General features: G+C 37.3%; 1 protein-coding gene and 1 pseudogene across 3 annotated transcripts; both read left to right on the top strand.

Moving 5' to 3' along the window:
• The first annotated feature begins 6428 nt into the window (after window positions 1-6428).
• Window positions 6429-11271, top strand: LOC103230507 (arf-GAP with GTPase, ANK repeat and PH domain-containing protein 1 pseudogene; annotated as a pseudogene).
• Window positions 11272-11367: 96 nt separating this feature from the next.
• On the top strand, window positions 11368-104957 carry TDRD5 (tudor domain containing 5). 3 transcript variants are annotated; one of them, XM_073011734.1, is made up of 17 exons: window positions 11368-12276; window positions 12881-13288; window positions 15031-15221; window positions 38161-38244; window positions 40606-40662; window positions 50492-50645; window positions 53541-53713; window positions 54752-54972; window positions 59183-59395; window positions 59743-59809; window positions 67417-67617; window positions 68607-68765; window positions 70761-70922; window positions 78648-78830; window positions 79902-80045; window positions 85786-85987; window positions 104379-104661. In XM_073011734.1, the coding sequence occupies exons 1-17, from the start codon at window positions 12045-12047 to the stop codon at window positions 104624-104626; spliced, it is 3099 nt and encodes a 1032-aa protein (XP_072867835.1). In that variant the 5' UTR covers window positions 11368-12044; the 3' UTR covers window positions 104627-104661. The 3 variants fall into 3 exon arrangements, with proteins under 3 accessions (XP_072867835.1, XP_072867836.1, XP_072867834.1); XM_073011735.1 differs by lacking the exon at window positions 70761-70922 and having other exon boundaries at window positions 104379-104957; XM_073011733.1 differs by lacking the exons at window positions 11368-12276; window positions 12881-13288; window positions 15031-15221; ... (2 more) ...; window positions 50492-50645; window positions 70761-70922 and having other exon boundaries at window positions 53505-53713.
• Window positions 104958-105703: the final 746 nt, after the last annotated feature.

Below are 105703 nucleotides of genomic sequence, written 5' to 3'. Positions count from 1 at the left end.
GCAGTGAGTGAGCTGAGATTGCGTCACTGCACTCCAGCCTGGGCGACAGAGCGAGACTCCGTCTCAAAAAAAAAAAAAAAAAAAAAAGATACATTTCCTGTTTCTGGCTTGTGTGACCCTGAGGACTCTATTTTGTCCCTTTATAGTTCAGTGTTATGGAAGAGGTATGGTGTCGAGGGAAGGGGTGGAGAGAGAAGAGGGGACAGATAGGGAGAGGGAGAGGGTGATCCTAGTGCAGTGCTTCCAGTCTTTTCCCATTCAAGGACAGAAAATGATACTATTTGAATAGCACACTGGGGCAACTTGAGGGGATTTGAGGGTATCTGTATAGTTCTTGGTGAAAAAATTAGTTTTTGATATATAATCATAGTTTTAAAAAGTGTTAGGGATTCAATATCAGTAAACTAAATTTGTATACAAATATTTTAAAATTTTAAAATAGAATCTTGAGTTTGCTTCCATTGATATAAATTTTATGTTTGAAATGACTACATAAAATTCCTAATCAAAATTTTTAAATGATGAACTCTAAATTTTTGTTACCATGAATGAGAAACGTGTTCTCACAATTTTAAAAGCTTTAAAAATAATTTTTACAATCACTTAAAAATTTACAGCAGTTAAACTTAAAGAATCTAATTTCTGTCATCAACAAATGTAATTTTGATATTTCTTGTGATAATGTGAATGGGTTTCAAATCTAATCAACTTTTTCTTTAAACTTATTTCAAAATGGCTAGGTGCGGTGGCTCACGCCCATAATCCTAGCACTTTGGGAGGCCAAGGTGGGCGAATCAGGAGGTCAGGAGATCGAGACCATCCTGTCTAACATGGTGAAACCCTGTCTCTACTAAAAATACAAAAAAATTAGCCGGGCATAGTGGCATGCACCTGTAGTCTCAGCTACTTGGGAGGCTGAGGCAGGAGAATGGCTTGAACCCAGGAGGTGGAGGTTGCAGTGAGCCGAGATTGTGCCACTGCACTCCAGCCTGGGTGACAGAGTGAGAATCCGTCTCAAAAATAAATAAATAAATAAATAAAAATGTATTTCAAATAATAATGAGGCTGGGCACAGTGGTTCATGCCTGTAATCCCAGCACTTTGGGAGTCTAAGGCAAGAGGATCTCTTGAGCCCACGAGTTTGAGACCAGCCTGGGCAACCTAGAAAGATCTCTGTCTCTATTTATAAATGAATGAATTGAATGAATGAGCGAAAGAATGGATGAATGAATGGGAAAAGGAAAGAAAAAGAAAGGAAAGGAAAGAAGCTCTAGGGAGCCCAACACATGCATTATTAAGAGCTGTTGCGGTGCAGCTAGAGTAGACTCTCCACCTGTCTTTCTCTGCACTGTGCAGTCTCCATGTGCAAGGGACCACAAACTTCACCCAGAAGTGAGGGCAGAAGCAGGTCCTTGACAGCGCTTAGCTTCTTGCAGCAGATCAGTGAGTGCTGGATGGCTTTTACCATGCCACCTGGAGGCCTGTGGCACGCCAGCCGATCCCATTTGGTTGCCTTCTAAAAAGTCTGGGTGTAGGCTACTTTGGTCTGGAGGTTCCCGGCATCTCTCTAACCCCCAACCCTAAAGCTGTCCCTATGGGCTGAGAAAATTAGTATTAGACTGCACACCTGTAATCGATTTGGGGCAACAGAGGTGGGAAACTCCTCTACAGCATGCATCAGAATCACTTGGAGGGCCTGTTAAAGCATAGATTGCTGGACTCATCCTCCCCACCCCTATTTTCTGATTCAGCAGGTTGAGTGAGGCCTGATCATGTGCATTTCTAGCCAGTTCCCAGGTGATGCTGTTGGTCTGGAACTACGCTTTGAGAGCCAGTATGATACAGGTTAAACAAAAGTGTTTTCTAAATACTCCATTTACAGCAGCCGCATTCTCACTGTCTTATTCTGGTTTATTTTTTGTAAGATTCTTTATCATTACTTGATGTCATATATTATATGTTTTATCTGCTTAATGCTTGTCTTTGGTAATGTCCAGAAAAACAGAGACTTTGTTTTGCTTACTGTTGTAGTCCCATCTCTTAGGACAGTACTTGGCACACAGTAGGAGCTAAAAGATATTTGTTGCATGAATGAACATGCCGTTTGGAAGGCATTAGCCAAAGCTAAAACTATGAGATTGAGAAAGCTGACCTAAGAAGAGGGGAATGGATAAAAAGGCGAAGAGCCGGCCGGGCATGGTGGCTCATGCCTGTAATCCTAGCACTTTGGGAGGCTGAGGCGGGCGGATCACCTGAGATCAGGAGTTCGAGACCAGCCTGGTCAACATGGTGAAACCCCGTCTCTACTAAAAATACAAAAATTAGCTGGGCGTAGTGGCAGGCGCCTGTAATCTTAGCTACTCAGGAGGCTGAGGTAAGAGGATCACTTGAACCTGGGAAGCGGAGGTTGCAGTGAGCCAAGATCGCGCCATCGCACTCCAGCCTGGGGGACAAGAGTGAGACTTGCTCTCAAAAAAAAAAAAAAAAAAAAAAAAAAAAAAAAAAAAAAAAAGGCAAAGAACGAAGGACAGACCCTGTATTAAATAGTACATGGACATTAACAGAATAACAAAAGCACGAAATAGAGCAGAATGCTAGGAGCCAAGCCCAGAGCAACAGCATCATAGAAACCCACAGAGGAGAGATTTTCAGAAAGGGAGGAGACACCAACAGTAAACAGCAGAGATCATGTAAGATGAAAAGTCTGTAAAACTTGTCAATTAGTAGGTTTGCCATTGATGATTTTGGTAAAAGAAAGATGTCCTGAGTAGCAGGCTAATTGCTATGGACTGAGTAGTGAATGGTGGATGAAAAGGTGGGAAAAAAAACTGAGTGTAGATTGTTTAAGGATTTGGCCACAAAGGAAAGACTGGAGTGGGAGGTAGTTCAAGAGAAAGTGTTTATTTCTCCTTCCTGCTATCTTTCTCCTCTCTCTGTGTCTGTGTTTTGTGTTTGTAAGATCAGAGCATAATTTTATGCTATAGGAAAATAGTCTGTGAAGAAGCATTGAATATACAGCATTGTGTAATAGGAACCAAAGGGTAAGGTCATGATCCTAGAGGAGCTAGGGGGGATAAAATCAAGAGTAGGATGAATGACCCCCTCACCCGCCGAGACCAGAAGGAAAGACATGATAGGGACTAGTTTAGAGGACTGGGCTGAAAGTTGAGGGGGTTCATGTATGAGAGCCTCCATTTACTCTGGGTGGTTTGGAGCAAAGTTATCTAGTGGTAGAGCAGGAGTAGGGTAAGAAATGTAAGAGCAATGGCAAAGGCTTGGAGTCATTGCTGCAGGAAATAGACTTGAACAATGGCATCCGATGGACCCAAACTGGGGATCTCTCTCTCTCTCTCTCTCTCTCTCTCTCTCTCTCTCAGCTGTTTTCTAGGGCAGGAATGCTGGAAGGAGCAGCTGCAAATTAAAATAGACTCCCACAGGCAAGCAAGGATGGGAGGCAGTCATATGGAGGGAGTTAATTACCAGAAGAACAGTGGGCTCTAGTCATCGTAATAGGCAGCAGGGTGGAAAACACATTGGTCTGGCCCAGGAGCTCTCTGGTTGTGGTTAAGTAATTTTGGGAACCCAAGGAATGAACTCAACAAATAACCCATTAAGTCTTTTTGGTTTATATAACAAAAACAAACTGGCCAGTGACTCACGCCTATAATCCCAGCATTTTGGGAGGCCAAGGTGGGAGCATTGCTTCAGTTCAGGAGTTTGAGACTAGCATCGACAACACAGCAACACCCCTACCTCCCCCTCCAAAAAAAAGTAAAAAAAAAAAAATATATATTAGCTAAGTATGGTGGAGCATGCATGACTAGCTACTCAGGAGGCTGAGGAGGGAGGACTGCTTCAGCCCAGGAGTTCAGGTCTTCAGTGAGCTACGATCATGCCACTGCATTCCGGCCTGGACAACAGAGTGAGATCCTGTCTTTAAAGAAACCAAAAAACAACCCACAAAACACAGCTTTATGTCTGGGGAACAGAGGCCTCTCCTGAGCAAGAGAGATACAACTTGTCACCCTCTTACCAGCATTAAATCAGATCCCAGATCCACAGCCTTTTGAGCATAGCCCAAATATTCTTGAATGAGGACACTGTGGAAATACTGTACCTAAGACTGCATGCAAACTTTTATCTCCCCAAAGAGTTTGTGCTCCCTTATAGATAACTGCTCTGGAGAAAAGGAAATACTCAAACTTTTTAGTGAATATCATATGCAAATCCCAAACTAACACTAATTTCTGGGACCCAAAATGTTGCTGTTTGCCATCAACATTTTGAGCTTATAGAGGTTGGGTGACAAAAGAACAGAATTCTGGCCCAGGTTCACCTTTGGGCAGGGCAAGCGGGACTGTGAATTCATCCTGTGGTTAAGGGCCCTAGTTGCCAAGTGAATAGCTGGAATAGGTAATCTTAGCAACTGGCAGAATTCCTACATTGGTACACTCACCCATGGTGTAAGGGCTATTCCGGTAGGAAGTACCAAGTGGGGTGCCAAAACAGTACATCAAAAGCAATGCCATATTCCTGGAGAACTGCAGAGATACGTGTTACCATCGAAGGAGAGAAAGATATTACTGTGATGGTTCCCACCTCATTCCCATTCACTTCACAGATCAGCTGCCATAGATGACTGATAGGTCTTGGTTACTGCAAACCCAATCAAGTGGGGACCCTAAGGGTAGTTACTGTTCCCACATGGAGTCTTTCTAATGAAGCAACTTCACACAGCCTCTGCCACTTGCTTTGCAGTTATCGATCTGGGATTTAACTCCAGAATATCTTTGTAAAAACTCTCTCTTTTTTATATTATGCACCAATAACTTTTTGATTCAATAATATATTTTATGTTTTTATTGACTATCACTCTTTCATATATTCTGGTTCACATCTGTATATGAGTTTCTTCACTTTAAAATGGGCGTCATAATTGTACCTTTTTCAGAGTTATTGGGAAGAAAATGAGATAATCTGTGTAGAGTGCACATAGTATGTGCTCAATGTCTGTTGCCTCATCTGTTGGGGATGAGAATCTGGGACATCTTTTTTGTAATTCGTTGTTCATTCTGCAGGAGTCATTTTCAAGTCATTCAGTGAGATGATAAACCTTCTGAATCCTTTCATGTCTGAGGATGTTTTTATTTTCCTCTCACTTCACTGTTGGTTACCCTAAAGGATTCCAGAGTTAGCCCTGAAGATATTGCCATTGAGAAATTCAAGGGCAAACTAATTTCCATTGTTTTATAGGTAACATTTCCATATAAAAATCTCTTGATTCTCTTTCTCTTATAGTTTACCTAGGACAAGATCTTTTTTCATTAATTATTCTGCGAACTCTGAGTGGGCCCTTTTAATGAGACGTGTTTTGGTGCAAATTTGGGACATTCTTCTTTTTAACTCCCCAACCCTCACCATCATTCTTGCTGGTTTTCGTATCTACAATTTTTGTCATTCAAAAGTTGCAATGTTTAGATCCATTTTCCATGTCTTATAATTTTCCTGTTTGTTAATTTGCTGTTCAGCCCTGCCCATTCTGCTATAAGCCAGTCCATAAGTCTTATTTTCTATCTTTCAGGGATTCCTCAATATTCCTGGCTCATTGATGGAACATTTTGTTCCCTTGGCTGGAAAAAAAAAAAAAAAGGCATTATGTCTTCAGATTTAAGAAAGAAGACCGAGACCAGGAGCCCGGAGCGGCACAGCCACACTGACCCGGGATCAGCCCTCGGCCCTTGGCCCCCGGCCCCGGCGCTCAGGACTCGCAGTTCGGAGCTCAGCGGATGGCAGGGCTTTTAATGGCTGCTCGGCGGGGCCGGGCCTAGGGTTGGAAAGAGGCTGCGTCACAGGAAGGCGCCCCAGCGAGCCTCCTCCTGGGCCCGTCACGCCCGCCGCGGGGCGCTCCAGGTGGGGGCAGTGGGGGCGCGCTTCCCCCTGGTGACGTCCTGACCCGGGACGCCGGGGCCCGATCGCTCGCAGCAGGCTTGCCGGCCGCTGGTCCTGGCTATGAATTGAGACTGCCGCGCCTGCTACGCCGGCGCCTTTCTTCTCTAGCCTCCTCCGCCCGCCGCCCGCGGGCCGCCTTCCTGGGGGATGCTGGCTCCGGGCGTGGCGCCTGCACCATAAACTACCAGCAGCAGCTGGCCAACTCGGCTGCTATCCGGGCCGACATCCAGCGCTTCCAGTGGGTCCACCACAACGTCTACTCCACCTGTGAGCTGCTGGGGTGCGTGGAGGAGCCGGTGCTGCAGAACCAGATCTGGGAGCACGTCATCGCCATGGAAGATGCCTTTGTGAACAGTTAGGAATGGACGCTGAGTCTGTCAGTCCCGGAGCTCAAAGTGGTGGCAGGTTCAAGAAAGAGATTGTTGTTGATGGACAGAGCTATCTGCTGCTGATTAGTGACGAAGGGGACCCCCCCCTCAGAGGCGCAGTTTGCCATGTGGGTGGACGCAGTTATATTTATCTTCAGCTTGGAGGATGAAATACGTTTCCAGATGTTTACTGCAGTCAAATGGCCAACTATCGGAACATGAGCGAGACTCCTCTGGTTCTGGTGGGAACCCAGGATGCCATAAGTTTCACTAACCCGAGGGTCATTGATGATGCCAGGGCAAGGAAGCGCTCCAACGGCCTGAAGCGGTGCACGTACTACGAGACATGTGCTATGTACGGGCTGAACGTGGAGAGGGACTTTCAGGAGGTTGCCCAGAAGATTGTTGCCACAGGGAAGAAGCAGCAGTTGTCCATAGGACCCTGCAAGTCACTGCCCAATTCTCCAAGCCATTCCGCCATCTGTTCTGCACAGGTGTCCCCCATGCACATCAGCTAGATAAATAATGGAGGTGGGAATTTAAGTGACTATTCCTCCTCCATTCCATAGACTCCCAGCACTAGCCAGAAGGAACTTCAGATGGATGTTCCTCCCACTGCCAACACGCCCATGCCCGTAAGCAGTCCAAGTGGGTGTCCAACCGGTTCACCTCTCAGAAAGGGAGCGACCCAAAGAGAAGAAAGGCCTGGAGAGTCGTGCGTACAGCATCAGGAGCAGCTGAGCCATGCCAATTATACAGGGCATGCTGTTGAAGCAAAGTGGCAAATCGTTGAATAAAGAATGGAAAAAGAAATATGTCACCCTGTGTGACAACGGTGTGCGAACCTATTATCCAAGTTTACATGATTACATGCAGAATGTTCACGGTAAGGAGACTGACCTTCTGAGAACTACTATGAAAGTCCCAGGGAAGAGGCTACCCTAAGCCACATCAGCCTGCATGCCCATCTCCAGGTCTAAAACCAATGGCCTATCCAAGTACATGAGGAGTTTACACATCTCATTCAATTCAGGGAATGTCACTAGTGCATCTGGGTCTCAGATGGCAAGCAGCATCAGCCTGGTCTCCTTCAACAGCCAACCAGATGGCATGCACCAGCGCTTCTACTCAGTCTCCAGAGCCAACCAGTGGAGTGAGGCTACAGTCATTACAAACTTGGCCATCAGCAGTGACATGGTGCTGGGTGACTCCGTATGCTCCAACCCCAGTAACTCCAGCACCACCAGCCCACCTCCCCTCACACCAACAGAAAGAAGCACTGTAGGCAGAAAACCACCAGCAACTTCAAAGCTGATGGCCTGTCCGACACTACCAAAGAACAAGAAAACTTTGAGTTTATCATTGTGTCCCTCACAGGCCAAACGTGGCACTTTGAAACCACGACGAATGAGGAGTGGTACACCTGGGTCCAAGCCATCAAGTGCCAGATCCTGGTCAGCCTGGCAAGCCTGCAGTCGTGCAAGAGCAGCAAGAACAAGTCCCAGCTGATGAACCAGAGCGAGGCCATGGCCCTGCAGTCAATCCGACACATGCACGGGAACTCCTACTGTGTGGACTGTGAGACCCAGAATCCTAACTGGGCCAGTTTGAACTTGGGAGCGCTCATGTGCATCAAGTGCTTAGTGAGCCACTGGAATCTTGGCACCCACCTTTCCTGAGTCTGATCTCTGGACCTGGATGACTGGCCAGTTGAGCTTATCAAGATGATGTCATTCATTGGGAATGAGATACTCAACAACGTCTGGGAAGAGAGCAGCCAGGGGTGGACGAAACCCTCAGTAGACTCCACAAGGGAAAAGAAGGAACAGTGGATCCATGCCAAGTACGAGCAGAAGCTCTTCCTGGCCCCGCTACCCTGCACGGAGCTGTCCCTGGGCCAGCACCTGCTGTGGGCCACCACAGACGAGGACCTGTGGACAGCCATCCTGCTGCTGGTGCATAGCTCCTGGGACGAGGTGAAAGAAACCTTCGGGGAGGGAGACAGAGACAGCCGCACTGTACTGCATCTGACCTGCTGCAAGGGAAATGTGGTCCTGGCGCAGTTCCTGATCTGGTACAGGGTGGACATCATGGCCCGAGATGCCCATGGGAACACAGCGCTGGCCTACACCTGGCAGGCCTCCAGGCAGGAATGCCTCAATGTGCTGCTGGAGTATGGCTGCCCCGACGAGCGCTGAGTGCTCATGGCCACCCCTAACCTGTTCAGGAGAAACAATAACCGGAACAACAGCAGCGGGAGGGTAGCCACCATCATCTGAGGAACAGCCGTGCCTGCCTGCCCGCCACACCTGGGATGCCGCGGCCTTGCAGCATACTCACTTGGAAGTCGCAACACGTGAGTCCCGTCGCATCCCCTCACTCTTCCTGGTGGTTCCTCTTCCCACCCACCCACCCTCACCCCAAACAAAATCACAAAACCTGGACATCCCCAAAGGGTGAAGAGGCGGCTGGGAGACTGCAGAAGCAGCTCCTTTGCATAAACTCCCCTAAACCACAAGCAGGAGAGAGCAACAGGCCTTGGCTCTTTGATGATAGCACACGGCACAGGACCCTTGTCCTGGTGGCACAAGGGATGTGGATCTGAGGGGGAGGGGAGGTGAGGAACAAGGAGAAGGGGCAACTTTCCTTAACTGGCAGTTAAGCACATCAGTACATTTCACCTCTACCAAATGGAACACTTGGATTCCATCTCTTCTCTGAGGAGCTTGATGGCATAAATCAGAAGCAAGTACAGAGTTTGTCAGGTTTGAAGCCCTTATCATGGTATGTGTCAAATCAGTTGTAGGTCATCTGTCCAGGGAGAATATTGGCTTCATTACACTTGTGTAGTTGAGTTCTTCCAGCATTACTGCTGTTTAATAGAAGATGATTGGTCATCACCAAGAAGAAAGCATATTAGCCAAGGAGGTAGTTATGCAGCATGCTCTGGTGCTTACCACGTTGTGATCGCAATACTCTCAGAAGCATCATATTATCCCAGACATGTTCTTTCAAGCCCCTGGAGTCCTCCTTTCTAAATTCACTGTCATACTTTAGTATCTGTTGAATTTTTCAGTTCAAAGAAGGAAATCAGTTGCCGAGTAACTTTCTTTTGACTGTGGTCTCCTTGGTACAAAAACAAAATGGGAAAAATAAGAATAACTCAGAAATTCAAAAGGAAATCACAAATTCAGCTAATAATAGCATTTTGAGTATATTTTGTAAACTAAACAAACACACAAAAGGCTATTTTTTTCCAACCATAAGAGATATTTTCTGTCCTTTTGCCGAGGTGGATGTGTTAGTCTCAGGCCTTCCTGGGCCACATTGCCCAACCCACATGGGCTTCTGTATTATGTATTTAGTCAAGATGTGTGAAAATATATTTGAATAAAAGAAGTTCATAAATATGTATTGATTTGTTTTACAGACAAATGGCACCTCTCTTAATTTATAAATTGAACTGGATGTGAACTAATAATGTGCAACTAGTTAAACTAGTTAAGAGGGTTACAGCTCATTGTACATGGAAAATATTCCCAGCAGTAAACACTTCCATTAATGTGATCTACAGCTTTTAAAAAGGAGCATCTCAGAATAAGACGGTGGTACAATTTGCTTATTAAAATTGAGAAAAAAAAGACACACTGGAATACAGTGAATAAAGGGAAAAGAAGGGATGTGATTTCTCATGATTGAAAGCATGATTTAGATCGGATACGGCTTTTGCTAACTAAGACCAAGGGGCTCTGGCAAGACGGGGTGGTTTTTCCGAATGCCAAACCGAGGTGCCTTACAAAGGCAGCTGCCGATAGTTCTGTGGCACAGACTGGCTCCTGAGAACCCAGACGACCTTGACCCGGCACCCCCACCCTCCATGCCAGTACCTCGCCTGATTTCCATCGCCACGGTATCTGGCCACTTCAGACATCAGTGGGGGTAGTCAAACGTAGTCAGCCAAACCATGGCATCCCTTAGGTTAAAAGAAAACGGGGTAGCTTTGCCCAGAGCCTGTTGGCACTGTGCGGGGGTGGAGAGAGAAGGGCTGTCACGATGGAAGACGAGGACACTAGTCTCATGTAGCACAGAAACACGAAGCCACACGTGCTGGCACAGCCTCCGGGGTGTTCCTTGCTCTCGTGTATTAAACCTTACATTTTATAGGGGGAAAAAAAAAGAAGGAAGATAAGGTCGTTGTGTGTGCTCAAGCCTCTTTGTTGGTTCAAATTATTTGGTTATTTTGGTTTGTCTTGTTTCTTTAATTAGACTGTACATTTTAAGGTACAAGCCTTTATATTATACAATGCCTCCCTATTCTGTATCTCTTAAGCTACTGTTTTCTGGTTTTCAAGGACTTTGTAAATCTGGCGCAGTCTACCAAACCAACAAATATATCCAAATAAATCTCCAGTGGCACCTAGAATGTTGTCCACTCATTTAAAAAGGTCTCCTAGCCCCACCCATTCCTTCATCAGGGAGCCAGAGTTGCATTGAGCTCTGCAGGGATTCTCCACCAAGAATCAGAATTGTCTGTGATTTTCCTCAAATGAATCCAGAGCTATTGAATGAGAATCTCTGCTTACCAGACCCGTGCATCCTTTTCTCCTCTTAAATAGTCCCGCAGGTGATTCTGAGGCCCACACGGTCCACTTCCCTCCCTGCGCCCGGCCGGGCCCTGGCTCTGGAGGTGGTTGGATTGGTCTAAGTGCTGCAGCCCCACCTCGCGTCTTCTCACCACTTCGCAGGAGGTAGGCGCCTGGGATCCTGGAAGGCGGCCCGCCTCTGCAGTCCGGCCCAGCGGCTCCTGAGACGGGCGGACCTCACACCTGACCCCCGAGCGGCTAATCCTGCCCAACCGTCCCACCCGCCACGTGCCCTCGGCGCTGGAACGCTGCGCCCCGGGATCTGCCTCCTGGTCAGGGGGCGCCGGTGCGCAGGCGCGCGGGGCGGCCGTCGCAGCTACTTTCCTGCGCCGCTTCCGAGAGGGCGCCCTAGTCTCTACCTGGCCAGCAACGGCAGTGTTGGCGTCAGGGCGCGGTGGGGGCAAGACGGGTGACGGGCAGCTGGGCGGTGCCGGGCCGAGAAAGGCGCCTCACCTGGCGCCTCCCGCCTTCCTTTTCACCTCAGGTTGCAGAGAGCCGCCAGGGCAGGTGGAAGGGCCACGCCCCGCTCCCGCGAGGGGCACCGAGAGATGCTGGGGGAGGGGCAGGGACCCCAACCCTAGACCAGGTAGGCGGCGGGCGAAGATTGGTGATACCTTCAGGTAAGAGGGAGCGGGGAGCGCCCCCTCGGCTTGGGGTGCCGGAGGTGTGCGGCGGAAGCCTTTCCGTGGGGCCCTCGCGCTGCAGGGCGGAGGCGGCATTGCGTTGGCCTCAGTTCCTAGTCCTGGTTCCCGAGAAGCCCCTGAAGGCTTCGCATAGGAAGTTTGCGTTGGAGTCGAACACCCCACAGGAACCCCAGTTAACGCCTCCCCATGGCCAGGGGCAGAGTTCTTGACACCTGTAGCTTAATCAACGCAGGTGGAGATTGAGGGCTTGAATCGCCCGGCCACGCGCAAGCCGCAGGACACCCTCTCGGTACTGCTTCTGCCTTATTACCCTTAAAACAGGCGTCTCAGTTATTTGTATCCCACTGTTGGTTGTTTAAAAAAAAAAAAAAATCTTTTTTCATGGGTTTGCCCTCTTTTCCTCATGAGTTGCGTTTCTGTCTTCAGTCCTGTAGGACACAATGTCTGAACAAGAGCGTATACAGGAATGTCTGCGGAAGGAAATAAGATCACTTCTCATTTCCACCAAAGATGGTTTGAGCCCACAGGAGTTGGAGAAGGAGTACCTTTTGATGGTTGGCAACCATCTACCACTCCGAATCCTTGGGTATCGGTCCACTATGGAGCTGGTATTGGACATGCCTGATGTTGTTAGTGTCTGCCATGGTGCAGGTGGTACTGTAATACTGAAAGGTAGGTTTAAGATTTTTGAAGGTCTGTAAACTTTGTAATAAAAACAATTGCTTAGTAAATAATTATTCTAGTTCTGCAGTTATTTATGCATCCCAGCCAGTGGATTTTAATTTGGCGGGGGAGGGAGACTCATAGGTGCTTTTGAGGTTGTGGGCAAAGTTAGAACCTCTGCAAAATGAACCATTCCCCAGACAATCGTGCACTCACAAAAACTACACTTTCACATGTGATTTCAGGTTATTGGACCTTAAGTCGGGAGAAATAAAAAAAGAACTTCTTAATTATAAAAACATGTTTTAAATTCCGTGAAGCACAAGAAAAAACTTGTAGGGAAGTTTGCACTTCATCCCAAGGGTTTCAGATCTGTCAGGAGTCAATTAGTTGTTGTAATAACACATTAAGTTATCTTTTCTTCAGCTGGTAGAAGAGCTAGCAAGCTGTTGCCCAAAATGCAAGAAATCGAGGAATCAGGAGTTACTGTTTATCGTGCTGCCTGGATAAACAGCTCCTTGGAGAGTTAAAAACTATAAATACAGATACTAAGGATGAAAAAGGGAGTAAGTTTTCTACCTAAATATGATTTCTTTTTTTCACATCTCCTTAGCCATTCCAGATGAATCTACCAAAGGAATAGCAAGTTTAGTTGCAAAACAGAGGAGCAACCATAAGGTTCGAAACTCCATGCATAAGGGAAGACCTAGTATTTATTCTGGACAAAGATCTCATCGGCGAGTACCTTACCGAGGAAGGGTTGCCCCTATTCTTCCAGCTGTTGTGAAGAGTGAGTTGAAGGACCTGTTGGCGTTATCTCCTGTTCTCCTTTCTGATTTTGAAAAGGCATTTGCCAAAAGATTTGGACGATCATTCCAGTACATGCAATATGGATTTCTCTCTATGTTTGAAGTGCTGAATGCAGCTTCAGATGTCATTTCTGTAGAGCAGACCAGAGCAGGTTCTTTGTTGATGCTAAAGAAGAATGTAACAGAGGAAAAGCAGAGAGGATGTCCAGCAGGTATGCATGTGAGCAAATGTTGGAGCAGTCCTGGCACATAGAGGGGTGTGTAATGGCTAAGGTCCATGAGTTTGTTAGAGTTGTAGCCTGGCTCTACTACTTGCTAGCTCAGTGGTCCCGGGCAAACTGTTCAATCTACTTAAATCTACTTAAACCTTGGTTTCCTCATCTTTAAAATAGAAATAACAATATTTGCCTCTCGGGGTTGTGTTGAGGACCTTACATGAGGTGAGTTCTGTAAAGTCTCTGGCATTTAGTAAGCTGATAATAAGTGGTAGCTGTTATTATTTTAAAAACTACAAGATCAGCTCTAGAACACTGTAAGTGAACTTTACATGAATGTGTTCATGTAAATAAGCTATATGGAAAATGAAAAGTTAAAATATTTAAATGATTAGCCTTAACCCTGCTAATCTTTGCCATCACTGGGGCTTATCCTAGGGGACACTTTGGTAATTTTTGTGGTGTAATAATAACCACCTTATCTGTATAGCATTTTACCTTGCATTCTCATTACCGTACTAGGTAGGGTAAGTAACTGTGTCTTATAGATAAGGAAATCAAAGCTCAGGAAAATTAAATGGCTTTTCCAAAGCCACATGGCTGGAAAAGTGGTACAGCTAGAGTCAGATACCCAGCTGTTATTGCTGCCCATGCAGTGAGTTTCTGCCCAGCTGCTGTGTACATTAAAGGCTCAAGAGACCGATGTGACCATCTGCATAGTATCTCCCTTGACAATATGTGGTTTATACACTGAGCGTAGCTGGAGCCTACTTGGGAGCATTCTGTGCCTATTTCAGTGATACTCTTTTTCTCTAAAATCTGTATTTAGATTAACGTAAGTGAACCATGAGGATGTGTCGCACGTTTATAAACCAATATTTACACTGCTGGGTGATGTAGTTTGAGGATATGAGGATATATTTGGATAGGGAAGGCTCTGGAGGCCAGTAAGTGTTTCAAGTCTAGCCCTCAACTTTATCAGTATTCTTGAAGTCCTAAAACTTGGGAAGACTAACTCATACTATTAAACTTGCAAGAGGTTGAGTTGTAGAAAGCACTTTACCAATTTATTGAATAGTGGGGGGTGAATATTCCTTTCCAGTAATTTTGTTCATGTTCTCCATCCATGGTTCCTACTTCTTCATAAGGATATCTTGAAGTCAACTGGTGGGTTTTTTTGTTTTGTTTTGTTTTGTTTGTGAACTTGGCCTGAGGGTAAAGAAAGAGCTAGGCTGTGGTGAAGTCTGGTGATGTATCTTTCATGTCATACAACAGAATACACCTCTCCAATGGTATTCCCCCTTCCTACAAATCTTGAAGAATTTATACTTTATTCTGTAGCTTTTCATCCTCCCAGAACTGTGGTACTACTAGTGGTTATCCAGTTTGAAAAGCATAGTGCTAAGCAGGCTCCTTGGAGACTTTTTTGTCTCCTAAATAGGATACAGCTTTTTACATATTGAATCCCACTTCTCTGTAATTATATTCAGGTGACCTTAAGTGGACTTTTAGATAGCCCCAGCCTTTTTGGTAACAGTTATGATCTCTGTCTTCCTCTATGGATGACTAATAACTTATACTATATGTAAGTTTTGGCTTGATATAAAACTGTAAGCTTTCTTTTATTAATTTTTACTTGAAGGCAGTTAGCTCACAGTAGCCTCTATATGTAGCCACCAGAAAATGAAATAGAAGTTGCTAGTGACAATTTTTCTCTCTTCTTCTATTACTCACAAAAGGTAAAATTTTTACCCAGCCATTTAGAATGAAACAAGGGTCATACTCCACAGGCTTTCCGGTAGCAAAGGCATGCTTTTCACAACCCACTTCAAACATGGAACCACAGAAGCAAATAATGAGCATGGAAAAGACTTCCAAGTTAAATGTAGTGGAGACTTCAAGGCTGAATCACACTGAAAAATTAAACCAGGTGAGAGATAAGAATTTGGAGATATAAATATACGATGTTTTTAAATTCAGTGGTGTTAACACTTTGATCTGATGGAAAAGTTGACCTTTTAAAAACTGAAGTCGTTCAGTTATTTCAAATTTGACCAAGCATTTCCTGTGGTTCTGTAGATTAGTAAGCAGTGAGAAGTGGAGTGGAAGAAGAGTACAATTGTATCAACTCCACGGTTTCCACTGTTTTCTGCAAATGCCTCCTAATTCCCAAACCTGTATCTCTGGTTCCAGTTCCTCACCAAAGTTACAGAAGCGTATTTGCAATTTACCTCATGAATATCTTCTGAATGGCTGCTCCTGAGCATAACAATCCTGGTATTTTTCTGTGACTGTAAATGCTGAAGGACTTTGAATAAAATCTATTAGAATATAACCGATAAATGCCTGGCTAAATCATCATGTTCACAACTTAAGTTAGAGCTCAGAACTAGTACATGGAAATTAAGTTCAAAACATGAAAATGCCTGATTTCTACTAAAGTTAGCTTTAGTAACATAATTTACATGTAGTAAAATTTACTCATTTTAACTTTACAGTTTGAGTTTTGATTAATATATAATTATGTAATCACCATCAAAATAAAAAACAGAACGTTTCCATTACACCCAAAAAAGCTCCTTCATGCCACTTTTGTAGTTTTTTTCCCCAACTGCAGCCACAGACAACCACTGCTTTCTATGATTTTGACTTTCCAGGAATTTCGTATAAATGGAATGAAACAGTATCTAAGCTTTTGTGTTTGGCTTTTTTAACTTACTAGAATACTTCTGAGGTTCATCCAAGATGTATATATCAGTAATTTGTTCCTTTTTCTTGTTTGATATTAGTCCATTATACAGATACACCTAAATTTGTTATCCCTTCCCCATTAGATGACATTTGGGTTATTTCCTCTTTGGTCCTTTACTTATAAAGCCGCTATCAATATTTGCATACATCTTGTATGGACATAGTTCATTTCTCTTGTGTAAATACCTAGGAGTTGGATTACTGCATCATATATAGTAAGTGTATGTTAATAAGAAATTGCCACTGTTTTCCAAAGTGGCTGTATGACTTTCCTTTCCCATGAAATATGTATAAGAGTTGTAGTTGTTACACATCTTTGTTAACATTTGGGATTGTCAGTTTTAAAAATATTAGGCATTTGAGTGGGTATATAGTGCTATCTCATGGTTTTAAGTTGGATCATAATAATATAATGATAATGTTGAACATCTTTTCACATACGTGTTTGCCATTTGTATTTCCTTTTTGAAGTGTCTATTCAAATATTTTGCCAGTTTTATAAAACTGTGTTGTCATTGTATTGAATTGGAAAAATTTACATATTCTAGATGTAAGTCCTTATCAGAGACATGCTTTGCAAATATTTTCTCCTGGCCTATGTTTGCTTCTTCATTTCCTTAATCCTGTGTGTTGTGGAAAAGTCTTTAATTTTGATACAGTCTAATTTATTCATATTTTTCTTTCTTTTCTCTTCTTTTCTTTTCTTTTCTTTTTTTGTGATAGGGAGTCTTGCTTTGTCGCCCAGGCTGGAGTGCAATGGTGCGATCTTGGCTCACTGCAACTTCTGCCTCCCGGCCTCAAGTGATTCTCCTGCATCAGCCTTCTGAGTAGCTGGGATTACCGGCATCTGCCACCATGCCTGGCTAATTCTTGTATTTTTATTAGAGACAGAGTTTCACCATGTTGGTCAGGCTGGTCTTGAACTCCTGACCTCGGGATCCACCTGCCTCAGCCTCCGAAAGTGCTGGGATTACAGGCATGAGCCACCATGCCTGGCCCATATTTTTCTTTTATTCTTGCCTATGTAATGGATTTTAATCTGAAGTTACAAAAATTTTCTCCTATGTTTTCTTGAAGTTTTATGTTTTCAGTTCTTATATTTAGGTATATTATCCATTTCAAGCCAGATTTGCATAAGGTACCAGGCACAGATCAAAGTTTTCTGCATATAGACAGTTATTCCTTATTATTTTGGCACCTCTATCAAATCTATTGACCTCACACATGTGTAGTTCTATTTTCAGACTCTGTTCAGGTCCATTTATCTACATGTCTGTTTTTGCCAATGCTGTACTATCTTTGTTACTGTAGCTTTATAATATCTTAGTCATATATAGTTTTGTGTCAATAACAGAGATACTATCTGAGAAGTGTGTTGTTAGGTGATTTTATCATTGTATGATCATCCTAGAATGCAGTTACACAAACCTAGATGGTATATAGCCTACTACACACCTACGCTATATGGTATAGCCTATTGCTCATAGGCTACAAACCATTATAGCATGTTATTGCACTGAATGCCGTAGGCAGTTGTAACACAGTGGGGTCTTTGTGTATCTAAACATAGAAAAGGTATGGAAAAAATACAGTATTATAATCTTGTGGGACCACCATCATACAGGTGGTCTATTGTTGACCATAAGTCATAATGCAGCCCATGACTAGTTAAGTCTTGCAACTTTGTTATTTTTCAGAAATGCTTTGGATATTCTAGGTTTGCATTTGCAGATATGTTTAATTTGATACAAATCAACTTGTCAGTTTCTGCCAGAAATTAATAAGATTGTGATCTTTGTTAGAATCACATTGGATCTATAGATAAGTTTGGGGAAAAATGACATCTTAACAATATCAAGTCTGCTGATTCAAAAGCATGGTATATCTTCATTTATTTAGGTCTTTACATTCTCTCAGCAATGTTTTATAGTTTTCAATGCATAAAGCTTGTATATATTTTGTTAAACTTATCCTTTATACTTTTCGTATTTTTTAGCTATTATAAATGGTATTTAAAATTTCTAATCATTGCTAATAGAAAATCAACTGGATTTTTTTTGGTATGTTGACCTTGTATCCTGTGACCTTGAGTCATGGTACTTGAAAAACTCAGTTCTGTAATTCAAATCATTCTAGCAGCTATTTGGTAGAGTTTGGATTTTTTGCATAGACAGTCATGCCATCTGAGAGTAAAGACAGTTTTACTTCCTCTTTTTCAATCTATCTTCCTTTCCTCCAACCTTTACCACACAGTGTAGGCTTTCTAGTATTATATAATATTATAGAAATGTGAGAGTAGAAAAACTTAACTTGTTCCTAACTATATGGGGAAAATATTCAGTCTTTCATAATTATGATATTAACTGTAGCTTTTTAGATGCCTTTTTATCAGGTTGAGGAAATTCCCTCCTATTCCTAGTTTCTCAGGTTTTTTTTCATGCATGTATTTTGAATTTTGTCATACTCTTTCTCCATACATTGCAGTTATTATAGGACTTTAAAAAAAATTACTTTTCTTGGTTTTATATTCAGCTTACCTTATATTTCTGGATGAATCCCACTTGGTCATCATATGGTATCCTTTTTATATGTTGCTACCTTCAATTTGCTAATATTTTAAGGGTTTTGCATTTATGTTCATAAGATATATTCTGTAGTTTTCTTGTAATGCTTTTATCTGGTTTTGGTATCATTTTAATACAGGCCTCATGTGAAATGAGTTGGGAAGTTTTTTTCCGCCTCTTTATTCTGAAAGAGTTTGTGTAACATTGGTATTTGTTTTTCTTAAATGTTTCATAGAATTTATCAGTGAACCAAATTGGGCCTGGAACTTTCTTTGTAGAAAGGTTTTAAACAACAAATTCAGTTTCTTTAACAGATACAGGGCTATTTTGGATTTTATGCTTGCTTTTTTTTTTTTTTTTTTTAAATGAGCCTTGGTACCTTGTCTTTCAAGGTGCTGTCCATTTCATCTAGGCTGTCAAATTTATTGAAATAAAGTTATTCATAATGTTCCCCCAATAACATTTTAAGGTCTGTAGGGTCTGTGATGGTTGCTCCTTCTCTCTCTCTCTGTCTCGCTCACACACATGTAAGTCTTGCTAAAGATTTATTCACTTATACACAGTCATGCTCCACATAATGACACTTGTGTCAACAAGACTGCATGTGCAACAGTAGTTCCATAAATTTATAATAGAACTGAAAAATTCCTGCCACCTGGTGGTGATGTAGCTGTTGTAACAACATAGTGCAATGCAACACTTGTATTTGTGGTGACAGTCATATATATAGCACAATATGTACAGTACATAATAGTTGATAATGACAATGAACAACCATGTTATGGATTTGTGTTTTTACTGTAGTTTCTATCATTAGAGTGCACTCCTAACTAAAAAAATTGATTGTAAAACAGCTTCAGGCATTTCTTTCAGGAGGTATTCCAGAAGGAAGGCATTGTTATCATAGATGATGACAGCTCCATGCATATTATTGTCCCTGAACACCTTACCACATGACAAGATCAATTTAGTATAGCCTAAGTGTAAGATGTTTATAAAGTCTACAGTAGTGTATGTACAATAATGTCCTAGGCCTACACATTCACCACCCACTCGCCCAGAGCAACATACAACCCTGCAAGTTCCATTTATGGTAAGTGCTTTATACAGGTATGCCATTTTATCTTTTATGTGTATTTTTACTGTACCTTTTCTGTGTTTAGATACACAAATACTACTGTGTTACAATTGCCTATAGTATTCAGTACAGTAACATACTGTACAGGTTTTTACCTAGGAGCAATAGGCTATGCCATAAAGCCTAGGCGTGTAGTAAGGTTATACCATCTAGGTCTGTGTTACATACATTCTATGTTTGTACAACAATGCAGTTGCCTAATAATGCATTTCTCAGAGTGTATCCCCATTATTAAAAGATGCATGGCTGTATTTTTCAAAGAACAGGTTTTTAGTTTTGATAATTTTTTTTATTTTTTCACTTTTTATTTCATTGATTTCTGTTCTAATTGCTTTGTAACTTCTGTTTACTTTGGGTTAATTTCCTCTTTGCTCTTAAGGTAGAAGTTTGGTCATGGATTTTGGTCCCTTTTTAATGTAAACATTTAAGGTTATAAATTTCTTCTAAGTATTGCTATAGCTACATCTCCCGAACTTTGATATGAAATTCAAATTTGATATGAAAACTCATCTTCAGGTCAAAATTTACTGATCTCCCTTTTGGTTTTTTTCTTTGTATCATGGATTATTTAGAAGTGTGTTGTTTAATATCCAAATATTTGGGAATTTTTTTCAGAGATGCTTCTATTCTAATTTCATTGTGGTCCAACAACATAAATTTTGTTCCTTATATATTTATTGAGACTCATTATATGGCTCAGAATATGTTTATCTAGGTAAATGTTTCATAATTCACTTCAAAAGAATATTTTGAAATATTTGGGTATAATATTCTATAAATGTCAATTAAGTCAGTTATGTCATTGAGAATTTCTTTTTAACTATTTTTTAATGAACTACTGAGGGAGGAGTATTGAAATTTTCAAACATAATTATAGATTTGTCTATTTTACCTTTAGTTCAGTTAGTTTATGCTTTGCCTATTTTTTTTTTCCACAGATTGTTGGGGTACAGGTGGTATTTGGTTACATGAGTAAATTCTTTAGTGGTGATTTGTGAGATTTTGGTGCCCCCATCACCCAAGCAGTATACACTGCACCCTATTTGTAGTCTTTTATCCCTCATCCCCTTCCTACCCTTCCCCTCATGTCCCCAAAGTCTTTTGTATCATTCTTATGCCTAGGCGTCCTCATAGCTTAGCTCCCACATATCAGTGAAAACATGATGTTTAGTTTTCTATTCCTATGTTACTTCACTCAGAATAATAGTCTCCAGTCTCATCAAGGTCACAGCAAAATGCCATTAATTCATTCCTTTTCATGGCTGAGTAGTAGTCTATCATATATATGATATATATATGAGATATATATCATATATATGTGATATATAGATATATATGAGATATATATCTATGATATATAGATATATATGAGATATATATCATATATATGATATATATGATATATATACACACATGGTAGTTTACTTGATTGATGGGCATTTGGGTTGGTTCTGTGATTTTGCAATTGCAATTTGTGCTGCTATAAACGTGCATCTGCAAGTATCTTTTTCGTATAATGATTTCTTTTCCTCTGGGTAGATACCCAGTAGTGGGATTGCTGGATCAACTGGTCGTTCTACTTTTAGTTCCTTTTGAGATGGAGTCTTGCTCTGTCGCCCAGACTGGAGTGCAGTGGCATAATCTCAGCTCACTGCAACCTCCACCTCCCAGGTTCAAGCAGTTCTCCAGCCTCAGCCTCCTGAGTAGCTGGGACTACAGGCACACGCCATCACACCCAGGTAATTTTTTGTATTTTAGTAGATATGGGGTTTCACTGTGTTGCCCAGGCTGGTTGTGAACTCCTGAACTCAGGGAGTTCACCCACCTCGGCCTCCCAACGTGCTGGGATTACAGGCATAAACCACCGCACCTGGCCTACTTTTAGCTCTTTAAGGAATCTCCATAGTGTTTTCCATAGCGGCTGTATTAGTTTACATTCCCACCAGCAGCGTTGAAGTGTTCCCTGTTAACCACATCCATGCCAACATCTGTTTTTTTATTTTTTGATGATGGCCATTCTTGCAGGAGTAAGGTAGTATCTCATTGTGGTTTTGATTTGCATTTCCCTGATCATTAGTGATGTTGAGCATTTCTTCATGTGTTTGTTGCCCATTTGTGTATATTCTTTTGAGAATTATCTGTTCATGTCCTTAGCCCACTTCTTGATGGGATTGCTTGTTTTTTTCTTGTTGATGGGTTTTTGGTCATGAAATCCTTGCCTAAGCCAATGTCTAGAAGGGGTTTTCCAATGTTATCTTCTAGAATTTTTATAGTTTCAGGTCTTAGGTTTAAGTCCTTAATCCATCTTGAGTTGATTTTTGTGTAAGGTGAGAGATGAGGATCCAGTTTCATTCTCCTATATGTGGCTAGCCAATTATCCCAGCACCATTTGTTTAAAAGAGTGTCCTTTCCCCACTTTATGTTTTTGTTTGCTTTGGGTCAAAGATCAGTTGGCTATAAGTATTTGGGTTTATTTCTGGTTCTCTGTTCTGTTCCATTGGTCTATGTGCTTATTTTTATACCAGTACCATGCTTTTTTTGTTGACTATGGCCTTATAGTGTAGTTTGAAATAAGGTAGTGTTATGCTTCCAGATTTGTTCTTTTTGCTTAGTCTTGCTTTGGCTATGTGGGCTCTTTTTTGGTTCCATATGAATTTTAGAATTGTTTTTTCTAATTCTGTGAAGAATGATAGTGATATTTTGATGGAGAATCCGTTGAATTTGTAGGCTGCTTTTGGCAGTATGGTCATTTTCACAATATTGATTCTATCCATCCATGAGCATGGGATGTGTTTCCATTTGTTTGTTTCATCTATAATTTCTTTCAGCAACGTTTTATAGTTTTCCTTATAGAGGTCTTTTGCCTCCTTGGTTAGGTATATTCCTAAGTATTTTGTTATTTTTGCAGCTATTGTAAAAGGAGTTGAGTTCTTGATTTGATTCTCTGCTTGGTCACTTTCGGCGTATAGAAGGGCTACTGATTTGTATACATTAATCTTGTATCTGAAAACTTTGCTTAATTCTTTTATCAGCTATAGGAGCTTTCTGGAGGAGTCTTTAGGGTTTTCAAGGTAAATGATCATATTGTCAGCAAACAATGACAATTTGACTTCCTCTTTACTGATTTGGATGTCCTTTATTTTTCTTGTCTGATTGCTCTGGCTAGGACTTTGAGTACTATGTTGAAGAGGAGTGGTGAGAGTGGGCATCTTTGTCATCTTCCAGTTCTCAGAGGGAATGCTTTCAACTTTCCCCATCCAGTATTGGCTGTGGGTTTGTCATAGATGGCTTTTATTACGTTGAGGTTTGTCCCTTGTGTGCCGATTTTGCTGAGAGTTTTAATCATAAAGCAATGCTGGATTTTGTCGAATGCTTTTTCTGCATCTGTTGAGTTGATCATGTGATTTTTGTCTTTCTGTTTATGTGGTGTATCACATTTATTGACTTGCATATGTTAAACCATCCCTGCATCCCTGGTATGAAACTCACTTGATCATGGTGCATTATCTTTTTGATATGTTATTGGATTTAGTTAGCTAGTATTTTTGTTAAGGATTTTAGCATCTATGTTAGTCAGGGATATCAATCTGTAGTTTTCTTCTTTGTTATGTTCTTCCATGGTTTTGGTATTAGGGTGATGCTGGTTTCATAGAATGAATTAGGGAGGCTTCCCTCTTTCTCTTGCTTGTGGAATAGTGTCAAAAGGATTGGTACTAATTCTTCTTTGAATGTCTTTTAGAATTCTGCTGTGAATCTGTCTGCTCCTGGACTTTTTTTTGTTTGTAATTTTTAAATTACCATTTCAGTCTCGCCATGTATTATTGGCTGTTCAGGGTATCCAATTCTTCCTGACTTAAGCTAGGAGGGTTGTATTTTTCCAGGAATTTATCCATGTCTTCTAGGTTTTTTGGTTTATGTGCATAAAGGGGTTCATAGTAGCCTCGAATGATCTTTTGTATTTCAGTGGTGTCAATTGTAATATCTCCTGTTTCATTTCTTAATGAGGTTATTTGGATTTTCTCTCTTCTCTTCTTGGTTTATTTTTCTAATGGTCTATCAATTTTATTTATCTTTTCAAAGAACCAGCTTTTTGCTTCATTTATCTTTTGTATTTTTTTGTTGTTGTTAATTTCATTTAGTTCTGCTCTGATCTTGGTTATTTCCTTTCTTCTGCTGGGTTTGGGTTTGGTTTGTTTTTGTTTCTCTAGTTCCTTGAGGTATGACCTTAAAATGTCAGTTTGTGCTCTTTCAGCCTTTTTGATGTAGGTGTTTAGGGCTATGAAGTTTCCTCTTAGCACCACCTTTGCTGTATCCCAGAGTTTTTGATAGGTTGCGTCATTACTGTCATTGAGTTTGAAGAATTTTTAAATTTCCATCTTGATTTCATTTTTGACCCAGTGATCATTCAGGAGCAGATTATTTTCCATGTATTTGCATGGTTTTTAAGGTTCCTTTTGGAGTGGATTCCCAGTTTTATTCCTCTGTTGTCTGAAAGAGTGCTTGATATAATTTCAGTTTTCTTAAATGTATTGAGGCTCGTTTTATGGCCTATCATATGGTCTATCTTGGAGAAAGTTCCATGCCCTATTGAATGAAGTGTGTATTTTGCAGTTGGATGAAATGTTCTGTATATATCTGTTAAGTCCATTTGTTCCTAGGTATAGTTTAAATCCATTGTGTCTTTAACTTTCTGTCTTAATGAACTGTCTAGTGCTGTCAGTGGAGTATTGAGGTCCTCCACTATTATTGTGTTGCTGTCTGTCTCATTTCTTAGGTCTATTAGTAATTGTTTTATAAATTTGGGAGCTCCAGTGTTAGGTGCATTTATGTTTAGGATTGTGATATTTTCCTGTTGGACATGGCCCTTTACCATTATATAATGCCCCTCTTTGTCTCTTTTAACTGCTGTTGCTTTAAAGTTTGTTTTGTATGATGTAAGAATACCTACCCTTGCTTGCTTTTGGTGTCCATTTGCATGAAATGTCTTTTCCATCCCTTTAAGTTATGTGAGTCCTTATGTGTTAGATGAGTCTCCTGAAGGCAGCAGATAGTTGGTTGTGGAATTCTTATCCATTCTGCAGTTCTGTATCTTTTAAGTGGAGCATTTAGGCCATTTGCATTCAATATTAGTATTGAGATGTGAGGTACTATTGCATTAATCCTGCTGTTTGTTGCATTCATCGTGCAACAGTGAGGTCTGTCAGCCGTGGATACCAGCACCTGTTCGGGAGGAGGTAGGGGGTAGGGGAGTTTGCTCTTGGTGTTGTACATTCTGCAGGTTTTGACAAATGTGTAATGGCATGTATCCACTACTGTAGCATCATACTGAATAGTTTCACTCCCCTAAAAGTCCTCTGTGCTCGCACCTATTCATCTGTCTCGTCCCTTAATCCCATGGTAACCACTGGTCTTTTTACTGTCGCCATAGTTTTGCTTTTTCCAGAGAGTCATATAGTTGGACTTATAGAGCATGTAGCCTTTCAGATTGGGTTCTTTCACTTAGTAATATGCATTTAAGGTTCCTCTATGTCTTTTCATGGCTTGATAGTGCATTTCTTTTTGGCACTGAGTAATATTCCATTGTCTGATACTACAGTTTATCCACTTATACTGAAGGACATCTTGGTTGTTTCCTCATAAAGTTGCTATAAACATGTGTGTGAGTTTTTTGTGTGGATAGCAATTTTCAATTCATGTGAGTAAATACCAAGGAGTACAGTTGCTAAATTGTCAGATAAAGATATGTTTGTTTTTATAAGAAACTGCTAAACTGTCTTCCAAAGTGGTGGTACCATTTTGCATTCTCATCAGTGTTGAGTGAATGTTTCTGTTGTTCTCCATTGCTGGTCAGCATTTGGTGTTGCTAGTATTTTAGATTTTGGCCATTCTAATAGCTGTATAGTGGTATTTCATTGCTGTTTTAATTTGAAATCCCCTAATGACATGATGTTGAATATCTTTTCATATGCTTACTTGCCATCGGGTATATCTTCTTTAGTGAGAGGTCTGTTCAGGTATTTTGCCCATTTTTTAAAAATTTGATTGTTTATTTTCTTATTGCTGAGTTTTAAGAGTTCCTTTTTTTTTTTTTTTTTTTTTTTTTTTTTTGAGGCGGAGTGTAGCTCTGTCGCCCAGGCTGGAGTGCAGTGGCCGGATCTCAGCTCACTGCAAGCTCCGCCTCCCGGGTTCACGCCATTCTCTGGCCTCAGCCTCCCGAGTAGCTATAGTCTTTTATCAGATGTGTCTTGCAAATATTTCCTTCTAATCTGTGGCTTGTTTCTCAATCTTTTGACGTTGTCTTACAGAGAAAAAGTTTTTAATCTTAAGACCAGGCAATCAATTGTTTCTTCCATGTATTGTGCCTTTGGTGTTGTATCTAGAAACTCATCACCTTATCCAAAGTCAGCCAGTGTTACCTATGTTGTCTTCAAGGAGTTTTATAGTTTTGAATTTTACATTTAGGTCTATGATCCATTTTAAGTTAATGTTTGTGAAGGGTGTAAGGTCTAGATATGTGTGGGGGGTCGTTTTTGTTTTCGTGGGTTTTTTTGCAAGTGTATGTTCAATTCTAGTACCATTTGTGAAAAGACTATGTTTGATTCATTTGGTTGCTTTTTCTCCTTTATCAAAGATCAGTTCACTATATTTATGTGAGTCTATGTCTAGGTTCTCTAGTCTGTTCCACTGGTCGGTCTGTTCTTTCACCATTACCATACTGTCTTGGTTACTGTAGCTTTTTTAGTAAGTCTTGAAGTTAGGTAGTGTCAATCCTCTGGCTTTATTCTTCAATATTTTGTTGGCTATTCTGGATCTTTTGCCTCCTATATAAATTTCGGTGTCAATTTGTTGATATTCACAAAATAACTTGCTGAGATTTTGTTTGGGATTGAATTGAATCTATAAATTGAGTTGGGAAGAACTAACATCTGGACAATATTGAGTGTTTCTGTCCATGAACATGGAATAGTTCTCCATTTATTTCTTCTTTGATATCTTTCATCAGAGTTTTGCAGTATTCCTCATGGAGATCTTGTACATATTTTGTTAGATTTATACTTAAGTATTATATTTGGGGGAGTGCCAATGTAAATAGTATTTTTTAAATTTCAGATTTCACTTATTACTGGAATATAGGAAAATGATTGACTTTTGTACATTAACCTTGCATCCTACAACCTTGCTATAATTGCTAATTAGTTCCAGGAGTTTTTAAAAAATTCTGTCATATTTTCTACATAGATTATGTGATCTGTGAATAAGGGACAGTTTTATTTCTTCCTTCCCAGTCTGTTTGTTTCATTTCCTTTTCTTGATTTATTGTATTTGCTAGGACTCCAGCAAGATGTTGCAAAGCAGTGGGAGTGAACACTCTTTGCCTTGTACCTGGTTAAGTATTTTTTAGAGTTCCACTTTATCTTTTTTGTTTATTATCTATATTTTTCTGTTTTATAGTTTTAGTGGGTGCCTTAGGGTTTTCAACCTATATTTTTAACTTATCACAATGACCTTCATATAATATTATAGCATTTCATATAAAATATAAGAACCACGGGACAGTAAATTTACATTTCCCCTCTTCCATCCTTTGTGCTCTTATTGTGATACATTTTAGTTCTCATGTTATATACCTCTTAATACATTGTTATTTTTGCTTAGAAAATGTTTTAAGGTAAATAGGAATATTTATTTTAATACTAAAATATTAAAAAACATAAAAGTCAAATTTTAAGAAATTAAACATGAAAAAAACTTGTTTACTTACACTTATTTCTGATGCTTTCCAATTTTTTCTGTTTAAATTTCTCTCCAGTATAGTTTTCTTTCTGCTTGGAAAATTTTAACATATCCTCTAAGATAAACCTGCTGGTGGTGTATATTCTTAGCTTTTATCCATCTGAAAAAGTCTGTTTTTCATTTTCATTTTGAAATATTATTTTTCCAGGTATAGAATTCTATCTAATTTGATAGTTTTTGCCCCCTTTTAGTGCTTCAGAGATGTTATTCCATTTTTTTGTCTTCATAGTTTTTTTCCCTCTGATGCTTTCAGGATTTTCTCTTTGTTTGGTTTTCCACAGTTTGATTGTAGCATCCCTTGGTGTACTTTTCTTTATTTTTCTGCCTGGGATTCATTGAGCTTATTGTATCATTGAGCTTCTTGTATGTAGGTTTATAATTTTCATGAAATCTGGATATTTTGTCTTCAAATATTTTTTTCTCTTTTTCTCTTTTGGAGTACAATAACATCTATTTTAGACTGCTTGTTATTTTCTTGCAGGTCACTGATGCTCTTTTTCTTTCATTGCAATTCCCTTTTTTTCCCCACTGTGTGCTTCATTTTATATAGTTCTCATTGCTGTCTTCAAACTGGTTAATCTTTTCTCCAGAATGTAACCTAATTCCATCCAGATTATTTTTCATTCAGATGTTGCATTTTTCATCTTCAGATATTCCACGTAGGTCTTTTTAATATCCTCATTTCTTCTATTCATTATGTTAATACTTTATGGACATAAGCATGTATGTAAGGTTTATAATAACTGTTTTAGAGGGCTTGTCTAGTTTTATTATCTGTGCCATTTCCAGTTTTTTTTCCCTATTGATTTTTTTCCCCTGACATGATCATATTCTACAACTTCACATGGTTGGTAACTTTTGACTGGATGCTAGACCATTGTGAATATTTCATTGTTGCGCTTTACATATAAATTACTTTGACTCAATTTGATCATTTTGAGTTTTTCTTTTACACTGTATTAGAGTGGGTGCTATAGACTGAATTATGTTCTCCACATATTTATACATTTAAGCCCTAGCCTCCAATATGATGATACTAGGAGATGGGGTCTTTAGGGAGTAATTAAGGTTAGATTAGGTCATGAAGGTGGGGTCCTTATGATGGGATGAACAGCTTATAAGAAGAGACACTAGAGAGTTTGCTCTCTCCACGGGAGCACCCTGAGAAAAGGCCATATGAGTACACAGCAAGAAGGTGGCCACCTGCAAGTCAGAAAGAGAGTGCTCACCAGGAACCAAATTGGGTAGTACAGGTCAAATATCCCTTATCTGAAATGCTTGGTTGAGTACCCCTTATCTGAATATTTGCGTATACGTAATGAGATATCTTGGAGATGGGATCCCAGTCTAAATATGAAATTCATGTATGTTTCATATGTACCTTATATACATAAGCTGAAGGCAATTTTATACAATATTTTAGATAATTTTGTGCATGAAACAAAGTCTTGACTGTGTTTTGACTGTGATTCATCACATAAGGTTGGGTGTAGGATCTTCTACTTGTGGCATCATATTGGCGTTGAAAGATTGGGATTTGGGAGCATTTCAAATTTCAGATTTTTGTATTTGGGATGTTCAACCTATGCCTTAATCTTGGACTTCCCAGCCTCCAGAACTGTAAGAAAAATTCTGTCGTTTAAGCCACCCAGTCTATGGTATTTTGTTATGGCAGCCTGAGCAGACCAAGATGCGCGGGTCCAGAACAGCCTTCAATCTAGGGCTAATTTAGCCCCACCACTGAAGCATTACCTTTCTAAGGATTGACTCAATGTATTACGAAGTACTCCTACTCTGTCTAGTGGGAACACTGTTCCTAGCCCTATGTGAGCTCGGAGTGTTGTTCAGCCTGTTGCTTCTTGTTTGTTTCTCCAGCCTCAAAGAACTTCTCTCCACTTGCACAGACCGGTACTCATCCAGAAACTTAAGGGAGTTCCTCTGCGGATCTCTAGAGCTATTTCTGTGTCACTCCTCCTTTTCCATACTCAATCCTGTAAATTTTAGCATCCTCATCATCTCAAAATCTGTCTCCTCAATTCATCTAGACTGCCAGGCTCTGTTTCTGTTGCTTCTTCCTACACTATCCTGAAGGCTCTCCAGGCTGTAAAGTGGGCAGGGTGTAGGAGGGGTGGGTTCAAGGCTCACCTCTCAGTTCTGCGTTGTTATTCAACAGCTCTAAATCATTGTTTCATACATTTTTCCAGTTTTCTAGTTGTTTATGACAGGAGAGTGGAAGCCATAACTTTTATTTTAAATGGTGAAAGTAATTCTTAATACAGAAAACTCAGCCTAAAAGGAGTTATAGTCTTACTACCAAGAAAGAGTGTTTATTTGTTGCTTTCTTAGTAATTTTCCTGTTTTTAGATTATTTTGATTTCTTTTGACATTTCCTGTGCTGAAGAAGCCTGAAACCAGCCTGTTTATCTTTCTTTGTAGGTAAGCTGACTAACTGAATGCTTGTCAAATTCTTTTTCTTTGAAATTCAGAAAGATTATCATGAATTGTTCTGTTCTTTCTCATTCTTTTCATCAAAGAAAATCTTCATTTTTTAAAATGGCTTTTGTTAAACTGACCTCCAGAAAAGTATCAGTATATGCCTCAACTCGGAGCGTGGTAGTGTCTTTTTTTCCCGTAGTTTCTGATTATGTAACTCATAGGATTCTGTGTTGTTATTAACTCAAATGTCAATCCTTGAACGATGGTTAAGTACAAAAATTTTTTCTCATCAAAAAGCCAAACATAGAGTCTAATTGTTTCACATCCATTTTTGGTTACTGACAAAGTTGATTTTTTAATCAGCCATTTTTATTACTTTTAAAAAGTTCATTTTAATGTTTTTTTAAGACAAGTCTCCCCTGGTTAGTCTCCTTTCAGACTTTTTTCCTATTTTTTTTCCTGAAAGTTTAGAATTGTTTTTGTAAGTTCCAGAATTTCAATGAGATTTCTTAGAATTAAGTTTAAAATTTTTGAAGAGACTTCATACATTTCATTAAGTGTATTCAAAGAGACTTCATGCATTTCATTGAGTGTATTCATTCATTAATGTGTTGTAGTTCTCTATTTATTCAAGTATTAATCTTATGCCTTTCATTGCAGATATGTAGTTTTCTTTATTAGAGTTTGGCACATTTCTCGAAATTGTATTCTTAGATATTATATGTTGTGATACTTTTTTTTTTTTTTTTGAGATGGAGCCTTGCTCTGTCACCCAGATTGGAGTGCAGTGGTGCGATCTCAGCTCACTGCAACCTGTCTCCTGGGTTCAAGCGATTCTCCTGCCTCTGCCACCCAAGTAGCTGGAATTACAGGGGCGTGCCAACACACCTGGCTAACTTTGGTATTTTTTGGTAGAGATGGGGTTTCCTCACGTTGGCCAGGGTGGTCCTGAATTCCTGACCTTGAATGCCTGCCTCTGCCTCCCAAAGTGTTGGGATTATAGGCATGAGCCACCACGCCTGGCCAGTTGTGATACTGTTTTTGCCATTAAGACTGGAATTCTAAGTGCTCATGGTTTAGAAAGAAAGAAATTGACTATTAAATATTGTTTTGAAACTACCGTAGCAAACTTGGTTTTTCAATAGTTTTCCCATAGGTTTTCCAAGTAGACTACCCTATCATTTATGAACAGTAGATTTGCTGTTCCCTTTTCAGTATTTGAAGTTCTTATTTCCATTTTCTAAATTTATTGTGCTGACTAAAACTTCCAGAAAAAAATAATTATAATGTATATTTCTTTTTTTCAGAAATTTTCCACTCTGTAGAATTTAGCAGGAAGACTCTACCTTTTAACTGTGAGAGCCAGGCAATAACGAATGCAGAGTTGAGGACATTTGCTCATGGCATGGCTCCAAGTTGAGGAGTGAGAGAGATGCAGATACACTTTCTTCTGTATTTTCTTTGAGTTTCATCCTGAGTTTTGCAGCTCTAATAATTCCTCATAGATGCAACGTAATAACCACAGTTCACTTCCAGTTGAAGTTTTTGCCACCAGAACAATTTAAATCTTGTTCTGAGAGGGGGATGGGTTCTAATTCCTAAACTATGAATTTTAATTTATGGTAGGACAAACACTACATAATTATCAGATCTCACATAATCCTATTTACAAAAAGTGCATCTTTCCATTTCTTCAAAACTGTAGATCTATTAGTTTGCTAGGTGTTTCCTCAAAACTCTACAAGTTTATGTTTTTATGTGCATAGAAAAACATATAACAAAGTTAAAGTGTAAATTTTTTTCTTTTTGATCATCTGTATCTTTTGTTCTTCCATAGTGAACGTGCATCATTTTTGTCACAAGAAAATATTATTAAAATGAAAAAAAGTTTTTCCTTTGTAAAATGAGGATCAGAATATCTTCACTTTCCTCCTGCAAGAGAAACAGGCTGGCTTGGCCATTTGTATCCCACCCCTGCCCATTGCTTTATTTCACAAAACAATTTGTTAGAACAGTTTAAGGCCTCTTTTGAAAGGCATTCAGTTTTATTTTGACCTCTTGAGAGGGAATTTAGAGGAGAAATGAACATTTTAATGGGTGAATAGCGTATGGATTTAGCTATACTTTGTAGTGGGTGAGGCCTCAGGTGCTGTGTCCAGCCTAGGTCATCAGAATTTTCTGCATTGTGTGTAGTTCTAGACCACAGATTACATTGCTTTCCGTTAATAGGTATTTACCTTTAAGAGTAGCAATTTGTCAAAGAATAGAGATCTTGCCTTTCTAGGATCTCTAGCCTTAATACTATTTAAGAGTACACCATCCTACCAGGTGCAGTGGCTCATGCCTGTAATCCTAGCACTTTGGGAGGCCGAGGTGGGCGGATCACTTGAGGTCAGGAATTCAAGACCAGCCTGGCCAACATGGTGAAACCCCATGTCTACTAAAAATACAAGAAATAGCTGGGGTGTGGTGGCACGTGCCTGTAGTCCCAGCTACTCAGGAGGCTGAGGTGGGAGAATCTCTTGAACCCAGGAGGCAGAGGTTGCAGTGCACCGAGACTACGCCACTGTGCTGCAGCCTGGGCGACAGAAACTTTGTCTCAAAAAAAAAAAAAAGAGTACTCCATTTTACCTGTTTCCTGCCCCCTCTGTCTTACAGATTCAAGACCTTATTGTAGCATTCACCATGAGATTAAGGTAGATAAACTTGGAGTTACAAAGAAATATCTTCTCATCTAAATGAAATCAGGGTGGTCTTAGTTTGCACGTAACTTTTAATTTGCACCTAAACAATTGATAGTTTTTACATGAATTAGATGCTTTGCTTGGCATTGCATATAAGAGGTGAAACATTTTATTTCACCTGATAACCTGACTCAACTGTAGTTCAAGAGTATCCTTGATAAATAATTGGATATATTAAGAATTATCAGAAGGAGCTACTCAGTGGGTTAATTAATGCAGTTCTTTGGGGGTTATATTCTCTGGCCAACTTAGAGTAGCTGTTCTGTAGCTATTTTCCCACAAGTTCAGATGAAGTATTTAGTATGGCAAATCAAATTCCATCCTGCCTGGCTTTTAGTCAAATAAGTTAGACCCTACATAATCCTATTTATAGGGTCTTAGTACTGGCTGCTATAACAAGCTACAACAAACTGGGTGGCTTGTAAACAACAAACATTTATTTTTCAACATTCTTGAAGGCTGAGAAGTCAAAGATCATGACTCTGGCATATAAGGTGTCCAGTGAGAGCCTTCTTCCTCATTCATAGATAGAGGTCTTGTGTACTCACAATGCAGAAGGGGCAAGGGATCTCACCAAGGCCTCTCTTATAAGGGCACTAATCCCATTCACAGCGGCCTTTCCCTCATGAGCTAATCACCTCCCAAAGGCCCCATCTCCTAATACTATCACCTTGGGGGTTAGGATTTCAACTTAGGGATTTGGGGAGTAGGGGGTAGAGAGGGATACAGCTATACTATAGCATATACCTAACAAATATTTAAGCAGCTGAAAGCATTGCTGCTGTATGTTTCTGTGCCAGTTTTGTGATCTTTGTAAGAAATGTATTAATGTTTTCCCATATAGCAAAAAGGTCTGAAGTATATTCATCTGAGATGTAGCTTCTGTTTCTTTCTGCTTTTAGCCTCATGCATCCTTTTTCCAAAATGCATTCATCAGTAGATGTTTCTAAATTATCCAGTTGTCTGGTTTTAAATTTTTTATTACAAAAGTCATATAGATTGATTACAGAAAACTTGCAATACAGACAAGTACAGAAGAAAATAAAAATCACCTGTGTACTCTTATCACGTGAAAATTTGACTTAAAAAATTAAAATCATTCTGGTTCTTAGTTTGTGACCTGCTTTTTTTCCTCTTATGCATTGTTAACATGCAACATTATTAAATATTCTAATGCAACATAATTTTAACTGATGGTATGATGTGCCGTAATTTAACTTATAGCCTAAGTTGGACATTTGCTCTATATTCAGTTTTTGCTATTAAAAATAACCTTTTGATGAAAATCTTGCTCAAGTGTGTGCACATCTCTGTTACTCCACAGGATAAATTTCTAGAAGAGCCATCATTGATTGAAAGGAATGTTTACTTTTATGGCTTATCCTGTATGTGGCTAGGCTGTCATCCATAAGAATTGTTTCATTTGACACTCGCATAGATTGTGTGTGTGCTCCTTTCCTTGTACCTTTGCTGTTACTCTGTACAAATGGACAGTATCCTTCAGAGATCCCTCCCCACCCACCTGCATTGCCCTTCAGGCATCCTTTTGTGACACTCGGGGGAGGGGTGTTTAAACATATTTTTAATTGACGAGTAAAAATTTTATGTATGGTACACAACTTGATGTTTTGATGTATGTATACATTGTGGAATGGCTAAATCAAGCTGTTTGACATGTATTACCTCACATACTTGTCATTTTTTTGTGATGAGAACACTTACAGTTTACTCTTAATTTTCAAATACAAAATATATTTTTAAGTGTAGTCAACATGATACACAATAGATCTTCTGAACTTACTCCTCCTAACTGAAATTTTGTGTCCTTTGGCCAGTGCCTTCTCAATCGTCCCACCCCTTAGTGTCTGGTAACCATCATTTTACTCTGTGTCTACAAGTTTGACTTTTATGTACTTCCCATATAAGTAAGATCATGTGGACTGTGAGTTTTTTTCATTATAATAATTGTAATTACATATATTTATGATCAATTCAGGTCTATCTCTGCAAGTTCCATGAGGACAGGGACCGTATCTAGTTTATTTATCTCTGTATATCCAGCACTTAATACGGTGTGAAGCACATAGTATGATCTCAGTGCATATTTGTTGAATGAATAAGTGGGTATTTTTTAAATTTTATAATTTGATGGACAAATAACTGTATCTTTTAATGTGTATTTATTTGAGGTTCAGCTTTATGCTTTAATTTGCTACTTAGTCTTCTGTTTTATTGCCTATTCATGTTTTGGTTCTTTTTTCTGAAAAGTATATCTTTTTGATTCAAAGCTCTTTCTCTTCTGTGGTCCTATAAGCTCCTATCTGAATATAGTGTATTTTGTTACTTTCCATCTTCATTTTCTAGTTCTATCTTATTAACTTGATTTATTTCCCATTCTTCATGTTTGATGTACAGGCATCTGACACTAAAAGCATTGTTGAAATCACTGATTACCTCCCAGTCTTACTTTTCCCTTCCACATTATAACTTCTGCCCTCTATAATTATAGATATCCCAAACTTTTCCTGGGCTTTAAAAAATCTCCACTGCATTCAGTTTAAAGTTACCTTAATTTAGACATTTTGCTTGAGATAAACTTTTTTACTTTTTTCAGAAGCATTCTATTCCTAGCTAAAAGCTCATCATTTTGCTCATCATTTTGCTATCTTAAACCCAAGATTGGCAAATATCTCCTCTTATAGACTACATAGTGAATATTTGAGGCTTTGCAGGCTAAATGTTCTCTGCATCTACTAAATGCTGTCCTTACAGCACAAGAGCAGCCATAGACAATACATGAATGAGTGAATATGACTGTGTTCTAATAAAACTATGGACACTGAAATTTGAATTTCATATAATTTTCACATGTCACCAAATAATACCTTTTCCCACAGCCATTTAAAAATATAATCATTCTTAGCTTATGGGAAGCACAAAAAGAGGCCATAATTTGCTAACCATTGTCATAAGCCATGATCCAGAGAGACACATCAAGTCTGTAATCACCATCCTGCCATTTACCTCCCAGTTTTCCAAACTTTTAGAATTGATTAAAAAATAACAAAAGCCTACCTCTCTGTTCCATGGTACTTTTGTTTCCTACACAGAATTTGAGGTCTTTGAGGCTGTTTCTGGTCTCATCATTCATCCCTGTAGAATCAGTGATTCCTTCCTCTCTCTTGTCTTTCCTAATTTCTGTGGATTCCACCTTTGTCATATCCCTTCTTTTTCTATTCTCTCCCAGCACCCCAGTTAAAACTCTTGCCTAGAGAGTTGCAGTGGTTTCCTAACTGGTTGTCCACCCATCCAATCTAATTTTCTGTTGCCAGATTACAGTTCTGATAATCCCTCTCCCTTGCTAAAAATCTCTAGTGTCAGTATCTCTGTTTTTGCCTGTATAACCAAGAAAAACTTCTCAGCTTGGCATTTAAGGTATTCTGTAATAGGACATTAATCTACCTTTCTAGTTTTTCTTTCACTATTTCCCTAATGCCTTAGGCAAACTATTTTATTCAATTTTCTTTATGAAGTTCCTTCTACCTTCAGTGTTCTCTCTACCATGTCTGTCTGCAGAATTCTCTCCATCCTGCAAGGTCCTTACGAAAGGAAGCCTTCTGTGTGTTTACAGCTTAATGGTACTTACAGCCTTAGGTTATAGATGTTTATGCGTTGATCTCACTTCCCTACGTAATTGTAAGTGCCTTGAGAGGAATTGCACTGTCAAAGGTAATCATCTTTTGTCCCTGAAACACCTAGCACACAGTGACAATTTAATACGTTATTGTTATCGAATCTGCAAATGGCGGGAGAACCTTCGGATGGAAAGATCAGTTATCTTGAGAAAGATTATCTTACTGATCACTGGGAGACCTTTAGGAAATTATTGCATGGCAACTACAGAAGAAAAGTAAAGAATCTAAGACTAAGGGCTAGGACCTTTTGTTAAAGCTAATGATGTAATCATAGGTATCTAATCCTCTCCTTCCCAGACCCATGGAAATGCCCAAGAAAATGTGAAAATAGGGGAAAACCCTCAGAAGCTTGACAGGGAGCCATGCACTTGCCAAAACTTGGAGGAGTTTCCGCTGAATGCTGTGCCAATGATACTGGATGAAAAGAAGAGTAGTCAGTGCCAGAGGGAGAATCCTGCAATGGTAAGCGCTGCTTGCCAGAGGAGCAGGCAAGGGTCATGCTCACACCATGTGCCAGGCATTATGTTACGCGCTCTTTGTGCCTCATCACATTTAGTTTTCTTGTCAGCCTTGTGAGAGATGGAGATTGTCTTCATTTTTCGGGTGAAGAAACTGAGACCTAAAAGGGCACACAGTTTGTAAGTTATGTCAGGCCAAGTAAGAGTAAGAAGAAAGACCAAAAGAAACAGTTGAGAAGGAAAAAGTATTAATAGTGATTGTGTCTAGGTGGTAGGATTTTAGGTAATTGGTATTTTTCTTTATATCTTTGTGACTTAACTTTTTTTTTTATTCAGTTATCAACTTTAATGTCGACTGAACATAACTCCACAATCTCACTCTGCTTTAGTTCTCCTGCTGTGGCTCTTCACTGGACCTTGGCTAAATGGATATTCTCCCTGCTACTTTCTGATCACATCCTCCTGTCCTTCCAGCTTACTTTTCAATTATTCCCATGCATGATTATTTTATTTTAGTGGGGCCTCTGTATGCCATTGAATTCTCTCTACTAAAATCCTTAGACTCCTACTGTCTTAACTCAGATTCCTCCTGTCCTCACTTCCTACCTGCTAAGTTCAGGTTATCATCCAATATTTCCTTAACTTTATTTTCCCACTTTTTCTACTTTCTGAAATGTCTAACCTCCCTCCTCTTTCCTTCTACTTTCAGGAGTGGGCCTTGCTGCTCAACTCAGAGAATGCAGGAGCTATCAGATATTAACTGTCTGTACTTCTGACGCCACATTCACAGAGCCTTTCTTTGTACCCCTACCCTTTCCCCCACTCTCTTTGCTTCTATTACAACAGAAAAACTTTTCCTTCCTGCCCTTTAGGGCCAGTTGTCCCACCATCCAGGAATGTTCCACCATCCCATCTCTTCCCTGCATTAGGCATTCATTAAGTATGCTTTTTAATAAACATGGAATACTTTCATAAATAGGAGAAAATTAGTAACAATTCTTTCTGGGTAAGAATATGGGATTGAGTAATAGACTCTAGAATAATTGTGTTAGGGAATGTTAGTTAACCTAGAAAATTCCTCAGCATTTAGTTTCATAATGATTCTATCTACTCTAAGTGTATTTCATATGGTATGAAATGTTACAGTTCCTCTTAAGAACAGTATTTTGTCTATTTAATTGCAATATGTCTCCTTTTATACATTTTTTTCTTTACATATTGTTTAGATCTACCTTTGACTTTCTTTGGGCAGGGGGACTATGACTTGACTTTTTTTTCTTTTTTCATAGCTGGAGAACACATTCAAATCAGTTATTGCACAAATTGGACCTGGAGGAACTATCAGTTCAGAACTAAAACATAAGATAAAATTTGTAAGTAATTTCTGTTTCTGTGAGACAATAATAATTGATTTATAAATTTATATATCATTTGTGGTTGAGTTTGTCTGCAAGTATTAGTTTACATCTAATCTTTTCTAATATACTGCAAACTAAGTGACAATTCTTTTAGAATAAGAAAAAGAAACAAAATATGCACTCCTAAAAATTTTTAATGTAAAACTATTTAGCAAATAAGTTCTTCCATAAGTTCTGTCTTCCTTTCCTTCTTCCCCCCATCCCAATAAATCACTGTTGACAAACAGTTCAAGATCTTTCCAAATACCAATTTTATAAATGTACATTAAATATTATTCTAGTGTGTGGTATCCCATATACTGATGTACTCTGTTTCATGTAGAGATCCATGATTGATTAAAGTTTTGGTGTTTTTAACTTTGGCTATGGAAAAAGTACTCCAGTTAATGTCCATGGACATTTTTCCAGAAGTGGAATTGCTAGTCAGAGGCATCTTATATTTTGATTATAAATATTACTAAATTGCCCTCTAAAATGCTTGAACAAATTTATACTCCCACTGACAGGTGTTATTATCCAATCACATTGTTTTAGTTTATCTCTTGATTTTTACATTAAGCATCTTTTCATATGCTTAGTAGTCATATATATTTTTTATGTAAATTGCCTGTTTATGTCATTGGTCTTACTTGTTTTGCCTTACTAATAAGGGAAAGCTCTTTGGTGTTATGTATTGAGCCAAAGAGTTATGTACACTTAAATTTTTGGTGGGAGCTGTTAATCTTGCTTCGAGTAATCAAGGTACTATTACAGCTTGTACTGCCTTATATTATTCCATTTCAACTGTCATGATTTTACTAGGAGAGATGTAAAAACCTTGATGCATTCAGGCCCTGTTTTTTTTTTTTGTTTGTTTGTTTAGACACTTGAGCAAGTGTCCAATCATTATTTGTTAAAGGATGTTCAATATGACTTTTTTTTTTTTTTTTTTTTTTTAAAGAGATGAGGTCTTGCTCTGTCACCCAGGCTAGAATGCCATGGTGCAATCATAGCTCACTGCAACCATCAACTCCTGGGCTCAAGCAATCCTCTCGCATCAGCCTCCCGAGTAGCTGGGACTACAGGTGCATGCCACCACACCCAGCTAATTAAAAAGGTTTTGTAGTGACAGGGTCTTGCTGTGTTGCCCAGGCCTGTCTTGAACTCCTGGCCTTAGGCATTCCCCAACCTCAGCCTCCCAAAGGCTGGATTTACAAGAGTGAATATGATTTTTTTGTGACCAAAAATTAGAGAAAAATTAGGCATTAATTTTAAAGGATTGGTTATTAATATTGGATATTCTCCAAACTAGGGATGTCATGTAGCTTATAAGAAAGTTTATGTATGTCTCTCTTAGTTTACATAGAAGTTTCTCCTTAACATATTGTTGGACTTTAAAAACAGGTTTTAGAGAATAGTGTGTTTAGAATTGTTCTTTCATATAAAATCATGAATAACGTATGTGCACACATATAGGGTTAATGTTTCTTTAAATGTAGCAATGGGTGTCTCTGGGTCACAGGATTTTGAAATAATTTTTACTTTATATTTTTCTGAAGCTTGAATTAGAATTTTGTATAAAATATATCTGGAAAAATTTAGAAAACAAAGATTTTTATACTTTATTGGGATCGAGTAAGTCTACTTTCAGGAAATTATTCTAAAGATCATTGAACTAGTGTGCAGAACTCAAGCATGAGGATAACCATTGCAATATTTGGGATGAAAAATTAGAAACAAAATAGAACATCAAATAAATTTAGGTGTCTTTAATATTTTGAAATATCTGTGGCCAGTAAAAATGTTTATCTGTTTTTACTGACATGGAAAGATGTCTTTGGTATGATACTTAAAAGCTGGTTATAGAAATATTGACTTATTTTAATATTAAATAGATATTTTGATGTTCATATGGACAATAATGCTGTTTACAGATCTTATTTTTGCTTAACTGTATTTTCCAAAGTTTTTTGTAGCGTTTATTGCATTTCTTTTCTAGTAATTAAAATGATTGAAATTGTGCTATAGGATGTTTTATGTGAGCTGAAGTTAAATGTGTTAGCTGAGCTTAAAGAAGTGCAGGAATTTCTGGAGAGTTGTGGTATTGCAATATCATGTTATAATGATTTCTCAACTCTGGAAATGTTGGAAATCACAGTCTCTTTTGTTCTGATGTTATTTAAAACTGGAAAATCATTTTTTAAAAAACAATGTAATATGACTAAAATTCATTTAATAATGTTACTTTTTCCTTTGTTATTTGTTTATATTATTTTAATATTGTGTCAGTCAGCATTTCAGTTGTGTCTATATTGTATTTCACTTTCTATTTATTAGGTTGTATCTAAGTTCCCAGAGGGTTTGTTTATTTCTAAACTGCTTGGAGAGTATGAGGTAAGTGTTTTGCTTTTCCCCAACCCTAATTTTTTATGGCTTATATTTCTTCTGATAGATGGAAATTTTGTAGCTACTCCTTGGATTCTCCAGGTCTATGCTCTAAAATGGAAGCATTTTGTTTTGCATTTTAGTGTCTTTATTATGAGACTTGAGAATATGATATTTAGTAAATAGTTGATTATGTATAGGAAGGATATTTTTACCACTTATTGTTACAATATTATTAGAATAAAGATTATCTCATTAATGTCTGACAGTATTATACCAAGTGTCAGTGGGGATGCAGAGAAGCAGAATACCTCATATACTGTGTGTGGGACAAAATGCTCTTAGGGAGCACTTTGGCATTATCAAGTAAAGTTGAAGGTGTGCACCCTCAAGGATCCAGTAGTTCCACTTTTACATTTGCACTCTAGAGAAACTCTTGCACATGTACACATGAAGACATGTAAAGAAGTGCACAGCACAACATAGGAACAAATGAGAAACAAACGGTCATCAGTAGGATAGTTGTACAATGGAATTGTATGTAGTAGTATAAAATAAATCTGCTCTGCAACATGGATCATTTTTAAAACCATAATATTGAGTGAAAAAAAATGAAGTTGCAGAATAATTCAGATAATGCCATATATCCAGTTTTTAAAAAGATAAGTCCTATACATACGTTAACTGTGTGCCAGGCTCTATTCAGAGCATCTTCCATATTGAGATATGTGTGTTTTGTTTTTCACAACAAATAGAGGCACAGAGAAATAACTTGCTTAAGCATCAAACATCTGGTAATAGGTGGAGCCAAGATTTTAACCTGGGCAGTCTGGCTTCAGAATCCTAACTCTTAACTACTGTGCCATGAAAACTGTAGGATATTTATAGGTAAAAGCATAGATACTGTGAGATAGTATAGCCTGATGGTTAAGATACGTAATTCTATGTGCTATCTTATAGACAATATGTTAGGTCAAGATAATACCTACTTTATAGAGTTTCGTGAAGTTTAAATGACTTAAAAATAAGGCACTTAGAACAGTGTCTGGCACATAAGCTCTGCTCAGCTCTCTGCCTGACCTTTAACTGCACATGCTTGGGGCAGACATAGAGCAGCCTCTGTTCTTTTCAGGCTGAAAGAACTGAAGATATTTCAGCTGTTGCCCAACACAGGGTGGCAGATTTTGGGTTGAAGTTCAGCCAAACTTAAACAATACTGTCCAAAGGAGCATAAAAGATTCCAGATTCTCTACAATACGTCTATCATGATGCCTGGAACACAAACCAAAATTACTAGATATAGTAAGAAACAAGAAAATGTGACCCTTTGACAAAGAGAAGGTAATCAATGGAAACTCTGAGATGGTGCAGTTATTGAAGTCAGCAAAAAAGGTTTTAAAGTAACTCTTTTAACTATATTAAAGGATATAAAGGAATATGTATTCAGAGTGAATGAGCAGATAAGATATTTCAGTGCAGAAAAAGAAACTATAAAAACCAAGTGATTTTCATAACTTAAAATATCTGAAGTAAAAAAATTCACTAATAAATTGAAAATGGCAGAAGAAAGCATTAGTAAACTTCAAGACAGATCAATAGAAATTATCCAATTTGAAGAACAGGGAAACAAAACAGAACTTGAGTGACCTGAGACCTGTGGAATAATACCAAACGGTCTACTGTATCTATCAATATAATTGGAGCCCAAGAAAGCACAGCAGAAATATATTTGAAAAAATAATGACCCAAGTTTCTCAAATCTTGTGAAAGAAGTTTATAAATCTAAGAAGCCCAGAAAACCCCAAACAAGTAATACAGAGAAAACCTTACATAGGCACATCATAGTAAGAATGCAGAAAACCAAATATAAGTAGAAAATTCTGAAAGCAGCCAGACTAAAAATAACACACTTCATACAGGAGAACAGTGATACAAATGATGGCTGACTTCTTGAAGCAGTGCTAGAAGACAATGGAATGACATCTTTAATGTACACAAAAGAAAAGTAATGTTAACCCAATATTTTATATCCAGTGATAATATCAAGAATGAAGATGATGAGATAGACATTTTCAGGTAACCAGAATTGCAAGCAGACTGGTACTATAAGAATGCTAAATAACATTCTTCAGGCTGAAGGAAATAATGCCAGATTGGAACTTTAATCTTCAGGAAGGATTGAATAAAGGATGTAGTAAATATCTGGGCATATATGAAAGACTGCCTTTTTTGATCAGTTAAAATATATGACTGTTTAAAGCAAAAATTACAGCATTGAATAATTGGGTTTATAACATGAACATGTAATGCATATGAAAACTACTGCATAATGAGTGGAGGGGTAGTACCTGGAACTATAGGGTTGCAAGATTCTTATATTTTATTTGAAGTGGTACAGTAAGACTGGAAAGGATGTATGTTGGTTTTGCTGGTAAATTCTGTAAAACATTTAAGGAAGAAATTATATTAGTCATGTACAGATTGTTTCTTAAAATAGCAGATAATATTCCCCAACTCATGCCTTTTTTTTTTTTTTTTTTCCTTTAAAGAGTCACTGTCACCCAGGCTGGAGTACAGTGGCATGATCTTGGGTTACTGCAGCCTTGACCTTCTGCTGTCAAGTAGTCCTCCTGCCTCAGCCTCCTGAGTAGCTGAGACTACAGACATGTGGCGCCATGCCTAGCCAATTAAAACAAAAAATTGTTTTAGAGACAGGGTCTCACTGTGTTACCCAGGCAGGTGTTTAGCTCCTGGCCTAAAGCAATCCTCCTACCTCAGCCTCCTAAAGTGCTGAGATTACAGGCATGAGCCACCATGCCTGGCCTCCCCAACTCATTCTATGAATACATTGTCCTGCTACTAAAGCTTGACATAGACATTACAAGAAACCAATTAGGACATGTTTCTCATAACGTGGGCACAAAAAGTCTATTACAAAACAGTAGTAAATTGAATTCAGCAATCCCTGAACAAGAGGGGTTTATCCTCAGAATGCAAGGTTGAAGTAACATTTCAAAAGGAATTAAGGTAATTCACCATTTTAATAGAATAACCAGGAAGAAAAGCCATGTGATTATTTTGGTAGCTGCAGAAAAAGAATTATCAAAATTTAATACCCATCCACAATTGAAGCTCTCAGAAAACTAGGAATAGAGAAGAAATTCCTCATTCTGATAAAGTGCATTGGTGAAAACCTATTAATATACTTGTCATACTCGATGGTGAAACACTGAACAATTCCCCCTTAAAATCTGGAACAAGGCAAGTATATCCAGTCATACGGCTTCTGTTCAACATTGTATTGCAAGTTCTTACCAGTGTAATAAGAAAAGGAAATAAAAGGCATGAAAACCTAAAAGAGAAAAAGTTAAACTTTATTTCTAGAAAACATGATTGTTCATGTAGAATATACTAAGGAATCCATGAAAAAAGCTACTAGAACTAGTTTATTAGGTCAAATATACAAGGTTAGTATACAGAAATCAATTGTATTTTCATATGTAAGTAGCAAACTATCAGAAAATGAAATTTTAAAAATTCTGTTTATTATATCATCAAATTACTTGGAAATAAGTTTAACAAAAGAAACATAAATCATGTACACCAAAAACTAATAAACATTGTTGAGAAGTTGAAGACTAATAAATGGAGAGGTATAACATATTCATGGGTGAGAAGACTCTTATTGATAACATTATATGAACATGATAACATTAATGTATGGATTCAATATAGTCCCCATCATAATTCTTGCAGGCTATTTGTAGATACTAACAAATCCATGAATTTGTCTGGCCTTACAGTACTTGCTTAGGAGATCCACCCATATACACTGAAGTGATTTTTGAGAAAGGTACCAAAGGAATTCAAAAGAGATAAGAAAGTATTTTCAGCTCTGGGCGTGGTGGTTCTTGTCTGTAACCTCAGCACTTTGGCAGGCTGATACAGAAAGATTACTTAAAACCAGGAGCTTGCAAAAATATTTTCAACAAATGATACTGGAACAACTGAATGCAAGATACAACTGAATACAAAAAAAAAAAAGAAAAAAAACCCACCTTCAACCTGATACCATGTACAAAAATTATTTCAAGATGTATCATAGACCTCAATGAAAAAATTAAAGCTCTAAAACTTCTAGAAGAATTAAAATATGTTAATGACCTGGACAGGCAAAGGTTTCTTAGGATACAGAAGCAGTAATCAGTTAAAAGAAAACTGATAATGAGACTTCATCAAAATTAGCTTCTATTTAGGAGACCCCATTTAAAATTGAATAGGCAGACCATAGACTGGGAAGAAATATTTATGATCATACATCTAACAAAGGACTTATATTCAGAATACATAAAGACCAGTCTATAGCTCCATAATAGAAAGCCAAACAGTTCTTTTTGTAAATGGCCCAAAGGTTTGAACAGAGACTTCACAAATGCAGATATGAGTGACTGATAAACATATGATAAACTCACATTTTTGGCGCATGCAGATATGAGTGACTGATAAACATATGATAAACTCACATTTTTGGCGCAAGTATAAAATGGTACAACTACTGTAGAAAATGTTCTTACAATTTCCTATAAGTATGTATTTGTCCTTTGACCCAGAATTACACTCCCAGATATTTATTCAAAGTCTGTGTCCTCAAAGACTTACACGATAAAGAGTATTCATAACAGCTTTATACATTATAGCTGCCCAAAACTGGAAATAACCATACTATTCATCAATAAGGGAATGAATGAAGAGATTGTGGTATGTTTGTACAACAAAATACTATTCCACATTAAAAAGAAGTAAACAGCTGATACGTGAACCAGTGTGGATGAATCTGAAAAATAGTTGCTGAAGTAAGTCTCACACAGCAGCATACTGTAGAATGTCTTTTATATGAAATAATACAATAGCCAAAGATAATCCGTGGTGGAAAAAATTGTCTCTAGGGGTGACTGGGAAAGGGAGAACTTTCTGAGGTGATGGAAGTGTTCAGTATCTTGAATAGGGTTTTGGGTTACACAGTTCTGCATTTATCGGGGCTAGTTGACTGGGAAACCTAAGTTGTGTGGATTTCACTGTGTGTAAATTTTACCTAAAAGTGAACAGATACTGATTTCTAGTTAATGCTGTAATGCTGGCCTATTTTAAGGTAAAGGCTACTGATGTCTACAGGTCACTTTGAAATGTATATAAAAGATAAGATGGGTTGGTAGATGGATGGATACACAGATGACATAGCAACTCTATAGTGGTAGAGTTCAGTATCCGGTTCTTTCAACTTTTTCTGTTTGAAATTTTACATAAGAAAATCTTAGGGAAAAAAAGGAAAGATAATGATGATTCAAGAGAAAATGACAGGTATTAAGCAGGCAAAGAAGAGCCAACATGAGTAATAAAGCCAAAGAAGGAAACAGAATGAATCCTAAAAACTAGAATTCAAGTAAACCTTACTGGAATGGAAGATTTGAGACTATATGGAAGAGCGCACTGCATATCTGACAATATCAACTCAGAATGACCAAATATCAAATTTCTGGACTTAAAAGAAAAAAATTTGTTCTGGGCATTTAAACAAAAACAGCAAGTGACTTATAAAGGAAACAAAAGTTAAATTATTAGACATTCTCACAGCAATGTTTTAAGCTAGATGAAAAGGGAGTAACTTATTTTATATACCCAAAGCATAAGCCAAAGATTCTGTAGCTAGCAAAACTGACTTTCAGTTCCAGAGAGCCAGACCAGCTGTTATCACCATGCAAGAATTCAAGAACTCTTGTTCCCATGAGCGCTTCCTGAGGAATCTACTGGAGAATGAACATCAGAAAACCAAAATCACACTAGAGAGACATTGATAAAAGGACTGAAAGTGAATGCCATTTATATAACTAAGATCAAATGAGGGTTGGGGGAGAGAATGCAGTATTTAGTGGCAATATACTCTGCTAATGTAGACAAAGTACAGTTACACAAAATAGTGGAAGAAGAAAGGGTGAGCATATGCAAGATTATTTTGTTTTCATTATATTGGTGGTAGTATTCTGAGACCATTGTATAATTTGAGAAAAAGCAAATGAATAATTAGGAGATAATTCAAATTGTGTATACAAGGATATCCTAGTTACATAAATTGAGTTTGGAACGTCTTGTCATACCAGACCAGCAAGGAAGCTATTTAAAACTAGGTTCACCAATGAGATCACTTGGACTCGGGAAGGGGAACATCACACACCGGGGCCTATTATGGGGAGGGGGGAGGGGGGAGGTGTTGCACTGGGAGTTATACCTGATGTAAATGACGAGTTGATGGGTGCAGCACACCAACGTGGCACAAGTATACATATGTAACAAACCTGCACGTTGTGCACATGTACCCTAGAACTTAAAGTATAATAATAATAATAAATAAAAATAAAAAAATTAAATAAAACTAGGTTCACATTAGAATAGCTTAGGAATTCACTTGAAGAATTATTTCAGGCTACAATAAGGATAATAATTGCGATATTTTGAAGCCCATCGAATATATTTAATTCTGTGAGTTTATATGATACTAAAAAAAACTGATGACTCAACATAGAAGATGATGGAACTAATTCACTTTCTTTAAAAATGGTAGCCGGGTGCAGTGGCTCAAGCCTGTAATCCCAGCACTTTGGGAGGCCGAGACGGGTGGATCACGAGGTCAGGAGATCGAGACCATCCTGGCTAACACGGTGGAACCCCGTCTCTACTAAAAAATACAAAAAACTAGCCGGGCGAGGTGACAGGCACCTGTAGTCCCAGCTGCTCGGGAGGCTGAGGCAGGAGAATGGGGTAAACCTGGGAGGTGGAGCTTGCAGTGAGCTGAGATCCGGCCACTGCACTCCAGCCTGAGACTCCGTCTCCAGAGCGAGACTCCGTCTCAAAAGAAAAAAAAAAAAAAAAAAAAAAGGAAATAGAGCCAATCACTTATCTTGGCATTCCTAAATGAATTTATACAGCTGCATAAGCAAAGAACAGGAGGGGAAGCATACATCTATAGAGTGTTCCAACTAAGTAATGAAAAGGAATTGACAGAATGCTGCTATTAAAACTCTTAAAGTAATGCATCTAGAAATTGACTAATAATGGCTCTTAACAACACCAAAAAAGAGATGACCAGATATTATGTGCCCCTCTTTAGAACATAGCATCACTTATAGTATTGTCAAAGAGATCAAACATAAATCTAATCAAGCCTGTGGGGATATCTATTATGCTAATTTGCAGGAAATAAAGTGTTTGTACTATAAAGATTGTCAGACCTTGAGGAAACAAAATCATGTAAACAGGATATATACACATATTTGAAGGCATAAATCTAAACTCTAAGAAAAGGATAATTAGAATTTGGTTGAAGATGGAAGGAAAGTATGGAGGGTGGGAGTAGAAATATATCAATTTCTTTTTTTTTTTTTTTTTTAAAGACAGGATCTTGCTGTTACCCAAGCTGGAGTGCAGTGGCACAATCATAGCTTACTGCAGCTTCAGCCTCCTGAGTAGCTGGGATTACAGGCACATGCCACCATGCCCAGCTAAGTTTTGTTTTGTTTTTTTAAGTTGTAGAGGCAGAGTCTCATTATGTTGCCCAGGCTGGTCTCTAACTCCTGGTCTCAAGCAGTCCCTCCTGCCTCAGCCTCCCAAAGTGCTGGGATAACAGACATGAGCCTCTATTCCCAGCCCATCAATTTCTTCATTGCTCATAGTTGGGAGCCAGTAAAGCGGAAAGCATAACAAAGGAATTAGGATAAAATATATCTGACATAATAAACTGACTAACCTTTTAAAAGAAACTGAGTCTCAGGATCAGAGAGCAAAACTCAACTGTGTTTCATGTACTGATATAGTAATTGAAAAAAAGCAAGATGTACCTAGTATATGTAATCTATTATGTTGAATCATGTTTGAGTTTTGATAATTTCTGGAACGTTTTAACAAGGAACTGGCAATACTGATTACTTCCAGGGAAGTGATTGCTAGGTGACTGAGGAATTTTTTGTTGTTTTGTTTTTTGCCAATTTAACTGAAGTGTTTATTTTTAAAATAGTTCCTGATTAAACTCACATCCTGCTTTTTAATAATCAGTCACTCAGCATCATTACACTTTACCAAAATACAGATAAATTCTAAAGGAGAATGTGATTTCTGAATAAGAGCTGTCAAGTCAAAATGATTGAGAAATCCAGATGAGCACTGTGTTCTCATCTGCTTGTTTCTCTTGGTGCAGAGGAGAAAGCTGGAAGATGGCAACTTAACATTTTCATGACCGATTTAGCAGATAACAACCCAATATAAAACTCAAAAATAAATTCACAACATAAATTGAGGAAACCGAAGCTTATTCACTTTAAAAACCAAAAGGATGGAGAATAATATATTAAAATTCAAATGGGAGACTACCTGAAGAGCCAAGATAAGGATACATATCAGAAGGTCTTCCACTGAGAGCATTAAAATTTGTATTAAAAAGATAATTTGCACGATAAGTTTTTCAGTATGAAATGCATCTAAAGAATGAAGATAGAAGTCATTCAACAACAAAAAAGTCTCTTTAGATGTAGCAGGTTTTGTTTTGTTTTTTAGGCTCAGAAATAAGCAAATTTATCACCTTAGGATAATACATATAATAAATGCAACATATTTATTGTCTTTCTTAGAATAATACCTACAATAGCTGCAAAATATGAAGACTGAAGGCAGCTTTGGGAGAACATTTCACTTTTAACCCTTTGGAGTAGATTTTGTTTAATATTTTAAGAATTTATGTAAGATAGAGTTGTTATAGATGAGTGAAACTAAAACAATGTTGGTGATGCTTTTGACTATGGAATAAATAACTGATGATAGACAGTCCTTTTAAGACATATAAAATGTTTTCTGTTTAAGGAATGTATTCTATGTGTCTATGCCATATATATTGTCTCCTGTCTTCATTTGGTATGACTTTTCTTCTTTTCTAAGGCAAGAAAATCAAACTGTATGCTATGGGAAATACACCAATAGATATCTGCTCATTTATTCCAACTTCTTTTTTTTTTTTTTTTTTTTTTGAGATGGAGTCTCACTCTGTCACCCACGGAGTGCAGTGGCGCAACCTTGGCTCACTGCAAGTTCCACCTCTAGGGTTCACGCCATTCTCTGGCCTCAGCCTCACAAGTAGTTGGGACTACAGGCGCCCACCACCATGCCCGGCTAATTTTTTGTATTTTTAGTAGAGACGGGGTTTCACCGTGTCAGACAGGATGGTCTCGGTCTCCTGACCGTGTGATCCACCCACCTCGGCCTCCCAAAGTGCTGGGATTACAGGCATAAGCCACTGTGCCTGGCCTTTATTCCTAAACTTCTAAGGCGAAATAATAAAATTTAAGGAAATATTTTTTAAACAATAATTTCTCTACATGTTGGAAGTGATATTGAATATTATCTTTATTGGAAAATAGAGAAATACCAATAGTTTTATTACAACTGTTGTAATTTGTGCATTCTCTTCTTGTTTTTTTTTAAAAGAAGACTTGCTTTATATTCAGACATTGTTAAAAATGAGAAGTGAAAAGTGCCCACCCTAACTTTTACCTTAGTTTACCATATGCTCTAAAAGGAACTTGACATTGACCTAGAAGTTTTATGGTAAGGGATTATCGGTCACTTGGTTTGTTTTGTACTGGTATGGAAGTGAGCCTTTACTCTTTAATACTTGAGGTCATTGACCATTTAAGATTTAGTTTGTATATGTTATATATCTGTTTATATATAACATAAGTATATGTTATATATCTGTTATCTAATGCTGTTTCATGTAATTTCTATTTTCTTGTGACAGGTGATTTTTAAAGAGCAACTATCACCAAAAAAATTAGGCTTCTTAAATGTGACAGAACTTGTTGGAGCTCTTAGTGACATTCTCCATGTTGAGTTCAGGGAAGGACAGCAAGACTTACTAGTGTTTGATGTGGATAAGAAGCCTCTACCACCTGGTGAGTAGAACCACAGTATGATGGAAACCTCATTTTTATTGTCCTTATGAGGACAAAGAAAACACGAAATAATGCCTAGCCATGAAATGTTTTATATAATGACTGCCTTTCTGGTGGCATTTGTTGTAATAAGGTTAATCTGTATTACTAATAAAAATTATCTGAATTTTAAAATGTTGCTTTCTTCGGCCGGGTACAGTGGCTCACGTCTGTAATCCCAGCACTTTGGGATGCCAAGGTGGGTGGATCACGAGGTCAGGAGATTGAGACCATCCTGGTTAACACAGTGAAACCCCATCTCTACTAAAAATACAAAAAAAACAGCTGGATGTGGTGGCGGGTACCTGTGGTCCCAGCTACTCGGGAGGCTGAGGCAGGAGAATGGCGTGAACCCAGGAGGCGGAGCTTGCAGTGAGCCGAAATCACGCCACTGCACTCCAGCCTGGGAGACAGAGCGAGACTCCGTCTCAAAAAAAAAATTTTTTTTTTGCTTTCTTCATTGTCTAGATTTTTTGGTAATTCTGAAGGAAATAAAGTTTCTAAAATGGTAATCTGATAGTGCAGTGGTTCTTAACTCAGGCCGTGCATCAAAAGCTTTTTAGAAATATATGGAGATGCAGAATAAATGGGTGTGCATTGGGACCCAGCACTTGTATTTTTTAAAATAAACTTTCAATTTTAGGATAATTTTAGTGTTACAGAAAAATCATAAAGGTAGTACAGGTAGTACCTGTCACCCAGTTTCTTCTAATATTAATGTCTTATTTACCATGATACATTTATCAAAACTAAGAAATTAACATTATACATTGCTAGTAAGTAAACTCCAGACTTTATTCTGATTTTACCAGTTTTTCCAAGAATGTCCTTTTTCTGTTTCTATATCCACTCCAGGATAATACCACATTGCATTTAGGGCACTTGATTTGTGTTTTGTTTTTTTGGGGGATGGGGGAACCTTCTTTTTCTTTTGAAGTTTTTATTGAGATAATTTTAGATTCACATGGAGTTGTAAGAAATAATACAGTATGATCCCATGTACCTTTTACTCAGTTTTTCCAATGGCAACACCTCACAAAACTAGATTGCAGTATGGAACTTGTATTTTTATAAACTTGAATGAGTGGTTATGATGGACAGGTTTCCCCCCCGAAATGTAACTACCTTTATTGATTTTCTTATTATTAAAGTAGCTCATGTTCACTCTAAAAATATATAAACAGCACAGATTAGTAGAGAGAGAACATTTTCTATTATTTTATCCCCTCCCCCAAAATAATGCTGTTAGAATGTTTATATAGCCTCCAAGAGTTTTTCCAATGAATATGTAAGACATAGATAGATCTTTTTTTTTTAAATCACAAAAGCTGCACATGCTTGTTTAAACAATTCCAACAATACAGAGGTAACTATCATTAATAGTTTTAGTGTGTTTATTTCTGGACCTCTTCTGTATGATATAGCTAATTATCACATGTATAATTTTTCCTACACAAAACAGTAGTATATAAATACAAATTTACCTCAACTTATGATGGGGTTCTGTCCCAATAAACCCACCATAAGTAGACAGTGCAATTAATACACCTAGCCTACTGAACATCAGACCTTGGCCTAGCCTACCTTAAACATGCTCAGAATACTTACGTTAGCCTACAGTTGGGCAAAATCATCTAATACGAAGCTTATTTTATACTAAAGTGTTGAATATCACCTGTAATTTATTGAATACTGTACTGAAAGTGAAAAACAGTGTTGTATGGGTACTTGAAGTATGGTTTCTAATGAATGTGTATCACTTTCATACCATAAGAAAGTCAAACTACTGTGGATATCTGTATTGTGTGAATCCTCGTTTCTTACACTTCATATACTGTGGATTTTTTTTGTATTAGTACAAACAAGCTTATTTCATCATTTGAAGTTCCATATAATTATAATGTACTTAACCAGTCTTCTACTGATGGACATTAGGATTGTTTCCATTTTTCACCATCACAAAAAAAATACAGTGACAAATATTCTTGTACCTACATCTTTGTGTACTTATGACTTCATTTTTTAAGTAGTCACCATGCTTGTAGGTCTATCTGGAGTCTTTTTTTTGTTTGTTTGTTTTTAAGGTGGAGTCTTGCTCTGTTGCCCAGGCTGGAGTGCAATGGTGCGATCTCGGCTCACTGCAACCTCCGCCTCCCAGGTTCAAGCGATTCTCCTGCCTCAGCCTCCCAAGTAGCTAGGACTACAGGCGCCCGCCACCATGCCCGACTAATTTTTGTATTTTTAGTAGAGATGGGGTTTCGTCATATTGGCCAGGCTCGTCTTGAACTCCTGACCTTGTGATCCACCTGCCTCGGCCTCCCAAAGTCCTGGAATTACAGGCGTGAGCCACCACACCCAGCCTGGAGTCTGTTTTAATGTGCCAATCTCTTGTAGTTATCATACACATGTAAATTTGAACACAATACGTTATTAACTTGAACATTTCCTAAGAATTAAGGAACTGTATTATGGAATGTTAAGTAGGTACATACATTCTATGTTAAGCAACGAAGAATGTTCCCTGTTTAATTTGAACAAGAAGTAAATTGAAATCAAGATGCTGAAAAAAATTAAGTCTTTTACTAAAGTTTAAGATACCTTATCAGATCACAAGCGTCCCTCCCCCTAGCACAAATAATTTAAGATTTGTTCCCATCTAGAACTTCCCTTATATTTTGCCACACTGAAAGGTCTGCAAAGACCAGTTTATATCTCTCATTTATCATTGTCCTTCTAGCACTGGGTGTATTGAAAGTGCTTAGTAATGGTTGTACAGCTACTTTAACAAATATGCATAGGCTGCTGTATTGGCCATTTGAGATGGAGTTGTTTCATCAGTCAGAAATTTGTGTTTAGTTCAATCAGATAAGAAAATAGAAGCCAAAGCTTGTGTCTCCAGTCCACCTAGAAATTCATTGTCTACTGTTGCTGTCAAAGAGACTGTATGGAATTGCCCTTCAAAAAAACAAAAAGAGCCACAACAGAAGATTTGCAAGAAGCCTAATGTGGTAGTAAAGCCTTTACAGCTGGTGAGTGAGGTTTAAAGACTTGGTGCACTGGATATTCAGCATTATGGAAAGTAAATGAATGTATGTTTCTTTAAACCAAAATTCTTTTTAGAAAAGTCTTATTTCTGGATATATCATTTATTAGAAGAAATCATCTTTGTACTGAAGTTATATCATATAGCATTCTTTCTAGTTTTCAGTCTTTTATATAGCTTGCTTTTCCTCAAGGCTCATTTTAAAGTTTTCAGATGGTTTTGAGAGTTGACAGCTCTGTCATGATGTCTTGAAAACCCACAGGGGCTTTAGAGGGAAAAATTGAGAGGCTTCGTTTTGGCTGTGTGCCTCAGTACTGCTGCAAATTGCTTCTACACCCATCCTCAATTATAGGGTGCTTTTTGTTTTTTTTCTTTTATTGCTTCCACACACAATTCACCATTTTTGTGTTTCCATCTCCCGTTACTTATTTTGTTGTTATTAAGGATCATTGCTTGCTCTTTTTCCCTTCTACCCTCTCTACCTGGTTTCTTTCATGGAAGGAAAAAGTTTTGTTTGGAGAGCTTGCTGTATTTTCTGGAGGAAAATAGAAGGCCTAGAGGAAAACAATATGTTTCAGAATGAGAGTATTTGAGAAATCCTGCTTTTGATTGGAAAACTAGTCTGACATTTAACCTATTAAAGTTACCTTTGACTGCTGATACGTTTGAGTAGGACTTCACTTGGTTCAGCCTGAATGTTTGAAGTATCATATTTTCAATTTTGTATAGGACAATTGTGTAACACTTTAAACTCTATACCTAATGTCATAAGGCAGTAGTTTTCATATTTTAACATAGGTAAGAATCACCCAGAGAATTTTTTTTTAATGCATAATTGTGGGCCCCATTCCCAGGCATTCTGAATCCGTAAGTCTGGGCTTGAGTTCAAGAATCTGTATTTGTGTAATTTCCCAAGTGATTCTGATAAAGGTGGTTCCTGAAATATACTTTGAGAAACATGCCATGGGGTTTGAAATGTCACCAAGAGATTTTTAATTTTTTTTTTTTTTTTCCTAACTTATAGCAAGTAGAAACAAACAAATCACAGCTCAACCTGGCAATGGCAAATCATGACATCCCGCCAGATGCTGTGCCGGACAAGAAATTATGCAGACTCCCACCATTAGACACCAGTTCCCTTGTAGGTGTCTTTGTGGAGTATATCATCTCTCCCAGTCAATTCTACATCCGGATCTATAGCAGGGATTCGTCAGAGTTACTCGAAGACATGATGATTGAAATGCGGTAGGAGTCTGTTGTTTTCCATGTGTTTTTCACATCTCTCTTCTTTTTTGTTGTTTTAACTTTTTTTTATAAAATACTTTAAGTTCTAGGGTACATGTGCACAATATGCATAGTATTCCATGGTGTATATGTGCCACATTTTCTTAATCCAGTCTGTCACTGATAGACATTTGGGTTGATTCCAAGTCTTTGCTATTGTGAATAGTGCCGCAATAAACATACGTGTGCATGTGTCTTTATAGCAGCATGACTTATAATCCTTTGGGTGTATCCCCAGTAGTGGGATGGCTGGGTCAAATGGTATTACTAGTTCTAGATCACATATCTCTTAAATCAGCAGTTCTCAAACTTTTTGGTTTTAGGACTCTTAAAAATTAAAGACCCAAGAGAGCTTTTGTTTATCAGTATTTATTGTATAGCAATTTAAACTGTAAAATTTTAATATTAAAATAATTCTTGTGTTAATATAAACATTTTTATGAAAATAACTATTTAAAAATTTAGAAGGGTGGCATTGTTTTATACTTTCGTAGATCTCTTTAATATCTGGCGTAATAGAAGAAAGTTGACTTGTCATATTTGCTTCTGCATTTAATCTGTTGAGATATGTTGTTTTGGTTGAAGTATTTGAAGACATCTGGCCTCACACCAATGTGTAGTCTGGGAAAAAGTATTTTAACAGCTTTTTCAGAAAATTGTGAATATTCTTTTTTGGTAGTATGCTAAAACTTGAGAAATGGTAGTTTCTCAAATGTTGTTTGGAATTTGAACTTTTTGTACTCTATTATTTAAACCCCATTGGTCTGCCTTTACAATTTGAATGAATCTAAGACTGGCTGTGTAATTGGTGGCCCTGGTGCAAAATTAAAATGCAGGGCTCCCTGTTTAAAAGTTACTAATTTCAAGATGGCAACAGCAGAATATTAAAGCAAGGACAAAGCTGCTTCTAAGCATGGATTCAAACTATCCCTGAATGGGTCATACTTGGTCATTTGGAAAATAACTAGTTTGCTGAATTATGCGGATCTTCCAAATGTCGACACATTTCATTATGCAGTATAAAAATATCACATTAATATCATCATTGATCTCATAAGAAAAGTATTTAGTATTGGGAAGCTGTCAAGCTCACAGTGGTGGATGCAACATTTCCAAAATCTTTTTACTCGAAAGTTTGATTTTTATCATTGACAACGTGTACTGTGAGTTGTTTTCCTTGAAGTGACAAGCTTGCTTCATTGTTGAAAAATGTGTGTCAAAAACCCAAGTCTGCTTTCTAGTGGTTCTTTAAAGCAAAAATGATATGAAAGAAATGGCTAGTTCATCTTCCAGGTAAAAATCATGTTTGTGGACTATGCTTTGAGAACTACTAACTTACGTTATCTCTTTTCTCTACTAAAAACTGTCCTTTGTTAGCAAACACCATGTAAAATGTGGACATTTTCAACCACTTCAGATTTGTTCATGAACAACAATGTCTGATTTATATATTGTTAAAGAAGAATAATTTATTTCATTTTATTTTGTATCTCAAAAAACATTCCATGTTTTAAACTTGACAACAGTATGTATTCTTCTACTCCAGGACACCTGGCACTTAGTAAAAATATATATTCCATTCCAGTATGCCTATGGGACATTTGTACATGTTTTAAAAGCACACTTACTGGCTCTGTGACCTTGAAGTTACTTTACTTCTCTGGGCCTAGTTGTCTTATCTCCAAAATGAGAAAATAATAGTACCTACTTCACAGAGTTCTAAAAATTAAAGTACTTGGAGCATAGCCCAAATGTTGGCGGCTATTATTATTAATACTATAGACTGGGTATAGTGTGGTTCATGCCTGTAAACTTGGCACTTTGGGAAGCCAAGGTGGGAGGATTGCTTGAGCCCAGAAGTTCAAGATTCATCTGGGCAACATAGTGAGACCCTGTATCTACAAAAGAAATTTAAAAATTAGCTGGGCATGATGGTGCATGCCTGTAGTCCCAGCTCCCCAGGAGTCAAGGCTGCAGTGAGTCATGATTGTGCTACTGCACTCCAGCCTGGGCAACAGAGTGAGACCCTGTCTGGAAAAAAAAATACTGTAACTACTGTGTATGCTTAGTGTCAGAATGTTGAGGCACTTGCACTACAAGGATAAGTAAGACATGGTCCTTTGCCTTTGTGAATACCATGGTTAGCTTAGGAAGATGGGAGATACATGGGATATTGTAAAAGGAAGTCATTCTGCCTGGGCAAGGTTGGGGAAAGCTTCACAAAAGAGATAATTGAGCTAGGCCTCAAAAACAAGAATTTGCCAGTCAAGGAGGTTATGAGTGAGTATAATCAGGTCCAGTCATTGGAACCAAGGCCAACATTAACAAAGGAGTAAGTGGCGTGCCTTGGGAACAGCAATAAGGAAGTGACGTTAGCACCAGGTGAGGTTGCAGGAGTCGGGAAGTGGGAGATAGTGACTGGATGTGATGCTGAAAGACTAAGAAAAAGCTAGATTCTGAATACCATGGGAAGATGTTTTATCTTATTCTGTAGACAGTGGGGAAGCACTGATGGTTTTAAGAAAGCCATTGGAGTGAAGGGACGAAGATCTATTAGTGGATTAGTCTTGATGAGAGTGAGACTAGAAAGGAAGAAATAAATAGGAAAATGAAAATTGCCAGGTGACAAGAAGAGTGTTGAGAAGAATAAGAAAGGGAAGGAGATGATGAAAACTGTTTGCTTTAGAGACTGGATAGGTTTGAGCTGGGTTGAAAGCTTATTAGTAGAAGTTTACCTGTGGTGTCTCTAAGTTGACCATGAGAGTCATTGGCAACGTTGAATAGATGGTATGAGTTAGGATTAGGTTTAGCCACTGTTAGATATAACTTTATCATAGTAGCTTAAAGAAGATAAAAGTTTATTTCTTCTTCCCATAATAGTCCAAATATACACAATACATTCTGATATGATAGCTCTGTGGTGGGAGGGGGACGCAAGTGTAGAATCTTGCTGCTCCAGAATAGTGTGTTGTCCCTGTTCACGTGGTCTTGGGTGTGGGTGACCATTACCACCACCCAGTCCTCCTGCCAGTTAGTGGGGAGGGAAAAAATAAGTGGGGGGATGGGAGGGATACCTGTTTTATTAAAAGACACAACTCAGAATTTTCACTTTTGAAACTGTGGGTAAAATACACATTAAATGTACTCATTTTAACTATGTACACTTTTTCTCATATCCCATTGGCCAAAATTTAGCATTCACATAGCCACAGCTAGATGCAGGAGAGCTTGGGAAACCTGAATGACCATTTGCCCAGTTAAATGGTGGGAGAATCTATTACTAGAGAGAAGAGAAAGATGAAAATGGGTATTGAGGAACAAGTAGCATATCTTCCATATAGTTGGAAATATTCCAGTTTTGAAGTGCAGAAAGGATGCAGGGTCTTCTAGAGATAGATTGAGAATTAACAATTGATCAGTAGTATGGTATAAGACATGAAAATGGGTGAGACAGTATATAGCAAGAACAATAGCTAATATTTGAGAGCTTACTATATGTGTACACTGTCTTAAACTTTCAGATGTTTTAACACGTTTTATTTTTATCATCCCCATCCTGAACAAGGAAACTAAAGCACAGAAAGATTGTCACACAACTGGTAAATGAGGGAGTCAGGATTTGGACCCACGTTATTGGTTCCTAAGCTTATGTTATGTTATACTTCCTAAAGATAAGACCCCAGTGAACCTCAACATTTAAGGCAATACAGAGCCAATAAAAAAATAACTATTGACAAAGAAGTAGAGAATTGTGTCTTAGAAACTAGGAAGGGGTTTGAAACAGGACAGGGTAATGCTGCAGCAAGATCATGCGTATTGAAGGCTGAGGAGAGAGGCTGCTGGATTTGGGAGCCATCAAGTCGTTGATGTCTTAAAACTAATTTATCCTAGGAAGTACTGGGGAATGAAGTTGGGGTACATTCTATCCAGCAGAGAATGTGAGATCAGAAAATGAGTATGTAAGTTTCTCTTTGAAGAAGTTTGTTGATGAAGAGATGGGACTCAGATAAGAAAAAAACAATTAATTGGTATTAATGAGCATTAACAATTTGACAAAGTCAAAATTTTTTTCTTTGCTTTTTGCCAAGACTTTCTGGCTTGATACATTGATAAAAATTATCTTTAATTTTTTCTTCCCCTATGGATTTCTCTGTATTATGGAATTCCACAGGCGCTGTTATTCTAATCAGCTGGTTTCTGATCGATATGTCATGCCAGAATGTTTTATTCAGCCGGGACATCTCTGTTGTGTGAGGATTTCTGAGGATAAGTGGTGGTATCGGGTCATTATCCATCGAGTCCTTGGGAAACAGGAAGTTGAAGTGTTCTACCCAGACTTTGGAAATATTGGAATTGTTCAGAAGTCCTCCCTGAGGTTCCTCAAGTGAGTTGAATTGAATTAGAACAATGGATGAATTAAATTTTGAATCACAGTGTTGAAGCTCTGTGGGGTTGGGATCTCTCTTTTCTCTTGCCTTCCTCCCTCCAGTCCTTCCTTCCTTCCTTCCTTCCCTTCTTTCTTTCTTCTTAGTGCATATTTGACAACTGGGTCGTTTCGTTTCACAGATGGATTGTAACTCTTGTGTTGTCTTTTACATGACACTGAATTTTGAATGTACAATGAGACTACGTTTTAGTCTCTTATTAAGAAAGTGATTTTTTGGGTCATGCTAAGAGGTGCATTTAAATAGCAGGAAGATTTAACTTATATATTTGATTATCTGTTGGCAGGTGCTGCTACACAAAGCTTCCAGCTCAGGCTATCCCTTGTTCTTTGGCTTGGGTGAGACCAGTAGAGGTATGTTTGCTTGTCTCCCATTTAATCAGCAAACACTTGAGTGCCTATTATGTGCCAAGAACAGTTTTACATGCTCAGGATATAAAGATAAAACATAGAACCAGCCCTGAAAGAAGTCAGTGTATAGAGTATGGAAGACAGACATGTAGACAGAAACTGTTATGCCATATAAAATTTGCTATAGGAGAGGTTTCAAGAATGTATGATAGAGGTGCAAAAGGAAGATTGCTTGTTTCTGTCCAAGGTAATTAGGGAGGCATTTGAGTGGCACTTTGAAGGAAGATTAGGAAGATAACTGGATGAAAAAAGGAAGGCATTCCAAGCAAAGGGAGAGTAGCATGAAACATCTCAAATGGGAGAAATTTTAAGTAGTTCTGTTTGGCTACAGAATATAGGATGAGCTAATGTGGGTGCATGGTAGAAAATGTCAAAGAAATAGGAGCCTAATGTGAAGACCCATGTTCAGAGGTCTGAACATTGTCGTCCTTTAGAGGCTGGGGAGCAACTAAAGGATGTAAATAGGAAACTGCCACCGACAGATAACATGTTTTCAAGATAATTCTCTAGCAACATTTTGGCAGAGGTTTGAGGTGGAATGGAGCAGGAGTCATTTTCATGTATGTAGGTGCATTTTTGTAGTTATAATTATCTTATGTACCTAACTTTGTATTTTTCCTTCAGAACTCTTACTAGCACATACCTATATATTTATTATGCCGTATTTGTCTGCTTAATCTATCAGTTGCTCACATATAAATGGATTTTAAAAATATTTTTTATCTGAAAAATTCTGTAAAGAAGAAAGAAAAACTCACTTCTGTAATCCCAGCACTTCGGGAGGACGAGGCAGGCGGATCTCCTGAGGTCAGGAGTTCAAGACCAGCCTAGCCAACATAGTGAAACCCCATCTCCACTAAAAATACAAAAAGCCAGGCATGGTGGTGGGTGCCTGTAATCTTAGCTACTCTGGAGGCTGAGACGGGATAATCGCTTGAACCCAGGAGGTGGAGGTTGCAGTGAGCCGAGATTGTGCCGCTGCACTCTAGCCAGGGCAACAAAGAGTGAAACTCCGTCTCAAAAAAAAAAGAAAGAAAAAGAAAAAAAAATTACCTGTAATTCCACCACTCAAACATACATAGTTTAGAAATTTGGTGTATGTTTCTTCCAGTTTATTTTATTGGATGTTGGGAGTGAGGGGTTTTTTGTATGGTTTTCAGCATTATTTAAAATAGTAATATTTTGTATTCTGCTCTTTTGCTTAGCATTATAGCTTAAGTACTTTTATATGTTAAGTTCTCAATTTTATTGGATTCATAGTGTAATCTGTTAGGTAAATGTGCATCATAGCCTGTTTAACCATTATTGTTTGACATTCAAACTACTTTTAATTTTTGACTATTAGAAACAATGTATGCAAAATATGTTTTTTGATGGAAGCTTGTATTCAAGGTTGTTTTCTTGGTTGCATTTGATTCCTGAATAAGTTTCTTTTTACTATTTTGCCATCAGGAAGCACAGGATTAAATTTGTGACTCAGTTGTAGCCAGTGTTCATTACTTTCATATCAGTCAGATAGCTTCCATTTTTTGTTCTCTTCTTTTCTCTTTTTTCCTTTCTTTTTTTTTGGAGACAGAGTCTCCCTTCATTGCCCAGGCTGGAGTGCAGTGGCGCAATCTTGGCTCACTGCAACCTCCGCCTCCCTGGTTCAAGCAATTCTCCTGCCTCAGCCTCCTGAGTAACTGAGATTATAGGCGTGCGCCACTATGCCTGGTTAATTTTTTTATTTTTGTAGAGATGGGGTTTCACCATGTTGTCCAGGCTGGTCTTTAACTCCTGGCCTCAAGTGATCTGCCCGCCTTGGCCTCCCAAAGTGCTGGGATTACAGGCGTGAGCCACCGCCTCTGACCCTCCTTTCTTCCTTTCTAAACTCCTTCTGGCCTTAGGGCTTTTGCATATTCTAATCACTGGAATAGCTTATTCACAGTAATCTCACAGTTGTCCTTCTTGTCATTCAAATTTAAGTCCAAAAGTTATTTCCTCAAAAAGGACTTCTTTGACCTGACAATTAAAAATGCACACTTCAGTTATTCATTGTCACCTTGTTTTATCTTCATAATGCTTTATCACTATCTGATATTGTCTTGTTTGTTTATGCATGACCATGTGAGCCCCTGAAATTAGGGAAATTGTCTTGTTCACCACTGAATCTCCAGTGCCCAGAGCAATGGCTTTGTGCATGGTAAATGCTCAACAACTAGGTTTTTAACTAAATGACTCTATCTCACTTTATTTCTGTGTCTTTTTTTCTGATTTAAAAAATAATGCATTTGGTAATAGCATAATAGCAACAGACTATTATGCCCATTAGCAAAATCAGAAGCAGGCAAAGAAGCAGTTAGTTAAATGGCAATGGGACTTTTCAAGCTTCTTTTCTGAGAATCTGCAGTCTTGCTGTCTTAAAGAATTATAAGACATTGTTTGGAAATAGCAGAACATTTGGAAGTTAGGGTGGAAATACTTGAAAGTAGGGAACCACAGAATGGATGAGTTCCCAAATCATTATATATGATCTGCCCAAATCCTTGGGTGACTACTGAACTATCTTAAGTGCTGGGGAGAACTCAGTAGCCTGGTGAAAAATCAACCGTTGGCATTTGAGGTGACTGAACAGAGATTTCTATTGCTACAGACTGCAGAAGAGACAGTGTAGAGTTTGGGTCCAGACAGTTTTAACTGCCAGTTAAAACAAATCACTCTTGAGAAGAGCGTAACAGAATCCAGAAACTCTAAAACATATTGATAATGTTTACTATTTAACTAAAAATCACTAGACATGGAAAAACGAAAAACAAAAACGGGAAAATGTGACATATACTCAAGGAAAAAAGTAGTTGGTAGAAACCGACATTGAGATGTCCCAGATGTTGCAGTTAGCAGACAAAGACTTTAAAGCAGCTCTTATGAGTATGTTCAAGGACCGAGAGATTTACTCATCATTAAGGAACAGAGAAGGAATTTCTGCATTAAGAAACTATTTAAAATAAATGGAAATGCTGGAGTTGTAAAGTGAAATAAATGAAAAGTTTCTGCATAGGCTTAATAGCAGATTTGGAGACAATAGAGGAGTCTATGAACTTTAAACACAGATCAAAAGAAATTATCCAATATGAAGAAGAGCATAAAAAATAATTAAAATGAAAATGGACAGAGACTTGGTCTCTGGTTCAATATCAGCTACCCCAATAGGGATGTAATTGGAGTCCCAGAAAAAGAGTTGAGAGAGAGAATAGGATGGAAAAAAGAAAGACCAAAAATTTCCACAATGTGGTGAAAGAGGTCAATATTCAGATCCAAGAATATCAACAAACTCCAAGCAGAATTAATACAAAGAAAACCATACCTAGACACATCATAATCAAACTGCTGGAATCTAAAGTGAAAGGAGAAAATCCTGAAAGCAACGAGAAGGGGGAAAATTCAGGAAACAATAATATAAATAATATCTAACTGCCCATTGAAAGAAACAACATTGAAATCTGAAAGAGAAAAGTCAAGGTGGAATTCTGTATCTAGTGAAAATATCTATCAAAATGAAGAAATGGAGACATTTTCAAAAAGTAAAAACTGAGCTCGTCACTAGCAATCTTGAACAACAAGAAATACTGAAGGAAGTTCTTTCAATTCTGTAGTGAAGTGAAACCAAATGGTAATGCAGAGCTACAGGAAAGAATGACGATTATGGAAAATGGTTAACATGTGGGCAAATATGAAAAACTTGTTTTTAATTTTATTCTCTGAATTTCTTTAAAAGACATAGAACTTTCAAACTAAATTGATAATACTGTGTGTTGGAGTTTATAGCATATGTTGATGTAATATATATTTATCCCAGAAGCCTTAGTGCAGTTTAAGCTGTAATAACTACAGAAGTATAAAGGCTACAGATCATGAAATTATTCAAAAGTTTAATTTTTAACCTAATATATACTTGTTTATATGTAATACTCATTTTGTAAATTTTGAGTAATTTTTTAATCTTAATATTTTGTTGCAACTTTTACCACCCTAACAAAAATTAAAATTAATATTTATAGTAGACTTTTCATTTTTTATTCCTTCTTGACTTTTTTGATGTCATTTAAATTTTGTTTTTGGCATAAATTGTTAATAATTTTTTTTGTCCTTTTGATGTTGACATCTGTAGTGATATGTCCTTTTACATTCCAAAGATGTATTTGTATCTTTTTTAAGGATCTAAAGAGACAGATATTTGCCATTTTGAATAGTTTTTTCAAAGAACCAAGTTTGGCTTTCTTGTTTCTATTATAAACATTTTTTTTCTATTTTGTTTATTTCTGCCTTATTTTTACTGTTTCCTTAATTCTACTTTCTTTGGGTTTATTTTGCTGTTGTTTCCCTAACTTCTTGATGTGCAAGCTTAGGTTATTTCTAGCCTTTAGGTTGATCTCATAAATTTTACTGTGTAGTAGTTGTTTTATTGTTCAGTTAAAAATATTTTCTAATTTATATTTTGCTTTCTTGTTTGATTCATGGATTATTTACAAGTTTCTCAGTTTATAAACATTTTTCTAATTTGTCCTTTTGTAGTTGATTTCTAGTTTAAATACTCTGTAGTCAGAGATCATCCTCTGGATAGTATCAGCCCTTTAAATAGGAGGCTGCTAGATGGTCCAGCATAGTGTCACTTTTGATAAATGGTTGTGTCTTCTTTAAAAGTGTATATTCTGCAGTTGTTGAGTGTAATATTTTATGTATGTCCATAAGATCAACTTTATTGTGTGAAACTCTTACTCATTCTGATTTTTCTGTATTGCTTTTCTGTAATTATTGAAAGAAGTGTGGCTTTTGTCTATGATTATTCTTTTGTGTATTTCTTCCTATAGTTCAGTCAGTTTTTCTTTTGTATACAATTGAGGCTATATTATTAGGTACATATACAGTACCAAAATTGTTATATCTTCCTGGCAGACCGAATGTTTTATCATTATGAAGTTAACCTCTTTTATTTCTACTAATGCAAAAAAAAAAAAAAAAAAAAATTTGTCTAATGTTAATATAACTATAATTTTCTATTTAATATTATCTTGGTTTGTTTTTAAACTGTCATTCTACTTTCAACCCTTCTGTATCTTTATATTTAGATATGTCTTTTATGAACTATATAGTTGTTTGTTTTTTTAATCCAGGGTAATACCTTTTGTCTTTCACCCAGAATGTTTAGACTGATTACATTTATTGTAATAATTGAAATATCTGGGTTTAACTCTTACACTTTATTTTGTGTATACTATATAGTCTACCTATTCTTTTTCTCACCATGCATGCCTTATTTTGAAGAGATTTTTTAACTAATTCACTAAGAAATATACTATTATTTTAATAATTGATCTAGGAAATACAATATGCATAACAATGCAAGGATATTAGAGCACTTTAACTCCTTTACCTTCCTCTTCTGACCTTTTTGTTGTGTAATGTTACCATTTTTAACCCCTCAAGAAATTGCATAAAATAATGTCAATTTAGATTTAATTATATATTTCTCTGCTCTTCATTCTTCAGTCAAACCCTTTGTTGGGACCTGTTTTCCTTCGTTTAATTAGGATTTTATTTAATGAGGGTCAGCTGATAGCAAAGTTGTATTTTTCCGAAAATATCATTTATTTTTCACTTATTATAGAAACATGTATTTACTAAGTACAGAATTCTAGGTTAGCAGTTAGTATCTTTAGCACATTGAAGATACCATTACTGGCTTCTGGTTTCCCTTATCGTTTTCTGAGAAGTCAGCTGTCAGTTTAATAGATTTTCTCCTTTGTAGGTAGTGTCCTTTCTGTCTCTAGGTGTTTTTAAAATTTTCTATTAGTTGCTCATGTTCTTCAGTATTAGTGTTATGTGTTTATGTGTGAATTTATTGTTTATGCTACTTTATGGTTCATCAGACTTCTTTTGTGTTTTGTTACTTTTTTTTAATCTTGCAAATTCCCAACCATTATCTCTTCAATTACTGCCTATTTCCCATATTTATATTTGTATTCTTCTTGTTTCTGATGCTTTTTTTCTGGGACCATAATTAAAAGTGTTAAAACTTCTTAGTTTTTCTTCCATTTCTCTTAACCTTTCTATCATATTTTACATCTGTTTGTCTTTCCATGCTGCATTCTGGGAAATTTTTTCCAAAATACCTCACCCTTTACCAATTTACTCTTTAATTATATCTGATCTGTTATTGAATTAACCTATGAGGTTTTTAATTTTGGTTATCATGTTTTTACCTTCTAAAACTTCTTAGTTCTGCTAGATCAAGTTTTATAGATTGCTAATTTCTGCAGAAGCTTTCAAGCTGAACTGGTTTTTGGGTTTTTTTGGCTTTAAGCATAGTAAGTTTAGTTTTATAATTTGTCTAGAAGTTAAAATATTTAAAATTGAGGATTTGTTATATTGTTTCTGTTCTTTTTTGAGTCATTGTTTCTTTGTGTGTTTTATTATCTTTGCCTATGTACTGCTCATTGTCTTTGAAAAATTAACCAGAAGAATGGTTGAATAATAAAGGCTGAGGTTGCCTACCTCCAGAAAGGATTTACATGTGCTTCTGCCAGATATTTAGAAATATTACCAGTCTAGGACCATGTTAATTTAAATTAACAACTTGAGGATGTGTAGACCACCCTGGTAATGTGAAAACTGAGCTGCAAATCCATGTGAAGGATAATTTATTTTCTTCCTCCCTTACCCTGAGTGTGTATCTCCTTAGGGACTCAGTTTAATAAAGGAAAGTTCTCCTGTAAACTCCCCACCATGGGTGCACCCTGGCTTTGATGTCTGTTTCGTTTGACCTGTTAGACCATCCGGTGGGTCATGCCTGTAATCCCAGAACTTTGGGAGGCCGAGGCAGGTGGATCACCTGAGGTTAGGAGCTCGAGACCAGCCTGGCCAACATGGTGAAACCCTGTCTCTACTAAAAATACAAAAATCAGCTGGGTGTGGTGGCATGCACCTGTAATCCCAGCTACTCAGGAGACTGAGGCAGGAGAATCGCTTGAATCCGAGAGGTAGAGGTTGCAGTGAGCCGAGATCGCGCCTTTGCATTCCAGCTGGGGTGACAGAGCAAGACTCTGTCTCAAAACAAAAAGAAAAAAACCAAAGTTCAAATTACCTGGATTAGCAGGTTCCCTTAAGACAAAAGTAGTTCCCATTTTCCCTTCAGTTTTGGCCTGATAATTTGTTCAAGCTTGTCAGTCCTTTGATGCCTTTTGGATATATTTCATAATTCTTTTACCTAGAATTTTTAGTTGTTTTCTGTGGGAGGGTTGGTCTAATAATCTAACTCACAGTTTCTGAAAATGGAAGTTGCACATTACATAATTATTTAAATTTTTTCAGTAATTGCATTTTTTATCATTTTTCCTTTATTCTGACTTTTCTCATCCCCAAATAATATATATCCTTCTATGTGTTATTCTAGTACTTTTATGGTTTTATTTCCACTTCAATCTCTAGTTCATCAGAATTCATTGTTGTATATGGTTATTATAATTCATGTTTAGATCTATCACCCTGAATCCAATATCTTGATCATATTTCAGGAACACTGGACATCGAAAGCTATTTTGCAGTTCCAGAAGTTGTGCGGTTTGAAGCCATTAGTGGGGGTAGTGGATGAATATGTAGATGGAATCCTTAACATTTTTTTGTGTGACACATCCTCAAACGAAGATATCTATTTCCATCATGTCTTGAGAACAGAGGGCCATGCTATTGTATGCCGAGAAAATATCTCTTCTAAGGTGGAGCAGTCTGGATGTATTTTGTAATATATTTTGTTTAATTTCACCATGTCAAGGTATAAGATAATTTGATAAAGAAGTTTATTTGGTTTATTCTTTAATCAGTTAGAGACATCCAAGAGATTCCTGGCTTTTTAATGCAGAGCACTCTTAATTTTCAGATGACCACAGAAAAACTGCATTTGACTAATTGTCCTTTGAAATGGGAATACTTTTATTTTAAATAATTAATTTAAAAAGTAGTTATCTGGCCGGGCACGGTGGCTCATGCCTGTAATCCCAGCTACTCGGGAGGCTGAGGCAGAGAATTGCTTGAACCCGGGAGGTGGAGGTTGCAGTGAGCCAAGATGGTGCCACTGCACTCCAGCCTGGGCAACAGAGCGAGAGTCTGTCTCAAATAATAATAATAATAAAATAAAAAGTAGTTATCTGAAGTTGTCCTAGAGAAGAATAACACTCCTATTTTGCAATTATTGATAGCATCTGTTTCACTGTTATGTTGATAATTTTTGTAACTAGCAAAAACTGTCAATAATGGAGACATTTTTAACTGTTAAAACTTGGAAGATAGGCTGGGCGCGGTGGCTCACACCTGTAATTCCAGTACTTTGGGAGGCCAAGGTGGGTGGATCAGGAGGTCAAGAGATCGAGACCATCCTGGCTAACACAGTGAAACCCCATCTCCACTAAAAATACAAAAAATTAGCCAGGCGTGGTGACACGCGCCTGTAGTCTCAACTACTCAGGAAGCTGAGGCAGGAGAATCACTCAAACCTGGGAGGGAGAGGTTGCAGTGAGCCGAGATCATGCCGCCGCACTCCACCCTGGGCGATAGAGCGAGACTCCGTCTCAAAAAGAAAAAATAATAAATAAAATAAAATTCGGAAGATAATATACTTCCATAGTATTTGAAAGTCACTAAGTGCTTTCTCACCCTTTTTCTGTTGGTCATGTAAATTAAACCATCCCTTTTTTTTTTTTAATCTTAGGGTTTCAGTGAGCTCAACCCTTTAGCTTTATACACGAGATCCAGTGGAGGGCCAGAGGACATTGTCTTGACAGAACTGGGTTATCCTTCCCAGCAGCACTATTTTAATGAAGACCGAAAGATAAGTCCACAGTCAAAAGAGAGTGAGTTACATATCCTGGTAAGAGATTTTTGCAAATACTATTATAATTCTTTTTATTACTGTAATCCTCATTTTTTTAGATGAAGAAACCAAGGCTTTCCAAATTTTGGGGAGTTTGGAAATTTTGCACAGTGATCTTAACAATTTGTCTCTTTATTTGCTGGCTTAAACGTTTGCTTCAGTCATGCTTCCTCCTGAACAATTGCTCTTATATACTAAATTCCATTGCTGCCTTTGTGCAGTTGTGACTTCACTACACTGACTCTGAATGCTATTCTTCTTCCCTCTGCAGTACACAGGTTCTTCTGGTATTCTCGTTTCTTACTTTCCCTATAAACTTTCAGCAACTCCTCCCTTCACAGTAATAATAGTATTATAATATTATTATGTATTTTTTCCAGCTCACAGTAATAAGAACAACAGCATTATTTACTGAACTTGTACCACATGGCAGGCACTGTTAAAAGCATTCACATGTGTTAACTAATTTAATCTTTACAGCAACTTACCAGGTTTGTACTTTCATATTTTCATTATAAAGACAGCTTGTACGTCTCTAATGCACAAACCCAAAACCTGAAATGCTCCAAAAATCTCAAAATTTTTGAGTCCTGACATGATATCACAAGAGGAAAGTTCCACACCTAAACTCATATGACAGGTTGCAGTCAAAATGCAATGCAAACTGTTTCATGTACAAAATTATTTAAAATATTATATAAAATTACCTTCAAGCTATGCATATAATGTATATATGAAACATAAATGAATTCCATGTTAGACTTGGGTCTTATCCCCAGGATATCTCATGTATATGCAAATGTTTGAAAATCCAAAATTATCCAAAATCTGAAACACTTTTTGTCCCAAGCATTTTGGATAAGGGATACTCAATGTGTAAAAGGCAAGTGAAGCATATGGTGAGGACTTAATGTTTCTTGAACAAATAAACCATGTCCTCCAAGTCTCATATTCCTCACAACAACAGATACTGAGCTAAGAATACAGGATGTGTTTAATTTGAGAGCCAAAAATGTTTTGTTTTATTGATACAATGTCTTTTTATTTTCTTTGAATAAAATGTAAAAGTATTATTTTGTTTAATGTGTTTTATATATCTGACTTATAAAATTATAGAGATGAGTTTTTGAGTAGACATTTACTAATTATTAGAAAAGATGAAGGCCATTTTGACTACTGGGAGATTACCTGTTATGAAAATTATGTACTGATGTTTCCTACTGCATGTTCAAAACAATATAAAGATTTTTAGATTTCTAGTTAATGTTAAAATTAATGAAGCTTGTATTCCCATAACACTTTCCAAAGCCTGAATTTTTCTTAGTCATTATTACTGGATTAGGAGAATTCTGTTTCTTCATTCTTAAATAATAAATTGAATTCAACCTTTAATATTTTTAGAATATCCTATCACTCTGTTGGTGTCTTCAAATAATCATAGTTTTATTCTGGAAATGAAATAAGAACCATCTTTTCTGCAAAAGAGAAAGGGCTTAAAACTACTATTCCACCCTAGTCTGTACTTTGACATATTAAGACTCCCATATGCTACACACACACTTACACCCCTACACCCAGTTCCTTGTGAATTCCTACTCATCTTTTAAGTGTTGTCTTCTTCATTGCATCTTCTAAGATGTCCTCTTCTATCAATCATATTTTGGTCATATCTTTGTGATGGCTGGACTTGGAAGACTGATTCTAGGTCTTTCCACAATATTTTTTAGTTCCTTTAGAGCCAGAATCTGTTGCATTCATCTTTGTATTCACAGAGCTGTCTTGTAGACATTTCATAATAAAGGCTCAATAAATGTTCATTGGCTGGAACTAGTATAGCAGGATGGGAAGACCTAGGATTGTGGATAAAGCTATAAAATAATGTAGCATTTGTGTGAACCATAGCAAAAACTTCCCCCCAAAATGTATAGGCATGTAGATTTTGGAAACAGCGTTAATATTGAAAATAAAGGAATTCTCTTTCATATCTACTAGCAAGATATTAATGATGAAAAGTGTTTAAGTCATCTTGAATCTGAGTCAAAGGAGCCATTAAAGGATTCTGAATTTGATTCTTTGAAAACCTGTAATAAGAGCTTTGAAGAAGATCCAAAGTGGTCCAACCCAGAGCCAAATGATCTGAAGGAAGAAAATGAGGTAGGAGAAGGAAAGATAGTCTTTGAATATGTAATTAATATAATACACTGAATTCATAAGTGAAGAGGATGGGAATAAACTCTCTTTAAACCCCACTGCTTTTAGTATTACAAATTCTTGGGCCAAGTGCGGTGGTTCACACCTGTAATCCCAGCACTTTGGGAGGCTGAGGCGGGCAGATCACTTGAGGTCAGGAGTTCGAGACCAGCATGGTCAACACGATGAAACCCTGTCTCTACAAAACGTACCAAAAAAAATTAGCCAGCCATGATGGCATGTGCCTGCAATCCCAGCTACTCAGGAGGCTGGGGCTTGAGAATGCTTGAACCCGGGAGGTGGAGGTGGCAGTGAGCTGAGATTGTGCCACTGCACTCCAGCCTGGGTGATAGAGTGAGACTCTGTCTCAAAAATAAATAAATAAATAAATAAATAAATAAATAAATAAATTCGTTCATAGTAACCAATACCAAAGTTGTAGCAACATAACCTTGATCATAAAAAAGGTATCTGGCTTTGATGTGTTAGTTAATATCCTGTGACTTGGGGTGGTCTTCAAGAATTATACAGTGGCTATAAACGAGTATCAAGAAATTATATTATGAAAAACCCATTGGGAAAAATGTTTACAACTTTTTTGGAGGATGTATTTTTATTTTAATCAAATGTTTATGTATACAAAACTTAGGATCCCCCATGACTCCTTCCCCTGTATTTCCTATTTCCCAGAGCAACCACGTTTATCTCTTTTAGCTGTTTTTGGAATTTACTTCTGTTTCTTTCATTAAATAACATCCTCATGTTGTTATTTCCTGATTTTTCAGTTTTAAGTATCTGTGGATTTGCCACTATGAAAGATGAGGGCTTAGTTCTCTTTCATTGCCTTACCACCACCACACACAAACATAACCTTTTTGTCCCTTCCCCCACCATGTTATTGATATAGTATGTCAAACTTTCCATCAGATCACCATTCAATATTTATATTACTGTGACTATGTAAATGCTCTTCATGGCTTGGCCAAGTATTATAGTACACTATTACACCTTTTTCTTCCCTTGTATAACTTTTTTTTCATGTTAATATTTCTTTCCTTTTATAATAAATTAACACATAGTAAAATTGACTCTGTTCTATCAACTTTAATAAATGCATAGGTTTGTGTAACTAACACTGCAATTGGGATGCAGAACAGCTCCATTATCTAAAATAACCCTTGTGCTACCACTTTGTAATCACAGTCTCCCCACATCCCTAACCCATTAGCAACTGGTCTGGGGTCTGTTTTCTGTCACTCTAGTTTTACCATTGCAGGACTGTCATGTAAGTAGAATCATATAGTATGTAACCTTTGGAGACTGGCTTCTTTCATTCAGTATAGTTCTGTACCTTTGAGATTCGTCCAGGCTCTTGCATGTATCAACAATATGTTCTTTTTGATTGCTGAATAGTATTTTATAGTATAAATATACCACAGTTTGTATATCCATTCACCTATTGAAGGACATTTGGGTTGTTTCCAGTTTGGGGTATTTATTCAAGAGCTGCTATAAATATTCATGTACAGGTTTTTGTGTGAACATAAGCTTCATTTATCTAGGGTAAATACCCAGGAGTAAGATTACTGGGTCATGTGATAAGGGTATGTCAAACTTTTTTCCAGGGTGACTATACCATTTTGCATTTTCACCAGCAATATATGAGTTCCAGTTGCTCCGTTTTCTTGTCAGCACTTGACATTGTCAGTAATTTTGCTTTAGCCATTCCAATAGATGTGTAGTAGTATCACAGCATGATTTTAAATTTGAGTGATTAATGATGTTGAACATCTTTTCATGTGCTTAGTTGCCATCTATACACAATTCTTGGTGAAATTTCTGTTGAAGTCTTTTCTCCATTTTTTGATTGGGTTGTTTTCTTACTCTTGAGTTTTGAGAGTTCTTTATGTATTTGGGATACTAGTTCTTTGTCAAATAGTGTGATTTTCAAATATATTCTCCCACTTGTAGCTTGTCTTTTCGTTCTCTTAATATAGTGTCTTTCATACAGAAGTTTTTAATTTTGAAAAAAACCTAACGTATCAACTTGTTTTCTGTTATGGACGGTGTTTCCAGTGTCAAGACATCTTGAGTTAATTTTAGTATAAGGCATGAAATTTAGGTCAGATTTCATTTTGTTACATGTGGATGTCCAATTGATCCAGCATACTTTGTTGAGAAGGCTATCCTATCTCCATTGAATTGTCTTTGAAGCCTTATCAAAAATCAATTGTCTATATTTCTGTAAGTCTATTTCTAGACTCTGTATTCTTCTCCAGTGACCTATATGTATGTCTCTTCATCACTACCACATGTCTTGATTACTGTAGCCTTATATAGTACCTCTTAAAATCAGGTAGTATTGGCTGGGCACAGTGGCTCATACCTATAATCCTAGCAAATTGGGAGGCCGAGGTGGGGGGGATTACCTGAGGTCAGGAGTTCAGGACCAGCCTGGCCAACATGGTGAAACCCTGTCTCTACTAAAAAATACAAAACCTAGCCGGGTGTGGTGGTGGGCACCTGTAATCCCAGCTACTTGGGAGGCTGAGACAGGAGAATTACTTGAATCCAGAAGGCAGAGGGAGGTTGCAGTGAGCTGAGATCACACCATTGCATTCCAGCCTGGATGACAAGAGCGAAACTCTGTCTCAAGAAAAAAAAAAATCAGGTAGTATGATTCCTCCTATTTTATACTTTTTCAAAATTGTTTTTAATATTTTGGTTCCTTTTTCTTTCCTTATAAATTTTAGAATCAGTTTGTCTATACCTGAGATTTTGATTGGCATTGTTTTATATATATAGATAATTTTGAGGAAAGTTGATACTTTAGTCCATGAACATGGTATATCTCCCCATGTATTTAGGTTTTCTTTTATTTCTTCAACAGTGTTATAATTTTCAGTGTACAGGATCTGTACACGTTCTGTTAATTTTATACCTAAGTATTTCACTTATTTTGAGAGCTATTATAAATGTTTTCCCCAATTTTTGTATTTTAATTGCTAGTATATAGAAATTGGTGTTTTTTTGAACTACCTAACCTCACTAATCAGTTCTAGGGGGTGTTTTGTTGATTTCTTTTGTGATTTTCTATATCAGTAATGTTGTCTGCATTCGTATATGCAAATGGATGTCTGTTTTCATGAGATATTGGTCTGTAGTTTTCTTGTATTGTCTTTGGTTTTTGTACTGGATAAGCCTGGCCTCATAAAATAAATCTGAATATGTTGCCCTCTTTGCTGTTTTCTGGGAAAGATTATGTAGAATTGTATTTCCTTTTTATTTATTTTTATTGTTTTTGTGGATCTTTATTTTCTTAGTTTTTTAATTAAGTAAAATTGCATATATGGTGTACATGTTTCAGTATATGTGTACATTGTAGCATGTATAAGTCAAGCTATTTAGCATATGCATTACCTCACATATTTGTATTTTTTTGTGGTGAAAACACTTAAAATCTACTCTGCTGACAATTTTTAAGTATACATTATGTCACTATGTCACTATTAACTGTATAGTTAATAGTTAACATCACTATTACCAAGATGTATAGCAGATCTCTTGAACTTACTCCTCCAGTCTACTGAAATTTTGTGTCCTTTGACCAACATCTGCCCAATCCCTCCACCTCCTAGCCTCTGGTAACCGCTATTTCAGTCTGCTTTTTTAGATTCCACGTGTAAGTGAGATTGTGTTATTTGTCTTTCTGTGTCTGGCTTCTTTTATGTAACATAATGTCCTCCTGGTTCATCCATTTTGTCACAGATTACAAGATTTCCTTCTTTTTAAAGGCTGAATAGTATTACATTGTGTATATGTAGCACGTTTTGTTTATTGACGTACACTTTGTACAGGATGATAGTGTCCTAATAAAATGAGTTGGAAGTATTCGCTTATCTATTTTCTGGAAACGATTATATAAAATCGGGTTATTTTTCAGGGAGAGAAGTTGATTTTTAAAATGTTTGGTATTACCTTATAAAACCATCTGGGCTTGGAGACTTTTTCCCAGAAGAATTTAAATTATAAAATCAATTGCTTTAATAGATACAGGATTATTCAAATCAGCTATTTTATCTTAGTCTTGGTATTTTGTGGTTTTTGAGGAAGTGACTCATTTATCAAATGAGGAATTGGTTCACTTCATCTAAGTTGTCAACTATATCTATAACATTGCTTTCCCTTATCCTTTTGTTATTGGCAGGGTCTGCAGTGATAATCTCCTATTACATTCCTGATGTTGGCAATTTGTCTTCTCCCCTTTTTGTTAGTCTTGCTAGAGATTTATCCATTTTATTGAACTTCCCATTCCCAGAGAATAAGCTTTTGGTGTCACTGGTTTTATCTCTTGTCTTTCTGTTTTCAAGTTCATTGATTTCTTTCTTCTTTTATTTTCTTTGGGTTTATTTTTGCTTTTTCTATTTTTTTTAAGATGGAAATTTACTTTATTGATTTGAGACCTTTCTTTTCTAATATAAGCATTGATCTGTAAGTCTCTACATATCACTTTAGCTGCATTTCACAAATTTGAACATATTATATTTTCATTTTCTTTCAGTTCAAATATTTTATAATTTATTTTGAGATATTATCTTTGACCCATGAATTATTTGGAAGTGTGTTGTTTAATTTTCAGGTGTTCGGAAATTTTCATGTTACCTTTCTGTTATTTTTTTCCAGTATATGGTCTTAGAACATGCTTAGTATGATTTCAGTTCTTTAAATTTGTTAAGGTTTGTTTTGTCAAAACAGGATGTGGTCTAGCTTGGTAAATGTCCATGTGTCTTAAAAAAAAAAAAAAAAAAAAAAACGTGTATTCTGTTGTTGGGTGGAGTTTCTATAAATATCAGATCCAGTTGACTGGTTGTATTGTTCAGTTCTTCTGCTCCTTGCTGTCTACCAATTTTGTTGATTACTGAGAAGAACAGTGAAATCTATAACTATAATCTTGGATTTTGTCTATTTCTCCTTTCATTCTATCAGTTTTTTTGTTGTGGATTTTGAAGTTCTATTGTCATGTGTTATCCATTTAGGATTCTTATGTCTTGATGACCCTTTTATCATTATGAAATGTCTTTCTTTATTCACAATTACTTTTTTTTACACTGAAGTCTACATAATCTGATATCGACATAGCCATTCCAGTTTCCGTGTGTGTGTGTGTGTTTGCCTGGTATATTTTTTTTCCATCCTTCTAACCTACCTGTGTCATCATATTTGAAGTAAGTTTCTTGAGACAGCATATAGTTTGATTATTTATTTATTTAATTTAATTTATTTTTTTGAGATGGAGTTTTACTCTTGTTTCCCAGGCTGGAGTGCAATGGCATGATCTCGGCTCACCACAACCTCTGCCTCTCGGGTTCAAACGATTCTCCTGCCTCAGCCTCCTGAGTAGCTGGGATTACAGGCATGCACCCCATGCCCCACTAATTTTGTATTTTTAGTAGAGATGGGATTTCTCCATGTTGGTCAGGCTGGTCTCGAACTCCCGACCTCAGATGATCTGCCCACCTTGGCCTCCGAAAGTGCTGGGATTACAGGCTTTAGCCACTGCGCTTGGCCTAGTTTGATTATTTTTTAATCCACTCTGACAATCTGAATTTTAATTAGTATGGTTTGGACCATTTATGTTTAATGTGATTATATATATGTTTTTATTTTAGAGCTGCCATTTTATTTTTCTGTTTGTTCCCCTGATTTTCATTCATCTGCCTCCTCTTTCTTGCTTTGTCTTTGGTTATTTGAACATTTTTTAGTATTCCATTTTATTTACTATGGTTATTTGTTTATTTATTTATTTATTTGAGATGGAGTCTTGCTCTGTTGCCCAGGCTGGAGTGCAGTGGCACAATCTCGGCTCACTGCCAGTTCTACCTCTCAGGTTCATACCATTCTCCTTCCTCAGCCTCCTGAGTAGCTGGGACTACAGGTGCCCACCACCACGCCCAGCTAATTTTTTTGTATTTTCAGTAGAGATAGGGTTTCACCATCTTAGCCAGGATGGTCTCAATCTCCTGACTTCATGATCTGCCCGCCTTGGCTTCCCAAAGTACTATGTTTTTATTATATTTATTTCTATAGTGTTTTTAGTGGTTGCTCTAGGAATTACAGTTGTCATTCTTGACTTCTATAGTGTACTTAGTCAGCATTTTACCACTTTGGAATGTCAGTATCTTACCCTACTATTTAGGTCTTTTTACCCCTTCCTTTTTCCTTTATGCCATCCTTGTCTTATATATTACACCTACGTACAATTTATGATGTTATAATTTTTGCTTTCCATCTTCAAGAATATTCTTCTAAGAATATTCTTTCAAAGTTCAACAGAATAGTCCATTATATATACCCAGATATTTATCATTTCTGTTGATCTCTCTTTTTCTGATATTCCAAGTTTCCTTCTGATATCTCCTTTCTGTCCAAAGAACTTCCTTTAACAATTATTTTAGAGTAGGTATGCTGACCATGAATTCTCTCTGTTTTCTTTATTGAGAATATATTTATTACTTCATTCTTGAAGGATATTTTGGCTGTATATAGGGTTCCCATTTATTCTCTTTTAGCACTTTAACAGTTTCATTCTTCTTCTTTTTGCCCTTCATGGTTTCTGATGCAAAATCCACAGTAATTGAAATTGTTCTTCCTTTATAAGTAATATGTTATTTTTCTTTGGGTACATTCAAGACAGTTCTTTGTCTTTAGTTTTCAGCAACTTGAGTAGAACTTGTCTAGGCATGGATTTCTTTAGGTTTATCCAGTTTGGGTTTTGGTGAACTTCTTGAAGCTGTAGATTTATGTCTTTCACCAAATTTTGGATGTTTTCAGCCACACTTCTTCAAATTATTTTTCTGCATTATACTCTTTCTGTTTTCCTTGTGAGACTCTGATGACACAGATGTTAAATCTTTTGGTATTGTTCCACAGTTCCTGAGGCTCTATTTTTGGTTTTTTGTTTGGTTGTTTTTTTGGTTTTTTTCCCCCAATATTTTTTTCTCTTTTGTTTAGATTTGATGATTTCTATGGATCTGTCTTCAAGTTCATGCATTCTTTCATTTCTGTTCTGCGGTTGAAAAGAGGGCCAGGGATCTCAATATTCATTACAAAAACCTTCATTTATTTCCTTAATAATTTTTTATTATGATTGCTCCATCCTCAGTTTTACCCTCCAGAATATTTCTGGTCTTCTGGCAGATAGAGGAGATGTAGTTGCCTGAGTCCTTGGAATAGGGGAGAGTATCTGGAGATCTAAGTCCTACTTACACAGACTTTCAGCCAGTGCGCTTTTTTCATTCCCATTTTACACCTTCAATTCCAAAAAACCTTTTAGTACAAATTTCTGAGTTTTTAAGGTATATATTGTATAGATTTGGGTTGCTTCTCAATTTTTTCACTACAAACTCAGGATTCCACTTTCTCAGGACTGCTTAATCAGTTGTCACTTGTCTGCTTTCCTGTACCCAGAAAGTAGATGGTGTTTTCTCCTCTTCTGTTCTCTTTGACTCTAAAAATTATATCCTAAATGTCTTTATTATTTTTGTGGCATTTCAGAAGGGAAAGTAATCAATTGTGAATTCAAACTGTCATCTTTACTTGGAGTCAGGAAAAAACTATAAAACCTAAATTTTATATGCTCATATAGGAACTATAAATGATAGTTTTTCTTTGTCTTCTGTTACATTTTAGGATGAGATCCCTACTGGAATGCCATGCCTGGAGTCAGTGACCATAGGTGATGATATTTGGGATGAGAACTGGTTACCTCTACAGGCTAAGATGGGAAAAGGAGGTGATGCTGCCTCCCATCTATTTACTGCAAGTGTTGATGGAAAGAATCAGTATTCATCATGTAAAGAAATGCCACAGAAGGTTAGATCCTAGGAAAAATAGAAAGCAAATCAGGCTGGGCAATGCAGCTCAAGCCTGTAATCCTAGCAGTTGGGGAGGCCAAGGCAGGTGGATCACTTGAGCTCAGGAGTTCATGACCAGTCTGGGCAACATGATGAGATCCTGTCTCTACTAAAAATAGCCAGTTGTGGTGGTGTGCACCTGTGCCCCCAGCTACTTGGGAGGTTGAGGTGGGAGGATCAGTGCTTGAGCCTGGGAGCTGGAGGTTGCAATGAGCCAAGATCATGTCGCTACATTCTACAAGCTTGGGTGATAGAATAAGACCCTATCTCCAAAAAAATTATAAAAAAAAAAAAAAAGGAAAAGAAAGCAAATCAGTACTGAGAAAAGGAAATTTAAATTTAATTGTCTAGGTCTCAAGAAATCTATATATTCTGGAATTCAAAAGTATTTATCAGACCATAATTCAAAGAATACATGATTTTAAAAAATGGTAGTGGCATGTAGGGGGACAGAGGTTTCATCATGGGACAATAAACCATAGGCCAATTTTTGCATATCTGCCCATTTAATCATTGTGATTTTTATTTTATCATTGGCCCCTAGTCAAGGCCCTTAGGATCTATAAATAAATTAAAGAAACCATTTTCTCTAATTTTACTTTTGTTGCTTTAGCCTTGTAATATAACCTCTGGATTTCTGGAGTCAGCATATTTGCTAATATTAGGTCTAACTATATATATATAATTTATTTCCCACTGGCTATAATAGTATCTGAAATTATGTTGCTCCTTCCTGTTTGTGCTATTTAAATACTAGATGATCATGAAAAAAATCAGCTAGCCATGAAAAAGATATTAAAGAAAACACTACAAAAAGAGTTGTACTTATTTTTGAGATCCATGTGTTCAGAGTTCAAGATACTGGGTATGGACCAATAGAGCAAGGAGGAAAGTCACACTGATATAGAAAGTTGATAAATACCTTTTTGTTTAATATGTGTTGCTGTCATGCATTTATCTTGCCCAAGTTATCCTCTTTTTGGATCATGGGCACTTTATCTCAGTTTACGCTGCCATTTTTTCATTATAGGACTGGTGTTTTTCTATCCCCAAAGATACATGGGATGATTCTTGGCAGCCTTCAGGCCTTGTAAATGGAACGAAAGTAGAAGTTCATAAACCAGAAGTACTGGGTGCTCAGCAAAAAAATACTGGCACAAACAGGACTCAAAAGGTAAATATCTAATGCAGGTTATTGGGACAGGTTTGCATAAGGAAGTCCTTTCATTTTTAGAAAGCAAAATTGTCTCAATTTACATAGTTTGATATTGCCTATCTCTTAACAGGTTGCTATAGCTATTACTGTTGATAAATTTGACTTTTTGGGCTTTGTACTAGAGTTATGAGTGGATTTGCACCCCAGAATACTTGTGGTTAATGACCTCTCTCAGCAGTTGTAGAATACATATACATAAAATATAGGTTGATTTAAAAATGAAAACATAATTCCTTATTGCTTCAGAAGAGAATCCTGAGCCTAGAAATTTTAAAATGATTAAACCTCTCTTAGAGATAGAGAAAACTGGGATTTTCCTGTAACTTAGTCATAATTTTAAGCTCTGTGTCTGTTGCATCATATAGACTAGTTTCTTCTTTCACATTGCTTTGGCAGAAAGCAGTAATCCTGGCCTAGAATATTTGTTTCAGGTTTCCTGAATATATTACGAGCATCCTGAAAACAGCAGGACAATTTGTGTGAATCATGAAATTTGGCTGCCAGACCTCTTTACTTTTTGTGTTACATTGAAAATAAAGAGCTTAAGTCTAGAAGACTTGTTGAAAAGCAAATCTAGGGAGGAAGAATCTTCTAAGTGACACATTTCCTTCAGACTATGGTTACATTGTATGACAATAATAAAGTCATTCTGTATTTCATAGAATGGTCTCTTCCAGAAATGTAGCTTACTTAATGCATGAATTTAGTTTTAGGATAAAGTAGGCTTTTATATTTTGTTTTTCAGGTTTTTTAAAAAATACAGCTTTATTGAAATATAATTGATATACCATTATAATTTGCTAAAGTGCACAATTCAATGTTTTTAGGATACACAGCTGTGCAGCTATCACTACAGTCTATTTTAGCATATTTTCATCACCCTCTCAAAAAAACCCACCCATGACCATTAGCAGTCATACTTCTTCCCCTTCCTCTCACAGCCTTAGGCAGCTACTTACTGATCTGCTTTCTGTCTCTACAGATTTGTCTGTTAAAAGGCACACAGTATGTGCTTTTCTGTGATTGTCTTTCACCTAGCATTAATAATATCTTCAAAATTCATCCTTGTTGTAGCATGAACCAGTACTTCATTATCTTCTATGGCTGAATAATATTCCCTTCTATGATATACCACATCTTGTTTATCCATTCATCAATTGGTGGAAATTTGGGCTGCTTTCACATTTTGGCTATTATGCTGCTAGGAATGTTCAAGTACAAAGTTTTGTGTGAACACGTTTTAGTTTTTCTTAGGTATATAACTAGGAGTGGAGTTTCTGCATCATACGGTATTTCTGCTTTTAACATTTTGTGGAACTGGCATACTGTTTTTCAAAGTGGCTGCAACATTTTATGTTCCCCCCAGCCGTGTATGAGGGTTCCAGTTCTCCATATCTTCACCAACACTTATTGCCTGTTCTTTTGATTATGGCCATGCTAGTGGATATGAAGGGTGTCTCATTATGGTTTTTATTTCCATATCCCTGATGGCTAATGATGTTGGGTGTCTTTTCATGTGCTTATTGGCAATTTATCTTCTCTGACAAGATATTCAGATCCTTTGCCCATTTTAAAAGTAGGTTGTCTTTTGTTATTTGGATATAAGAAAATACCATATTACAAGTCCCTTATCAGATACATTATTTTCAAATTTTCTACTCTTCTGTTTTTCTTTTTCACTTAATGGTGTCCGTTGCAGCACAAAAGGTTTTTTTGTTTGTTTGTTTTAGTTTTTTCTTTTTTAAGTAAAATCCAATAGATTTTTTTTATTTGGTTGGTTGAGCTCTTGGTATCCTCTAATAAGCCATTGTCTGACCCAAAGTTACGAAGATTTACATCTGTGTTTTCACCTAAGCATTTTATAATTTTAGCTCTTACATTTAGGTTTTGATCCATTTTGAGTTAATTTGTTATGGTGTGAGATAGGGTCCAACTTTATTCTTTTGCATGTGGACATTCAGCTGTATCAGCACCTAGTTGTTGAAAGGATGATTCTTTCCCCATGAATTGTCTTGGCATGCTTATTGAAAATCAGCTGACATAAATGATTGGGTTTATTTCTGGACTCTCAATCCTATTCTCTATGTGTCTGTTCCTATACCAGTGTCACATTGTCTTGATTACTCTAGCTGTTTAATAAGTTTTGAAATCAGGAAATCTGAGTCTTCAAACTTTTTCTGTCATGTAGTTTTATACTATTACTTTATACCCCATGAAGAGAATTTACAATGTTAAAATCTTTACTGTATCATAATGAACTTCTTAGGGTGTATTTCTTAAGAAAGTTTTCTTGGCCGGGCGCGGTGGCTCAAGCCTGTAATCCCAGCACTTTGGGAGGCCGAGACGGACGGATCACGAGGTCAAGAGATTGAGACCATCCTGGCTAACACGGTGAAACCCCGTCTCTACTAAAAAAAATACAAAAAACTAGCCGGGGGAGGTGGCGGGCGCCTGTAGTCCCAGCTACTCAGGAGGCTGAGGCAGGAGAATGGCGTAAACCCAGGAGGCGGAGCTTGCAGTGAGCTGAGATCCGGCCATTGCACTCCAGCCTGGGCCATGACAGAGCAAGACTCCGTCTCAAAAAAAAAAAAAGAAAAGAAAAAAAGAAAGTTTTCTTTTTCTACCCCTTTTTCTATTACTATTCTAAAGCAACCTGTACTTACTATGCAGGTTGAATATGCCTTATTCAAAAGGCTTGGGACTGGAAGTATGCTTAGGATATAGTCCTCTCCTGCTGTCTGTATCTTCAACCTCTTTCTACTGGAGTGTTCTCATAAGCATTTAAACATGTTAATGTACCTTCCATCTAAACAAAATTTAAGCATTATAATTTTTTTTAAACCTACAGTCCTCCCTAGCTACCACACTTGTTTTTCATCCCCTATGTAGACAAACATGTTTTGCCTTTGAAAATTATAAAAGTACTACATATGCAGGATTTTAAAATTCAAGTAGTTCTGAAAGTTATGGAAATAAGATATCCTTGCCTCTTCTAATCCAACTCCGTCATAAGCAGTTTCTTGTGTATCCTTCCGAGAAACTAAACACATACATGAGAACATAATACACATACCATTCAGCACCTTTCCATATGAGTACTTACAAACCTACCTCATTGCTTTAAACTCCGGCAGAGTATGGATATGCCATGTTGATTTAAATAGTTCTGATGAATATCTTGTTTTTAAGATTTCGTGTGACTGTCAACAATACTACAGTGATTATCCTTCAAGTCACCATCTGTTCCCATGTTGCTAAATTAGGTGGGCATGTTTTAACCTTACAGGACCTGATTGCTCAGCACTGTTTGAAAGTAACCTTGCATTCCTTCTTGAAACATAATCTTCCTTTGGCTTTTGTGATGCCGTGATCTTTTTCCCCACCTCCCAACGTACTTTCTAGGCTTGCTCCCTGTGATGTCTCCCAGAGTTCTGCCCTATGCCATTTTCTTACTCCTTGCCATGTTATCATTTATTTTGGTATGTAACTAGATAAACATATGGTAACCCTATGTTTAACATTTTGAGGAACCACCAGGATTATTTTCCAGAGCAGCGGTGCCATTTTGCATTCATATCAGCAATTTAAGAGTACTCCAGTTTGTCCATGTCAACACTTGCTGTTCTTGCCAATGATTATAATCATCTGTCTTTTTTATTATAGCCATTCTAGTGGATGTGAAGTGATTTGGGGCATTTGTTCATGTTATGAAACATGTTTCATAAATCATGAACATGTCTGTTGAGACTAACGTGTAGTTCCATTATGGTATATTTCCAAACAGCTGTGAGGGAATCAGTCATTTATAACTACAGAAGAATAAATATGGTAGGTAGTGCTTCTCAAACTATAATGTGCATACAGGTCACCTGGGAATCTTGTTAAAATGCAGATTCTTATCCAGCATATCTGGGGTAGGGATCAAAGCTCTTCATGTCTCTCAGGCTTCCAACTAATGCTGATGTTGCTGAGTGAACACCACTTTTGAGTAGTAAGGCTCTAGATTACTCTTAGAAGGGAAAGACTTATTGTCAACTAATTGCCTAAATTTACTACACATACCTGCTTTCAAATGTCATACAAATTTAGAGTGAAATTCAAAGTGAAAGCTATCAGGATGCATTTAAATATGTGTCAACAATGCATCTTTCTTAAATCATATTTGTCAAGAAAGAAGACATAGCTCTTTAAAAATGTTTCTATATATTATCTGTTACACAGCAAAACATAGGCAGTAGGGCATAATGTAAAAAGCACTGTTCTGTGAGTGCTATAATCTAGGGCCTAGTCTTTACCCCTGACTAGTAAGTTTAAACAAGTTACCTTTTGTGCCCCGAGTTTGCCCACCTGCAAAGACTGATTTGAACTAGTAATCTCCCCAGCTTAAAAAATTTATATTAATAAATATTGATTTACTTATTATTGTAGTTTATTGAAAGAATTCACTGATTCTCAGCCTCATTTTAAATGAAGATAAAAGGTAGCTCAAGTACACATGTGAATTGCATAAACTATGCAAAAATTTGAGTCCAGATCTTTGGTTTCCTGAAATAACATACTGTATTGCCCAGTATAGCTATCTGGAGTTTTAGAATTTCTTTTTTGTAACCAAAAAAGGTTATACACACAGGCATTTGTATATTATATAATTACATAAGCCACATTCATGCCAGCCATCTTTCAAAGTGAGCTGCTATAGATTTTTGCCACAGAAGGAACATTTGCTGATATTAAATGTGTGATGCATATGAGCCAGAAAAACAAGCCTACATCTGTTTGTACATTTATTGTTTCAGTTTGCTCTAGGCAGATCCCAGATGATAAACCACTTAGTTCAGTTTGTTACAGCTTGGTCTGATGGGGTCCTTTTTACTCATGTTAATGCCAGTTGACATCACCAAGGATGAATGCTATTAAATGACCATAGAGTATACTTACTTCAGCAATGACTATATGGTAAGAAATGGGGTCTGTTTCAAAGTGGTTAAAATTTGGCAGTCCCTTCACTTAAGCTCAAGTTCAGTCTCAGTTTGGAAGTTCATCTTTTTCTCCCAAACCCTGGGCTTTTTGTCCCTTCTGAGGAGCATGCAGCTCTTGCCTCCTTTCATGGCTAGCTGCACACACACTGTTTCCCTGACTGAGGACTGAGTGCCCCCTAAGGATGGGGATCCTGTCTGACGGGGAGGTGGCATGGTAGAGCACAGAGAACATAGACTGGCCTCAGTTCACGTCTACACCCTGCCATTTACTGATGGACGTTGGATAACTTAACCACTCTGTAAAAGCATTATGGTAAGTGAAAGAAGACATAGTAGCACCTACCTAGGACACCTGTTCTGATGTTCAAATGAAGAAACACATGCAGATAAGCTAGCACTGCGCCCGACACGGGGTGCTCAGTGAACGTCACTTCTCTCGTGCCCTGCCCCCCTTTCCCAGCCTGTGTATGGTAGCACTCAGTGCCCTATTTGCTTATGGGATGTGTTCCATAAATGTTTCTTGAATTGAATTTATGTTCATTAAGATAAAGACGGACTCGCTTTTTTTAGAGAGTATCTAGGTTCTTGAAAGTGGGTAGTTTTATTTATTAATTATAATATGGAAATATTTGTATTTTGCTTATAAGTAAGGAAATAGGGCTTAATTCTTCTTATACTAACATTTTTCATGCTTTTGCCCCATTTTTCCCATTCTGCAGCAACTAGACATAAATGGTTCTTCAGATTCTTCCACACTGCCCAAATTGGAAGAATTCTATACCTCTCTCACCCAGTCAGAGGACCAGAGCCGGTCTGAACCCAACAACAGTCAGACTCAGCCAAAGCAAATTCAGCTTTCCACAGCAGTACCCCATTCAACTCCTGCAGTGGATGATTCTGCAGAAAAGCCTTCTGGTTCTGGTATGTTTGTGTGTACTTGTGCGTGCTCACAGTTGACAAACATGATGGTTTGCCATGTTGCTAAAAAAACCTTCATTTATCCCTTGCAAAATATGTCTTGAAACATTACTGACCCTAGCATTTGTGTTAAGTCCTTGTTTTATGTTTGGGCTCAATTGTTCCTTTAACTTTGCCACTCTTCTTTTTTTCTGCACTTTTTTTTGGGGGTGGGGTTCCCATTTGTATAGAGTAAAATTTTCTGGCTGTCAAGTTCTTTGAGTTTTGACAAATGGATATTCTTGTCATCATAGCCATAATCATGATAACATTTCCATCAGCCTGAAAAGTTTCCTTGTGCTCCTTTGCAGTCAGTCCCATGGCCTGCTTGCTGGCTTCTGGCATGTCACTTTCCCTTTTCTAGAATTTCATATAAATGGAATAATACATAGTTTTTATGTCTGGCTGGCTTCTTTCACTTACCATAATATTTTAGTTTCATTTATGTTGTGCCAGTATCAGAAAGTTGTTCCTATTTATTTACTGAATAGTATTCAGTTACATGGATATACCACGATTTACCTGTTAACCCCATCTCTACTAAAAATACAAAAATTAGCTGGACATGATGTCAGGAGCCTGTAATCCCAGCTACTTGGCAGAGGTTGAGGCAGGAGAATTGCTTGAACCTGGGTGGCAGAGGTTGCAGTGAGCCGAGATTGCATGACTACACTTCAGCCTGGGTTACAGAGTGAAACTCCGTCTCAAAAAAAAAAAAAATTATATATATACACACACACATACGAGTGGATTTGCTAGGTCATACAGTAACTGCATGTTTAACTTTTTAAGAAGCTGCCACAATGTTTTCTAAAGTGATTGCACCAATTTGCAATCCCACCAGCAAGGAATAAAAGTTTCAAGCACTCCACATCCTTGCCAACAGATGTTATTGTTGATCTTTTTTTTTTTTTAATTTTCACGTATTTGGTTTTTTTTTATTATACTTTTAAGTTCTAGGGCACATGTGCACAAGGTGCAGGTTTGTTACATATGTATACATGTGCCATGTTGGTGTGCTGTACCCGTTAACTCATCATTTACATTAGGTATATCTTCTAATGCTATCCCTCTCCCCTCTCCCCACCCATGACAGGCCCCGGTGTGTGATGTTCCCTGCCCTGTGTCCAAGTGTTCTCATTGTTCAATTTGCACCTATGAGTGAGAAGATGCAGTGTTTGGTTTTCTGTCCTTGCAGTAGTTTGCTGAGAATGATGGTTTCCAGCGTCATCCATGTCCCTACAAAGGATACGAACTCATCCCTTTTTATGGCTGCATAGTATTCCATAGTGTATATGTGCCACATTTTCTTAATCCAGTCTATCATTGATGGACATTTGGGTTGGTTCCAAGTCTTTGCTATTGTGAATAGTGCCACAATAAACATACATGTGCATGTGTCTTTATAACAGCATGGTTTATAATCCTTTGGGTATATGCCCAGTAATGGGATGGCTGGGTCAAATGGTATTTCTAGTTCTAGAGCCTTGAGGAATCGCCACACTGTCTTCCACAATGGTTGAACTAGTTTACAATCCCACCAACAGTGTAAAAGTGTTCCTATTTCTCCACATCCTCTCCAGCACCTGTTGTTTCCTGACTTTTTAATGATCTCCATTCTAACTGGTATGAGATGGTATTTCATTGTGGTTTTGATTTGCATTTCTTTGATGACCATTGATGATGAGCATTTTTTCATGTGTCTGTTGGCTACATAAATGTCTTAGTCATGAAGTCCTTGCCTGTGCCAATGGCCTGAATGGTATTGCCTAGGTTTTCTTCTAGGGTTTTTATGGTTTTAGGTCTAACATTTAAGTCGTTAATCCATCTTGAATTAATTTTTGTATAAGGCGTAAGGAAGGGATCCAGTTTCAGCTTTCTACTTATGGCTAGTCAGTTTTCCCAGCACCATTTATTAATTAGGGAAACCTTTCCCCATTTCTTGTTTTTGTCAGGTTTGTCAAAGACCCGATGGTTGTGGATGTGTGGTATTATTTCTGAGGGCTCTATTCTGTTGTTCCATTGCTCTATACCTCTGTTTTGGTACCAGTACTAGGCTGTTTTGGTTACTGTAGCCTTGTAGTATAGATAGTATAGTCAGGTAGCATGATACCTGCAGCTTTGTTCTTTTTGCTTAGAATTGTCTTGGCACTGTGGGCTCTTTTTTGGTTCCATATGAACTTTAAAGTAGTTTTTTCCAATTCTGTGAAGAAAGTCATTGGCAGCTTGATGGGGATGGCATTGAATCTATAAATTACCTTGGGCAGTATGGCCATTTTCACAATATTGATTCTTCCTATCCATTAGCATGGAATGTTCTTCCATTTGTTTGTCTATTTGATTGCGTCTATTTGATTCTTCTATCTTTTCTTATTTATTAGTCTTGCTAGCGGTCTATCAATTTTGTTGATCTTTTCAAAAAATCAGCTGCTGGATTCATTGATTTTTTGAAGGGTTTTTTGTGTCTCTATCTCCTTCAGTTCTGCTCTGATCTTCGTTATTTCTTGCCTTCTGCTAACTTTTGAATGTGTTTGCTCTTGCTTCTCTAGTTCTTTTAATTGTGATGTTAGGGTGTCAATTTTAGATCTTTCCTGCTTTCTCTTGTGGGCATTTAGTGCTATAAATTTCCCTCTACACATTGCTTTAAATGTGTCCCAGAGATTCTGGTATGTTGTGTCTTTGTTCTCATTCGTTTCAAAGAACATCTTTATTTCTGCCTTCATTTCGTTATGTACCCAGTAGTCATTCAGGAGCAGGTTGTTCAGTTTCCATGTAGTTGAGTGGTTTTGAGTGAGTTTCTTAATCCTGAGTTCTAGTTTCATTGCACTGTGGTCTGAGAGACAGTTTGTTATAATTTCTGTTCTTTTACATTTGCTGAGGAGTGCTTTACTTCCAATTATGTGGTCAATTTTAGAATAAGTGTGATGTGGTGCTGAGAAGAATGTATATTTTGTTGATTTGGGATGGAGAGTTCTGTAGATGTCTATTAGGTCCACTTGGTGCAGAGCTGAGTTCAATTCCTGGATATCCTTGTTAATTTTCTGTCTCGTTGTCTGTCTAATGTTGACAGTGGGGTGTTAAAGTCTCCCATTATTATTGTGTGGGAGTCTGAGTCTCTTTGTAGATCTCTAAGGACTTACTTTTATGAACCTGGGTGCTCTGGTATTGGGGGCATATATATTTAGGATAGTTAGCTCTTCTTGCTGAATTGATCCCTTTACCATTATGTGATGGCCTTGTCTCTTTTGATCTTTGTTGGTTTAAAGTCTGTTTTATCAGAGAGTAGGATTGCAACCCCTGCTTTTTTTATATTGTCGATCTTTTTAAATTTTGCCAGTCTGTTGGGTATATAGTGGTATAGTATTGTAATTGTAGTTTTAATTTGCATTTTCCTGTTTACCATGATGTTCACCATCTTTTTCGTGTCCTTATTTGCCATTCATGTATCTTCTTTAGCTAAGTGCCTGTTCAAGTACTTATTCATTTTTTAAATTGGGTTATCTTCTTACCTACTTGTAGAAGTTCTTTATTCTGTACACACATTCTTTGTCAGGTATAAATATTCCTCCAGTCTGTGGCTTGCCTTTTAGTGTCTTTGGAAGAGCAAAAGTTTTCAAGTCCAGTTTAGTGATTTTTTTTTTCTCTTTACAATTTGAGCTTTGTGTATCTTGTTTAGAAATCTTTAACTCAAATAACTAAGATTTTCTTCTACATTTTCTTATAAAATGTTTATAGTTTTAAGTCTAAGATCCAATTCAAGTTAATATTTGTATAGGGTATGATGTAAGGATCAATGTATGTTTGCATCTGAATGTCCAGTTGTTCCAGCACCATTTGTTGAAAAGACTGTCTCCAGTAAATCGCCTTGATACCTTTGCCAAAAGTCAATAGACTGTATTTGTGAGGATCTGTTTCTAAAATTTCCATTTTGTACTCTTGGTCTATATGTCTGTCTTTATACTGCTGTCTTAATTACCATGGCTTTATAATAAGTGTTGAAATCATATAATGTTAGTCCTCCAACTTTCTTTTTCCCAGGTTGTTGTGCTATTATAGGTCCTTTGATTTTCACATAAATTTTAGAATTAGCTTGTCAATGTCTACACAAAGCCTGCTAAGATTTTGCTCTGATTTTTTAATTTAAGTTTGTAGATCAATTTGAGGAGAATTCTCATCTTAACAATATTAAGTCTATCCACATATTACATTTTTTGTTTTGCAACAAAATTTTAATTAGAATGTAAGTTGTTCAGTTATAGTGTACTTCTTATGTATAATTTTCATAAAATATTTTGTAAAAACCTAGGATAAATTATATGATTTAAAAACATTTTTAAATTGTTTTACTTCAGTATGTTTTTGGGGAACAGGTGGTGTTTGGTTACTTGAATAAGTTCTTTAGTGATTTCTGAGATTTTGGTGCTCTCATCACGTGAGTGCTATACACTGTACCCAATGTGTAGTTTTTTTATTCCTCGACACCTCCACCCTTTCCCTTGAGTCCCCAAAATCCAATGTATCATTTTTATGCCTTTGCATCCTCATAGCTTAGCTCCTACCTATGACTCAGAACATATGATGTTTGGTTTTCCATTCCTGAATTACTTCACTTAGAATAATAGTCTCAAATTCCATCCAGGTTGCTGTATATGCCATTATTTCATGCCTTTTTATGGCTGAGAAGTAGTCTATGGTGTGGTGTGTGTATGTGTATAATACACACATATATATACACACACATATATATCATATTTTCTTTATCCACTCGTTGATTGATGGGCATTTGAGTTAGTTCCATGTTTTTACCATTAAAAATTGTGCTGCTATAAACGTGTGTGCAAGTATCTTTTTCGTATAATGACTTATTTTCCTTTAGGTAGATACCTACTAGTGGGACTGCTGGATCAAATGGTAGATCTTAGTTCTTTAAGGAATCTCCACACTGTTTTCCATAGTGGTTGTAATAGTTTACATTCTCACCAGTATCATAAAAGCATTCCCTTTCCACCACATGCATGCCAACATGTATTTTTTTTTTAATTTTTTGATTATGGTTATTCTTGCAGAAGTGAGGTGGTATCACATTGTGGTTTTAATTTGCATTTCCCTGATAATTAGTGATGTTGAGCATTTTTCCATATGCTTGTCAACCATTTGTATATCTTCCTTTGGGAATTGTCTATTCAAGTCCTTAGCCCACTTTTAATGGGATTGTTTCTTTTTTTCTTGCTGAATTCTTTGTAGATTTTGGATATTAGTCCTTTGTTGGATGTATAGATTGTGAAGATTTTCTCCTATTCTGTAGGTTGTCTTGTTAACGCTGCTGATTATTTCTTTTGCTGTACAGAAGCTTTTTAGTTTAATTAAGCCCCATCTATTTATCTTTGTTTTTGTTGCATTTGCTTCTGGGTTCTTGGTCATGAATTATTTGCCTAAGCCAATGTCTAGAAGGGCTTTTCCATTGTTATACTCTAGAATCTTTAAGGTTTCAAGTCTTAGATTTAAGTCTTTGATCCATCTTGAGTTGGTTTATAGGGTGAGAGATGAGGATCTAATTTCATTCTTCTACATGTGGCTTGCCAATTATCCCAGCACCATTTGTTGAATAGGGTGTCCTTTCCCCACTTTATGTGTTGGTTTGCTTTGTCAAAAATCAGTTGGCTGTAAGTATTTAGCTTTGTTTTTGGGTTTCCTATTCTGTTCCATTGGTCTGTGTGCCTATCTTTATGCCAGTACTGTGCTGTTTAGGTAACTATGGCCCAAAAAAAGAGTTTGAAGTCAGGTAATGTGATGCCTCCAGATTTGTTCTTTTTGCTTAGTCTTGTTTTGGCTACAGGGACTCTTTTTTGGCCCCATATGAATTTTAAGATTGTTTTTTCTAGTTCTGTGATGAATGATGGTAGTATGTTGATGGGAATTACGCTGAACTTGTGGATGGCTTTTGACAGTATGGTCATTTTCACAATATTGATTCTATCCATCCATGAGCATGAGCTATGTTTCCATTTGTTTGTGTCGTCTATGATTTCTTTCAGCAGTATTTTGTTTTTCTCCATATAGAAGTCCTTCACATCTTGGTTAGCTATATTCCTAAGTATTCTATTTTTATTGCAGCTATTGTGAAAGGGGTTGAGTTTGTGAACTCAGAAAATCTGAGATAGGTCTCAGTTAATTTAGGAAGTTTATTTTGCCAAGGTTGAGGATGTGTCTGTGACAGAGCCTCAAGAAGTCCTGATGACATGTGCCCAAGGTGGTTAGGGCACAGCTTGGTTTTATACATTTAGGGAGACATGAGACATCAATCAATATATGTAAGAAGTACATTGGTTTGGTCTGGAAGGTGGAACAATTTGAAGCAAAGGCAAGCAGGGAGGGAGCTTCCAGGTCACAGATAGGTGATTCACAAACGGTTCCATTCTTTTGAGTTTCCGATCAGCCTTTCCAAAGGAGGCAAATCAGATATGCATCTCTCTCAGTGGGCAGAGGAGTGACTTTGTGTAGAATGGGAGGCAGGTTTGCTCTAAGCAGTTTCCAGCTTGAGTTTTCCTTAGTGATTTTGGGGGCCCAAGATATTTTCCTTTCACAAGTTCTTGATTTGATTCTCAGCTTGGTCACTGTTGATGTGACCAATAGCAGAGCTACTGATTTGTGTGCATTAATTTTGTACCCCAAAACTTTGCTGAATTCATTTACCAGTTCTAGGAGCTTTTTGGATGAGTCTTTAGGGTTTTCTAGGTATACGATCATATCAGCAAACAGTGACAGTTTGACTTCCTCTTTACTGATTTGGGTGCCCTTTCTTTCTTTCTCTTGTCTGATTGCTCTGGCTAGGACTTCCAGTACCACGTTGGATAGAAGTGGTGAAAGTGGGTATCCTTGTCTTGTTCCAATTCTCAGGGGAAGTGCTTTCAACTTTTCCCCATTCAGTGTAATGCTGGCTGTGAGTTTCTCATAGATGGATTTTATTACCTTAAAATATGTCCCTTTATGCCGATTTTGCTGAGGGTTTAATCATAAAGAGATGCTAGATTTTGTCAAATGCTTTTTCTGCATTATTGAGATGATCAAGTGATTTTTGTTTTTAATTTTGCTTATGTGGTGTATCACATTTATTGACTTATGTATGTTAAACCATCCCTGCATCCCTGGTATGAAACCCCTCTGTCCATGGTGGATTATCTTTTCAATATGTTACTGGATTCAGTTCACTAGTATTTTGTTGAGGATTTTTGCATCTGTGTTCATCAGGGATATTGGTCTGTAGTTTTTTTTTTTTTTGTTATGTCCTTTCCTGGTTTTGGTATTAGGGTGATACTGGCTTCATAGAATGATTAAGGGAGGATTCCCTCTTTATCTTTTGGAATAGTGTCAATAGGATTGGTACCAATTCTTCTTTAAATGTGTGATAGAATTCAGCTGTGAATCCATCTGGTCCTGGACTTTTTTTGTTGACAATTTTTTTATTACCATTTCAATCTCACTGCTTGTTATTGGTCTGATCAGAGATTCTGTATCATCCTGGCTTAATCTCGGATGGTTGTGTATTTCCAGAAATTTATCCATCTCTTCTAGGTTTTCTAGTTTACATGTGTAAAGATGTTAAAAGTAGCCTTGTATAATCTTTTGTGTTTCTGTGTTATCAGTTGTAACATCTCCTGTTTCATTTCTAATTGAGTTTATTTGGATCCTCTATCTTCTTAATCTCACTAATGGTCTTTCAATTTTTATCTTTTCAAAGAACCACCTTTGTTTTTCATTTGTCTTTTGTACTTTTTTTGTTTCAATTTCATTTAGTTTTGCTCTGATCCTGGTTATTTGCTTTCTTTTGCTGAGTTCGTGTTTGGATTTTTCTTGTTTCTCCAATTCCATGAGGTATAACCTTAGATTGTTTATTTATGCTCTTCTAGACTTTTTGATATAGGCATTTAATACTATGAACTTTCCTCTTAGCACCAACTTTTGCAGTATTCCAGAGGTTTTGATAGGTTGTATCGTTCAGTTCAAAGAATTTTTAAATTCCCATCTTGATTTCATTGTTGACCCAGTGATCATTCAGGAGCAGGTTATTTAATTTCCATCTATTTGCATGCCTTTGAGTGTTCCTCTTGGAGTTGATATCCAATTTTATTCTGTTGTGGTCTGAGAGAGTACTTGATATAACTTCAATTTCCTTAAATTTACTGAGGCTTGTTTTGTGACCTATCATGTGGTCTGTCTTAGAGAATATTCCATGTGTTGATGAATAGAATACATATTCTGCATTTGTGGGGTAGAATGTTCTATAAATATCTGTTAATTCCATTTGTTGTAGGGTATAGTTTAAGTCCATTGTTTCTTTGTTGACTTTCTGTCTAGTGCTGTCAGTTGAGTATTAAAGTCCCCTACTATTATTGTGTTGCCATCGATATCTAATTTCTTAGGTCTAGTAGTAATTGTTTTATAAATTTGGGAGCTCTAGTGTTAGGTGCATGTATATTTAGAATTGCTATGTTTTCCTGTTGTACTAGTCCTTTTCTCATTATATAATGTCCCCCTTTGTCTTTTAACTGCAGCTGCTTTAAAGTTTGTTTTGTCTGATATAAGAAGAGCTACTCCTGGTAGCTTTTGGTGTTCATTTGCATGGAATATCTTTTTCCACGTCTTTACCTTAAGTTTATGTGAGTCCTTATGTGTTAGGTGAGTCTCCTGAAGGCAGCAGAAACTTGGTGAATTCTTATCCATTCTGCAGTTCTGTATCTTTTAAGTGGAGCATTGAGGCCATTTATATTCAATGTTACTATTGAGATGTGAGGTACTATTCTATTCATCATGCTATTTGTTGCCTGAATACCTTGTTTTTTTCATTGTGTTATTGTTACGTAGGTCCTGTGAGATATATGCTTTTTTTTTTTTTTTTTTACTATACAATAATTTTATTTTTTTTTTATTGGCAGTAAGTTTTTTTTTTTATTATTATACTTTAAGTTCTAGGGTACATGTGCATAATGTGCAGGTTTGTTACATATGTATACTTGTGCCATGTTGGTGTGCTGCACCCATCAACTCGTCAGCACCCATCAATTTGTCATTTACATCAGGTATAACTCCCAGTGCAATCCCTCCCCCCTCCCCCCTCCCCCCTCCCCATGATAGGCCCCAGTGTGTGATGTTCCCCTTCCCAAGTCCAAGTGATCTCATTGTTCAGTTCCCACCTATGAGTGAGAACATGCGGTGTTTGGTTTTCTGTTCTTGTGATAGTTTGCTAAGAATGATGGTTGCCAGCTGCATCCATGTCCCTACAAAGGACACAAACTCATCCTTTTTTATGGCTGCATAGTATTCCATGGTGTATATGTGCCACATTTCCTTAATCCAGTCTGCCACTGATGGACATATGGGTTGATTCCAAGTCTTTGCTATTGTGAATAGTGCCGCAATAAACATATGTGTGCATGTGTCTTTATAGCAGCATGATTTATGATCCTTTGGGTATATACCCAGTAATGGGATGGCTGGGTCATATGGTACATCTAGTTCTAGATCCTTGAGGAATCGCCATACTGTTTTCCATAATGGTTGAACTAGTTTACAATCCCACCAACAGTGTAAAAGTGTTCCTATTTCTCCACATCCTCTCCAGCACCTGTTGTTTCCTGACTTTTTAATGATTGCCATTCTAACTGGTGTGAGATGGTATCTCATTGTGGTTTTGATTTGCATTTCTCTGATGGCCAGTGATGATGAGCATTTTTTCATGTATCTGTTGGCTGTATGAATGTCTTCTTTTGAGAAATGTCTGTTCATATCCTTTGCCCACTTTTTGATGGGGTTGTTTGTTTTTTTCTTGTAAATTTGTTTGAGTTCTTTGTAGGTTCTGGATATTAGCCCTTTGTCAGATGAGTAGATTGCAAAAATTTTCTCCCATTCTGTAGGTTGCCTGTTCACTCTGATGGTAGTTTCTTTTGCTGTGCAGAAGCTCTTTAGTTTAATTAGATCCCATTTGTCAAAGGAGGTTCTATTTTGGTGTATTTCAAGGATTTGTTTCAAGATTTAGTGCTCCTTTAGCAGTTCTTGTGCTGGGTTGGTAGTGGCAAAGTCTCTCAGCATTTGTTTGTTTGGAAAAGACTGTATCTTTCCTTCATTTATGAAGCTTAGTTTTGCTGGCTACAGAATTCTTGGCTAACAATTGTTTTGTTTAAGGAGGCTAGAAATAGGACCCCAGTCTCTTCTAGCTTGTAGATTTCTGCTGGGAAATCTGCTGTTAATCTGATAGATTCTCCTTTATAGGTTACCTGATGCTTTTGCCTCACAGCTATTAAGAGTATTTCCTTGGTCTTGGCTTTAAATAACCTGATGACTATGTGCCTAGGCAGTGATCTTTTTGTGATCAGTTTCCCAGGTGTTCTTTGAGCTGCTTGTATTTGGATGTCTAGATCTCTAGCAAGACCAGGGAAGTTTTCCTTGATTATTCCCTCAAATACATTTTCCAAACTTATAGATTTCTCTTCTTCCTCAGGGACACCAGCTATTCTTAGATTTGAATGTTTAACCTAGTCCCAAACTTCTTGGAGGCTTTGTTCATTTTTTAAAATTCTTTTTTCTTTGTGTTTGATGGATCAGGTTAATTCAAAAGCCTTGTCTTTGAGCTCTGAAGTTCTTTCTTCTGCTTGTTCAATTCTATTGCTGAGCCTTTCCAGTGCATTTTGCATTTCTCTAAGTGTGTCCTTGATTTCCGGAAGTTGTGATCGTTTTTTATTTATGCTTTCTATTTCACTGAAGAATTTTTCTTTCATATCCTGTATCATGTTTTTGATTTCTTTAAGCTGGACTTCATCTTTCTCTGGTGCCTCCTTGATTAGCTTAATAGTCAACTTTCTGAATTATTTTTCTGGCAATTCAGAGATTTCATCTTGGTTTGAATCCATTGCTGGTGAGCTGGTGTGATCTTTTAGGGGTGTTAAAGAACCTTGTTTTGTCATATTACCAGAATGATTTCTCTGGTTCCTTCTTATTTGAGTAGAGTATATAAGAGGGACGATCGAACAGCTGCTGTTCAGATTCTTTTGTCCAACAGGATGCTCCCTTGATGGTGATGTTCTCTTCTTTCCCCCCTAGGATTGGGGCTTCCTGAGAACTGAACTGTGGTGATTGTTTTTGCTCTTCTGGGTTTAGCCAGTAAGTGGAGCTACTGGGCTCTGGGCTGGTACTGGGGAGTGTCTGCAAAGAGTCCTGTGATGTGATCCATCTTCAGGTCTTGTAGCCATAGATACCAGCACCTGTTCTGGTGGAGGTAGCAGGGGAGTGAAGTGGACTCTTTGAGGGTCCTTGGTTGTGTTTTTGTTTAGTGCACTGGTTTTGTGTTGGTTGACCTCCAGCCAGGAGATGGTGCTTTCAAGAGTACATCAGCTGTGGCCCTATAGGGAGGATGCAAACTTGCCCTAGGCATACCTGGTTAAGTATTCAGGTTTCTCAGCCAGTGGGCAGGGCCATAGAGCTCCCAAGAGATTAAGACCTTTGTCTTTCGCTACCAGGGCAGGTAGAGAAAGATCACCAACCAGGTGGGGGCAGGGATAGGTGTGTCTGAGCTTAGCCCCTCCTTGGGGAGGGTTTGCTGCGGCTGCTATGGGGATGGGGGTGTGGTTCCCAGTCCAGTGGAGTTATACTCCCAGGGGGATTATGGCTGCCTCTGCTGAGTCATACAGGTTGCCAGGGAAGTGGGGGAAAGCCGGCAGTCACAGGCCTCACCCCGCTTCCACGCAGCCTGCAGTTCTAAAGGCCAGTCTCACTCCCACCGTGGCCCCCGCAACAGCACCGAGTCTATTTCTAGGCAGCTGGTGACCAGGGCTGAGAACTTGCCCCAGACCACGAGCCTCCCCGTTGAGAAAGCAAGAAGACTCACAGTTTTTCGGCATCTCAGGGAACCTTCAGGGGTGATCCAGTTCCTTCAAAGGGTCTATGGATTCTCTCAGCTTTCCCTGTTTGCTCCAAGAACTACTACAGGAACGTAAGTTCACGACGTGAGTGTCCACGTGCTGCTTTGTCTATCCAAGCAGGAGCTACAAGCTAGTGCTGCCTCCTATCCAGCATCTTAATCAACTATATTTAAACATTTATCCTTCTTTAATTTCTAGCAATGATGTTTTGTAGTTTTCAGTGCATAGGTGTTTTTCATCTTTTGTTAAATTTATCCCTAAGTATTTAATATTTTTATACTATTGAATAAATGGCATTTTAAAATCAATTTTTTATGATTACTGGTATATAGAAATATAGTTGGTTTTCATATATTCCGTGACCTTGCTAAACTAATTTGTTCTAATAGATTTTTTGGGATTTTCTGTATAGACATTTCATATGTTGGGGGGAAAAAAATCAGTTTACTACTTGTGAAATTGTTTGCCATTTTTCCTTTTCCTTGCACTGGTTAGGACTTCCATTATAGAGTTGAATAGGAGAGGCCAGAGTGACGTCCTTGCATTGTTGTTGATCTTATAGGGAAACATTTTATCTTTTACAAATGAAGTATAATGTTAACTGTAGCCTTTTTGCAGATGCTCTTGGTAGGCTGAGAAAGTTCCAATTTATTCCTAGATTTCTGATAGTTTTTATCATGAATGGGTGTTGAATCTTATCAAATGCTTATTCTGTTGTCTGTTGAGATGATTATGCTGTTGCTTGTTTTGACTGTTTATGGGATGGTGAATTATATTGATTTTCAGATATTAAACCAACCTTAAATTCCTGGGATAATGCCCTCCTGGTTGTGATATACTATCCATTTTACATAATGTTAGATTCTATTTGTTAAAGTATTGTTAAGGATTTTTATGGCCATGTTCATGAGGGATATTTATCTGTAGTTTTCTTTTTTAATAATGTCTTTGTCTGATTTTGGTATCCAGATAATGCTGCTCTCATAAAATAAGTTGGGAAGTGTTTCCTCCTCTTCCATTAATATTTTCTGGAAGAATTTGTGTGGAATTCATATTATTTCTTCCTTAAATGTTTGGTAGAATTCAATAGTGAGGACCTCTGGACCTGGAGTTTTCTTTGAAGAAAGGTATTTTAAGCTAATGTCTTCAACAAATACAAAGTTATTGATTATCAGTTTCTTCTCAAGTAAACTTTGGTAGTTTTCTCTTTCAAGGAATTTATCCATTTCATCTAAACTGTAAAATTTATTAACATAAATTTTCATATTCCCTTATTTTAATATCTATAGATATTAGTAATTTGTGCCATCTTTTTCCCACCTGATCTTAGTGTGCCTAGAGGTTTATCAATCTTATTGAACTTCTCAAATAACCAGATTTTTTGTTGCATCGATTTTCCTGTTTATCTGTGTTCTATTTCATTATGTTCTTTCTTTTCCCTTTCATTTGATTACTTTGGGCTTAATTTGCTTTGTCTAGTTTTCCAAATTGAAACCTTAGATCATTCTATAGTTTTTCCTAATATGTGTTTAGTAATACAATTTTCTGTCTAAACCATCCTTTTGCTGCATCCCATGAATTTTGATATGTTGCATTTTCATTTTCATTCATTTCAAAATATTTTATAATTTCCCTTGTGAATTTTCTTCTTGACCTATTGGTTATCTAGAATTATGTTGTTTAATTTCCACATACTTGGGGGTTTTCCAGATGTCTATTATTTATTTCTAATTTAACTTGTTGTGATCAAGTAACATAAATTTTAATTCTTTAAAATTTTTGACACTTTTATAGCCTACAATGTGCTCTATTTTTGTAAATGCTTTATCTGTACTTTAGAGCAATGTATATAGTCTGATGATAGGTAAAGTATTTCATAATATCAAGTCGAGGTGATGAATAGTGTTGTTTGAATCTTCTATATCCTTACTAATTTTCTAATTGTTCAATCAATTATTGAGAGATAATTGTTGAACTCTCTAATTATAGTAGTTGATTTGTCTTTTTCTTTTTTCAATTTTAACAGGTTTTGCTTCAAGAACTTTGAAGCTCTGTTAATTAGGATTATTATGCTCTCTGGATGAATCAATCCACTTATCGTTATTAATTTACTCTTTATCTTTCATAATATTCTTTGCTTTGAAATCTATTTAGTTGATATGAATAAAGACACTCCAAATTTCTTTTGATTTGCATTTGCAGGGCATATTATTGCCATCCTTTCACTTTTAACCTATCTGTATCTTTATACTTAAAATAGGTTTCTTAGCTGGATGCTGTGGCTCATGCCTGTAATCCCAGCATTTTGAGAGGCCAAGGCAGGAGGGTCACTTGACCCTAGGAGTTTGAGATCTGCCTGTGCAACACAGTGAGACCCTGTCTGTACAAAAAATTTTTTAAAAACTAGCCGGGTGTGCTGGTGTGCACCTGTGATCCTAGCTGCTTGAGAGGCTGAAACAGGAAGATCACTTGAACCCAGGAGGTTGAGCCTGCAATGAGTGGCGATTGCAGCAGTGCATTCCAGTCTGGGCAGCAGAGTGAGACCCAATTTCAAAAATATAAAAATGTAAATAGATAAAATTTTGTAAACACGTGGTGTGGTTTTGCGTTTTTATCAATCTTGACAATCTCTTCTTTTAATTGGAATGTTTGGACAACTTAAGGTGACAATTGATATGGGTTAATATACATTATTTTGCTATTTGTTTTCTGTTTGTCCATTTGGTCTTATGCCCTTTTTTCTCTTTTCCTACCTTTAAAGTGAGGTTTTTAAAATTCCATATTTATCTCCTTTATTGGCTTGGTAGTTTTGTTCTTTTTTTAGTGGTTTAGGGTTTATAGTATATATCTTTAAATTGTCTCCTTCAGATGATACCACTTTATGTATAACATTAAAACTTTTCATTTTTCCCATGCCAGCCTTTTAGCTATTGTTATTATATATTTCACTTTTTAAATATGTTGTAAACCCCACAATCCAATTCTTGGATTGGATATTAAAAATATCCAGTTTTTGTTATTTTTGCTTTATAGTCAATTATCTTTTAAAGATATTAAAAATGAGAAAAGTTTATGTTTACTCACCCATTTTCCATTCCAGTGTTCTTCATTCCAATGTATAAATTGGGGTTCAGCAAAGAGCCAAAAAATAAATCTTTTTAGCTTTGTAGGCTATATGATCTGTGGCAATTATTCAACTCTGCTGTTACAGCATGAAAACAGACAATAGGTAAATGAGACAATAGGTAACACAGCTGAATGAGAGTAGCTGTGTTACAATAAAACTTTATAAAATCAAGTGGATTTGGTCCACAGGGCCAAAAAAATTTAATTTTTTTTCTGTCACCCTTCCCCCCGTTTTCTTGTAACTGCAGTTACACGTGTGGTAGACTGTTTGATGTTGTTCTATTGCTCACTGATACATTTCTTACTCAGACTTTTCTACTACTATGTCTCCGAGTGTACCAGTGGTCTTGTTCAGTTTCTAATTCAAAGTTTTTTTTGTTTTTGTTTTTGTTTTAAGACAGAGTCTCGCTTGGTCACCCAGGCTGGAGTGCAGTGGTGCACTTTCGGTTCACTGCAACCTCTGCCTCCCAAGTTCAAGCGATTCTTCCACCTCAGCCTCCTGAGTAGCTGAGATTACAGGCTTGAACCACTACATCCAGCTAATTTTTAAAATTCTAAAATAATGGATTATACCTTCTTTTTCTCTGAAATCTATGTTTTTAAGATCTAGAGACAGGGTTTCACTGTGTTGGCTAGACTGGTCTCGAACTCCTGACCTCAGGTGATCTGCCCGCCTCTGCCTCCCAAAAATGCTGGGATTACAGGCGTGAGCCATGGCACCTGGCCCAGTGTATTTTTCTTCTCTAGAGGTTTGACTTGGGTCTTTTTTATATCTTCCATTTTTTTCCACATTATAGTCATGTTTTCCTTTTTATCTTCTTGAATAGAGTGCTCTTTAAACAACTGTTATAATATCCATGTCTTATGATTCTATCATATATATAACTTTTGAATTCTGTGTCATTTCTGAATCTGTTTATATTGATTTTTTTTTCTCCTGATTATAGGTCTTATACATTCTTTGTATCTGGTAATTTTTTATTGAATGCCAGACACTGTGAATTTTACATTGTCGGCTTAATTTCTTTCTAAATTATTATTATACTTAAGTTCTGGGATACATGCGCAGAATATGCAGGTTTGTTACACAGGTTATACACGTGCCATAGTGGTTTACTGCACCCATCAACCTGTCATCTACATTAGGTATTTGTCTTAATGCTATCCCTCCCCTTGCCCCCTACCCCCCGACAGGCCCCAATGTGTGATGTTCCCCTCCCTGTGCCCATGTTCTTATTGTTCAACTCCCACTTATGAGTGAGAACATGGGGTGTTTGGCTTTCTCTTCCTGTGTTAGCTGAGAATGATGGTTTCCAGCTTCATGCATGTCCCTGCAAAGGACATGAACTCATTCTTTTTTATGACTGCATAGTATTCCATGGTGTATATATGTGTTGGCTTAATTTCTTCCCTTTCTCCTTTTCTTCCTGTCTTTTTTTGGGGTGAGGAGATGCAGTTTAATTTCCCAATTTTTTTTTTTTCTTTCAGTGTTCCTTTTAGGTTTATTAGGCTAGTCTGGAAAAGCCTGTGGTCTAGGTCTGGTTTGGTTTGGCTTTGCTATTTAGGCAGTACCTAATACCTTCTGAGATTATTGATGGACTTGATGTTGCATGTGTTAGGATGTCTTTCCACTATGGCTGATGAGAACACAAACTGTTTTGTCCCAATGTAAGATCTAATGATTATTCTGCCTGCTCCTTTCTGGTAGTTTTTCCCTGGCCTTCGTAGTTTGCTCACACACACAGGAGTCAGATGACTACTCAGTCCAAGACTCAAGGAGACCTCTCAGCAGATCCTCAGTTTCTTCTCTGTCTCTCTGCAGCTGCCTCCTCTCTGGTACTTTATATCCACAAATTCTAGACGCCTAGCCTTTCTGAATCTTGAACTTTATCAACTCAGTAAGACTACCTGGTTCAATCTGGATTCCTCCTCCTCATACTACAGCCTGAAAAGTCTTTTCAGGCAGTGAGCTAAAGCACTTACAGATTGCCTTCTCTCAGGGGTCACTGTCCTGGGATGCTTGTTCAATGTCTGAAAGCTGTTGTTTCATACATTTTGTCCAGTTTTCCAGTTGTGTAAGGCAAAAGAGTAAAATATTCTTGTCGAAAAACACCATGACTGAAAGCAGAAATTTTGCTACTCTTAAATTCTTTGGTCATGTGTTCCTGCTTTTCGTACCTTTTAATATCCAAGCTCACCTAAGACTTCCTGTAAAATCACATTATTTAATTAAATTATTCTTTTTCCTCTCTAGTAGACACTATAGTTTTATGATCAGAATTTCACTTTTTAGAATATGCTGTCAAATCCTCCTTGAACATCTCATCACAAAAGTGTAGAACATATACCACGCGTTACTCTGCTAGATGCTAAAAATGCAAAGATGAATTAAATAATGGATTATGCCTCCTTTTTCTCTGAATTTTTTGAAATCTATGTTTTTAAGATCTAGAACAATGCTATTCAAAACGTAGTCTACATACTGGTGCCAGTTTGAAGGGTTTGCAGCAGTGGACTACACTGTAAGGAGTTTATTCCAGAGTATTCAAGCAGCTACATTGCTGAACATGTGCTTAGCTCACCCAAATTTTTTTTTGTAAGCAGGACTTTCTTGAAGGAAGCAATGTGTTGGTTTAGATGCCAGAAAAAGCACCTTCTTTCATTGTAGGCAGGTAATAAGCGGTTTATAGACCAGCTACGAGTACACATCTGAGAGTGCTTAGCATCCCCTTCCTTGGCTGTTAGGAAATCTCAAGCATTGCAGTTCCAGCCAGTTTATTTAAAGGGTTATTTCTTCTTAATTAAAATGAATTACTTAGGCATTCATTTTATGGCTGATAACTGGTTTGGGGGACTTCTTAGCAACCACAGTCTACGATGGTTTTATTTTTATGCTGGCACAGACTTGGAATTGGAACAACTTTGGCAACAGAGAGAATGCATGTGGGACACCATTCAGCTTAGTGCTGGAAGGAAATAGAAGCACTTATGGGCTCTTCTCTGGGATTTCTATTATATCCAATTTATTTTTATGACATTCCTAGAAATAAAGCATCCCTTCCTTGTTCATAAGTATATTTTCCCTCTCTCACCTTCATCCCGACAAGATTTATTTTATCTCAATTCATGATTCCCCATTTCCTTTCCATTTGTTGACTGGTTTCTAAGTCTCATCTTCTCTGATTAACCATTGGTAATTGTCACTACCTAACAGAAAATGATTGTAATACCAATTAGTATAGAACTAGAATGGGGGAGAGAAGGCAGTAAGTATGAGAACCCCGTGAAAAGATGTTTGTGTACTCTTTCTTTTCCAGTGGAAAGCTCACCAGAGATCCTAAAGAATGAAGATTTTTCTAGCAGCCGTGCTGTTACAGTGTACAAAGACAAGAGCCAAGAATCCATGGACCAGCTGTCTTTGATTTTGTCTTATGAGTGCCAGATTTCTCAGAAGCTCTACATTCCTCGAAGTACAGCCACTGCTGCCTTAGGTGCTGCCGCACGGTTAGCTACATCCAGGAGCCTCCTACACTGGTACCCCAGTGTGAAAAGGATGGAAGCATGAGGGAGGGGAGGGAGGGAGAAAAACAGAATCCAGCCACTTAGGCCTTGATGAACTCCCAGGCCAAAATGAGGAGGTATTGAAGCAAAATCGTATCTCGATTGTTGATACTTTTGTCTTTCTGTGGCTATATGTTAGCTTTATTATGCTAACAGTCTACTTTGATGTGTAAGTATTGATATTTACTGTTAATCTTGATTTTTCTTGATTTTATTTTATTCTGTGTTGTTTTGTTCACCTTTGTTTTTAATGTAGTTTAAAGGAATTTGTTTTTTGTGTGTGTTTGTTTTTCTTGTACATTATCATGACTGATAAATGAAAATTGAAAAACTAATGTTTGTGATCCATATTTGGCAAGACAAAATAGCCTCACATTCCTATCTCCAGAAAAAAAGGATGTCTGACTCTTAGGGCTGCTTTCTAACTTGAAGTCTTCTATATCATAGAGCATCATCATGTCTTTGAAATATTGGGATCAATAAGAAAATCTACACCCTGAAGCTTTGGTCATATGAATACTTTTACATTTCAAAAAAATTAAGCTGTTTGCAGTAAAGGCAGTTTCTGAAATGTAGCTGAGCCATCTCTATAATTATCACAGTTTCCAAGAGCCTTAATGTAGCAGTCGTTCCACAGTGGCATTCTTTAAGCATTTATATAACATATTCTCTGAGGTCAAATTCTGTGAAATGTGATATGGTAGTCTGTTGAGCTCATAATATAAATCATCAAAAAAGACTGAAGGTAAAATTTTAAAATGTGAGTAATGCTAGTTAATTTTTTTTACCAGACTTATACCCAGATTTGAAAAATATTTTACTCACAGAATTAACCCCCAAAACAGAATCATTTCTTAGAAGTAAAATCTGAGAAAGAGATGTAAGTAGTGAGCTTGCTTCATGTAACAAGGTTCTCACCCACACAGCTGCTCTTCTAAGGTCTCCTTTTTTGGCATTAAATGACAGAGCTGGTCTCCTGGTTCCTCTCTCTTTTTCTACAATAAGGAATTTCTCCTCTTTCCTTCTCAACTACTTAATTAGCAAAGTATCCACTAAGGAAGGGGGTCGGAGCGGGGTAAAT

The sequence above is a fragment of the Chlorocebus sabaeus genome, chromosome 25 (genome assembly GCF_047675955.1).
Source record: "Chlorocebus sabaeus isolate Y175 chromosome 25, mChlSab1.0.hap1, whole genome shotgun sequence".
NCBI classification, from domain to species: domain Eukaryota; kingdom Metazoa; phylum Chordata; class Mammalia; order Primates; family Cercopithecidae; genus Chlorocebus; species Chlorocebus sabaeus.
The sequence above is the reverse complement of the archived record's forward strand: the minus strand, read 5'-3'. Positions and strand labels throughout refer to the sequence as shown.

Excerpts from the sequence above, each read along its gene's own strand:
- TDRD5 (XM_073011734.1), top strand. The coding sequence starts at position 12,045 with ATGTCTGAACAAGAGCGTATACAGGAATGTCTGCGGAAGGAAATAAGA. Across the intron at positions 59,396-59,742 it reads TCCTCCCTGAGGTTCCTCAA|GTGCTGCTACACAAAGCTTC; the intron begins GTGAGTTGAATT and ends ATCTGTTGGCAG. Across the intron at positions 80,046-85,785 it reads GCACAAACAGGACTCAAAAG|CAACTAGACATAAATGGTTC; the intron begins GTAAATATCTAA and ends CCCATTCTGCAG.